At 44.8% G+C, this 144,179-nt stretch overlaps 1 long non-coding RNA gene across 1 annotated transcript; it reads right to left on the bottom strand.

Moving 5' to 3' along the window:
• Positions 1 to 28,773: 28,773 nt before the first annotated feature.
• Positions 28,774 to 129,817, bottom strand: LOC142747954 (uncharacterized). Its single transcript, XR_012882106.1, has 4 exons — positions 129,673 to 129,817; positions 115,925 to 116,061; positions 33,535 to 33,751; positions 28,774 to 29,363 (listed from the first exon to the last, which is right to left on the bottom strand). It is a non-coding gene; the product is annotated as an uncharacterized LOC142747954 (long non-coding RNA).
• Between the last annotated feature and the right edge of the window lie 14,362 nt (positions 129,818 to 144,179).

Raw genomic sequence — 144,179 nt, 5'->3', positions numbered from 1 at the left:
TATCATTGCAAAAAAAGACACTGACTATAATGCTGTGTATAATATTGTGGCGCAGGGAAACCCTGGAAGATATGAGTGTGCAGTGGCTGGAGGATCACATCTCTCATCATGTGTGGGGTCTGTGCGATCAGTCAACAAAAATGCTGCTAAAGCTGCAGAGAAATGTGTGCCAGCTGACGAGGGGTTAACTGCAGTAGACTCTATGTGCAGTACTGATAAAGTGAATGCGACTGGCACTCCTGTGAGTGAGCAAGAAAGTGCCATAAATACTGACATTGTAAGTGAGACCTCGCTCAGCGCGGTGATTGACAGTCTGATATCTGATGAACCAGCGGCACAGGTTGAGGCGGACATTGCAGACCCTGTTCTGGAGGTTCAGACGTCCGCAGTGTCAGTGAATGAAGTGCAGGTTACACAGCGATCAGGAGCAGACACAGGAGGATCTGCAGTACAATCAGCTGAGGAGAGGTCCAGTCCTGACCCACCTGCTGACAGACCTCAGTACAGGAGACTGTTCTCCAGCGTCACAAGACCGCCCAACCCCACACCTCAGAGGAGGAACGCGGTCAGAATCAGGTACTCAGGACCAGAGGAAAACCTCCCCTCCAGACTCCACATTGGGAAAGTTTTGTTGAAGGAGTTTATGAAGTTTAAAGCTTCTGAGGTGTTCGCTCTGATCCACGTTCCCTCCAGCAGGAATTATGACATCAGTTTCAAGCTGCAATATAGTCTAGACTTATTCTGGAGTATTTATAACGATACAAAGGAGCACGCGATGTGGGAGCATCTACATGTCATCCAGCTGACTAAACCCCAGGTAGTCACCGCCACCGTCCTGTTCCAGTCTGAGGTGGTGGCTCTGGCAGATTTGCAGCACTGGTTGAGCAGATATTGTGAGGTGAAGAGACTGCCAACAAAGATCTATGATGAGGAGGAGATCTGGAATGGAGGATATTATGTCAAGATCCAGCTGGTTCAGGAGAATGGAGTGACCAGACATCTGCCGCACTCCTTCTACCTGGGCTCGGAGAGAGGCATATGTTACTACCCTGGTCAACCGCGACGGTGCCATAGATGTGGGGGCAGACACCTGGCGTTAAACTGTTCCCGTATTAAGTGCTCACTATGTGGTCAGTTTGGGCATGTGAAGGACGAGTGTACAGGACCTGTAATCTGTAACCTGTGCTTAGGACCTGGACATACATTCCGGGAGTGTCCACATGCAGAACATAATAAAGAGGAGACCTTTAAAGAAGCCATGGAGGAAGAGCAGGAGGATGGCTCCATATGTGTAGATACAACCCCAGAACCTGGAAGCCCCAGCGACGATGTGAGCCGAAGTACCAGAGACCCTGCTCCAGAGACAAATGTCCCATCTGTGGATGCTGCACAAGTGTCACCAGCCACTGAAAATAGAGGTCATGCTAAAAGTAAAATATCCAGTCACTCTGTCTCCAAAACATCTAAAAATCTGCCCAACACCAGTAAGGAACCAGCTGATCCAGCCGCAGCGACCAGTAAGGAACCAGCTGATCCAGCCGCAGCGACCAGTAAAAAACCAGCTGATCTAGCCGCAGCGACCAGTAAAGAACCAGCTGATCCAGCCGCAGCGACCAGTATGGATGAGGAGGGATTTCAGACGGTTAAAAGGAGAAGTAAAACAGATGATTCTTCTAGGAAAAAAATCACTGCTGCGAAGAAATCACCGGAGTCTCCAGTGCTGGCGATAACGGGGGGACGTTACTGTGCGCTGGGAGAAGATGACCAGGAAGAAGAAGCAGAGATGGAGCAAGTCTCCTCACGCAACCCAGACGACGAACCTCAGGATGAAGACTCTGACCCCCCAATGTCCACCAAAAGATGGGGTGTAACGGGACATAGCAGTGGAAGAAGGAAAAAAAGTAGGAAAGACATGTAACCAGGATGATGCTGAAAATCACCTCCATCAATGTGAACAGTGTGAAGAATAGGAGCAGGCGGCAGGCGATATTCCAGCGTCTGTCTGACGACAAATCTGACATCATCTTTATACAAGAGACTTATCTGAAGAGCAATGCTCAGGTGTACGCAGCCAAGAGAGACTGGAGGCACGGACCATCATTCTGGTCCTTTGGACTGGAACGAAATGATGGCGTAGGAATTCTATTTAATAATATGGACGTACAAGTGGAGAAAGTCGTGGAGATCTGCTCCGGCCGCTGCCTGATGCTGGACTTTACCCTGGACACTGTACATTATAGAGTCATTAATATCTATGCCCAGCAAACCAGAAAAGAGAGGAGGGAATTATTCCAAAATATTAAGCCCTATTGTTTTACTTCTAAGGTCTTTATTTTGAGTGGTGACTTCAATAGTGTCTCCAGTAATGTGGATCGTTCCAGTAGTCACAAAAGATTGAGATATGATGAAAATTTTCTCAATAGTCTAGTCCAGCAGGCTCATTTAGTGGACCCCTATGGTCTACATTGTAGTCGTAAAGCTTACACTTATCATAAGGGAGGTCATGCAAGCAGAATAGACCGTGTGTACATTAAGAAAGAATTGAAGTGTTCTCAGTATAGGATAAGTCCTGACCATTGTATGGTGAGTGTAACGCTGGATCTGGATGATGCTGTGGTCTATGGTAAGGGCTACTGGAAGGTAAATAGCTCTGCGCTCCAGGATCCAGAGTTTAAAGAGTCCTTTATCGCATTTTATAATGACCGGAGAACTACCCAGTGTATGTGCGATGATACAGCGGAGTGGTGGGAGGACATGAAAAGAGACATCAAGCAGTTTATTATAAGAGCTGCAAAGAGACGGAGTAATATGGAGTATATGAGGTATTCTGCCCTGAGACTGCTACTGAGCCGTCTATATAGTAAGATGAATAGTGGAGAACAGGTAGAGACGGTGACAGCGTCCGCCAGATAAAGCAGAAGATGAGACAGCTGCAGTATGATCGCCTCAAGTCCCTGAAGGCAGAAGGCCAGTTTGATAGTTGGGGGGTTCATACCCCAGATCCCTTTATTGCCTGTAAGAACCGGGTTAGTAAGAAACTTCTGGTGAGTCTATTAGATGAGAACGGGATGGAGCAATCAGAACAGAAAAAACTTCATAAAATCATTGGAAATTATGATGGAAAACTGTTTGAAGGGAGTCAGATTAGAGATGACGACATAAAAGCCTATCTGAGGAGTGTGACCCTGCCAAAATTAGATCCAGGGCAGGCAGATAGTATGGCTGACCCTATATCTGAGGAGGAGGTAAAGAGGAGCATTGACTCCTTAAAAACCAAGAAGAGTCCTGGTCTGGACGGCCTGACCAGCGAGTTTTATAAGGAGTTCAGGGATTTATTGGCCCCTGACCTGGTGCAGGTATATAATGATTGTCTCTCTGCTGGGAAACTTTTACAATCACAGTATAAATCTGTTCTAGTTCTCCTAGCAAAGAAGGGAAATCTGAAAGATTTAAAAAATTGGCGTCCATTGTCCCTGCTGAACACGGATTATAAAATCCTGGCCAAGATCTTGTATTACAGGCTGAGTGAGGATGCGGATGATCTCATCATCCCTAATCAGACGTGTGGTGTGAAAGGCCGGACTATAGAGGACTCCTTGCTGCTGATGAGAGAATCCATGACTTATATTAAGCAGCATGAGGTGGGGACATATATAGTAGGCTTAGACCAGAGTAAGGCCTTTGATAGAGTCCATCATGACTACCTGTATCAGGTGTTGTTGGAGTACGGCCTTCCTGCGCAGTTTGTACAATGGCTGCAGGTTCTGTATAAGGAGGCAGTTAGCCGGCCTCTGATTAATGGTCACTTGGCAGACGCCTTCAGTATAAAGTCGGGTGTGCGGCAAGGCTGCCCTCTCAGCCCGTTATTATATGTGTTTAGTCTGGATCCATTTTTAAGGAAATTGCAGGACAATAAAAAGTTTATGGGGTTGAAATGTCATTTGCAGAATAAAGTAGAGGAGATAAAGTTCTGCGCCTATGCGGATGATGTGACGGTCATGTTGTCTTCTGCTGGTGACTGTGCAGCTCTACAGCAAGAGATAGCCAGGTTTTCCCAGGTGTCTAATTCTGCTGTGAATATGGAGAAGAGCGAGGCCTTGTGGTTGGGAAGTGACAGCGATGTCTTCTCGGTGCCCTTCAGAACAGTTCAGGAGAAGATAAAGATTTTGGGGGTTGTGTTTGGAGCTGTGGATGAAGGGAAGGTGAACTGGGAGGAGAAGTTAGCGCTGTGTGAGCAGAAGGTGCTGAGCTGGAAGCACTGGCGGCTGACGTATCAGGAGACGGTCCGCCTGTTGAAGAGCTTCCTCCTCCCGCTCTTTCTATATATCAGTGTGGTGTTTCCAGTACCGGATACTTTACTTCCCAGACTGACAAACGTTTTCTTCTGCTTCTTGTGGGGTAACAGGGTAAATGTAGTCAGGAGGAACATTGTCTATCTCCCTCATAAGGAAGGTGGTCTCTCCATGCCCTGCCCGGAGCTCTTCTTTAGTCTGATGTTTCTGATGAAGAATTTTTTATTTTGTAAGAATGCTGAGGTGAAGCCATGGGGCAGTTTGTTTAAATGTCAGATCCAGCAGTTTGTGTCTGTGTGGTCAATAGGTGACCCCATAAAGAGGATCTCAGGGCGCATTAAGAATAACGTGTCTTGGTATGGAGTCAATATAATCAGGAAGATCATTAAATGGAAGATCTTATATTATGATGTGTAGTTACTCCATAGGAAGGAGTTGTACAAGAAGCTCCTTAGATGTCAGTTCACTGTCCATATACAATTGAGGGAAGCCCCGAGCCTTGATATAAGACAGGCTGCAAAAATCCTGGATGACTCTAGAGTTCCTCCGCACATGAGGGACGTGGCATGGTTAGGATTCCATGGCAAAATGTATGTTAGAGCCAACCTTAAGTGTAGATTCGTGTTGGACAGATTCTGTCCTAGAGAAGAGTGTCCCCAGATACTAGAGACCATGGAACATCTACTGCTAGAGTGTCCTTTCAGTATACAATTATGGGAAGCTGTGTCCCTGTCCCTGCAGTTACCACATCTAGTGGGACAGCCATACTCTCAGCTGCTGTATGGAGACTTCCAGCCTGAACTTAGTGTATATGATAGAAGTTCATTATATGTCATAAATGTGGTGACCCTGTATCATCTGTGGTGTGCGCGATGCAGCCTGGTCATCAATAAAGAAGAACTCTCCTGTAATACTGTCAGGCATAATATCTTGGAAAGTCTTAAGACTGTGTATAGGAAAGATATGAAAAATAATTTGAATTTATACTGGAGGAATATTAATATATCATGCTTTGTTTAATATTTGTGATGTTATTAAGAGACAAGTTTTGTTCTATATTTGTCATGACTGTCTTGTAAATACATTGTAATATTTTGTTGCAAGTTTTCAAATAAAAAAGATCATTATAGTAGTTATATTCTTATACATAGGGGGCAGTATTACAGTAGTTATATTCTTGTACATAGGGAGCAGTATTATAGTGGTTATATTCTTGTATATAGGGGCAGTATTATAGTAGTTATATTCTTGTACATAGGAGGCAGTATTATAGTAGTTATATTCTTGTATATAGGGAGCAGTATTATAGTAGTTATATTCTTGTACATAGGAGTAGTATTATAGTAGTAATATTCTTGTACATAGGAGCAGTATTATAGTAGTAATATTCTTGTATATAGGAGCAGTATTATAGTAGTTATATTCTTGTATATTCTTGTACAATGGATGGTTGCGGACTCATTGCGGAAGTTCTCCATTGACTTCAATGGAGATTCTAAATTCCGCAATGAAGTCCGCAGATGTCATGTACATGTTATGTGAGCTGCGGATGCGTATTGGTTTTTTAACATGACATTTCTTCATTCTGGCTGGACCTATGTATTTCTAGGTCTACAGCCAGACTGAGGAAGTCAATGGGGCTCCCGTAATTACGGGTGACTATGTGTGTGCACCCATAATTACGGGTGACTATGTGTGTGCACCCGTAATTACGGGAGCGTTGCTAGGCGACGTCAGTAAATAGTCACTGTCCAGGGTGCTGAAAGAGTGACTACCGATCACAATATACAGCAACCTGTAAAAAAAATAGAAGTTCATACTTACCGAGAACTCCCTGCTTCTTTCTCCAGTCCGGCTTCCCAGGATGACGTTTCAGTCTAAGTGACGGCTGCAGCCAATCACAGGCTGCAGCGGTCACATGGACTGCCGCGTCATCCAGGGAGGTCGGGCTGGATGCCGAAAGAAGGACGCGTCACCAAGACAACGGCCGGTAAGTATGAAATTCTTTTACTTTTACTAGGGAAAGTGCTGTCCCTTCTCTATCTCCTGCACTGATAGAGAGAAGGGAAGTACTTTCACCTCAATACGCAACGGCCAGTCCGCATCAATTTACTGCACATTTTGGGCAGATCCGCCACAGAATCTGCAACTCAGATTCTGTGCGGCATTGATGCGGACAGTTGCGGAAGAAAACCGCCACGTGGGGCCATGCCCTTATAGTAGTTATGTTCTTGTACATAGGAGCAGTATTATAGTAGTTATATTCTTGTATATAGGAGCAGTATTATAGTAGTTATATTCTTGTATATAGGAGCAGTATTATAGTAGTTATATTCTTGTATATAGGAGGTAGTATTATAGTAGTTATATTCTTGTATATAGGAGGCAGTATTATAGTAGTTATATTCTTGTATATAGGAGGTAGTATTATAGTAGTTATATTCTTGTACATAGGGGGCAGTATTATAGTAGTTATATTCTTGTATATAGGGGCAGTATTATAGTAGTTATAATCTTGTACATAGGGGACAGTATTATAGTAGTTATATTCTTGTACATAGGGGACAGTATAATAGTAGTTATATTCTTGTAAATAGCAGTATTATAGTAGTTATATTCTTTTATATAGGAGCAGTATTATAGTAGTTCTATTCTTCTACATAGGAGCAGTATTATAGTAGTTATATTCTTGTATATAGGGAGCAGTATTATAGTAGTTATATTCTTGTATATAGGGGCAGTATTATAGTAGTTATATTCTTGTATATAGGGGCAATATTATAGTAGTCATATTCTTGTATATAGGAGCAGTATTATAGTAGTTATATTCTTGTACATAGGGGCAGTATAATAGTAGTTATATTCTTGTATATAGGGGCAGTATTATAGTAGTTATGTTCTTGTACATAGGGGGCAGTATTATAGTAGTTATATTCTTGTATATAGGAGCAGTATTATAGTAGATATATTCTTGTATATAGGAGCAGTATTATAGTAGTTATATTCTTGTGTATAGGGGGCAGTATTATAGTAGTTATATTCTTGTATATAGCGGGCAGTATTATAGTAGTTATATTCTTGTATATAGGGAGCAGTATTATAGTAGTTATATTCTTGTATATAGAAGCATTATTATAGTAGTTATATTCTTGTATATAGGGGCAGTATTATAGTAGTTATATTCTTGTACATAGGGGCAGTATTATAGTAGTTATAGCCTTGTATATAGGAGCAGTATTATAGTAGTTATATTCTTGTACATAGGGAGCAGTATTATAGTAGTTATATTCTTGTATATAGGGGGCAGTATTATAGTAGTTATATTCTTGTATATAGGAGCAGTATTATAGTAGTTATATTCCTGTATATAGGAGCAGTATTACAGTAGTTATAGTCTTGTATATTGGAGGTAGTATTATAGTAATTATATTCTTGTATATAGGGGGCAGTATTATAGTAGATATATTCTTGTATATAGGAGCAGTATTATAGTAGTTATATTCCTGTATATAGGAGCAGTATTACAGTAGTTATAGTCTTGTATATTGGAGGTAGTATTATAGTAATTATATTCTTGTATATAGGGGGCAGTATTATAGTAGATATATTCTTGTATATAGGGGGCAGTATTATAGTAGTTATATTCTTGTACATAGGGGGCAGTATTATAGTAATTATATTCTTGTACATAGGGGCAGTATTATAGTAGTTATAGTCTTGTATATTGGAGGTAGTATTATAGTAGTTATATTCTTGTACATAGGAGGCGATTTTTATTAGTAAAAAACAAACAAATATAATATTCCATCAAAATTCCAAAGCAAATGATCATTTAACAGAACTCATACATGACGATGAAAAATAAACCAGAAAATAACTTTAACTTAACAAGAGTCCATTGCTGTTAAAAAGGAAGGAGGGAGAAAAACCAACAACAAGTTTGCATTATACAGAGAACTAGCATTATTCCATATATACATTCCTCCATAATGCTGTGTTTTTCTCATTTTTCCTAATTTCTAGGGATTTGATCCACCTTAGTTCTGAAATGATCAGGTCCACGGCTGACATATGGTGAAATGGCTCGTTATAAATGGACATTCTGGTTCTTGTATGCCACTGGTAATATTTGACTACATTAATTATCAGATACAAGGTCCCCCGGTCAATGTTATTTACATTAGCTGGTACTCCATAAATAATTTCTGGGTATTTTAGAGACTGCAATCTTGGGATTTTTAACTTGCAGGATATTTCTTGCCATATATTTTGTCCTCCCCAGCACTCGGTTATAAAATGCTCCATTGTCTCCTCCTGTTGACAACCCAAGGGACACTTCCGATCTGACACACTCAAATATTTTAGATTCCCTTTAACATAAAGTTTCCTATGCAGTGACAGCCATGCAATGTCAAAAAATTTACCCGGGAGTCTTGCTCCATTGAGAAACCTCAGACTCTCCTGTAAGGTTGCTGTTGTGCAATCTTTAAGTGCCGGCTGTAAACAAAAGAAAGTCCTACATACGGTGAAATATAGATCTCTCCTGGTCTTACTCTCAATATAGGACTTGTCTATTCCCCAACTCCTCAGACATCTAAGACCATAATCCAGATACTGGGGAAGGAAGCCTTGTGTCAATCGCCCCCTTTTGAGACTGCCGCCCCGTATCCAAGACTCTGCAAAAGGCAATATCCAATCCCTGATACTGTTTACCCACAGGGCACTGTTATTTACGTTTAGGTTGCCAAAATTTGTTTTAAGAAAGGAGTCAAAGAAAACCCTTGGATTCAACATACCCAACCCACCCTCTCCTCTGTAGGTAAGTAATCCCTCTTTTTACTGGGTTCAACCTGTTCCCACAAAAAGTTGGAAGAACAGGCTAAAGAGCCTAGCGGAGAAAGATTCTGGCAAAGGAAAAATGACAGAAACATACAAGAAGACGGGGACCAGGTAAGTCTTCAACATTTTAACCCTCTCACTATAGGCCAGCCTCCAGTTTCTCCATCGCTGAACCTTTGCATTTCCGGCTTCCAATTTCTGCTCCCAATTTAGTTTGGCATTATCATCCCTCCCAAATGTAATTCTGGATCACTGTGCAATACCCAGAAAGCTTCACTCTTCTCAAGGTTGACCAGAGACCCAGAGGCCTCAGAGTACCTTCTGATGGAAACAGGGAGAAACCTCCAGCTCACCGGTCTGCGTCTTCAAGCAGCGTCAAACGGATCCCCGCGACGGCCCACGGCATGTAATTGCAGAGAGAAAGAGAAAATGATCCAGCGCTGATGTAGGTTTAAAAGGGAAAATCGAGTCCCATGTTTATTTCTGGAAAATCTTAAAATCGAAAGGGAGACGCAGTCCCAAGGCAAAAAGGTAGGAGTAGTTGGGGTAGATGCCCAAGACAAGGGCATCTACACCAACTACTCCTACCTTTTTGCCTTGGGACTGCGTCTCCCTTTCGATTTTAAGATTTTCCAGAAATAAACATGGGACTCGATTTTCCCTTTTAAACCTACATCAGCGCTGGATCATTTTCTCTTTCTCTCTGTAGCTTCTGATGGCTGCAGACAACATCTGCACCTCACTAGGCTCAGATATCACTACCATCATATCATCCGCATAGGCGACAACAAAGCGGGATCGGTACGCCTCGAAAATCACACTGCTGCAGTAACCGCAGAAATGGTCTATGGCAAAAACATACAGAAGTGGACTCAACGGGCAACCCTGTCTCACCCCCGCCTCAACCCCGAAAGTGTCGCCCTGCCAGCCATTGATCAAAGGAAAGCTCTCTGCCTCACAATACATAGTTTTCAGCCAATCAATAAATTGTCCGGGAACACCGTACTTTAACAAAGTGGCCCATAGATAATCATGATCTACTCTGTCGAAGGCTTTAGCCTGGTCTAGAGCAACAACATATCTCCCACACCCAAGAGCTCTACATCTCTCAAACATTTCCCTGATGGAGATAACGGCCCCAGAGATGTTCCGCCCTTTTACTGTGCCGAATTGGGAGCCTGCCAACAGTGCTGGGGACAAACAGACCAATCTAGAAAACAGAATTTTTGCCAAAATCTTTCTGTCAACATTCAAGAGGGCAATTGGCCTCCAGTTCTTGATGTCACCAGGGTCTTTACCCTTAGACAGCAAAATCAACGAAGACACTCTCATGGAGGAAGGCATCAGGTGGTTTTCTAGGCAGCTTTTGTACACATTCACCAGAATTGGTGCTAAAAGGTTTTTAAATTTCTTATAAAATTTGGCTGTTATACCGTCCGGACCTGGTGCCTTCTTTTGATGCAAGTTGTTGATGGCCTCAACAACTTCCTCCACTGTCAATTCTGCTGTCAAGGGTGAAAAATCCACATTCGCAGTATCAGGGCTTGGAGTTGCCCTCAAAATTTTTGTCATTTTCTCTTTATCCAATATCTTTTTCTGAAACAAGACAGAATAGTAGGATTTCACCACACCCAGAATGCCCTCCTGAGATTCCTGAAGAACACCCTGGGAATCCACCAAACCTGTGACCACTCTGTTTTTTACTTGGTCTTGGCACCTTTCAAATGGATCAGGCTTCCCTAAACGCCCATAATCCCTCTCCAGAAGCAGGGACGTGTATCTACTGTACTGATACTGCTTGATCTCAGATTTCAGCCGATCAATCTTTGCTCTGTCATCCTTATCCTCTGAACAAAGAGACTCTAGTTCCCTACGCAGCTTCAGATACTGGCTGTACTTACTCCTGCCTCTATTAATGGACAGTCCCTTTTAGAGCGATGCAATGTCCTTCTTGACATCCTCCCACCAGTCAGCAGCACCATCATAAAAATCTACTCTCTCCAATTGACTTTGCAAAAGGGAGACAACACAACTCTGCACATGACTATCGTCCAAGAGACTAGAGTTAAGTTTCCATAGCCCCCTACCAATATCTGGCCGTTTAGTGGCTCCTAAGCAGAAACACAGCACCATATGGTCTGAATAAGGGACCACTTTTTCACTTATCCCAGTAACCATCTCTGTAGTGTTGACAAAAGCCAAATCGATCCTACTGTTCCTGTCAGCACAACAATATGTGAATTTTGGCTTCCTACCACCCTGTGTGAAGACATCACTCAAGCCTGCCTGTAAGATCATTTTATTTAGGACATTCGAGTCCCTGGTCACTGCTCTGGCAGAGGATCTGTCACCTGATGTCCTCGTGACATTGAAATCCCCAGCCATCACCACAGGAACAGAGGTAAAGACATATGGTTTCACATCATTAAAAAGCTGGACCCTGTCGGTCACTGTCTGTGGGCCATAGATATTAATGAGTCGGAGCCTTCTACCATGGATTGTAACTTCTAGGACCAGACACCGTCCCATACACACCTCCGTTAACCTATGTACAGTCACATCATTGGTGTTAAACAGTATAGCGACCCCGGCATAAGGCTCCACAGCCAGTGACCAGAAAGAAGGACCGGACCTCCACTCTCTCTCCGCCTCACGTATAAGATCTATTGTGGTTAAACGAGTGTCTTGCAAGAAGATGACATCTGCATCCAGATATCGGAGATGATCATAGACTGTAAACCTCGTCTTCCTCACTTTAATACTGTTTACATTGCTGGAAGCAACTTTTAAGGAAAACCCGGCCATCAGAGCACAACACAAAAAGAAAAGCAAATAAATGACCCCCATCATAATAACTAAGAATTGGGGTCACTCTGCCGACCACCTGTTTCCATATCTAACGGTCCTGGGGTTTCTACAGTGCAAGGTTTCTTTTTTATTGGGGGATGGTCCCCTGCGTCTTCTTTGTATTCACCATCTATTTTTAATAACTCTCGTTCAAAATCCCCATCTGACTCTGACAGGACACTGAATCTATTAGATACGACCATTACTTCTGCTCTTTTCCCTTTCTTCCTGCCTCTTTCCTCCTCTCCCTCAGGCTTACGAGAGGACGGGTCTTTTTTCCTCCTTTTATTCTGCATACCCCTCCTTTCCTCAGATGGTAATGCAGAAGAAGAGGCTCCCGGTGGCTGGTCCCCAGGGACAACTTCCATGGTCTCCTGTGTACTGTCCGACTGCTGGTGTTCTGGACCTGGATGACCTGACTCCTGCTGGACCTCCTGTCTGGTCATTATTGACCCTGACATTAGAGCCTCCTCCTCTACAGCGTCCGTCTCAGTCATAAACTCCTCAACAGGAATCTGTTTACAGATATTGTGCCAGGCGTCAGGACAGTCCCTGTGTGGGTGACCTACCCTCCCACACAGATTACATCGGACATTCTGACAGTTGGCACTTAGATGGCCAACTTCACCGCACAGGTTACACTTTACCACGGTGCAGATGTTTGCCAGGTGACCGTCTTTCCACACTTGAAGCACTTTCTGGGTTGACCAGGATAAAAGCAAACACCCTTTTCTCTCCCAATGAAGAAGGAATTACCAGAACCCTCCACCCTCCAGTCCAGATACCATCAGCGTCTCTGTTCTTGGTCAGGTCAGACACCAGGTCACAGTGCCGCCTGAGCCAGACCACAATATCCTGGGGAGGAACAGCTTCATTCCAAAAAATGATTTTGACACCAACGGTATCTGGCTTGGACACTGGAATAAAACGAAATTTGTCCCAACCGGTTTTGTCCCTCAACTTGGAAAAATGTGCCCAGAATCTATCCAAGTCAGGCATTAGCTTAAAGCTGACATCGTAGCCCTGTCTGTCTGGTAGATTTATTACTGCCAAGATATTTGCTGGCACAAAACCCATCTGGTGACATAGAAGTTCTCGGACCACAAACCTCCTATCTGGAAGGTCCTCCTTGGCGCCCTTGTGCTTGAACCTCACCACATTCCTCCTTTTAAAGGCCTGGCCTGTATAGCTAGCGCCAGAGGTAAAAGATGGAGCACCGCGGCTCCAGGCATTTCTGGGAGGAGGCTGGCGGGTCTCACTGTCCTGACTTATAGGGCGAGTGTCTGCTCTAGAGGGGTCTGTCACACCTTATGTACTTACAATTAGAGGGGGGAAATCAAGCACATTATTCTGAACATCTTCTGACCCATCAACCTCTATGTCATCATCAGATAAACCTACATCATACACAAGCCGTGCGTTCCCTCCAACCACCAACCCTTCAGGTACATTCCCACTCTCCCAGTCTGTGCCCCAGCAGTACAGCTCTGCTGTGTCAGCGCATCACCCTGACACATGGATGAACGTCCACTGTCCTGCTGTTGTGCTGAGCATCCTGGGACCTGTGGTGCCTGTGCTGGTATCCGACTTCCATGCCCCTGTTCAGACACAGCTGCAGATTTTTGCTGTTTTTCTTTCTCCTCTTTCTGTGCGTCCGCTTCTAGAAATGAGAACCTTGCAGGTTGCAGCACTAGTCTTGTCTCTGGCCGGGGATCGTCTGGGAAAATATCTGACCCCGAGTCCGCGTCAGAGAATCTGAACTCTGCATCAAAGTTCTGTCTGTCGGTCATAGTAGAAAACCGTTCCTTGTTTTTATAGGACTCTGCGAGTGGCCCCATCCTCTCCAGGACACCGTCCATCTCCCCCACCACTTGTGCGAGTTGCATCCCGAGTGAGTAAAGCTGAGCAGCATATACGGCTTCATTCTTAGGATTGGCGTTCTTCAGTTTATATACACAGTCAATTTGTATTTGCAGCATTTGTTTTTGGCTCTGTAACTCTCCCATCCTCCTCACCAGAGCAGGGATTTCCTCCGCCAGCTGCAGCTCAGGCGCACGCTCTGTCTCTTTAGACTGAGGGCATTGCTTGTGCAGGGTCTCAGGCTGTCTGAATGCCGCTGACCCCTCCAGATTAACCGTCCCAGCTCCTCTGGTCTCACCCCCTGCTGGATCACAATCTCCAAGGCTTGTAACAGTTGTAGAAACACCTAGAGTATTCCTTGCAGGTTTTGCTTCCACAGACTTTTCAATGTTTTTACTGCTGCTAGACCTTGTGCGGCCTGAGCACGCCACGCTGGTCACCCATTCACTCTGCTGCAATGTCAGTCTCTACAGGGATGTTCTCCACTGTCTGGATGCTGGAGGGGTGAGCTACACCCCAGGTGCCTGCAATGTGCTCTGCCCCCCCAGTGCTTCACTCTCACAAGTACTTTTTACTGCTGCAACATTTGCTTTTCTCACTTTACATTCTTCATCTTCCTTCCTTGTGCTGCTGGAGCTTCCATTCTGAGTGTTACACTGCTCAACATTCACTTTGGGACTTGTATCCACATTAGAAAGAGCCTGGGAGTTTTCTCCCAGTAGAGGCCTGGAAGCCTGGGCCTTGCGTGGGGAGAGTCCCCGCCCGGGGTGGCCCCGCCCTGGGCTATCTCCAGACATGAGGAGAGCTACAGACACACAACCTCACAGCAAGGAGGCACTATTATAGTAGTTATAGTCTTATATATTGGAGGTAGTATTATAGTAGTTATATTCTTGTATATAGGAGCAGTATTATAGTAGTTATATTCTTGTATATAGGAGCAGTATTATAGTAGTTATATTCTTCTACATAGGGGGCAATATTATAGTCGTTATATTCTTGTACATAGGGGGCAGTATTATAGTAGTTATATTCTTGTATATAAGGGCAGTATTATAGTAGTTATATTCTTCTACATAGGGGGCAATATTATAGTCGTTATATTGTACATATGGGGCAGTATTATAGTAGTTATATTCTTGTATATAGGGGGCAGTATTATAGTAGTTATATTCTTGTATATAGGGGCAGTATTATAGTAGTTATATTCTTATATATAGAAGCAGTATTATAGTAGTTATATTCTTGTCTATAGGAGCAGTATTATAGTAGTTATATTCTTGTATATAGAAAGCAGTATTATAGTAGTTATATTCTTGTATATAGTAGCAGTTTTATAGTAGTTATATTCTTGTATATAGGAGCAGTATTATAGTAGTTATATTCTTGTGCATAGGGGGCAGTATTATAGTAGTTATATTCTTGTACATAGGGGGCAGTATTATAGTAGTTATATTCTTGTACATAGGGGCAGTATTATAGTAGTTATATTCTTGTATATAGGGGACAGTATTATAGTAGTTATATTCTTGTACATAAGGGGCAGTATTATAGTAGTTATATTCTTGTACAGGAGGGCAGTATTATAGTAGTTATATTCTTGTACATAGCCCCCCTATTATAGTACAAAACAGGTAGGAGACTTTAGCACTGATATCCACACGATAGATATGAAACAAATCTTGAGCAAATATTAAAACACATCAGTTTCTCATCACAGATCGACATTAGCTTATTCGTTTTAGGCCTCATTTACACGAGCGTGTGCGTTTTGCGCGCGCAAAAAACGCTGCGTTTTGCGCGCGCAAAAGGCACTTGGCAGCTCCGTGTGTCATCCGTGTATGATGCGCGGCTGCGTGATTTTCGCGCAGCCGCCATCATAGAGATGAGGTAGTCGACGCCCGTCACTGTCCAAGGTGCTGAAAGAGCTAACTGATCGGCAGTAACTCTTTCAGCACCCTCGACAGTGAATGCCGAACACAATATACACCAACCTGTGAATAAAAAAAGACTTTCATACTTACCAAGAACTTCCTGCTTCCCCCAGTCCGGGCTCCCGGCCGTTGCCTTGGTGACGCGTCCCACTCTTGTCATCCGGCCCCACCTCCCAGGATGACGCCGCAGTCCATGAGACCGCTGCAGCCTGTGATTGGCTGCAGCCTGTGCTTGGCCTGTGATTGGCTGCAGCTGTCACTTGGACTTAACTGTCATCCCGGGAGGTCGGACCGGAGTTATCGGTAAGTCAGAACTTTTTTTTTTTTTTACAGGTTCATGGATTTTCGGAGCGGAAGTCACTGTCCATGGTGCTGAACCAGTTTAACGCTTTCAGCACCGTGGACAGTGACTGTCTCCTGACGTCGCGTACCCGAACATTTTTTACCGGTTTCGGTCAAAACGAGTTTGGCCGAACCCGGTGAAGTTCGGTGCGCTCATCTTGAATTTGACACTCCGTTTGGATGTTTGTAACCAGAAAAGCACGTGGTGCTTTTCTGTTTACATTCAGGAGTTTGACAGCTCTTGCGTGATTTTCGTGCATGCAACGCAGGACCGTCAGTGTGGCATGCGTTGTTTTCACGCACCCATTGAAGTCAATGGGTGCGTGTTGCGTGAAAAACGCAAGAATATAGAACATGTCGTGAGTTTTACGCAACGCACTCACGCAGCGCAAAATTCACGCATCGTCTAAACAGCCCCATAGACTATTATAGGTGCGTACGACACGCGTGAAAAGCACGCGCGTCGCACGCGCGTATAATACGCTCGTGTAAATGAGGCCTTATACTTGTATCTTTATTTACAGCTTGCTCCTGTATTAAACCAGTTCCTTAAAATCCTTTTCTATAGTGTCATGTGATAAAACCAGCTGATCATCTGTCACCGGAAGGCTCATGTATATTCTATGTTGTATATTATAAAAAGTATATTTACTTACAAAGCAATATATATGGGAATAGGGGATTGCTTCTTCTTAATAATATATTAGATGCTGTCTGATGTTTAGACCTCTGGGATTCCTACTTTCCAGTATAAACATCCAGCACATCTCCCGACTCATTATTTTTTTCTTATAGTCCGCACCTCTGATTGGTCTCTATAGGTTTTCTATTCCTCAAAAGCTGAATGTTGTTAGATTCCCTTTGTGTACTCGAGCAAAGTGTCCGGAGGCCATAGATATAGTCGTGGCTTGTTTGTTGGTTGCATCTCACATATGTCGTCTTACTATTTATTTTTAACGGGCCGGATGTACAGCCGACACACTGTAGTTTACATTCATTACATGTTATGATGTACATATATATATATATATATATATATATATATATACACACACAGTATTAGTTGTATTTCTGTTGTATTTTACTCATTTTGTATTGTTCTTTTTTAGTGGACATTGACATAAATGTATTAGAATTTCTGTAAATATTAATCTTGGTTTAAGATACTTGTATATTTTTTTTGTAATATTTGCAATCCCATTAAACTACGGGCTATACGCTCTTCCAAACATTATGTTGTTGGTTTCTTCCATAATGACGTCTTCAAGTTAAGAGACGTTTTTTACGTAGCTTGGTCCAATGTGTGATCCTATTGCATGCAGAGGAGCCAGTAAATATACAAAACATCAAGGATCGAGGTACAATAAAAAATTTCCCAACCCAGGACCATCAAGAAACGGAGAAGGAGGGCGAAGCAAAAACCCTGCAGGAGGCAGACGAGGAAAGAACGATATAAATAAAGGCTAAAGCAATAATACATTTGTAAAGCTACAACAAACTGTCTTATGAGAAGGACCTGGTTTTGAACCATCCCATAAATACAATCTATTTAATACCTTGGTGGATGTGAACAGTCACAACTGATGACCGCCGGTCACATTCAGTAGAAACGTCAAATATCATGTGTGTTTTATTCTAGGAGGACAGGAGGTAACGGTTGAGACTGGGTTCTGATAGTAGAGGTAGAATCTATGTGAACGTCATGAACTGTATTAAAGTCGCCACAGATGACAAGTTGACCTCGTTTAACTTTGTTAATTTTGCAAAATAACCTATGAAAGAAGCAAATCTGGTGGGTGTTTAGGGCATATACAATAACACTCGTATACAAAACATTGTTAACCCCTTAATACCGAAAGTATTTTAAACCTTAATGACCGAGCAATTTTTGTACGTTTTTCCATCGTCGCATTCAAAGATCTATAACTTTTTTATTTATGCGTCGACGTGGCTGTATAAGGACTTTTTTTTTGTGGGAGAAGTTGTATTTTATAATAGCACCATTTTGGGGTACATATAATTTATTGATTAACTTTTGAATAACTTTTTTAGTGGGGTGCTGTAAAATAAACAGAAATTTCGTCGTCTTTTTTGCGTCTTAATTTTACGCCGTTTACCGTGTGGTATAAATAACATAAAAACTTTATTCAGCGGGTCGTTACGATTGTGGCGATACCAAATTTATATGGATTTGTTTATGTTTTCCTACTTTTACACATTTTTTTGCAAAATTATTTGCTTTTGTGTCGCCATATTTTAAGAGCCATAACTTTTTTTTTTTTTGACCGATGCAGTTGTACAAGGGCTTTTTTTTTGCGGGACGACTTGTAGTTTTTATTGGTGTAGTTTTGGAGTACATGCGATGATTTGATCACTTTTTATCAAATACTTTTGAAGGCAGGATGAACAGAAAACAGCAATTTTGGTGTTGTTTTTGTATTATATTTTGTTATGGCATTCGCCGTGCGGGTTAAATAATGTCATTGTTTTATAGTTGGGTTCGTTACGGACGATACCAAATATGAGTAACTTTTTACTTTTATTCATAATAAAGTATTTTGTAAGGGGAAAAATTGGGGGGTTTTATTTTTTTTTTACTTGGGACATTTATTTATTTATTTCAAACTTTATTTAACTTTTTTCTTTTTTTTTAGTCCCACTTGGAGACTTTACTGTGCAGACTTCTGATCGCTATTATAATATACTGCAATACTTGGTATTGCAGTGTATTTTTGCCGGTCAGTGTAAAACTGACAGGCACCTCTTAGGTCATACCTCTGGCATGGCCTAACAGGCAATTACTAAAGACAGACCTGGGGGCCTGTGTTAGGCCCCCAGGCTGCCATAGAACCCATCCGCACCACGCGTTGAACGCGGGGATGCCAGTGGTATGAATGAGGGAGCCCCCTCCTCTAAAATCACTCAGATGCGGCGCTCGCTATTGAACGCTGCATCGGAGGAGTTAAACATGATCGGAGACCACTGTTTCTGATCGGCGTTTTTCGGAAAGCCGAGTAGTTGGTGTATACGCTCATAGACTTTCTATTGGGTTTGTACACCGTTACCTCAGCTTTCCGAGAAAAGCTGAACTGAAACCAAACGGCTCGGCTCTTACCCGAGCTCTTCTGCAGCTTTGTTTTAGCGATCGGTGGGGATCCCAGTGCTCGAACCCCCACCTATCAAAACTTCTGATGTCACTATGACATGTCAGAAGTTTTCTGAAAGTTTAGCTACATTTTAACTTTTCCCACTTGTACTATGTACCTTCCGTTGGGATCAACAAATGGCGAAACAGAAGTAAATGTCACAGTGTTTCTAATAGGTAGTAGCACTCTCTGCTGTTTCTTCTCAGAGTGGGAAAAGATAATATTCGGGAACTGTGGGTGCTTGACTCTATGGACATCTGGTTTAATAATGTGAGTTTCTTGGGCGCAAAATATGTCTCTCAACATTCGGAGAGGTAAATGTAACTACCAACTGTAATGGGGAGGGATGCTCTAGTATTTGGAAATAATCCTGAATGACAGGAGGACGAGAAATCTTGCCCCAAATGTTTCAACAGTGGTGATACTATATCTAAGCCACCACAATATGATCATTTTTTTGAAATACCAAATATAGACTGTATATATATATATATATATATATATATATATATATATATATATATACATACTCTGAGTACCGTAGTTTAGCAACGATATAGCTGAGATAAGTACTAATTTAACAAGAACAAAAGAGGTAATAGAAGATAATAAAACCCATAAATAAGGGTCACACAGAATAGGTAAAAGTAAAAGCTGTATAAGCTTTATTAGTGAAGTGGGACAGTCACTCAGGGTTTGTTACCGAGAGATATGACCAAGCTCCCCATGGCACCTTCTAGACGGAATAGCAGCGCTTCAACGGTTGCTCCTTCGCGGCGGAGGTACCACCTGCCAGTCTTGTTCATATGATGAGGAGGGTTTTTCTAGTCATCTGTAAAATCTGGAAGTGAAAGATTCCACAGTTGGAGGAGTTTTTTTCCCTCGGCAAGGGACGAGATGGCATGAAAAGTTCCATTACAGTGTACCAAAATTTTCACAGGGAATCCCCATCTATAGGCAATTTTCTGGTCTCATATTACAGACATAATAGGGGCAGTGGAGGATTAAATGTACCATGGGCCCTGGGCTGTTGACACAACTTGGGCCCCCTCCTTCCCCCTCATCGCAATTCAACCCTCCCAACCCGCTGACACTGTACCCGTCAGTGCCACTGACCTGACGGATACAGGTTTTAGCATTAGATACAGCTGCTCTGTATTCAGTATATAAATCAGCTGTATCTCAAAAAGTAAAAATAAATTTTAATAAAAAGTATTTAGAAAGTTGCACCAAACACACTGATACACTGTTTTATTAAAGAAAAAAAATAAAAATAATAAAAAAATAAAATAAAAATAATAATAATAATAAAAAAAAATTATAACACCTCTCTTTAAAGTGTAACGAAACTATTAACATGTCATAGTGATATGTCAGAACTTTTAATCGGTGGGGATTTCGAGCATTGAGACCCCCACCGATCGCTAATTGATTGAATTCTGTGCAGCTTCACTTCTGATCAGCATTCCTCGGAGTGGTGTACGTCCGTACACCGCTTGCTCGGCTTTCCGAGAAAAGCAGATCAGAAACGAAATGGCACAGCGGTCACCTGAGTGCTTCTGCCACATTGTTTTAGCAAACCATGGGGTCTCAGTACTCGGACCCCCACCGATCAAAACTTCTGACATTTCACTATGATATGTCAGAAGTTTTTTAGAAGTTTAGTTACACTTTAAAGGGGTTTTCACGTGAGGGAAATTTATGACATGTCCTGTGGATCCTGTCACATAGGTGCAGTTCCCAGAGGTGGGCATCTATCTCTAAAACCGGGCCCCCTAAACCCTGTTCTACCTCTTTCTGCTATCGCTGCCTCTCGGCCACTTCCTGACCATGGACTTTCCGTAACTCATAGTAGTGAATGGCAGTTACGGAAGCAGCGTAGCATGCAAGCTACGCTGTTTCCGTAACTACCATACAGTTCTATGGGACTTACGGAAACAGTGTACCAGAACCAAGCTCAGCACATAAATACAACACCAGAACCAATCTCAGTACATAAATACAGCACTAGAACAAAGCTCACTACATATATGCAGTAGCAGAACAAAGCGCAGTACATAAATACAGCCCCAGAACCAAGCTCAGTACATAAATACAGCACCAGAACAAAGCTCAGTACATATATACAGCACCAGCACAAATACAGCTCAATTTAGTGCAACCCCTGATGTATAGGTTTGTACGGATAAAACTACAGCTCCCAGCATGGCTGGGAGTTGCTGTTTCCCCCAAAAAAATATCATACCACCCAACATCTTGCTGCAGATCATACACTGACTACAGTACTGATTAGAGGCAGAATAAACATTTACATTAAGTGACTCACCGGTGATGTCTCAGATTCTAGTTCTTCTTTTTCTCTTTTCTTCTTCATCCGGTCCAGACCTCTATGACTTCTCCCGGCCATGACCCATTTCTGTAGTTTTTCACTCAGATTTCTTGGGCTTCTCACTTTTCAAACATTTCTACATCTATAAACAAGGATAAAGTTAACATGGTGCCCCACAATACGTCCCTATATATAATAGTACCATACACTGCACCTCTAATTATAATAACGCCATACACTGTGTCCCTGATTATAATAGCACCATACACTGTGTCCCACACAAACACATAGTGCCCCCTGTAGATAGTGCCCCATAGAGCCCCCAGTAGATAGTGCCCCCGTAGAGCCCCCTGTAGATAGTGCCCCACATATTGCCCCCCTGTTGATAGCGCTCTACATATAGATCCCTGAAGATAGCGGTCTACATATAGCTCCCCTACATATAGTCCCCCTGTAGATTGTGTCCCACATAAAGCCTCCCCTGTAGATTGTGCCCCACATATAGCCCCCTGTAGATTGCGCTCTACGTATAGCGCACCCTGTATATAGTGCCCTACATATAGTCCCCCTGTATATTGTGCCCCACATATAGCCCCCTGTAGATGGCGCTCTACATATAGCGCCCTACATATAGTCCTACTGTAGATTGTGTCCCACATAAAGCCTCCCCTGTAGATAATGCCACCCACACTTTTTACTAGAAAACAACAAAATGTATATACACACCGTGATCCCGTTCCCACGCTGTCCTGTGTCAATGCAGGCCTGCTCTCTCTCTCCAGGTCTGCTGGGCCTGAGTGACGCCATCGCGCCGTTGAAAGGTGCTGACTGGCAGGGCAGAAGGACATGTCCCGTCAATCAGCGCCCTTCAACAATGGAAGCTGTGCGATAATCTCATCGCGCCGCTACCATCGTTGATTAGCAGGGCAGAATGACTTCCCCTGCCAATCAGCGCCTTTCAACAAGTTGAAAGGCGCTGATTGGCGGGACAACTCATTCTGCCCTGCCAACCAGCATCATTGTAAGGCGCTGAATGGTCGGGCATGGAACGTTCCCGGCCAGTCAGTGCTTATGCATGTAATTGTACCTACGTTCTAAAGACGCAGGTACAATTAGTGCAGGAGGGGGTGGCGGCGGCTGGACCTATTCCCTGTCAGCCTGCCCCTCCTCCCCTTTAGCGGCGCTAGCACGCTGCAATGTGTTTTTTTTTTAAAATGATGTGCGGTTCGGGCGGTCATGGGCCCCCTGGGAGCCATGGGCCCCGGACGGCTGCCCAAACCGCCCAAATGATAATACGCCACTGAATAGGGGCCAATTTTTTGCAGAGACGATGAGTCACCAGTGATAAATCCGCAAATAGCTTGACATGTTGCTACGGTGAAGGCATTTCCCCTTGTTTCCGAGCAATGGCCATCAGGGACTCTATAATATGGTAGAAGTGGATGCGGGCTAATACGTCCCTCGGCAGTGTATCCGGAAGATGGCTAGGGCTGGGTATCTGTGTGCCCTGCCTATTACTATGTCATGAGTAGAACTTGTTGGCATTAAACGTCCTCTGATATGCCACGAAATTTCACATTGTTCCGGCGGGAACAATCTTCAAGATCAATAACTTTAGCTTTCAGGAGATGTATCTTCTCTTTTAAAGAGGCTCTGTCACCAGATTTTGCAGCCCCTATCTGCTATTGCAGCAGATAGGCGCTGCAATGTAGATTACAGTAACGTTTTTATTTTTAAAAAACGAGCATTTTTGGCCAAGTTATGACCATTTTCGTATTTATGCAAATGAGGCTTGCAAAAGTACAACTGGGCGTGTTGAAAAGTAAAAGTACAACTGGGCGTGTATTATGTGCGTACATCGGGGCGTGTTTACTACTTTTACTAGCTGGGCGTTCTGACGAGAAGTATCATCCACTTCTCTTCAGAACGCCCAGCTTCTGGCAGTGCAGCACTGTGACGTCACTCACAGGTCCTGCATCGTGTCGGCACCAGAGGATACAGTTGATTCTGCAGCAGCATCAGCATTTGCAGGTAAGTAGCTACATCGACTTACCTGCAAACGCCGATGCTGCTGCAGAATCATCTGTAGCCTCTGGTGCCGACACGATGCAGGACCTGTGAGTGACGTCACAGCGTGATCTCTGGAGAACACGGCTGTGTCTGCACTGCCAGAAGCTGGGCGTTGTGAAGAGAAGTGGATGATACTTCTCGTCAGAACGCCCAGCTAGTAAAAGTAGTAAAAACGCCCCGATGTACGCACATAATACACGCCCACTTGGACTTTTACTTTTAAACACACCCACTTGGACTTTTGCAAGCCTCATTTGCATAAATACGAAAATGGTCATAACTTCGCCAAAAATGCTTGTTTTTTAAAAATAAAAACGTTACTGTAATCTACATTGCAGCGCCTATCTGCTGCAATAGCAGATAGGGGTTGCAAAATCTGGTGACAGAGCCTCTTTAAGTCATTATGGGCATCCACAATGTGATTATGTGAGTTAGTAAAATCTTAAATTTTTTTCCCAGGTCGTGCATTGCAGATTGTAAAGGGATCAATAAAGTGGTGTTTTCTTTATGCATAGAGAAGCTGAAAACATCTAGCATTTCTTTTAATAATGTCCCAGATGCTAGCTAGTCAGTGGTAGGTATATTAATAAATGAATCCGTGACTGATGCTGACACAGTTGTGTGGGTGGGAGTATTGCTGTATCTTACCGCCAACACTGGAGGAGAAGGGTTCTGGAGCTTGAGCCTTTGCTTTGCAGGACTTACAAATGAAGAATATGGCGTCAGCGACACGCAACACTTGGTACCCGAAGGAGCCGTTGCCTCACTGGCGAGGAGGCTGTATCTGAAGCCTGGTATATGTGCAGAGCGGAGACCCTGTGACTCCCCGCCATCTGGCGGTCAGCATCTCTGGTTAGGTGAGGAATAGGAGGAGTGGGGAGATGGCGGGTTTCCCAGGCTAAATGTGTGGGAGCAGGAGGTTATACTGGACTCTGTGCCATCTTTGTCCCATCTTTTTCAAAGTGAAAATAGAGTTTGCCTTGTTGTTTAAAGCTTCTTTTTCTTCAAGTCATCATATGCAGTTGTAGAGGTGTGTTTGAGAGTCTAAACCGCGTGGTAAGAAGGGCTGTGCTGGATTAAAAGCTGTTGTGGTGCCGAAGTTCAAGGATCAAGCGGCCATGTCCCTCGACTGCCAAGCTACGCCCCCAGTAGTTATATTCTTGTACATAGGAGGTAGTATTATAGTAGTTATATTATATTCTTATGTATAGGGGACAGTATTATAGTAGTTATATTCTTGCACATAGGAGCAGTATTATAGTAGTTATATTATATTCTTGTATATAGGGTACAGTATTATAGCACTTACATTTTTGTATATAGTGGTCTGTATCATAGTAGATATAGTTTTGTACATAGGAGGCAGTATTATAGTAGTTATATTCGTGTACATAGGTGACAGTATTATAGTAGTTATATTATATTCTTGTATACAGGGGGCAGCATTATAGTAGTTATATTCTTGTATACAGGAGCAGCATTATAGTAGCTATATTCTTGTACATGGGGGACAGTATTATAGTAGTTATATTCTTGTATATAGGGGGCAGTATTATAGTAGTTATATTCTTGTATATAGGGGGCAGCATTATAGCAGTTATATTCTTGTATATAGGGGCAGTATTATAGTAGTTATATTCTTGTATATAGGAGCAGTGTTATAGTAGTTATAATCTTGTATAAAGGGGGCAGTATTATAGTAGTTATATTCTTGTATATAGGAGCAGTATTATAGTAGTTATATTCTTGTATATAGGAGCAGTATTATAGTAGTTATATTCTTGTATATAGAGGCAGTATTATAGTAGTTATATTCTTGTATATAGGAGCAGTATTATAGTAGTTATATTCTTGTACATAGGAGCAGTATTATAGTAGTTATATTCTTGTATATAGGAGCAGTATTATAGTAGTTATATTCTTGTATATAGGAGCAGTATTATAGTAGTTATATTCTTGTATATAGGGGCAGTATTATAGTAGTTATATTCTTGTACATAGGGGTAGTATTATAGTAGTTATATTCTTGTATATAGGGGGCAGTATTATAGTAGTTATATTCTCGTATATAGAAGCAGTATTATAGTAGTTATATTCTTGTATATAGGGGGCAGTATTATAGTAGTTATATTCTTGTATATAGGGGGCAGTATTATAGTATTTATATTCTTGTATATAGGGGGCAGTATTATAGTAGTTATATTCTTGTATATAGGAGCAGTATTATAGTAGTTATATTCTTGTATATAGGGGGCAGTATTATAGTAGTTATATTCTTGTATATAGGGGCAGTATTATAGTAGTTATATTCTTGTACATAGGAGCAGTATTATAGTAGTTATATTCTTGTATATAGGGGGCAGTATTATAGTAGTTATATTCTTGTATATAGGAGCAGTATTATAGTAGTTATATTCTTGTATATAGGGGCAGTATTATAGTAGTTATATTCTTGTATATAGGAGCAGTATTATAGTAGTTATATTCTTGTATATAGAAGGTAGTATTATAGTAGTTATATTCTTGTATATAGGAGGCAGTATTATAGTAGTTATATTCTTGTATATAGGGGGCAGTATTATAGTAGTTATATTCTTGTATATAGGAGCAGTATTATAGTAGTTATATTCTTGTATATAGGGGGCAGGATTATAGAAGTTATATTCTTGTATATAGGGGGCAGTATTATAGTAGTTATATTCTTGTATATAGGGGGCAGTATTATAGTAGTTATATTCTTGTATATAGGGGGCAGTATTATAGTAGTTATATTCTTGTATATAGGAGCAGTATTATAGTAGTTATATTCTTGTATATAGGGACAGTATTATAGTAGTTATATTCTTGTATATAGGAGCAGTATTATATTAGTTATATTCTTGTATATAGGGGCAGTATTATAGTAGTTATATTCTTGTATATAGGAGGTAGTATTATAGTAGTTATATTCTTGTATATAGGGGGCAGTATTATAGTAGTTATATTCTTGTATATAGGGGGCAGTATTATAGTAGTTATATTCTTGTACATAGGAGCAGTATTATAGTAGATATATTCTTATTGCCAACTTTTAGTAATGCTATGACATCCTTGGTGCCACTAGTGTACAATGGGATTTGCAGCTTATTTCAGCTATGGAGCCCCATTCAAAAAGCCTTAGGGCCACAGATTGGGGAACAGTGGCATAGAGCATTATCTTATAATATGTTTTACATGAATACATAAATAGCTACACTGTTGCTGAGGATTTCTTTGAATTGATTGAACTAAACTAAAATTGCACTCTTTCCTGATTCTCATACATCTTTGTGCCATTTTTTAATATACTACATGTTCGCAAAAAAATGGTATAGTTAAAGAGGTTATCCGGGACTTTTCAAAACCTACAGTAGGACATGGGATATTGTAAAATAATAAACTTGCAGATACTTACTCTGTGAAGTGCACCCCACACCTGCACTGAGACCCTGTTCCCAAGGCTCTGGTCCCAGAAATTCCTGCAGCAGCAGTCACATGCTGTGCATTGATCATGCGCCGCTCCAGCGAATTGCTGGCCTAAGGCCTCCTGCACACAGCCGTAGCTGTGTGTACAAGCCGTGATTACGGCACAGGCGGGCCTCAGAGTTGTCATCCGTAGGCCGTTCGCAATCACAGACCGTGCACACACACAATTATTTCAATGAGCCCTGACCGCAATTGCGGACCATATAATGACATGTCCTGGTCTTCTTGCGGTCCGGGCTCCGGACAATGCACGGACCGTGGAAACCATGGTCATGTGCATTGGCCCATAGGATAGCATTTGTTCTATTCTATCCGCAATTGCGTCCTTTCCTTGACCTCAAACGGATAAAAGAACATAGAAGGCAGAAGTCAGGAGTTTGTTCACAAACGTTTACAAAACCAGCACGAAAATAGTAACTCGTCCACACATTTCAGGCCGTATGCGCATCTGGTTTCACGTGATTATGACATGTGACCACATATTTGTTATATTATAAGGTTAAACTCCACGACGTCCATTCCTGTAGCCTATAGTGGCCAGACAATAAGATTTTCTATCGTTTAATTATTTAATTATTATTGTACATCTTTTCTGCGAGGACCCGCACTGATCATTGAATCATTTTTTACTGAAGAATTTTTCCTTTTTTCTGCAAACACTATGGCATAAATTGGGGTTCTTTGCTTTGAACAATCTCTACTTTTTAGAAGAGTGTCTTGGCAATCAGTAGATCACAAAATGTTCCCCTGATGGAACCCCAAGTGATCATCTATAATCTGCGGAGAAACCTGGCAGTAAGTGTTACACTTCCCTGCAGCACTACCATAGGAGAAATAAAGCATTACACAGTGCCCATTCATATCAATGTGTTGTCTCGGTAATACAGGACAGGACAGGTCCTCCAGAGCGAGAGACACTCTTTATAACTGCTCTCCACTTTGGCCAAGAGATGAGGCTCCTGAACAGAGGGCCCCCTTCTATAACTCAGAATTCCCCAGTATGGTGTTTTATTTCAATGGTATCATTCCATTATATTTTTTTATTTTTATCTTACATACATTATTTTATATTTCAATGTAACTATCAAGGGGTTATGAGTTTAGAAAACAACGCGTTTTCTAAACTCATAACCCCTTGATAGTTACATTGAAATATAAAGTAATGTATGTAAGATAACAATAAAAAAAAATATAATGGAATGATACCATTGAAATAAAGCAGCAAACATTATTATGATGCAAAGAAGAAAAAATATCTCACAAAGTGACACATAGTCCATGACTTATTGTCTATCATAAAGTTTCCTGCAGCTTTATAATAGAGGGGTTACTTTTATAGTAGCCCTGTCCTCTGATTATAATGAGATACCTGCTAACCCTGCCCCCAGTGTACACAGCTCAAGCTGAAAATGGACTGGAAATGTCAGGCTATTGTGAGGGCTCAGTGATCCGTTTCATATATATCTAGTGACATGAAAAGTGAAAGTGAAAAAAAAATAAACCAGCAAAAATATATTTTGATAAAATATGACATAGATCATTTTTTGGAATGGATTTTTTTTTAATTTTATGTTTTTATTGTTTTGTCAATAGCTTTAAAACCCAAGAAGATTAAAATACCAGATAGAAAAAGTCAAGAAGTGAAGACGTCAATGAGAAGTCAGGGCTCCTGCGGTGAGCAGCACGCTCAGTAACTGTGTTATGTAACTCTCTCTGCCTGGGAACAATCACGGAACGAGTAGCATCCAGCTAATCTAAAACTAGAGCAAAGAGATTATCATGCGCCAATTTCACGAGAGTCGTAGATTCCTGAAGAAAAAAAACACATGGGTCGCATGACAAAGTTCAGTACGTTGCTGCTACTGGAATTTCACAAGATGTTACTCTCAATGTGTTCTGCCGAAATCTCAGGATACGAGCCAAGACCAAACAAATTAGGAAACCTTCGACAACATTGACTACAACTTTAGTAAATCTGACAAGGTCTTATAAAGCAATGATAATAGCCAGCATCACGGTCATGTAGCAGGTAACATGAAGAGTAGGCCGGGGGTCGGTGATCGGCAGGCGGTGGGCGGGCGTGGTGTCATGTCTCATCCATGTGTAGACAGAAGCCATGATGTGTCCACTGGAAATGAGTCCTGATAGTACACTGTGTCTCCTGATCAATGGCCAAGTCCTACTAAGTTCATTTGGAAACCTTTAGGAAGACAAAGATTCGGCAAATGAAAATAATACCGTAAATCAAAAGAAGGAGGAAAATGTCATCTCGGACAGACTGTTATATAGAGTTATACAAGTAATCCGCAGCACACTGTACGTAGTGATGCAATTCATTTTATTTTACATAGCACATGAAAAACAGTGGCATGTACAGTGAAGGAAATAAGTATTTGATCCCTTGCTGACTTTGTAAGTTTGCCCACTAGAATTTTTAGGCTAGGTTAATTTTACCAGTGAGGGATAGATTATATAAAAAAAACAACAGAAAATCACATAGTCAAAATGATATATATTTATTTGCATTGTGCACAGAAAAATAAGTATTTGATCCCCTACCAACCATTAAGAGTTCAGCCTCCTCCAGACCAGTTACACGCTCCAAATCAACTTGGTGCCTGCATTAAAGACAGCTGTCTTACATGGTCACCTGTATAAAAGACTCCTGTCCACAGACTCAATGAATCAGTCTGACTCTAACCTCTACAACATGGGCAAGACCAAAGAGCTTTCTAAGGATGTCAGGGACAAGATCATAGACCTGCACAAGGCTGGAATGGGCTACAAAACCATAAGTAAGACGCTGGGTGAGAAGGAGACAACTGTTGGTGCAATAGTAAGAAAATAGAAGACATACAAAATGACTGTCAATCGACATCGATCTGGGGCTCCATGCAAAATCTCACCTCGTAGGGTATCCTTGATCCTGAGGAAGGTGAGAGCTCAGCCGAAAACTACACGGGGGGAACTTGTTAATGATCTCAAGGCAGCTGGGACCACAGTCACCAAGAAAACCATTGGTAACACATTACGCCGTAATGGATTAAAATCCTGCAGTGCCCGCAAGGTCCCCCTGCTCAAGAAGGCACATGTACAGGCCCGTCTGAAGTTTGAAAATGAACATCTGGATGATTCTGAGAGTGATTGGGAGAAGGTGCTGTGGTCAGATGAGACTAAAATGTATCTCTTTGGCATTAACTCAACTCGCCGTGTTTGGAGGAAGAGAAATGCTGCCTATGACCCAAAGAACACTGTCCCCACTGTCAAGCATGGAGGTGGAAACATTATGTTTTGGGGGTGTTTCTCTGCTAAGGGCACAGGACTACTTCACCGCCTCAATGGGAGAATGGATGGAGCCATGTACCGTCAAATCCTGAGTGACAACCTCCTTCCCTCCACCAGGACATTAAAAATGGCTCGTGGCTGGGTCTTCCAGCACGACAATGACCCAAAACATACAGCCAAGGCAACAAAGGAGTGGCTCAAAAAGAAGCACATTAAGGTCATGGAGTGGCCTATCCAGTCTCCAGACCTTAATCCCATCGAAAACTTATGGAGGGAGCTGAAGATCCGAGTTGCCAAGCGACAGCCTCGAAATCTTAATGATTTACAGATGATCTGCAAAGAGGAGTGGGCCAAAATTCCATCTAACATGTATGCAAACCTCATCATCAACTACAAAAAAACGTCTGACTGCTGTGCTTGCCAACAAGGGTTTTGCCACCAAGTATTAAGTCTTGTTTGCCAAAGGGATCAAATACTTATTTCTCTGTGCACAATGCAAATAAATATATATAATTTTGACAATGTGATTTTCTTTTTTATATAATCTATCCCTCACTGGTAAAATTAACCTAGCCTAAAAATTCTAGACTGTTCATGTCTTTGACAGTGGGCAAACTTACAAAATCAGCAAGGGATCAAATACTTATTTCCTTCACTGTATATGTATTTCATCCCAATGGTTGATCAGTCCCTTCGGACCTTGGTCAAGTCAGATCTGTATACAAGGCAATGATATGTACTAAGAAAATTGTGAAAATAATGTGGAAGAAACCATGAAATGCAATGATTCTTTCAACATTCCTAAAAAGGACCGGTCACTTGTCTTGACATGTCCATTTTAGTAAGAACTTGTATTCCCCGTGAAATAACAATTCTGGTACATATTTTCTTAGAACTCTGCGTTGTGCCGTTCCTCTGTTATTCCCCTAGAAATATATGAATAAATAGACAACTGGGTGTTACTATTCCCCTTTTCAGAGGGGTGTGTCCAAACACAGTCTCACTCCGTCAGCACTGATTGGACATTGTCCGTCTGTGTAGTGACATGCCCCCAACTTGTTACACCCAGTCGTCAATTTATTCATAATTTTCTTGGAGGAATAACAGAGGAATGACACAACTTGGAGTTCTAAGAAAAGATGTTCCAGAATCGTTATTTCATGGGGAATACAAATATTTACTAAAACAGACATGGCAGGAGAGGTGACCGGTCCACTTTAAGGCTGGGTTCACACGGAGTTCTTTGCAGGAGGAAAATCTGCCTAAAAATTTCGTTTGGAATTTTGAGGCAGATTTTCCTCTGCCTGCACGCCGATTTTTGCGCCTTTTTTACAGCGTTTTTCGCCCGCGGCCATTGAGCGCCGTGGGCAAAAAACGCAGCGAAATACGCTTTCACTGCCTCCCATTGATGTCAATGGAAGGTCAGAGGCATAAACGCCCGAAGATACGGCCTTTTTGGACATTTTTGGTGCGTTTTTTGGCGCGGTTTCCGACGCGGTATCCGCGTCAAAAAAACGTGTAAAAAAACAGTCTGAACTGGCCCTAAAGCTACTTTTCCATCCTCTTTGATGTTAAACCCATATGTAAGTTTGCCTTTCTCCATTTCTGAGAGTAATCCTAAAATGTCTGCGTGATAAGCCTTTATTAGGTTTAGGGGCCTTTAAGCCATAAGTTGAAGTTTGAAATGAAGAAAATAAGAACCAACAGTGGCGTAGCTATAGGGATTGCAGCGGGCCCCGAAGCAAGGTGAGCCCACGTACGCACCATGCAGTAGGTTTAGATACAGGGCCCAGCAGATAGGATCACACATGGGCCATGTATCTAGGCCTACCATGCCTCCTCTGGAGTAAAGGAGTCGAAATGTGGGGTTCGGCAAAATGCTAGGCCTTTTTCTATTAATTCCATTTGTGATGGGGATAAATTCAGGGGCTATATGTTGACTACTAGATCAGACCTACCTGGGATCGTGTTTGCACTTGCCGCAGTGGTGGTTGGCGGAATCTTCTAGTTACATAAATTTTAGATAAATTGACTAAATTGCTTTTTTTTTTACTATGTATTGTAAACTGGTCTGATTTATATAATTTTTAAGGGGTGTCATCTGTTAGTAATACAGTGTGCACCCTAAAATGCATCCTTCAAAAGTCTAAATAAAGTTAAGTCAACAAAAATTTTCACATAATTCAATTTTCAGCCACAAACGCATTTTGTGAGACTTTTTTTTACCATTAAGCATAACAAAATTGGACTTAAATCTTCTGTAGAAAAAGCAGGCAATATATACATTGTATTTATAATCTTTTTTTTGTCATCATACCGTTCAGGTATAACTGAGATTTGCAGATTTATATTATGCACCGTTGACCTCATAGGATGGAGAAGAGAGAAGTCTGAAGATGTTTTCACACAAACAGAAGCAGCTGACAGGAATTCTTCTTCTATCTCAGTCTCATTACAGCATTATAAATATATCAATCTCCAGGAACATTTAAGGAGAACAGTGACCTTTTCTCTGAGAACGTCTGACTTTTCGTGGCGCCCTTCTCTTCATTCCATGTCAGCCGGCGTGTAACGCGCTCTCACTGATACTTTCGATTTACGTGTCAACTCTGATTTGTTTCAGGCCATTTGAATGTAAATTACCATTTCAGATTTTCCTAAGGTGCGAGTATGGCCCGTTGAAAGTCACTTTGATACGAGCATCTCCTGGGGCTGCATTTCTCACCGTCTACCAACCCGTGTGAAAATACTGCGCTCATCCTCAGCTTCCGCTTCATCGGATCCTTGCTGAACATTTCGCAAACTCTTAATGCCACATGGAACGGAAAAGATTTGCGACTGCCAGTTAATAATTCATGTGAGTAGAGGGGACCAAGACGTCCGAGTAGTCTATAGATCTCAGGGTGGCAAACTGCAACAAACCGGGACAACTTGAGCGGGAAGATGGGAGAAGCAGGTCAGAACTGTAATGGTAGGCATTACTCCACCCGCTGCGCATATAATTTCCCCTCGATTTCCCTTAAAAAGGTTATCTTGGACTTTTCGAAATCGGGATGGTGTAAAATAATAAACTAGCAGATACTCACCCCCTAAAGTTTTTCCGGCTCCCTCACGGAGACCCAGTTCTTCGCGGCTCTGTTTCCGGAAGCTCCTGAAGCATTCACGTGTCGTTCATTGGTCGAGTGTCACTGCAGCCAGTCGCTGGCCTCGGTGGTCACGTGCCATTTCCGGAAGCATCACCGCTTAGGCGTCATGACTACAACCGTAATTTTGTGCCCGTATACTATCCGCAATTGACCCCTCCTGCAATGACATCATACTTTTAGTTATTGTCAAGGTTTCACAACTCACAACGCTGAAAGACCAAGAAGTGGGAGAAAATAACATATTAGAGAGTACAAAAAATAAATAATAGATGTTGACACAATGTTTACTGATTCACCTGTGATGTAAGGAGTAAATGTAACTCTCCATGTAACTACATTACAAGTAAATCAATTAAATCAGTGGCTAAGAGAGATTGTAGCATCTAAAATATATGTATGTAAGGTGATGACATAAAAGAGTGAACAATAGTCACATGATGTTCGCAGCAGGAAACGGGCTGACAAGTCTTGGCTCCTCTGGGCTCGGACTAGTGACATCACTGCACCTGTGATGTCATCTAATATGAGACATGACAATAGACTGGCTTAGTGTAGAGGGGAAAGTCATTTGCCCCATTGTTTCAATTTGAGGTGAATGATGTTCTTGCTGGAGCCCCCTTGTCTATATTTTGGGGTTTAACAGCTTTTTGGGCAGTGCCTCCTTTCTCACTTTGAGCACTGGATTCAGATATATTTTCATAGTTTATGGAAAATTTAGTGGACCCTCAATGCGTAATTTGACTTTAGTATTTTTACATAAATTTGCCCCACTCTCCACTGTCCCTACAGAGAAGACTCTACCAATTGACCCCACAGCAGAGAGATTACTTGGAATGAACCTTGGTCCTGTGATCTGTGTTTGGGGCAATTTTCTCCCTGTTGATATAGCTCCGGGGACCCCATTAAATGTTCTAGTCACCATTATTTGCTGGTGTTATGGATTTTATCCACAAAAGTTTATGTGGCCGTGCCAATATCACATCCTTGTTCTGTTATGTCCTGAAGGCACTTCATAAAACTTTGTCCAATGATTCTTTGTGTCTTTGAGTCTTTTGGCGTTTTCCTCTAGACTGACACTCAGAACAAGGACGGCTGAGCGCTGCCTTTTAGAGAAGGATCTTAATGGACACTCTGCCGCTGACACCTTTAGTTTATGTACGTAAAAAAGTCTGGCTCGGAAGCGCTTGTCGAAAAGTAATGTACTGATTATTTACACTTGTAACAATAGCAGGAGAAATAAACAACACATCTATCATGGGGAAGGGGACGTGTGCTGAGCGAGGGATTATTCTGTATTATTCTTAACCATTTACTTGAAGACCATTGCAGTATATAGTTATCTGGTCCGCGGAGTTAAAGTTCACTGATTAGTGTACTGGCCCTCGTTGACCATCAATGATCAAACCTCTTGGAAGGACCTCTGGAAGGCCACTGACCATGGAAGGATGAATGCTAAAAATGCACTGACCATCAAAAGAAAATGTAAAATATACCACTGACCACCAGCAATAACCACTGAAAATGTCACTGCCCAACAATATCAACACTAATGATACCCCAGACCACCAGGGATAAACCTATAAATACCACTAACCTCCAGGAATAAACACTGACAATTTTTCAACCAGTTATAGACTATTGATAACACCACAGACCACCAGGGATAAACACTAGAAATACCACTGACCTCCGGGAAAAAACACTGAAAACTGATCATTAGTTATAGAGACAGTTATAACTACACCACTGACTTCCAGCATTAACCACTGAAAATGTCACTGCCCACCAATTATAGACAATAAGCATACCCCAGACCACCAGGGATAAACCTATAAATACCACTTACCTCCAGGAATAAATATTGAAAACTGATCAACATGTTATGGAGAGACTAATAACTACACCACTGACTACCAGCAATGACCACTAAAAATGTCACTGCCCACCAATTATAGACAGTAAGAATACCCCCGACCACCAGGGTTAAACACTAGAAATACCACTGATCCCCGGGAATAAACACTGAAAACTGATCACTAGTTATGGAGACACTAATAACTACACCACTGACTTCCAGCATTAACCACTGAAAATGTCACTGCCCACCAATTATAGACAATAAGCATACCCCAGAACACCAGGGATAAATACTATAAATACCACTAACCGACCTGAAATAAATACTGAAAACTGATCACCAGATATGGAGACACTAATAACTACGCCACTGACCACCAGCAATAACCACTGAAAATGTCACTGCCCACCAATTATAGACAATAAGAATACCCGAGACCACCAGGGACAAAAACTAGAAATACCACTGACCTCCAGGATTAACCACTGAAAACTGATCACTAGTTATGGAGACACTTATAACTACCCCACTGACTTCCAGCAATAACCACTAAAAATGTCACTGCCCATCAATTATAGACAATAAGGCTATGTTCACACGGAGTATTTTGCCGAGTTTTTTGACGCGGAAACCGCATCGCAAAACTCTGCAAAAATGGCCCGAAAATGCCTCCCATTGATTTCAATGGAAGGCGTCGGCGTCTTTTTCCCGCGAGCAGTAAAACTTCCTCCTGCAAATTCCTCCTGCAAAAACTGCTCCAGACGGTTTTTGCACAGAGTTTTGACAAAAACTCGTCAAAACACTCGTCAAGGTTTTTTTTTCCTCTTTCTGACTGATTGAAATGGGGTTTTGGAGGCGGAAACCGCCTCAAGATGGGTCATGACGCTTCTTTTTACCGCGACGCGGTTTTTTTTTCTCGCGGTAAAAAAACTCATCCAGCTCCCATTGAAATCAATGGGAGGCATTTTCGGGCGGTTTTTGAGGAGTTTTTTGGCGCGGTTTCCGCGTAAAAAACTCGTCAAAAAACTCTGTGTGAACAGGGCCTAAGCATACCCCAGACCACCAGGTATAAACACTATAAATATCACCTACACTCCAGGAGTAAACACTGAAAAGTAATCACCAGTTATGGACTATTGATAACACCACTGACCACCAGGGACAGACACTGAAAATATCACTGATCACCAGTTCTGGACAATAACTACTACACCACTGACCACCGGCGCAGGCCCCTAGACAATAGAGGTCCCTGAGCATTTTCCCCTTTTGCCCTTTTATGACATAGTCTATGCTGTTCACGTTTAAGTTTTTGCTGCATCATAAATGTTGTATTTTCAGCTGCTGATAAATGTTGCTGTAACCCAAGAGACACCATAAATTCCGGTCACATATTCGGCAATTTTACTGATGATCATCACTGGGTTTATTTTATATCATGGTTTCACTTTATCATTTATAGTCCTCCTGCAATTACATGCTTTGCTGCACTCGACAATGTACTCCACAATGGGACCTATAGATCTGTTCATCCTGAGCTTCCTGAACAGGGGTCTCTGCCTGCCCCCTGCGTGCCCTCTGAACATAATACTGGTAGTACTAAGAACCGTCTGCCCCCATTCATCTGCTTCCTCCTGCAAAACGTGTCAGGATTTTTTAGAAGAAAAGCTGAGAGCACTCAGTAATAACAGTATTATGTGATGAGTTCATGGAGGGGGCGGGCAGAACAGGAAGCTGTGAAGTGCAGTTTCAGCCAATAGCGGTTAAGCAGAAAGTGATGTCAGAGAAGGGGTGTCGCTTTAGTAACTTCTGCTGTAGAGCCCAGTAACATGCAGCAGTTGTTAATACCTTGTGGTATTAAGGACATTTAGGATACAGAGCACCCTGGAAACTTGTATTTGGACCAGAGTGAAAGAATTAAAAGGCCTGGTATGTTACATGACCCTAGTAGCTCCATTCTACCAATTCTAAAAATGGACTTATTTCACTTTAAGGTAACAGAGAGGACTCTCGTAATCCATTCCAGAGGCAAAGAATATCTCTTCTTCTCTGGAAGACTCAATGCATCCATTGATATTAAAGGGTATACTTGTTTCTATGTTGCTTCTCCCCTGCAGCTCCAATGGGCCATACAGTCAGCTTAGGGGTCCCTCATCAATAAGCTGATCTTGGGGGTCCCAGCACAACAAAAACTAGACCACCCCTTTAAAAGACAGCAACTCAAGGGCTGATAGTTCCAGGGAGACTTCTGATGCTCTTAAATGTTTCTGTATAATGTCCGACTCCTTCTGAGGTCCATCCAGGTGTTAAGAACTTCTCATTTGTGAAAACTGAATGCACCTGCACAGCACAGTTACTCCCTCCATTGTAGGTACCCCTATAAAATATCACATTTATTATGGAGTAGCGGGGCACATAGATAATATACATACATACAGTGTGAACATACAGAAGAGGAGTCACTATGACCTTCCCCCCACCTCGTTGCGCTCTCCACACCATTCATATCTGTAATACGTTCATATCGCAGTGGCTGGGAACACAATTAGACTGTGAGATAAAGTATAACGGGCAGCAATACGTCTCTGTATGAAATATTAATGACTCTGATTTTTATTTCTGTCATGAATTTATTAGAGGACCAGAAAAATATTTCATGAAATGCAAAAAGCTCAGGATTAGAGCTCACTTTACCTGGTGCAGAGTATAACCGCCCCTCCACCCCTTACAGAGGAATAAATCATCACCGGTCCAGAGGCCTAAAATTTCCGTTTATGTCCTACCATAACACGAGGAACGTGGTCATCACCAGGTCGTCATCCGTGACCGCCACTGCTCTATGAGGTTGTGTTCACTGTTTGTTAGATGAAGAACGAGGACAAGCGATCAATCCTCCTCCAATGATTGATTGTATGGAAAGTGTAGAATTTATAATAAAGTATTGATCCTGTTACTATAACCAGGTACAGATGGATATATCATGTGTAGTCACCGATATTTCAGCAGGGTCTGACTCTATTACTCAATTCCTCTGAGGCCCAGGGTGTCGGGCATCCAACGGCCCTTCCTTCTGCTTTTTTCAGACCGGTGGTGACCATCGGGTTGTAGGGGCTGTTGTATACAACCCTTTATATAGTAGCTGCCAGTTAACAGTTTATATGAGGATATAGATGCCAGGGGTTGGCCCAGCCAATTGGGGGACAAAACCAGCGAGGGGGGGGGGGGCAGAGAGGCCCATTTTTGTGTTTATTTCAAGATTGGTCATCCTGGTTCATACTAAGGTTTGATCTGGTCCTTATGAACAGATGGGGAGCATAGAGTGGAGGGGGCTGCTCACGGGGCCATCTTCATATCATCGCAGCTCCTATCCAAAGACTTGTAGCATTCCCGTATGTCCTACCAGCAGCGCAATGATGGGGTAATTCTGCCCCTGTTAATTGGTAGGACAGATGGGATTTTTAATAAATAAATTAATGTAATAAATAAAGATTCTCCCCATATACCTTCCCACTTTTTTTTGTCCTCTGGACGGAGAAGGTGTAATGGCCCCTGTTCCCCACATTTTACTTACCTGTTCCCAGCATCCTGCTCCATGCCGCTCCTCTCCTACCTGCTTGCCGTATGGCTGCCGCTCTCGCCTGTGACACTCTGCTCTAGGCCCTAGTGCGTGCGTTGCTTAACCGTGCTTTCTTAAAGGGCCAGCACACCAACATTACTTTTCACCCATATTACTAATATGCAAACTCCTGAAGCATATCTACTCAGGGTTAGGTAATGTTCAAAAAAACAACCTCCCATCCATCATTAACAGACAACTCCATATATAGCTATAACATACAAAGAAAAATGAGTATATAGCAGTCTACTTATAAAAATAGAAAATATTTTATTAATGATACATATACAACAAATAGTATTAAAATTTATGAACACGGCAAAGACTCTAGTACTTATACATGGTATGGCAGATAGAGACCAATGAGCATAATCCAAAATATCTTATATTACAATAGTAGAAATATCTACATTAGCATACTATATGAACGGCTGTATTTATATATAAATCATTTTCTATATCACCCCAAAAAATCCTATAAATGATATTCCTATTCAGCGGTTTCCATCATTGGGATGAGAAAAAGTGCCAGTGCATTATTTATAATTCGCTAACCAAAGTCAGCCTTACCCATCTCAGCGGTCAAATTGTCCTGCACAACCTATATATGGATGGATTCCCGTGTATTGTCCTCAGCTTGTACCTTTGACGATCCGTACCTGCTGCCTGCCCTGTTTATTTGCTACGAAGCCTTGACGAACCTCAGCCGCCAGCTCTGACCATTTGCTATGAAATCTGTAATGAACCTCTACAGCCTGCCCTGACCTTTTGCCATACCTGACCACACTACACCCGTTACGTTTGCTGCCACCAAGGGAGACTACTCTGGTGGTAGAGACCTGGGGTTCCCTTAGACTCCGCTACACAGTTTAGCCCTAAGTCAAATGTCTTGGTAACAAGGTGGGTTCACACACACCATCCTCTGCTGGTCCCATGACATAAAATCCCACAGGCCCCACGAAGGTAGGCCGGCTGAGGGATCTCCTGCAGGTTTTATTCCTCTTATCTTTTTAGGTTCCAGATAAAAGTTCTTATCCTTTTGAACACATTTTTCGAGCTTGGTGTAATACTAAAGAAAAGGATGGATCAAATCCTGGTTATCCTGAGTTTCTTTTAAGAAGGTTTGGAGAAAGGTCTAAATCCTTCTACATTAAAAGTGCAGTTGGCCGCCATCTCGGCTTTTCTAGACAAGCCAATTTCTCAAGATTCTTTCGTAAAGAGACTTTTGAAAGAATCAAACAGACTGAGAACTTCTACACTAAGACCAGTGGCCTCATGAGATCTGCCTGTAGATTTAAGGGAGTTATGCCTTCCCAGTTTGATCCCCTACTGGAACCCGACTTTAAATTCTTATGTATCAAAGTCACTTTTTTATTGCCCATTACTTCTGCCCAGAGGATCAGTGATCTTCAGGCCCTCTTCTGCAAATTTAGTTCTTCCAGACAGGGTGCTCCACAGATGTTTGCCTTCTTTTTTTGCCCAAGTTGCTACTCGGGTCATGTCTCTTTCTTTATGTTACATTAACCTTTCTTCTGAGGAGCAATCTAAGTTACACTACCTGGACATTTCCCGTTGTTTAAAAATTGACTTGTCAAGAACAAAATCTACAAAGAAGGTGGAAAATCTCCTTATCCTCTTTACCAGGAAGAATAAGGACTCTAAGGTTTCCAAGATCACCATGGGCAGATTAATTGGGAAGGTCATAAATATCTCTTATAATTCTTAGGGTTCTGTACCCCCTGACTTTGTTAAGGTTCCTTCTAAGGGTAGTTTCAACTTTCTGGGTCGAAAGGAGTTTGATTCCCTTAGATCAAAATTGCAATGCAGCCACTTGGAGCTCACATCATACCTTAGTCTATGATTACAAGTTAGATACTCGAATTTTGGAAGGGACTACCTTTGGAAGTTTGTTCTGAATTTTGCCTACTAGAGGGCCCTCCTGATGGGGTTATCATTGATAAATCCCGACTATTGGTAGGACTAGGAGAAAACGTTACAAGTCTAAGCTTATAGGAACGTAGAATGACGCATGGGCTGGTTATGGAGAGGAGAAGTCTAGTGCAGATTGAAACAAACCATTGGAAAGTGTAAAAGCATCAGCCTGAACATAGGGGTCTTCTATGCATAGATCCCATATAAGCTGTAGGGTTGTCCTCTATAGTTCTTACAACCTTAGTATAACACTGCATACTGTCACGAAGCGGGTTAGTGGACCCACTAGGCCGTACCGCCGTAGTGAGGAGGCAGCTGGCCAAACAACAGGAAACCCCAGAAATACAATGTCCCGCACAAGGGTACCTGGATAGTCCAGACGGTGGCCGCAGCTCTGGCACTGATGGAGATGGTTTCAGCAGATAACGCCAAACGTGGCGGATGACACAGGTGCCGCAGGTTGCGCCAGACGTGGCGGATTCCTCTGGACGTGGCAGATGACACAGGACATGGCGGATTCCTCCGGACGGGGCAGATGACACAGGACGTGACGGATTCCTCCGGACGTGGCAGATGACACAGGACGTGGCGGATTCCTCTGGACGTGGCAGATGACACAGGACGTGGCGGATTTCTCCGGACATGGCAGATGACACAGGACGTGGCACGACTAGAAACTAAAGGCACAGCACTGGAAACAGGAACAGGGAACAATTCACGGGTAACAACTGGAATGGGAAACACTAAGGGACCATTTGCAAGACAGACTGGGAAAACTAACAACACTCAGGCAAGATCAGAAGGCCTGGGGCCTTCTTATAGACCAGGAAATTGTGGCAGTTGATGATCATGACGATTTCCTACGGGACACAGCAGAACGGAGCGGAAGTGAGCGCTGGCGTCTCCTAGGAAGGAGATGGGGACCAGGCCAGCGCTCACGGATCCATGGCTGCGGGCGTTGGGAGGTGAGTAAACCCGACGGCCCGCGGCCATGGATGCTACACATCCCTAGTGCACTTATGCACTCAGTGACCTACAGATATAACAGAGTTGAGTTTGTCCTGTTGCTCAAGTAGGCCATTAATAATTGTAAAAATAACAACACAAAAGAAGAGAATTAAAGAGGACGCAGGACACAGGACGTGGGGCCTTCAGGTTGTGGCTCTCCTATTGTAGGTCAAGGTGCAGGGTTTATGTTTTTCAAGGTGGAACTGTTATTCATTGGGGTAATAAACCTCATCAGTGAGCCGACTTGTTCTGCGTCGCTGGTCTATGAAGCTATATCACCTGTGAAATGTTCCCCTCCACATGATTTACGCAGAGCTCCCGGAGATTTATGGGGCCTTCACAGGTTCATCGCATGACACTCAACATAAATTAAAGCAAAGTACTATCACATTAAAACAAGTTTATAGCGTTAAACTCCTCCATTAGCTGAAATCCCTCCCGGCATCTACCAGGTGCAGCTGGCACATCACCGCCTTTATCTGATGGAGGAGCTTAACTATAGGGGTGCAAAGATTCCAGGGGTCGAGCCCTGGACATTGAGGGGGCCGAAAGTTTCTCTACCCCATATAAGAAGACCAGTACTATGCATTACATGTGACATTTGGGGGCCTTGTTAAAGATTTTTCACTGGTGCTTTAGGCTACACCTCTGACCTTATTTGATCGACCTGACATTTGGCCTGTGACACGGTATCCACGACACACAGAGATCATGGAGCACGGGAGGAAGGTTTGTTTCATGGCAGGTGAATCTCCAGCTTAGAGATATTTTTAAAAATATATTAAGGAATTACATAACTAGTAATTACCTAATACAATGTTATTATCCAAATTGCAAGATAATTCTAGTTCCCTGAGGTTATCCCACTCTGTTTTATGACATCTGTAAGTCTGGAGTCAATAGACACACTACAGGCTTCCATAAACAGCAGCAAGCGCCGGTTTAAGAGAGGGAAGCAAACTGGGCGATTGACCAAGGTCCCAGGGCTCCTACTTTAATGGCTGGTATCGAAGTTACCTCCAATTCTAGCAGTTTAACCCCCTAGATGCTGTGGCATTTAGGTGTATTCAGAAGTAAGAGCCTCTCTATGTCACCCCATCGACACTCCCGTGATGTAATCATGGGGGGCTTCTGAAGACAGGTATAAAACTAAAAATACTCACATTAAAACTGGAATAAAACTAAAATCACACTGCATCTTTTAGCAGTGTATGGTGGTATTAATTGGGAATTTAAGCGAATTCAAGCAATCGCAAAGTAAAGTTCCATAGTGGGCTAAAAGAAAAGTGAAAAATAGTTTAATAAAGCATAAAATAACAAAATGAAAAATCCCAAGTAAAAAAAATGAAAATTCTTTATAAAAAAAGTGAAAAAACATAGAAGATCTACACATAATTGGTATTGCCGTGTCCGTGACGACATTAATTATATAACTATTATGATATTTAACCTGCACGGTGAACATTGGAAAAAATCGAATGAAAAAAATGCCAAAATTGCCATTTTCTGTTCACCCCGCCATCCAAAAATCGCAGTAAAAAGCGATAAAAAGGCACATGTAGCCCAGAATGGTACCTATAAAAATGACAAGTCGTTTTTCAAAATATAAGTTCTCATACAGCTACACTGGCGGAAAAATAAAAATATTATGGCTCTTACAATATGGTGACCGAAGAACAAATACTTTTTAAACAAAAAAAGTTTTTATAGTGCAAAAGTAGTAAAAAAAAATAATTTGGTATTGCCGTAATTGTGACAACCCACAGAATAAAGTTATTATGTTATTTAGACCATACGGTAAAGGATAAAGGTTAAAGGGTGTAAATTTAAGGCGCAAAGTGCGACAATGCGAAAATCGCTCCGTCATTAAGGCCAAAAAAAGATGGTGGAGTGCTGCAAAATGGTATCAGTACAGGCAGGGTGGGATTCAAATTTTTAACAACAGGTTCCCTGTTTTTCGGATGAAGACATGCAGGGTGGGGGGTTGACGGTGTTTTGCGGTGTATCGCTCCATTGAAAATGATTCTAATAATAAAATAAAACAATTATGATATTCCAAATACCCCCTACATTAAAGTGGACTCTAAATAAAGAAATTCCCTGTCCAGAATGTTTTAGTGTGTATTGCCACACTATTTATATAATTACATAAGCGCACAGACCTACCCACACATTATATTAAACTCATCCATTACGTATAGGCCTATATGCGCACATTCAATATCCTAAGCGTGCTCAGCCCATTTAGTTAGGCTATATAGTACCCCCTGTTGCGTTCCCTGTATAGTGCCGCATGTAAATAGGCCCCCCTGTGGCATTCCCTGTAGATAGAGCCCCCTGTGGCGTTCCCTGTAGATAGAGCCCCCTGTGGCGTTCCCTGTAGATAGAGCCCCCTGTGGCTTTCCCTGTAGATAGAGCCCCCTGTGCCCCTGTGGCGGTCCCTGGAGATAGGGCACCATGTGGCGATCCCTGTAGATAGAGCCCCCTGTGGCGGTCCCTGTAGATAGAGTTTCCTTTTTAAATACTATACCTGTCTTGGCGCTGGACCCACTTCTTGCATTCCTCTCTGTTTTCATGCCGTGTGCCGACACGGGGATCCGGGCGCAGTCAGCGGTGTGAATCTGCTTCAAGGTGAGCTGGAGTATTTCTCCTATAAAAATTTTTCCACCCTGGACTATAAGAAGGGCCCTGCCCCTTCCTGCATTACTTGAGCGTTGTTGTAGTTTACCTATGTTCGTCTCTGCAAATGGTCCCTTAAGTGTCTCCCAGTTCACAGTATTCCCGTTCCTGCTACCTGTATCCTGTGTCCCATGCTATCCTGGATCTAGTGTAGTTTAGAGTTGGAGTCGTGTCGTGCTGTGTGCTACGCCTTCCTGGTTACACCATCCCTGGTGTCTTCCTGCTGCCAAGGTCCCATCCGAGCCTGTCTTCGCTACAATCAGAAGTTACCACAGGCCATGGAATCCCGCTGGTCAATCCAAGACCATGATGACATCACAAGTGATGCGGGCAGATATGCTAGACCTCCGGGGCCGACAGGACCAACTCCTCAAGGCATTGAACATTATTGCACATTGGCTGGATGTGCGAGCTGCTGTTCCTCCTACTACAGCTCCTGGCAGTACAGAACCTCTGACTACACCTCCTGGGAGTGCTGATCCCCAATTTTCTCTGCCGCTACCACATCACTATGATGGAGACGCAAAGACCTGCAGGGGATTTTTGAACCAGTACCAGATCCACTTCAGTCTGTATGCAAGAGCATTTTCTACTGATGGCGCAAGGGTCGCTTTCATCGTCTTCCTCCTCACTGGCAGGGCCCTAGCATGGGCAAACCCTATCTGGGAGAGAAAAGGACCAGAGACCCGTGACTTCCAGGGGTTCCTACGGACATTTTGCACGGTGTTTGAAGAGCCTGGACGAGTCTCGTCGGCAGCTGCCTCCTTGCTGAACCTTCGCCAGTGAGACACTTCCGTGTGCGAGTACGCCATCCACTTTCGCACCCTTGCCGGAGAATTGTTGTGCAACAATGAGGCCTTGGTGGCTACATTCTGGCAGGGACTGCCATCTACCCTGGATGACCTCATCCTTCTGGCCGCCCGGATTGACAAAAGGATCTGAGAACGGTTCCAAGAGACCTGTCGGGAGGTAGGACTCCCTAGCCCGGCTCCTACTTTGCAGCAACCCCTGCTGTCCTCATCAGCTGTTCCTCCAAAGGAGTCTTTGAGGATCGACCATTTCAAGCTGTCTACCCAGGAGAGACAATGCAGACGCACTTCGGGACTCTGTCTGTATTGCGGCCTCGGAGGCCATCTTGTGGGTCTGTGCCCCCAAAAGCCCCAGAGCCTAGGGTTGGTTGGACAGACAACCCTGGGTGAAGAAGGACTTTCTTCTAAATTTTTCATTCCTGTGACCATAGTGTCCGGCGAAAAGATGCATCGGGTCTCTGCCTATCTGGACTCTGGATCCGCAGCTAACTTCATTCGGAGAGACCTAGTGGATCTTCTCCAGTTGCCCACAACCCCTCTGGAGATGCCATTGATTGTTGCCTCGGTGAATAGACTACCTCTGCCAGACCCGGTTGTAGCTGTGACTAAGCCACTGAAGCTCCAAGTGGGAGCCCTTCATTCCGAGCTCATCTAATTTTTTGTCCTGTCTAAGGCCGTCAACCCTGTGCTGCTGGGCCTGCCCTGGCTCCGACTACATGCCCCAGTCCTGCACTGGAATTCTGGAGAGGTCCTCCAGTGGGGTTCCGAGTGTCTCAACCGCTGCCTGGTACAGATTCATCCGGCTCAGCCTCCTCTGCCTCAGTCCTTGGCAGGATTGCCTTGTCATTATTCTACATTCTCAGATGTTTTCAGCAAGAAAGAGGCGGAGACGCTGCCCCCACACTGGGTGTATGACTGTGCTATCGAGCTGATTCCTGGTGCATCCCTTCCCCGTGGTAGGGTATATCCTCTTTCCTTGCCAGAGACTCAGTCCATGTCCGCCTATATTAAGGAGAATCTGGAGAGGGGCTTCATACGGAAGTCCTCCTCTCCGTCAGGAGCCGGGTTCTTCTTCGTCGAGAAAAAGTATAGTTCTCTACGACCCTGCATCGACTACCTGGGTCTCAACCAGATCACGGTAAAAAATAGATACCCGTTGCCATTGATTTCAGAACTGTTTGATCGCACACGAGGAGCCAACATTTTTTCTAAGCTATATCTGCGGGGGGCTTGTAGCCTAATCCGGATTCGCCGGAATGACAAATGAAAGACGGCATTTAACACCCGAGACGGATACTGTGAATACCTAGTAATGCCCTTTGGCCTGTGTAACGCTCCCGCGGTCTAACAAGAGTTTGTTAATGACATCTTCCGTGACCTCCTCTATGTATGTGTTGTGGTCTATCTTGATGACATCTTGATTCTTTTCTCCAGATCCGATGACTCATCAGAGACATCTCCGTCAAGTTTTGCTGCGATTAAGGGAGAATCACCTGTACGCCAAGTTGGAGAAGTGCGCGTTTGAGAGAAAGGCTCTACCCTTCATGGGCTACATCATCTCGGATCAAGGCCTCAAGAAGGTAAATACCGTTCATTCCAAACTTCTCCTCACTGACATCTCCTATCTCTACCCTCACCAAAAAAGGCATGAACGCCAAGGTGTGGACTCCAGAAGCGGAATCTGCATTTAACAGCCTGAAGAGAGCCTTCACATCAGCCTCTATGTTCCATCATCCAGATGTATCTCGACAGTTTTCGTTGGTGGTGGACACCTCCTCTGTTGGTGCCGGTGCACTCCTGTTCCAGAGAGGCTCCAAGGGCAAGGCAGTGGTATGCGGCTATTACTCTAGTCTCTTCTCTTCGACAGCACGCAACTACTCGATTGGGGATCGAGAGTTACTGGCCATCAAATTGGCCCTGGAGGAGTGGAGACATCTACTAGAGGGCGCAGTTAATCCCATCCTAATATTCACTGACCACAAGAATCTCACCTATCTCCAGACGGCCCAAGGCTGAACCCTCGTCAGGCCAGGTGGTCGCTATTCTTTGCTTGGTTCCAGTTTGAGCTCCACTATCGTCCGGCCGACAAGAATGTGAGGGCTGATGCCTTATCCAGGTCGTTCGAAACACCATGGAGTCTCCACAAAATATTACTGATCCGTCCTGCATTGTCTCTGTCAATCCCCTGCAAGTTAGAGACATCCCTCCGGGGAGGACTTTTGTGTGCCTGGCAGACAGAGGGAGAATCCTCCACTGGGGACACAGCTCCAGGCTGACAGGTCACGCGGGTACCCGTAAGACCCGAGACCTTATTGCCTGTTATTTCTGGTGGCCGACACTGCCCAAGCACATCATAGACTTTGTTTCGTCCTGCTTAGTGTGCGCAGCTAACAAGGTTGCTCACTCCAAACCTGCTGGCTTGCTTTAGCCGCTGCCTTTGCCCAATGCTCCCTGGCAGCATATAGCAATGGACTTTGTTACGGATCTGCCTCCCTCTGCGGGATGCAGTACTGTCTGGGTGGTGGTGGATCGATTTTCGAAGATGGCTCACTTCGTTCCGCTGACCGGCCAACCTCTTCATCCAACACATCTTGCGCCTGCACGGCTTACCTTGGCATATCGTGTCTGATCAGGGGGTTCAGTTAACCTCAAGGTTCTGGAGAGACCTCTGTAAACTTCTCAATGTTAAGTTGGACTTTTCCTCAGCCTACCATCCTCAGTCCAATGGTCAAGTCGAGAGGATCAATCAGATCATGGAGAACTACCTACGACACTTCATCTCCAAGCAGCATGATGACTGGGTGCAGCTTCCTCCTTAGGCCGAGTTTTCATACAATAACCATACTGTAATGATGGAGTAAGGAGACAGACAGGTGAGCTCTAATCTAACCGCCACTCACTCCCTGCCTACTTGCACGACCCGTCCTAGGCGACGGCGTACAACTGGGCGACGGTCCCTACGCTCAATACGTACACGAGAGACAAACAGACAAGGGTACACAGAAGCTAAGGGAAATGGGGCAGTTGCCCACGGCAACACCGTGAACAACAAGAGTAGTGAACGAGCCGAGTCAAACCAGGAGTGTACGAAGTACCAAACGCAGAGCAGGAGCGTAGTCAGTTAAACTAGGGTCAAAATGAAGCTGAGGTCAATAGTAATAGCTGGAACAGCAGAGCCAGGAAACAGGAGAGAGTCACAGGTAAAGACAAGAAGCAAAATGAAGGTATACATAGACCGAGAATGGGAGCTAGAACCGTCTGGCCAGGCTGTGATAGGTTCTCCCACTCCTCAGCCTACTAGCCTGAGTGGTAGCAGATTGAGTCACTCTATCAGACCTAGGAGTATATGCAGACTGATTAACCACGGGCGTCGACACAGAAGCTGTTTCTGGCAGATCCTTTACACATACCAGCGAGTCCACAAGAAATGCAACGTTCTTCATTGTCTACGGCCAACACCCATGAATTCCTCTCCCGGTATGCATTATGTCCGAAGTGCCTGCAGCTGATTCTGCTTTTAAGGACTTCCTGCAGATCTGGCAGCAGACCCGATCCTTCATTCTGCTGGCGGTGGACAGCATGAAACATAAGGCAGAAACAAGGAGAAGAGAACCTCCACAGTTTCTTCCAGGTACCAAGGTCTGACCGTCCTTCAGAAATATCCGGCTGAGGGTGCCATCATACAAGTTTGCTCCCAGGTTCCACGGACACTTTGAGATCTAGCAACAGATCAACCCTGTCTCCTACAAGCTTCGGCTGCTTCCTACCCTCAAGATCGCCAACTCCTTCCATGTCTCCCTTCTGAAGCCTGTGGTCCTGAACCGCTACTTCAAGATTCCTAGTCCTGCAGTTGCTCCCAGCGGTTCGTCAGATACATTTGACGTTAAGGAGATCCTGGACACCAAGAGAGTGGGAGGAAGAACTTTTTATTTGGTGGATTGGAGGGGGTTTGGTCCTAAATAGAGAGGTCCTGGGAGCCAGAGGAGAACCTCAATGCCCCTACCCTCCTGAAGAAGTTTATCTCTCGCTCTGGTCCCAAGAGGAGGGGGCATAAGAGGGGGGTTACTGTAACACCCATGGCCACAGGCCGTCAGGTTTACTCACCTCCTGACGACCGCAGCCATGGATAAGTGAGCGCTGGCCCGCATCTCCTCCTCAGGAGACGCCAGCGCTCACTTCCGCTTCACTCTGCTGTGTCCCGTAGGGTGTGCGCACACGCTCGTGCCTGCTACCCAAATTAGCCCATGAGCATGCTGGACTATAAGAAGGGCCCTGCCCTTTCCTGCATTGCCTGAACATTGTTGTCATTTACCTATGTTCGTTTCTGCAAATGGTCCCTTAAGTATCTTCCAGTTCCCAGTGTTCCCATTCCTGCTACCTGTATCCTGTCTCCCTTGCAATCCTGGATCTAGTGTCATTTAGAGTTGGAGTCGTGTCGTGCTGTGTGCTACGCCTTCCTGGTTATACCACGCCTGGTGTCCGCCTGCTGCCAAGGTCCCATCCAAGCGTGTTTTCACTACTGTCATAGGTTACCACAGGTACACCTACCCGAACTATTAACTTTGTCTTGTACCCTGTTGGCCAGCTGCTATTCCGTCAAGGCGGTATGGCCTAGTGGGTCCACGCACCCAACGTGACAAAAGGTAAGAGCGGTCAGCCTAGAGGTCAGGACAGGAGGGAGACTTGTGCTGCTGCTGTGTTCAGCTCACAGGGCATTGTCCACACTGATAATTTGAGAACGGAACAATTCTCATGCTAATTACAATTCTTTCCCAAATTTCAGACTAAATTATTTAGTATTGGTTCCTTTTTAAAATATTTAGTTTTCTGTAATATCTGCATTACTCAGTGACCGTGCTGCAATGTGAGCTCCAAAACATTCACATTTCGCCAATAAATGTCAAAATTAATGTTGTCCCACGATTTCTATGGTCTTCTAGGAGTTCATCTGGGAAAGTCAAGAGCAACCTTCTACAGCCATCACTTTGTGGCCACATAGACTGTTGTGCTACAGTGGCATGAACAGAGGCAGAAAGCTCCACAGAAGAACTAATATTCTGACGTATTGTAGGACCACCTAAAATGTGCTTAGCGTTCACTAAGGTGTTTGTTCATGGTCATCCTCTAGTCTATAAGACCAGTTCTAATGGTGGAAAGTCAAAGCCAACGGGACTTGTTTAGCCATCTTCAAGACATTTCACCTTTAACCGGTTAAGGACTAGGCTGTTTTACAGCTAAATGACCAGAGCAAATTTCACAATTTTGCTATGCGCTTCTTTAGATGATTATAACTCTGCAGGTGAATAAAGTTCATCTTTGAATTTTACACTCTTTTTAAAGGACAGGTAGGGCTTTCTTTTAGTGTCATTTGTCAGTATATATCATTTTATTTTTTTCTCTAGAGTGGGCAAAATTGGAAAAAAATGCAAGAATTTAGCAATTGCGTCAGTTTATGCTAGCATTTTTCACACACAGTATGGACCACGGACAAAATTCATCTCCTTTCACATTCTTCCACTTCTCCCGTGCATGGGGATACCAAATATGTGTGCCTTATTCACTGTGCGGGCATGTGCCAGGGCTTGGCATAAAAGGAGGCTTTTTGGCCTTTTCGGTCCAGGAATTTAGCATTTGATTTTATAGCCGCATACTGTTTTTTGGGGGTGTAATGCTGCTGAAACATTAGAAACACCCCACAAATGACTTCATTCACACAAGTAGACCCCACAAGGTTTCCTTCAAGGGGTTTATCATATTTTTAGACAGTCCAGTTTTCTTCTGAAAGTTTCTTGAATAAGATGGAACAAAATAAAATCAGCTTTTTTTTTAGCAAATGTGTCGGTTTATGCCAGCATTTTTCACACACCGTATAGACCACGGCCAAAATTCATCTCCTTTCACATTCTGCCACTTCTCCCGTGCATGGGGATACCAAATATGTGTGCCTTATTCAGAGGTGTAGCTAGGTTCTCCAGCACCCGGGGCAAAGATTCAGTTTGGCCCCCCCCCAACCTCTTTCCCGACATCTTCTTCCCCCTCGCCGTGTTTGTTTTCTCTACCAATCGACACAACACCAGAACCAAGCTCGGTACATATATACAGCCCCAGAACAAATACAGCTCAATTTAGTGCAACCCCTGCTGTACAGGTGTGTACAGCGTAAAACTACAGCTCCCAGCATAGCCCGAACAATGGTAAGTATATGCTGGGAGATGCCGTTTCACAAAAATAAATCCTATCATAATCACACCATCCATCATCTTGCTGCAGATCATACAGTGACTACATTACTGATTAGAGGCAGAATAAACATTTACATTAAGTGACTCACCGGTGACATCTCAGATTCTAGTTCTTTTTCTCCATCCGGTCCAGACCTCTATGATGACTTCTCCCGGTCACAGACCATTTCTGCAGTTTGCCGCTCAGATGTCTTCAGCTTCTCACTTTACCAACATTTCTACACCTATAAACAAAGATAAAGTTATCATTATACCACACACTACGCCCCTAAATATAATAGCGCCAAACACTGCACCTCTAAATATAATAGCACCATACACCGTGTCCCACACACACACACTGTGCCCCCTGTAGATTGTGCCTGCCATAGAGCCCCCTGTAGATAGTGCCTGCCATAGAGCCCCTGTAGATAGTGCCCCATATAGACCACCCCTGTATATAGTGTCCCACAAATAACTCCCCCTATAGTGCTCTACAGATAGCCCACCCCTGTATATAGCCCCCTGTAGATATAGCCCACCCCTGTATATAGAGCTCTACAGATAGCCCAACCATGTATGTAGCCCCCCTGTAGATATAGCCCACCCCTGTATATAGTGCTCCACATATAGTCCACCCCTGTATATAGTGTTTCACAGATAGCCCACCCCTGTATATAGCCCCCCCCGTGTACATATAGTCCACCCCTGTATATAGTGCTCCACTAGATAGTCCACCCCTGTATATAGTGCTCCACAGATAGCCCACCCCTGTATATAGTGTTTCACAGATAGCCCACCCCTGTATATAGCCCCCCTTGTACATATAGCCCACCCCTGTATATAGTGCTCCACTAGAAAGTCCACCCCTGTATATAGTGCTCCACAGATAGTCCACCCCTGTATATACTATATACAAGGGTGGGCTATCTGTGGAGCACTATATACAGGGGTGGACTATATGTACAAGGGGGCTATATACAGGGGTGGGCTTTCTGTGGAGCACTATATACAGGGGTGGACTATATGTACAAGGGGGCTATATACAGGGGTGGGTTTTCTGTGGAGCACTATAGGGGGAGCTATTTGTGGGATACTATATACAGGGGTGGGCTATATCTACAGGGGGACTATGTCTACAGGGGGACTATATACATGGGTGGGCTATCTACAGGGGGACCATATCTACAGGGGGACCATATCTACAGGGGGACCATATCTACAGGGCTGGGCTATATCTACAGGGCTGGGCTATATCTACAGGGGTGGGCTATATCTACAGGGCTGGGATATACACAGGGGGGCTATATATACAGGGGTGGGCTATACACAGGGGGGCTATATATACAGAGGGGGGCTATACACAGGGGGCTATATCTACAGGGGTGGGCTATATACAGGGGTGGGCTATATACAGGGGGATTATATCTACAGGGGGCTATATCTACAGGGCTGGGCTATATACAGGGCGACTATATCTACAGGGGGGGGCTATATGCTGGGGTGGGCTATCTATGGAGCACCATATACAGGGGTGGGCTATATCTACAGGGGGCTGTATACTATATAGCCCACCCCTGTATATGGTGCTCTATAGACAGCCCACTGCAGTATATAGCCCCCCCTGTAGATATAGTCGCCCTGTATATAGCCCAGCCCTGTAGATATAGTCCCCTTGTATATAGCCCAGCCCTGTAGATATAGTCCCCCTGTAGATATAGTCCCCCTGTAGATATAGTCCCCCTGTATATAGCCCAGCCCTGTAGATATAGTCCCCCTGTATATAGCCCAGCAGATATAGTCCCCCTGTATATAGCCCAGCCCTGTAGATATAGTCCCCCTGTATATAGCCCAGCCCTGTAGATATAGTCCCCTTGTAGATAGACACCCCCCGTAGATAAAGTCCCCCGTGTAGACAAAGTCCCCCCCGCAGATACAGCCAGACTTCTATTACAATTTAGAAAAATAAAAATAAAAAATAAATAAATTTCAAACTCACCTTATTCCCGCTCCCACGCCGTCCGGCAGCCATGGAGACCTGCGCTCTTCTGCGCAGGTCCCCTGGGGGTTGAACACAGCGTCTATGAAAGGCGCTGATTGGCTGGGCAGGATGACTTTCCCTGCCAGTCAGTCAGCGCCTTTCATCGACGGAAGCGTCACTGGTACAAAAGGTACCAGTCGCTTCATTCGTGGAAAGGCGCTGAATGGCCGGGCACGGAACGTGCCCGGTCATTCATTGCTTCTAATGGTACCTGTGTCCTTGCGACACAGGTACAATTATAGTGCAGGAGGAGGGGGCGCTGGCGCCCCCCTCTGAACTGTGCTCGGGGCACATGCCCCGCTTCCCCCCCCCTAGCTACGCCCCTGCCTTATTCACTGTGCGGGCATGTGCCAGGGCTTGGCATAAACGGAGGCTTTTTGGTCCAGGAATTTTGCATTTGATTTTAGAGCCGCATACTGTTTTCTGGGGGGCCTAATGCTGCTGAAACATTAGAAACACCCCATAAATGACTTCATTCACACAAGTAGACCCCACAAGGTTTCCTTCAAGGGGCTTATCATATTTTTAGACAGTCCAGTTTTCTTCTGAAAGTTTCTTGAATAAGATGGAACAAAATAAAATTAGAAATTTTTTAGCAAATGCGTCAGTTTATACCAGCATTTTTCACACACAGAATGGACCACGGACACAATTCATCTCCTTTCACATTCTGCCACTTCTCCTGAGCATGGGGATACCAAATATGTGGCCTTATTTATCACATAGAGATGTAGGAGGGCGGACGATAGAAGAAGCTTATTTCACAAATCGCTTTTTTTCAAAGCTGGTTTTACAAAACTCAACAGAGTTTCTATAACACTTCCAAAATATCTGCTCTTGAAGCAGAAATCCCAAAATATTCATCTAGGGGTATAATGGGAATTTATTTTTTGGGGTTTTCTAAAATAAGAAATTGCAGGTTTAAGCAAACATGACATCCACCCCCACCCATTCCCTCCCTCACCCTTGGAGTAAAATCAGGGGAAAAATAAAAAATTAATGTAGGGCAAATATATTTTCAACAAATTAACTAAAATCTAATAATTCAGAACAGTGTGGTATTTTTTAAAACATGGCTCAATGCACAGGCCTGGTTGCGAGGGACATGAGGGACAGAAATATCGGGAATCTTTGCGGTGCCCGTCTTTTCTGCAGACGCGGCACTTTTTCTGGGGGTTGCTTCTGGTTGGTGTTGGGGGAATCCGACTGATGAAGTGTCTTTCAGTCAGTCGCGTGACATCCTCAGACTGGGGGCATTCTCGGGTGTCCTGAACGTCAAATATGAGGCCTTCATCAATTTTCTCCTGGAAATCCAGGTATGTGTCTCTGCCTCTGTTTTTTTTGTAGAGCACAAATGAGTTGTGGATGGCCCGGCCACCTGTAACAAATAAATGGCCACCTTTTTGTACCAGGTTTTAGTTTTGCGTTTTACTAAATAGGGCTGTAAAACCTGGTCGCTTAAATCCACCCCCCCCATGTACTTGTTATATTCGGACACGCTCACTGGTTTGTGCTTGTCCGATGTTGCCCCTCTTTCCCTCACTGCCACTGTTCCTGCGGTATGAATCGTGCTTAGCACATACACATCTTTGCGATCCCTGAACTTGACCGCCAGCAATTCCTCAGATGCATAAGCACAGGAGTCCCCCTTTACCATGCGCTTCCCCACTAATTGCTGTGGAAAACCAATCCGGTTTTTGCGCATGGTACCACATGCCCCAGTCCTTGCAGCATGCAAATGCCTAAACAGGGGCACACTGGAATAAAAATTATCACAGTACAGGTGGTACCCTTTGTGAAGCAGAGGCTACATTATCTCCCACACGATCTTACTGCTGGTGGAAAGATCAGGGGGGCATCCAGGAACATTTATTGTGCGGTCCCGCCCTTCATAAATCCTGAAGGCGGTGGTATATCCTGACCCGCTTTCACACAATTTGTAGAGCTTAACGCCATATCTTGCCCTTTTGGAAGGTAGATATTGGCGAAAGCTAAGTCTGCCATGAAAGTTGAGGAGGGATTCGTCCACGCTTACATTCTGCTCAGGGGTGTAGAGTTGCAGAAATAAATTATTCAGGGAATTTATTAGCGGTCTAATTTTGAAAAACCGATCCCGGTTTGCATCGGTACTTGGGGGGGCCTGTACATTGTCATTGAAGTGGAGGAACCTCATTATTGTCTCATAACGAGACCTGGGCATTACTGCAGAATTCACTGGGGTGGCTTGGGCGGGTCTTGTTGACCAGTAAGACCTAATGGAGGGCTTTTTGACAATACCCATATTTAGGGTGAGCCCCAAATTTTTTTTTAATTCCTGCAAATTGGTGGGCGTCCAATCTCTGGCATGGGTGGATGAAGGTTTCTGCCTTATATATTGCGTGGCATATAAATTTGTTTCGTGGACAATCTGATTTAGGATGTCGTCCGTTATAAATAAATGGAAAAAATCAATTTGGACAAAATTTGTATTGTCCACGGTTATGCCAGGAGTGGCCGTAAATCCGTGGATTCTAGGCCCAAAAGATGGGGCAGGTGCCCATACAAGAGCCTGGACTGGAGGGACCAGTCTGTCCCGTGCTACAGCGCTACTTGGCCCTGCGCTTTCATGTTCTGCACTTTCAACTGCATCAGGGACAACATCCCCTGAAGATGAACCTGAAGTGACGCTGTCATCGTCACTACCCAAAACAGGTTCCATCTCTGATGCCATCTCTGATGCGGTCTCCGACTCAGACCACAGCATGGCGTATGCCTCCTCGGCGCTAAACAACTTCCTCACCATAACGTCACTAACACTAACACTAACTAAACCAATTATTATTTTTTATTTTTTTTTTATAAAACACACAAACTAACTGCTATATATATCTACACTACCGCTAACAAAAAAATAAACCGCTATTGCTATATATATTATATATATGTGGATATATATCTAATTATATACTCCCTACCTGCCTATTCTAATAGAATAAAAGAAAGAAAGGTAGATAGATAGAAAAAAAGATAGATGGATAGATAGATAGATAGATAGATAGATAGATAGATAGATAGATAGATAGATAGATAGATAGATAGATAGATAGATAGATATGAGATAGATAGATAGATAGATAGATAGATAGATAGATAGATAGATAGATAGATAGATAGATAGATAGATAGATAGATAGATACATAGATACATAGATACATAGATACATAGATACATAGATTGTATAGATAGATAGATAGATAGATAGATAGATAGATAGATAGATAGATAGATAGATAGATAGATAGATAGATAGATAGATAGATAGATAGATAGATAGATTGTATAGATAGATAGATAGATAGATAGATAGATAGATAGATAGATAGATAGATAGATAGATAGATAGATAGATAGATAGATAGATAGATAGATAGATTGTATAGATAGATAGAAATCTATCTATACAGGGAATGTTTTAGAGTGTAACAGTAAGCCCAGCGTAATGTAGGCGCAGCCGTAATGAAGGAAGCGCATGACTAGGTGTTTGGGAGTTCTAGGCTATTATGTTCTAGGTATTATGTTTTAGGCTATATTTATAGGGATTGGAGGGTTATGTGAAAGGGGCATGGGGCAAAATATATCTATATGTGGTGGGTGGAGAATAAAGTATATAAGTCCATGCGGGGAAGAGGCAGCCCTCTTTCCCGCTGGACAACAGGAGAAAGTTTTGTCCTGTTATTATAGTGAAAAGAAAAATATACAGATAAATAATTTTACTTACCTGATGGAAGCAGCGATGGAGTCAACGATGGCCAGGATCCGGGATGCAGCGATGCAGCACGGCGTGGGATGGCTGGATGCGCTGATTGCCGGGGCTCTTCCTCCGGTTCCAGCGGCTGGAGAGGAGAGTGAGGGACGCAGCAGCAGGCGTTCCAGGCCTCAGGAGAGGCCTTCATCTGCAGAGACGCCTCGGTCTGGTCGGCGCCGAGGGAGCCCCTCCAGGGACCCTCCTCCTCCTGCTGGTCCGGAGCTGCACCCTGGCGACGGTCCACGGAGGTCAGGGAGGAATCCCATCAGGCGGGCGAGACCGGAGGTGACAGGAGGGGGGGGGCCGCGGCGGCCATCTTCCTCCCTCCTGTCTTCAACAACAACGCCGGAAGTGGAGGCGGGACCGGATGCGCGCGCAAGACCGGATGCGCGCACAGGACCGGATGTGCGCGCTGGGCCGGATGCGCGCGCAGGTCCGGAAGTGACGGCTTTCTCCGGCGCCGATGCTCCAGGTGCCGGAGGAGCTCAGCGTACAGACATCAGGACACCAGCACCGACCCGTAGGAAGAGGCGGGCGGCATCTAGATGGGGAGCGAGATCGCCTCCTGCAGGAGCAGGGAGGCGTGCGGCGGCGACAGCGACCGGAGGTACCCGGGCAACTTCTTGGAGTGACGCCGGGCCCCATCCGGACGAGGGGGGGCAGCGGTCTGCTATACAGGCAGCGACAACGACAAGAAGATTTTATTTTGACAGCCCTGCAGAAGGACTGGATCGGCAGGGCTGTCGTTCTGAATATGCCACGCCACCAGGGGGTGGCAGGATCGTGGACGGGCCGCATTCCGCGGAGCCTAGAGCAGCAGCGACTGGAAGTGCGGGGAGCTACGGGGAGCGTGGGGTGCAGGAGCACCACTCCCCAGGATCGTCACGACCGACGCCTGGATTATCGGGAGTGATGGACGCGTCCGCTGGGAGGTCACCTCAGGGACGGCCGGGTGAGTCTACCACGGATGTGGTGACGGGGATGTGTGGGGGGGATGTGGGGGGGATGTTGTCAATGTCACAGATGCAATTGTTGTTTAGAGGGATGCAGGAGTATTTTAGGAGAATTGTGCCAGGCGTAGAGCAGTCGCCAGCGAGGGTATGGGGCGCTGCTAGTGAGGCGTTTGCTAGTGCGGCAGGGAGTGCGGTTGCTAATGAGGCGATTTCTGGTGCAACTGCGGCAGTGATTGCGGGTGTTAGTGAAGTGGCGCCGGTTGTGGGTGCCGTAGTGGCTGTGGGAAAAGCGGTTGACGAGGCGGCTAGTACAGCTAAGAAGGTGGTGGAGGATGTGCGTTTGGCTGACGCCGCTAAAGGTGAGGTTTATGTGTGTTTTGAGGGCCCGCTGGGGGCACATTTGAAGGTGGAAATTAGGGAAAAGATATGGAAAGATGAATATGTTGAGATTTTTTCTTTGCTGCCGTTAGAGAAGTTTAATTTGGACCGGTGGAAACCGGATGAAAGTAAGAAGGAGGAGGAGGAGCGGCGGCGGTATCGTTTGATTCCACGGACTTTTGCGAATTGGCTGCAGGCCTTCGCTATCTTGGCTAGTGTGGTGGGTGAGAAGGCGCCGGAGAACTGTTCGGCGCTATTCTGTTATATGGATTCGGTAGGGGAGGCGTATCGTGTATACGGTGGTAATGCGTGGTTGCGGTATGACGAACAGTTTCGTCAGCGGAAGTCGGTGCGCCCGTCGTTGCGATGGGATCACAAGGATATCAGTTTATGGATGCGTCTGATGTCTGCGCCAAAACAGGGGCAGCAGCCCTTTCGGGATGCGGCCGGCGGTCAGGGGTCAGCAGCGGGTCGGTCAGGATCCTCAGGAAAGGGGTGTTGCTGGCAGTATAATGAGGGGCATTGCAAGTTCGGCCCAGATTGTAGGTACAAGCACGAGTGCTCCGGTTGCGGAGGCGCCCATGGTTTGTCCAGATGCTTCAAGAAGCATAAGGGCAGGCAGGGAGATGCTGAGCAGAAGAGGGGCGACGCCGGTGAGGGTGGAAAGGATGCTCCCGTTTTTAAGGGGCTATCCAAATAGGAAAGTGGCGGATTTGTTGTGGTTAGGATTTTCAGAAGGTTTTCGGATTCCTTGTACGTCGGTTGGACGTGATGGGGTAGTCCGTAATTTGTCGTCTGCTTTGGCGCGGCCTGATCTGGTTACGGATAAGCTGCTGAAGGAGGTGGCTTTGGGCCGCATGGCGGGGCCGTTTTCCTCCCCGCCTGTTCAGAATTTGCGTGTTTCCCCGTTAGGTTTGGTTCCAAAAAAGGAGGTGAATAAATTCCGCCTTATTCATCACTTGTCTTATCCGGAAGGCGAGTCGGTGAATGACGGCATTGATCCGGCCCTGTGCGCGGTTAGTTACACTAACTTTGATGCGGCGGTTGTTTGGGTTCGGAAATACGGGAAGGGCTCTCTGTTAGCGAAAACTGACATTGAGGCCGCTTTTCGTTTATTGCCGGTGCATCCGGATAGTTTTTGTTTGCTGGGATGTTATTGGCAGGAGGAATATTTTGTGGATTGTTGCCTCCCGATGGGCTGCTCCATTTCATGCGCTTATTTTGAGATGTTTAGCACGTTTTTGGAGTGGGTGGTCCGTCGGGAGGCGCAGGTGCAATCTGCGCTGCATTATCTGGATGATTTCCTGTTTATCGGGCCGCCGGGTACCTATGTGTGTGCAGGATTGCTACACACTATGGAGAGAGTGGCAAGGGATTTTGGGGTACCTCTGGCGCCTGAAAAAACTGAGGGACCCACGACGGTCATTAAGTTTTTGGGAATCATGATTGATTCAGATAACATGGAGTGTCGCTTGCCTGATCATAAGTTGCTGGAGATGAGAGAGTTGGTGGCGAGTGCGCTGCGCAGGAAGAAGATCCAGTTGCGGGATTTGCAATCCTTGTTGGGGCATTTGAATTTTGCTTGTAGGATTATGCCCATGGGGCGGGTGTTTTGCAGGCGATTGGCGAGTGCTACCGCAGGGGTGCATTCCCCTCATCATTTCATTAGGTTGTCGGCGGAGTTGAAAGCTGATTTGTTGGTGTGGGGGGAGTTTTTGCAGTGCTATAATGGGCGGTCGGTGCTCATGTATCAGCCGGTGTCTAGTGTGGACTTGGAGCTGTATACTGATGCATCAGGTGCTTGTGGATTTGGGGCTTATTTCCAGGGGCAGTGGTGTGCAGGAGTTTAGCCAGATGCTTGGCATGAATGTGGTTTTGTCCGTAACTTGGCTCTGCTGGAATTGTTCCCGATTGTGGTGGCGGCGGAGTTGTGGGGGGATTGTCTGCGGGACCGGAGAGTGCGTTTCGTATGTGACAATCTGGGTGTCGTTCAGGCTGTTAATGCGCAGACAGCTAATTCTCCGCCAGTCGTGCGGCTATTGCGACATTTAGTTTTGAGAGGTCTGATGTTGAATGCGCATTTTGTGGCAGTGCATATTCCTGGGGTGCTGAATTCTGTGGCTGATTCCCTTTCTCGTCAACAGTGGGACAGGTTTCGTCTGCTGGCGCCGGGGGCGGAGTCTCATGGCCTGCCTTGTCCAGAGCATCTGTGGAAGGTGGTGTGACAATGGCGATGTCGCTCGTGGAAAGGTCGGTTAGTGCGGTTACGTGGCAGAGGTACAGTGCGGTATGGCAGGTATGGGAGGCGTTGTTGGAAAATGCGCAGGCAGGTATTGCAGATCGGCAGGCGTGTTTGCTGTATTTTATAGGAAAGGCGTACAGTGAGGGGTCGTCTGCAGCAACGGTCGCTCGGAGTTTGTCGGCCTTGGCTTTTTGGTTTAAGAAGAAAGGTGAGGAGGATGTGACTAAGTCCTTTCTGGTGCGGCAGGCAATGAAGGGTTTCAGGAGGGGTTCCGCAGTTAGGGATCTCAGGAAGCCGGTGTCATTTGAGCTGTTGGTAGCGATTTGTGATTTGTTGAGGGAGGTTTGTGTTTCAGCATTTGAAGTGCGGCTATTTACACTGGCCTTTTCTTTGGCTTTCTTTGGGGCGTTCCGGATATCGGAGTTGGTGTCGGCCAGTAAGAGTGTGGCAGGGGGTTTATTGTACGCGGATGTGGATTTGGATGGCTCCTGCCTTTCTTGTTTGCTTCGTAGATCTAAGACAGATCAGGAAGGGAGAGGTTTTGTGGTGCGCTTGTATGAGTTACCGGGGTCGCGGGTGTGCCCGGTACGCGGTTTTCGGGAGTTTGTTGCGGTGAGGCCTGAGGGCCCGGCATCCTTGTTGGTTCATGCAGACGGGCTGTCTCTGTCAAAATTCCAGTTTTCACAGGTGTTCAAAAAATGTATCCTGTTGTCTGGCAGAGGTGGAGCAGGTTTTAGCTCTCATTCTTTTAGAATTGGCGCAGCTACGGAAGCAGCTCGGTGGGGTTTATCCCCGGCGATGGTTAAGAAGATCGGTAGGTGGGAGTCAGACCGATATAGGTTGTATGTGCGGCCTCATTTGCTGTGAGGCGGTGGAGATAAGATGTGCTGGAGGTGGATATGGAGTAGTTACGTTGTTGTTTTGTGTTGTTTTAGGTGCAGGTCCCTGCTTGATTTGGATCATGGGGCACTCCTACGTGCACTGGGGAGGTGTGCGTGCTGATGTTCGTCCGGCCGGACGGCAGTTGGGCATGGATCACGCAGAAGTGCAGGTCAGATGGTTGGGCCTGCGGGGCATGCTGTGGTGTAGGCTGTTACCAGAGGTACAATTTTATGCGGGTTTGGACAGGGCGCCGGATATCTTAGTGGTGCACCTTGGCGGCAATGATTTGGGCATTCGGTCGTCCAGGGATTTAGTGAGGGATGTGAAGATTGACCTTTTGCGGTTGTGGTCGGCGTTCCCAGGAGTGGTTATTGTATGGTCTGATATTGTGGCTCGCAAGGTGTGGCGGCAGGCACGTTCCGTACATAGCTTAAATAAAGCGCGAGCAAAGGTCAACAAGGTAGTTGGCAGATTTGTGGCACGCAATGGCGGTGTTGTGGTGCGGCATAAGGAGTTGGAGGGTAGAGAGGTAGGTTTCCTCAGGGCGGATGGTGTTCATCTAAACGAGGTGGGTCTGGATATGTGGACCCTGGACATTAAGGAGGGCATGGAGAAAGCCCTGCAGTTGTGGAGGGACAATCATGTGTAAGGGGTCACACATGATTGTCGTGGCGGTAGGAGGAGGGGTCTTTGGAGGCACGGAATGGTAAGAAGGAGAAGCAACAATGGAGATTGTTGCAAGAGAACTCGGGGCGTTTAACCCGGGATAGTATTGGAGGGGCTGGGGAGTGGTTACCCAGCTCATATATATTCCTGATGGGCAGGGTCCCCAGGAAGGGAGAGAGAGGTCTTGGACATGGTTGGTGCCCTCGGGTCAGGTGAAGAACGGCTGTAGGGTAAGGGGTCCAGACCTAATAAGGAAACGATGGAGTTTAATGATTGAAGTGCCTTCAAGGATCCTTTATCTGGAGTTGGGAAATAGAGCAGGATGTTATCATGGAGTTATGATGTGTTTATGGTTATGCTCTTTTTCAGAAAAAAGGTGTGTTTAATAAATGGCTGCTGTGGCCTTTACACCAAAATTCATGTGTGGTCTCTTATTGGGGTTTGGGGTGTAAGGTCGTAGATAGCGGAAGCATCAAACATACCTTAAGTCAAGTAAGCCCAGCGTAATGTAGGCGCAGCCGTAATGAAGGAAGCGCATGACTAGGTGTTTGGGAGTTCTAGGCTATTATGTTCTAGGTATTATGTTTTAGGCTATATTTATAGGGATTGGAGGGTTATGTGAAAGGGGCATGGGGCAAAATGTATCTATATGTGGTGGGTGGAGAATAAAGTATATAAGTCCATGCGGGGAAGAGGCAGCCCTCTTTCCCGCTGGACAACAGGAGAAAGTTTGTCCCGCCCGCCCTCCCAGTATTTTCTCCTGTTTATGGGAATTTGTCGGTTGGGGTTTTGTTTTGTCACAGTAGCGATGGCGGTAGGAGGAGGGGTCTTTGGAGGCACGGAATGGTAAGAAGGAGAAGCAACAATGGAGATTGTTGCAAGAGAACTCGGGGCGTTTAACCCGGGATAGTATTGGAGGGGCTGGGGAGTGGTTACCCAGCTCATATATATTCCTGATGGGCAGGGTCCCCAGGAAGGGAGAGAGAGGTCTTGGACATGGTTGGTGCCCTCGGGTCAGGTGCAGAACGGCTGTAGGGTAAGGGGTCCAGACCTAATAAGGAAACGATGGAGTTTAATGATTGAAGTGCCTTCAAGGATCCTTTATCTGGAGTTGGGAAATAGAGCAGGATGTTATCATGGAGTTATGATGTGTTTATGGTTATGCTCTTTTTCAGAAAAAAGGTGTGTTTAATAAATGGCTGCTGTGGCCTTTACACCAAAATTCATGTGTGGTCTCTTATTGGGGTTTGGGGTGTAAGGTCGTAGATAGCGGAAGCATCAAACATACCTTAAGTCATGTATTTTTTTTCACAGTATTCTTCTGGCAGCAATTATCTCGAGTCTCTTCTTCTCCTCAAACTGAAACAATGTTTGAGGAGAAGAAAAGAGGCAGGAGATTTGCTGCCAGAAAAGTCAAAATAAAACAAATGTGGTCGCTGTGATAGGTTTTCACAGTGACCACATGTTCAGGGACCATCAGATTGGTCCCTGATACTCTGCCCAGTGCCCAGAGCTGTTGGTAACAGCGTGGGCACAGGGCTGTGTGCACGCGATCGCGTGCACACTGTTTTATACGTAGAAATGCATGTGATCGCTGTGATTGGTTGTCACAGCGATCACATGTTCAGGGGCCAAAAGATTGGCCCCTGACATTCTGCCCAGTGCCCATGGCTGTTAGCAACAGCCAGGGCATAGAGCTGTGTGCACGCGATCGCGCGTGCACAGTCTCTGAAGTGCCGCCGTAATTAGTCTATACGGCGGACTTCAGAGACCCTGACCGCTGGCCGTATAAATACAGCCAGCGGTCGGGAACCTGTTAAGTGACTTCCTCAAATACTACATGCATGGTGCAGTTAGGTCCAGAATTATTCGGGCAGTGGCACAATCTTCATGATTTGGGCTCTGCTGCCACCACATTGGATTTGAAATGAAACAACTGAGATGCAATTGAAGTGGAGACTTTCAGGCTTAATTCAAGGGGTTGAACAAAAATATCCTGTGAAACGTTTAGGAATTGCAATAATTTTTCTACACAGCCTCCTCATTTCAGGGGCTCAAAAGTAATTGGGCAAATTAACATTACCATAAATAAAAAATGTTTTTTTAGTACTTTGTAGAGAATCCTTTGCAGGCAATGACTGCCTGAAGTCTGGACCCCATGGACATCACCACACGCCGGGTTTCCCCCTTTGTGATGCTTTGCCAGGCCTTTACTGCAGCTGTCTTCAGTTGTTGCTTGTTTGTAGGTCTTTCTGCCTTAAAGAGGCTCTGTCACCACATTATAAGTGCCCTATCTCCTATATAATCTGATCGGCACTGTAATGTAGATAACACCAGTGTTTTTTATTTTGAAAAACGATAATTTTTAATTAAGTTATAAACAATGTTAGATTTATTCTAATTAGTTTCTTAATAGACAACTGTGCGTGTTTTTACTTTTTACTAACTGGGTGTTGTACAGAGGAGTGTATGACGCTGACCAATCAGTGACCAATCAGTGACCAGTCAGCATCATACACTCCTCATTGTTCCAGCCCAACTTCTTCCACTGCACAATCTCACTGTAACAATGGGCTGGAACAATGAGAAGTGTATGACGCTGATTGGTCACTGATTGGTCAGCGTCATACACTCCTCTGTTCAACGCCCAGTTGGTAAAAAGTAAAAACACGCCCAGTTGTCTATTAAGAAACTAATTAGAATAAATCTAAAATTGTTTATAACTTCATCAAAAATTATAGTTTTTCAAAATAAAAACCACTGCTGTTATCTACATTACAGCGCCGATCACATTATGTAGGAGATAGAGCACTTATAATCTGGTGACAGAGTCTCTTTAAGTTTTGTCTTAAGCAAGTGAAATGTAGCTCGATCAGGTTGAGATCTGGTGATTGACTTGGCCATTGCAGAATATTCCATTTCTTTGCCTTAAACTCCTGAGTTGCTTTTGCAGTATGTTTTGGGTCATTGTCCATCTGTACTGTGAAGCGTCCAATGAACCTTGCTGCATTTGGTTGAATCTGAGCAGAAAGTACATCCCTGAACACTTCAGAATTCAACCGGCTGCTTCTGTCTTCAGTCACATCATCAATAAACAGTAGTGACCCAGTGCCATTAAACCAGCCACCTGTCAGTGTAGCCAAAGTAAGGGTGTATGTACCATAAGGGTAGACCATGAGGCTGCTGTGGAGCCCTTGGAGAGAGGGGACCAAGCCCGAACTGATCACATACGTTTTGCTACTGTGTGTCTATAACCTGTTTAGGAGTCCCCTCTACAGAAAAACGACAGTGTTTGAGGCAAGAGGGTGGGAAATTGGCCCAAGGGTCATGGAAAAGTCATGGAAAGGTAAACACACACAAGGCACTGCTCATGGGTGGCAAAATCTGCTACCATAATGGAGGGTCAAATTTGATGAGGTCCCCTATTTTTGATGTATGCCACTGAGCCGTAGTGAATAGCAGCTTAAACTTGTTCCTAAATTATGGTGTATGCCATTTTGCATATTCTTGGTGCAACTGTGTGCACAATCAATGATGATATTCACCTGCGAAGGTGCTCAAGATCTCCTTTACTACAAGTGCCCCAGATAAATGAATCAAAACTAAGACAACCCCTTGTATTATTACAGGCCATTATATGAAGAGTGTGTAGACCTTGACTCGCCTGCATTTTAATTCAGTGCTGGAGCTGTGAACAACTCTGAGACTTCAGGAAAATACCCCAGTAGTTGAAAACTCCACATTATTTGTCTCGCACGGCTTGTAAACATAGCACCTAGTGTTATTTCTGCAGAACAAATCAGTAACACTCGGCACAGTGCAGAACGTGTTATTATATATAGAACTGCGAGTCGGAGCAAGTAAAACTAACACAAAGCCACAACTATGTATTAATAAGTACAATGTATACAATGGGTTTTCATTCGTCTCCCCAACAAGCTATAAAACAAAACCCTATAACCCCAGTCTGTTTACACTTAGAATCAACGGGATGCCGAACAATAACTCACACTGCAATAATAGAGTAAATCACGAGTATATAACGCGACCTATGAGACATCCCAAAATCGAAGCATTGTATAAGTTGATATTTCTGTCTTGGGGCTTTGGTTTGGTCTTGGATGTATCTCATGTGGGCACTGTGATGAGCATATAATCTTTGAAAGGATTTTGCACACTAAAGTAAGTGATGACCTATCGCTAGAATAAGCCATTAATTACCCCATTTCTGGGCCCCTACGCCATCCTTAGAAAGAAGGAGACACAATACTAGTTAAAGGAGTTGTCCACTTTGAATAATCCCTACAATTTAGAAGGGCCCCTTGACAATTAGAAGATCACAAATTTCCCCCGTGCTATGATTCCCAAACAATCAGCTGTAATGTAAGAGTTTTCCTGCAGCACCACCACAGGGGAAAAAAAAGTATTACACAGTGCTTAGTCTTATCAATGGGTTGTCTGAGTATTGCAGGACAGGACAGGTCCTCCAGAGAGAGAGAGACGCTCTTTGTAATGGCTCTCCACTCTGGCCAATAGAGAAGGATCCTGAACAGAGGACCTCCCTCTAAAAAACTCAGAATTCACTAAGAGGGTATATGATTTTTTAATTTTTTTAACTGTACAACTCCTTTAAGCACAGTGGCGCCATGACTAATTTCTACTGCTTGGCATCACTCTGGGTCACCCCCTGTACAGGGAGCTACAGCACAGTCCCATTCACTTAAATTGGGCTGTGTTGCAGTTGTCTGCACAGTTGGTGGCCGGAAGCACCGCCATGCAGGAGAAATGCTGAAGGCACAGAGGTCCCTTCATTCTCCGTATTGGTGGGGGTCCCAGAGGTTGGACCCCAACAGTCAGAATGTTATGGCATATCCTAGTGATACTACTGAATCTTTTTTGTTGCTACCTGTAGAACAATAAAGATTGGAGAAGTTACAATTGCAGCCGGGCCCCTGGTCCACAGAGCCCAATGTAGCAGAAGCGATCAGCACCACTATAGGTTAAAGGTGGTTTTATACAGGCAGATATTGGTCTTGTTACCACCTTTAAATCGAGCACCGATCGACAATACATCTTGCCGATTGATGCTCGTATGTTCCCATCAAATGTATTGTTTAGTATGGGGACGAATGATTTGCATCATGTCGGCAGTACTTCTCTCTGCTTAAGGTGAAGGGTTAATGTTACAGCAAACAAAGACACTTTACACAATTTCAGCTTCGAGCTTTGTGGTAACAGTTTGGGATTTGGCCCATTCTTGTTCCAACATGACTGTGCCCCTGTATACACAGCGAGCTCCATAAAGACATGGGGTGAGGAGATTGGTATGGAGGAACTCGAGTGGCCGCACAGAGCCCTGACCTCAACCTCATCCAACACCTTTGGGATGAATTATAATGGCCAGACCGTCTCCCCCAACATCAGTGTCTGGCCTCACAAATGGGCACGAATTCCCACAGACACCCGAAAATCTTGTGGAATGCCCCAAGAAAAGTGGAGAATGTTATAACTGCAAATGTGGCCAACTCCATATTAACGCCCACGGTTCTGCAACGGGATGTCCAACAAGCTCATATAGATGTGATGGTTAAGGGTTCACATACTTTTGGCCAGACAGTGTAAATGTTATCTGTCGGCATGGCCTTCACTTCTCTCCACCAAGTTGATTTCCAGTGTTCCCGGTAGCTACAACCTACATTGAATCCCCGAAGCCTTCACGACACGACTTCTCAGTAGCAATTTTCCCCTTAAAATATTGAAAAAACCTCAGTTGATTTCTAGTCTGTTCAGGAACATTTCCCTCCGGCTGTTACAATGTTTTGTTTTTTTTGTATGTCTTTCCGTTAAGAGCTAATAAATTTAGACGGCTATAATTATTAGTAATTTATTGCACTAACATTTTCACATGTTCTTCCCACCATAAATTACACACAAAAAAAAAAAGGAGCCGTTGAAATATGTCAAATCAAGGGCTCAAAACGCAGCCCCGGGGGAGAGAAGTAACCTTTCTTCTTTTATTAAAACAATCATAAAATATTTGGCGCACAGGAGTTGACGATAGGTCAGCCGCTACATTACCCCATAGGCTGCCAAAAAGTAGGGACTTTTTTTAAAACTATTGTTAAAGTTCATATTTGCTGGATATAATTTACCAGGAAAAGGAGCAGTGATTGGTAAATTGCGGGATTTGTTTTACTAATAGCTGTAATTACGCTTTGGTCTTAACGTTCATTTATTTTTCAATGACTTTCCTATGACAAGACGAGATTCTGTAGCCGCGAGGGATAGAGAACGAGGCATACACAGAGTCTAGAGCAAGTCTAGTAGTCAGCGTCTGTATTATGGGGCGCCACACACAAGATAAACAGCATCACAAAATCATTTTTGTGCATTTTGTGTTTGAAAACAAAAGATTTTGTGTGCACAAAAATGATTTCCGTGGTCACAAAATGAATTCTGTGCACACAAAACATATTTTTGTGACCGAAAAATCGGATACTGGGATCACAAACGTAAATTCTGTGCCCACAAGATTAATTCTGTGACCACAAAAATAAATTCTGTGATCACTAAATTCATTTTGTGACACAAAAGTCATTGTAAAGAAACGGCGCCCCATACTGTATATAAATAAGCTAAATGGCTGTGGACTATGAAGTCCATGGAGGATGAAGGTCCAGCACCAGCGTAAATTCTGTTTTTAAGATTTTTTTAATGCCGGGCCCCCCCTCCTATCCTTTTTACAGGACTACTAAGGTCGACACAATAGGGCTGAACTAAAGGTATGGATTTAGTGGGTAGTGGTTACATGAGTACATACCAGAAGACGGCCTGAGCCTATGCATAGAAATGAGGGGCCCAGCTCAATTTTTCTCCAACTTCCTGTCAAAGCCAAAGTTTTTTCATTTTTGTGTTTTCGTTCCCACATGCCAAAAGACATATTTTTTCGTCGCTATAGCCATGTGAGGGCTTGATTTTTGCGGAACGAGTCGTAGTTTTTCACGGCACCATTTACTGTACCATATAATATACTTGGAAACTGAGAAAAAATTATTTGTAAAGGTGAAATAGTAAAAAATCAGCAATTCTTCAATTTTTTTTTGAAATTTTATGGTGTTTACCGTGCGGTACAAACTACATTTTAACTTTATTTTTCGGGTTAATACAATTACGACGATACCAAATTTCTATAGTTTATTTGATGTTTTACTACTTTTACAAGGAAAGAAAATGTGTTTTGTGTCGCCATAACTTTTTATTTTTCTGTAGATTGAGCGGTGTGAGGGCTTATTTTTTTTGTGGGATGTGAGTTGTAGTTTTTATTGTAGTTTTGGGGTACATAAGACTTTTTGTTCACTTTTTATTAATTTTTTTTGTGAGAGGCGAGGTACAATTCTGACGTTTTTTCTTAAAAAAAAAATTACGGCTTTTATCCGGCGGGTTAAACAATGTTGTATTGTAATAGTTTGGACTTTTATAAACACGGCGATACCAATTATGATTTTTTTTTTTCTTTCATTACTTTAGGGTAATATGGGAAAAAGGGGGATTTTTTTAACTTCTAATTTTTTTATTTTCCATATAAGAAAAACTGCATTTAACAGCGTTTTACTCATCCCCTAGGGGACTTCAACCAGCGATCGCTGGGGATCCTAGGGATCGCTTGCACAATATACTGCAATATATATGTATTGCATTATATTGTGATTTTTACCGATTTACCTATTAAGCCCTTCCTCTGGCTTATTAGGAGCTCAAAGATGGCGACCTGCCTACCATGATATCCATCAGCATCCCGTGATTATGTCGCAGGGGGCCGATGGACTGATGAAAGGGGCTGCCCCTCTTTATAATGGCATGAATACTTGGGTCAATATTGACTGCAGCATCTAAGGGGTTAAACGGCTGGGATGGGAGTTATCGCCGATCACGGCTATTGTAGTGGGGTGTCGGCTGGAACATATAGCCGACAGCCACTGAGTAGAAATAGGTGAATTTGTGGCAAATTTATTCTGAATAATTCGAATTTTGGGTCCAATTCAATAAAATCAACACCGAAACTAATTGAAATGTGCTCATCTTTACCGCTGAGTATGGAGCGGACTCATCCCGAGAGCCTGCTATGGAAGGAGAACCCAGCTATGATGTAGCTGTGCATCAAATGTTGGGAAGGGGTTAATCATCGCCGGTGTGACCCACGGGACTTCCTTTTGCTGACGTTCGGCTTCTCACCTCATCTTGCTCCCCTGCATCAATGACATGAGTTTTTTTGTAATTAAAGCTCAATCATTGTATGCAACTTTCTAATATACATTGTTTTTTTTAATTTCGAGTCATTTCCAAGAACTCTGCTTGCTGTTAGTGAATGAGAACCTCCCTGTTACCTCCAGAGACTGAAACCCTGTATAGACCTAATAATTCTCACAGTTTAGTGTTTGTTACAATTGTATCCAGTCTAGACAATCCTCTGTGAGCTAAACACATCAGCAGCAAAAAGCTCTCTAATATCCTGATAGTTTGTTACAATGTATCAGTGCAGGTATAATGTATCCGCCTGGAGTCCAAGCTGTTTAGCTCACAGAGAATTGTATAGATTGGATACAATTGTAACAAAACACTTAGCTGTGAGAGCAGGACTAGGTCAGGTCGGATTATCCACCTCTAGATGTAAGCAATAAAGTCCCCATTTACTGACAGTAAGCAGAGATCTTTAAAATGGTGAAGAATTACAACAAAAGTCTAAGAGAAAGTTGCAGAATTTCTTTTTATATAATGGTTACGTTTTATTTAGAAACAAATGCCTTTAATAATGAGCACAAATCCCCCAGAGGGGTTCAGTACAGGTGGACCCCAAAACTCGGGCTTAAGGGAAGAGTAAGGTCCTGTTCACACAGAGTTTTTTGCAGGCAGAAAAATTCTGCCTCAGAATTCCTTCAGGAATTTTGAGGCAGATTTTGAACTGGCTTCTCCTTTTTTAGTGGTTTCCGCAGCGTTTTTCGCCCGCGACAATTGAAGCTAATCCAAGGACCGTTTCTGCCTTTCATTGATTCAATGTGAGGTAAGATCCGAAAACCGCGGCAAGAGAAGGCATGCCGCTTTTTTTCCCCCGCGGGCGGCAAAAAGTCTCCAGAGGAATAAAACGCCTCTGCCTTCCATTGAATTCCGACACCGTTTCCACCAAAAAACTCCATGTGAACTGACCCTTATAATGCAGAATTTACAGATGAAACACTCAGTGCTGGAAAGATTTCGAGGTTTGCAATGTTAATGTATCCATGGGAAACCCCAATATTATTTCTGGATTGCCCCGATGTGACTATTGGAGGGGGATGGTCCAATGCTAATTGTAAATCAATGTTGATTATTTCTCTCTAAATGTAAATCTATAACAGAACGCGGGTTTTGCACATTATATGTCCATATTATTGCTGCCATATGTCATCACATGACCTCATCACATATTGGGTCAACAGACCCTGCAATATTCGTAAAGGGGGCAATGCATGAGAAACGACAATGCTTGAGTCTTGTCATTCACCGGAAATCTCACCGGTCATTCATTGAGTCGTCCCAGAAGAAAACAGTCTAGGAGTAGGAAGGGGAAGAGAAGTTATGGTCCTCTGTACGGTCCTCAGTCCTCATTAGACCATCACTTGGTATCTATGACACAGCGTCCTATATTTCCTCCGTTATAGGGAGGGGATTCTATGGAAGGGCAGTCGTACCATTGAGGCAGCCCACACAACTGTTATGGGGCCCCTCGTGAAAGGAACCCATTCTTGATTGCTCTCTGTAATAATAGGGGGGGGGGGTGAAGCTTTCATCATAGGAATCTATTATCTCTAGGGATCATATTGCATGGACGACCTTGTGTCTTCTGCCTTATTGATTGATGCTGCCAATCTCCCAATGTCCCAAAGCAGTGCCCTGGCTATGTCGGGTGAAGACATTCTTGACTCCTATTACTATGAATCTATAAACTTCAAGCCATGCCAACCACTATGTATATAACAGAGTGCTGTGACCAAGACGTGTGCCCTACGTCCTTTATCACTAAGTATTATAATACTTTCTATAGGTGGGGAGCAGCGGGTGAGGTTCTCTACATTAATGATGATCAGTTTTCCCTGCCTTGGTGCTTTGAATGAATCTCATCATCCTCCATCATCCCCATTCATGAGCACTTGACTGACCCTGCTGTCATCTCTTTGTATAAGGCATGGGTGGCATGTAGGACTGCTCTCTATATGAAGATACGGCTGCTGTCCCCGTTATTTGCTGAAACTGTGTGTATATCGATTGCTGCATTAGAAGATATAGATACAGAATATTGATCTATAATGAGTGCTATTAATATTGTGCCTGCTATCTATGGCTCTTCATTTCACTGTAATTCTACCTAGCGGGAGCGTTTATTACACAAGATTACTCCATCCTCTTATTGTCAATGTTGAAGCAAGGCTAAAAAGAGCAATAAAAGTAAAGAATTCAGAAATAAAACAGCAGGGACTATGTCTGTACCACTGCAGATGAGAGAGGGGAAGAGGAGAGAGGGGCCCCAAATCAGGTTGGCACTATCCCCCTCCCTATGGTTGGAGTAAAATAGCGAGTGCAGCTCTGGAGTATAATACAAGATGTAACTCAGGATCAATACATGATAAGTAATGTAATGTATGTGAATGGTGACTCTGCCAGCAGAATAGTGAGTGCAGCTCTGGAGTATAATACGGGATGTAACTCAGGATCAGTACAGGATACCTATTATAATGTATGTACACAGTGACTCCACTAGCAGAATAGTGAGTGCAGCTCTGGAGTATAATACAGGATATAACTCAGGATCAGTACAGGATAAGTAATGTAATGTATGTACACAGTGACTCCACCAGCAGAATAGTGAGTGCAGCTCTGGAGTACAATACAGAATGTAACTCAGAATCAATACAGGATAAGTAATGTCATGTATGTACACAGTGACTCCACCAGCAGAATAGTGAGTGCAGCTCAGGTGTATAATACAGGATATAACTCCGGATCAGTACAGGATAAGTAATGTAATGTATGTACTCAGTGACTCCACCAGCAGAATAGTGAGTGCAGCTCTGGAGTACAATACATGATGTAACTCAGAATCAATACAGGATAAGTAATGTCATGTATGTACACAGTGACTTCACCAGCAGAATAGTGAGTGCAGCTGTGGAGTATAATACAGGATGTCACTCAGGATCAGTACAGGATAAGTAATGTATTGTATGTACACAGTGATTCCACCAGTAGAATAGAGTGCAGCTCTGGAGTATAATAGAGGATGTTACTCAGGATCAGTACAGGATAAGTAATGTATGTACACAGTGACTCCACCAGCAGAATAGTAAGTACAGCTCTGGAGTACCGCGACCAGGTAGTAAAATCTCTTGCACCAACTAACAAGCCTTTATTAATCTGCTGGGACACAATGCTGCGGGCATCAGCAGTAATGGGCACACAAGAATAATGATGGTATAATTAATATATGCCCTTCACAGCTAACCATCTTATTAGTGACTAAGCTTATTCCAGGTCAGGAGACATCTAACAGTGTTATGCCCCTTAAGCTTCAGGAGGGTGGAACCAGGTCAGATCATATCATGGGCAAATCCAGTTTTTAGACGCCAGTCGTGGGCGACAGGGTGTATGAGTGAGGAGAATAAAAGGGCTGAGCCTAATATCTGAGCTCAGAACATAAAACATAATGTAATAATACCATAGTGCTTTCTGGTAGATGCAGCTCTTTTTGTATGGGGCCATTGATATGTAGTTGATACGCTGTAAACAAGGTTATTTAGACTAGTTTCGGCTTATTTGCTACCTGTAGGTGACCCAGGGCCATATGATTAATGCCATTAGATTGGTTAGTTTGAAATCTTGAGGTGCAAAGTGCCCGTGCAGAGGTGACCCAGTGGGCACCCGAAAATCACTTAGGCATGGTAAATGTCACGGCGTGGGGAGTGGACCCACTGGGCTGTACCGCGTAGCGGGGTAGCTGCTGGCGAACAAGGTACAAAACAATGTCTATAGTTCAGAACGGGTACCTGAGGCAATGTAAATGAACAACCTAAACAAACCTCACACCAAACAAATGGCGTATATTGGGGTCCCTTATTGCAAGTAGACAACCTAAAAGCGAACCAAAAAGGGACATAACCCTTAAAGAAACAGTATACTAAATAATATACAAGAGTAAAAAATCTTTATTAAATATAATCAACAGTAACATAATGTGGAATAAAAAGGATACACCATACACAGAGATATATACAACAAGGTCAGATGGAGCAGACCATAGACAAACAGAGTCAACCATCCAAGGATAACCAAACCACGCTCAAGTAGCCCACAGGAAAAAGAGTAAACCGTGGGCATAAAGTAATCAGACCCGCATACAATGCAGTGCTGCCTACCTAGTATACCAATATACCAAAATAGACTACGAAAGTCCTAAAGAGACATAAAGGCTCAAGTGGGCAAAAGGATAAGGCTGAAAATAGCTAGACACAATAGGAAGATCATACCAGGAATAGAGGCCAGCACATACCCTGGGACATGGTGAGGAGCGATATTGGAGATCAACAACGGATGGATGGGTGAACGATCAAGTGTGCAGAGCCCTTTTTATAGTCCATCAGCATTCTGGGCTAGTTATTGACTAATGACAGCTGGACGCGTACTGGCCCTTTAAGGCAGTGCACGCGCGCGCCTTGCGGGAAACAGTCCTAGAACTCGGAAGTGAGTGCCGGCGTCTGCCTGGAGGGAGATGTCGCCGAGAACACAGATGTCCATGGCCGGGGCCGTCAGATGGTAAGTCTGAACGACGGCCCTCGGCCATAGACGTTACACAGATAAATAGTGCACACAGTGACCAGATAAATAGTGCCCACAACAACCAGATAAATATTGCACACAGTGACCAGATAAATAGTGCACACAGTGACCAGATAAATAGTGCATACAACAATCAGATAAATAGTCCATACAACAATCAGATAAATAGTGCACACAGGAACCAGATAAATAGTGCACACAGTGACCAGATAAATAGTCATACAGAAACGGAGTCATACAGAGCCCCTTTTTGTAGTCCAGCAACCATTTGGGCTAATTATTGGTTGGTGACGCTGGATGCGTACTGGCCCTTTAAGGCTGTGCAGGCGCGGGCGCGCGTGCCCTGTGGGAAATCAGTCCGAGGACCCGGAAGTGAGTGCCGGCGTCTCCCTGGAGGGAGCTGGCGCCGATAAGACAGATGTCCATGGCCGGGGCCGTCAGAGGGTAAGTCTGAACGACCGGCCATAGACGTTACAGTATCACCCCTCTTACGCCCCCTTCTCTTGGGACCAGAGCGGGAGAGAAATTTCTTCACGAGGACAGGAGCATCGATGTTCTCGTCTGGCTCCCAAGGCCTCTCCTCTGGACCGAATCCCCACCAAATCCACCAAATAAAACGTCCTTCCTCCCACTTTCTTAGTGGCCAGGATCTCCGTCACTTCGAAAGTTCCAGATGAACAACCAGGAGCCACTGCGGAACTAGGAGTCCTGGAGTAGTGGTTCAGGACCACGGGATTCAGCAGTGAGACATGGAAGGAGTTAGGGATCTTGAGGGTAGGAGGCAGTTGAAGTTTGTATGACACAGGATTGATCTGTAGCAGAATCTCGAAGGGTCCGAGGAACCTGGGAGCAAACTTGCAGGATGGCACCCTCAGCCGGATATTCCTGGCAGACAGCCAGACCTTTATACCTGGAAGAAACTGAGGAGGCTCTCGTCTTCTAGTGTCTGCCTTTCTCTTCATGCGGTCCACCGCCAGCAGAATAGAAGATCGTGTCTGCTGCCATATCTGCAGAAAGTCCCTGAAGGTAGAGTCGTCTGCAGGCACCTGGGACATAGTAGAGCCAGGCAGGGGTATTCGAGGATGTTGGCCGTAGACTATGAAGAACGGACTGGAGGTTGTGGACTCACTGGTATGGTTATTATAGGAGAACTCTGCCCACGGGAGAAGCTGCACCCAGTCATCATGTCGTCTGGAGACAAAGTGCCACAGATAGTTCTCAATAATTTGGTTAACCCTTTCGACTTGTCCATTGGACTCAGGATAATAAGCTGAGGAGAAATCCAACTTTACACCAAGTAAGGCCCTTTAAGGCCGTACACGCGCGGGCACGCGCGCCCTGCAAGAAACAGTCAGAGGACCGGGAAGTGAGTGAGTGCCAGCATCTCCCTGGAGGGCGCTGACGCCGATAAGACAGATGTCCATGGCCGGGGCCGTCAGAGGGTAAATCGGAACGACAGCCCCCGGCCATAGACTTTACAGTAAATCTACTTGATGAGTTTGGAGCACATGCATATGTGCTTCTTATTTCTCACTATTTGAGCACCGACCGTCTAGCTAAGCCTCAATGTGAGGATTTTTTTTGCTGCCAGTCATTAGACTTTGGTCGGCTGAGCACGACATATTAATCATGTATTTCTTGTTCACTGTGGGTCTTATTTTACCAATGTGCTTGTGATTAGGATTATTTAGGATATGCTCTCATTATAGGATTACCCTCCTGAGGGTCTAGGAATGGTGTTTGTTGCCATCAGGTTCCACACTCCCTTACAACCACTCTTTGGACCACTCTTTGGGTCTGAGCCAAGCCTAGAGTTTAATTTCTAGGAGATGTTTGACTGGCGGCCTAGGCAGACAGCTGAGGGCACATGGGTCTCCCTAAGTTTATGCAAGGGGTTTTGGTTTGAAGTATTGGAAAATAGATAAAGAACCATTCTTTTTTTGGAAAGGGTTTTGGATAGACTGCATCACGGTGCAATTTTTTTGTGTGGCATATGCACTTTTTTTGTGACAATTGGGTGAAGGAAAGCAAGATCTCTGCAGACTGAAGTTACACTAAGGTCATCTGATCATCACTTAAGAGTTATAATGATTGAATGAAAATCTGTTGTATTGTTGGTTATTGAATAGATAGAAATTATCACCTGGTAATAGCAGATGTACACATTGTCATTAGCTGGCTCATCTCATTTCCACTGAAAGGCGGGGTTATAAGGACTGAATGACAGGTGTCTTGTATTGCTGAAGACTAAATAGGCAGGATTGACCCATTAACAACAGCAGAGGGTACATTATACACACATTGATAACATAAGGGTTCTCCCACTAACACTAGAGGGTGCCATTATAATGATTGAATGAGTGGTGCCTTGTCCTGCTGGAAACTAGATAGGCACGATTACCCCCCATTATCAATATGGGATAATTTTACATCAAAGTCCGGTGCACGCGCTGCCCCTTTAAGAGCGGGCACGAGCGTGCACGCGCACCCTACGGGACCCGGCCGAGGTGAGAGGAAGTGAGCGCTGGCGTCTCCTGAGGAGACTGGGGCCAGTGCTCGCAGACCCATGGCTGCGGCCGTCAGGAGGTGAGTGAGCCTGACGGCCCGTGGCCATGGACATGACAGTATCCCCCCTCTTACGCCCCCTCCTCTTGAGGCCAGAGCGAGAGAGAAACTTCTTCAGAAGGGTAGGAGCATTGAGGTTCTCCTCTGGCTCCCAGGACCTCTCTTCAGGACCAAACCCCCTCCAATCCACCAAATAAAAAGTCTTTCCTCTTACTCTCTTGGTGTCCAAGATCTCCTTAACATCAAAGGCATCTGAAGGGCCGCTGGAGGCAACCGCAGGGCTAGGAGTCTTGGTAAGGTGGTTCAGAACCACCGGTTTCAGGAGAGAGACATGGAAGGAGTTGGGGATCTTGAGGGTAGGAGGCAGCTGAAGCTTGTAGGGTTTATCTACTGTAGGATCTCAAAGGTTCCGAGGAACCTGGGAGCAAATTTGTATGATGGCACCCTCAGTCGAATAATCCTAGAGGACAGCCAGACCTTCGTGCCAGGAAGAAACTGAGAAGGTTCTCTTCTCCTTGTGTCCGCCTTCCATTTCATGTGGTTGACCGCCAGCAGGATGAAGGATCGAGTCTGTTGCCAGATCTGCAGAAAGTCCCTAAAAGCAGTGTCAGCTGCTGGTATCTCGGACGTATCAGGTAGCGGGAGCGGAATTCGTGGGTGTTGGCCATAGACAATAAAGAACGGTGTATTCCTTGTGGACTTGCTGGTGTGATTATTGTATGAGAATTCAGCTCACGGGAGCAACTGCACCCAGTCATCATGCTGCTTGGAGTTGAAGTGGCGTAGGTAGTTCTCCAAGATCTGATTGATCCTCTCGACCTGGCCATTGGATTGAGGATGGTAGGCAGAGGAAAAGTACAACTTTACACCTAGGAGTCCGCAGAGGACTCTCCAGAACTTCGAGGTGAACTGAACCACCCGATCAGACACAATATGCTGCGGCAAGCCATGCAGGCGGAAGATGTGTTGGATGAAAAGCTTGGCCAGTTGAGGAGCAGAAGGAAGACCGGTCAGAGGAACGAAGTGGGCCATCTTCGAAAATCGATCCACCACCACCCAGACAGTACTGCATCCAGCAGAGAGAGGCAGGTCAGTGATGAAGTCCATAGCGATATGTAGCCAGGGAGCATCGGGCACAGGCAATGGCTGTAGAAGGCCAGCAGGTCTGGAGTGAGCGACCTTGTTAGCTGCACACACTGAGCAGGAAGAAACAAAGTCCATAATGTCCTTGGGCAGCGTGGGCCACTAAAAATTACAAGCAATCAGATCAGGGTTCTTACGGGTCCCCGCGTGACCTGCCAGTCTAGAGAAGTGTGCTAGCTGAGGATTCTCCCTCTGTCAGCCAGGCGCACAAAATCCTCCCTGGAGGAATGTCCCCAACTTACAGGGGATTGACAGAGACAATGCAAGACGGATCAATAATGTTCTGTGGAATTTCCATGGTGTCTTCTGTCTCGAAAGATCTGGACAAGGGATTGGCCCTCACATTTTTGTCAGCCGGGTGATAATGGAACTCAAACTGGAACCTGTTAAAGAAAAGCGACCACCTGGCCTGACGAGGATTCAGCCATTGGGCCGTCTGGAGATAGGTGAGATTCTTGTGGTACGTAAAAATTAGGATGGGATGAGCTGCGCCCTCTAGTAGATGTCTCTACTCCTCCAGAGCCAATTTGATGGCCAGTAACTCCCGATCGCCAATCGAGTAGTTGTGCTCTGCGGAAGAAAAGAGCTTAGAGAAATATCCACATACCATTGACTTGCCCTTGGAACTTCTCTGGAACAGGAGTGCACCAGCACCGACAGAGGAGGCATCCACCTCCAACGAGAACTGTAGAGAAACATCTGGATGATGGAGGATAGAGGCTGACGTGAAGGCACTCTTCAGGCTATTGAATTCGGACTCTGCCTCAGGAGTCCACACCTTGGCGTTCATGCCTTTCTTGGTGAGGTTCGATATAGGAGATGTCAGTGAGGAGAAGTTTGGGATGAACTGTCTGTAAAAATTGGCGAATCCAAGAAAGCGCTGTATGGCCCTCAAGCCTTGAGGGCGTGGCCATTCCAGGACGGACTTTACCTTTTCAGGATCCATCTTGGGACCTCGATTCGAGACGATGTAGCCCAGGAAGGGTAGAGCAGCTCTCTCAAACACTCACTTCTCAAACTTAACGTACAGGCGATTCTCCCTTAACTGCAGAAAAACCTGACGGACATGTCTCTGATGAGTCATAGGCTCTGGAGAAAAAAATCAAGAAGTCATCAAGATAGACTACTACACAAACATAGAGGAGGTCACGGAAAATGTCATTAACGAACTCCTGGAAAACCACGGGAGCATTACACAGGCCGAAGGGCATTACTAGATATTCATAGTGTCCATCACGGGTGTTAAATGCAGTCATCCATTAATCACCCCATGCAGGTCTAGTTTTGAAAAAATCTTGGCACCACGTATACGATCAAATATAGTTTTGAGATCAATGGCAACAGATACTTATTTTTCACCATGATCTGGTTGAGACTCCGGTAGTCGATACAGGGACGCAGAGAACCATCCTTTTTCTTGATGAAGAAGAACCCGGCTCCTGCCAGGGAAGAAGACTTCTGTATGAAGCCCCGCTCCAAGTTCTTTTTAACATAGGCAGACATGGACAGAGTCTCTGGTAAGGAGAGAGGATATACCCTACCACGGGGAAGGGATGCAACAGGAATCAGCTCGATAGGAAAGTCATACGCCCGGTGTGAGGGCAGCGTCTCCTCCTCCTTCTTGCTGAAGGCGTCCGAAAATTCAGCATAATGACCAGGCAATCCTGCCCATGACTGAGGCAGAGGAGGCTGAGCCGAACTAATCTGTCCCAGGCAACGGTTGTGACACTCAGGGCCACACTGGAGAACCTCTCCAGAGTTCCAGTCCAGGACTGGCGCATGTAGTCGGAGCCAAGGCAGACCCAGCAGCATGGGGTTAACGGCCTTGGACAAGACAAAGAACGATAGCAGCTTGGAGTGGAGAGCTCCCACTTGGAGCCTCGGTGGCTCGATCACAGCTATAACTGGGTCTGGCAGAGGTAGTCCATTTACCATTGCAACCATCAATGGCCTTTCCGGAGGGGTAGTGGGTAATTGACAAAGCTCCACCAGGTCTCTACAAATGAAATTAGCAGCAGATCCAGAGTCCAAATACGCAGAGACCTGATGCGTTTTCTCGCCAGACACTATGGTCACGGGTATGGATAATTTAGACGGAAGTCCTTTTTTACCCAAGGTTGTCTCTCCTACCAACCCTAGGCTTTGGGGACACAGACGCACAAGATGGCCTCCGATGCCACAATATAGACAGAGTCCCGAAGTGCGTCTGCGTTGTTTCTCCTGGGTAGATAGCTTACACTGGTCCATCCTCACAGACTCCTTATGAGGATCGGCATTAGAGGACAGCAGAGGTTGCTGCAAGGGTGGGACTCGACTAGGAAGGCCTTCTTCCCGACGAGCTTTTCGGAGCCATTCTCAGATCCTCATAAATCCGGGCGGACAGAAGGATGAGGTCATCCAGGGTAGATGGTAGATCTCGAGAGGCAAGTTAGTCCTTAATCTTAGGAGATAGTCCCTGCCAGAATGTAGTCACCAGGGCCTCATTGTTCCACAACAGTTCTCCCGCCAGGGTGCGGAAGTGGATGGCGTACTCGCCCACGGAGGTGTCTCATTGGCGTAGGTTTAGAAAGGAAGCCGCTGCAGATCTGACCCGTCCAGTTTCCTCAAATACCATGCGAAAAGTCTGGAGGAAGCCCTGGAATTCATGGGTCTCTGGTCTTTGTCTCTCCCAGATAGGATTCGCCCATGCAAGGGCCTTGCCAGTGAGGAGAGAGATGATGAAAGCGACCCTTGCGTCATCAGACGAAAATGCACTTGCATACAGACTGAATTAGAATTATAACTGGTTCAAAAATCCACAACAGGTACCTGCGTCTCCATCATAGCGGTCAGGAAGTGGCAAAGAAAAACGGGGATCAACACTGCCAGGAGGTTTAGTCTGAGGATCAACACTGCCAGGATGTGTAGTAGGAGGAACTACAGCTTGTGCCTCCTGCCGACGTGCGAGAATGTTCATGGCCTGGAGGAGCTGGTCCTGTCGAGACCGGAGGTCCAGCATATCCGTCTGCATCTGTTGCGACGTCATCTTGGTCTTGGATCGACCAGCGGGGTCCATGGCCTGAGCGTACTGTCACGTTGGGTTCGTGGATCTACTGGGCCGTACCACCTTGACGGTATGGCAGCTGGCCAACAGGGCGCAGGTCACAGTCTATAGTTCATATAGTATACCGGTGGCAGCTCGGACAGTAGCAAGGCAGGCTCGGCTGGGACTAGGCAGCAGGTAGACGTCAGGCGTGGAGTAGCAGGACAGGCGTGGAATACAGCACAGCACGACTACAGCTCAGCACGGCACTTGACCAGGATAGCACGGGATACAGAATACAGGATACAGGTACGGGAACCACTGGGAACTGGAAAACACTAGAAGGCCATTTGCATAGACAAACTTTGGGTATGAAAACAACGCTCAGGCATGGGAGGAAGGGGCTGGGCCCTTCTTATAGACCAGGGTACTAATGGGCTAATTTGACATTAAAGTCCAGTGCAGTGTCCTAAAATGGCAAGTAATAACTTAAATTGCTTTCCGCTCAGGAAATAAAACCTCGCTCTTCTGTTTAATATTTGTAGAGACCTTCTCCAGGCCGAACATTTTAGATAACCATATCAGATCAATTGGCCACCTCCTCATTACAGCAAAGTAACAATGGAAGTACGGTGACCTCTTCCGATTACTCTGATGACATCTCACGGCTTTCTTCAGTGTCACTCATTAAATTACAGAATTTTCTCAAACAATGTTCGGCCTTTGTCGTCTTCGCTGCTCCTTGTGGCGCTGCGAATTTCAATTTTCTAGATGCTAATGAAATCATAAAGTAATCAGTTTGTGACAGATTCAGATATCAAAATTGCAAATAGAAGCAATCTCCGCAGCTCCCGGCAGCCTATGTGGCCCGGCGGTGGACGGACGAGGCATTTGTTTGTTCCCTAGCAGGTAGCAAATTACAATCGATGACACAAAAATCTACACAGGGAGATCTGAGGGGAAGATTGGAAAATTTAACAGCAGAACGGCTGATAATGAACTTGTCCTAGCAATGAGATATTATGTATGAATGATCCAAGCCTGCAGACGCTGCTGCATCTAAGGCTGTGAAGGACTTCATGTACAGGAATCACTTTCCAAGTTTATATCAGGAGTACAAATGTGAACCAAAGGAAAAGAACACAAGGCTTATAAAATTCTGTGGATGCTGAACACCTGCTCGACACAATGAAGATTTTTTTTATTTCCTGCAATAAAGATTACCCTAGAGTCTCAAAAGATCATAAATGTAGCATTGTTACTAATCACTGGTTAATTATATAGCATAAATTCGTCTAATGTACCCCTATATACAAGAGTATCACTACTATAATACTGCCCCCTATGTACAAGAATATAACTACTGTAATACTGTTCCTATGTACAAGAATATAACTACTATAATACTGCCCCTATATACAAGAATATAACTGCTATAATAATGCTCCCTATATACAAGAGTATAACTACTATAATACTGCCCCCTATATACAAGAATATCACTACTATAATACTGCCCCCTATATACAAGAATATAACTACTATAATACTGCCCCTACATACAAGAATATAACTACTATAATACTGCCCCTATATACAAGAATATAACTACTATAATACTGCTCCTATATACAAGAATATAACTACTATAATACTGCCCCTATATACAAGAATATAACTACTATAATACTGCCCCTATATACAAGAATATAACTACTATAATAATGCTCCCTATATACAAGAATATATCTACTATAATACTGCCCTATATACAATAAAATATCTACTATAATACTGCTCCTATATACACGAATATATCTACTATAATACTGCCCTATATACAAGAATATAGCTACTATAATACTGCCCCTATATACAAGAATATAACTACTATAATACTGCCCCTATATACAAGAATATAACTACTATAATAATGCTCCCTATATACAAGAATATAGCTACTATAATACTGCCTCCTATATACAAGAATATAACTACTATACTACTGCTCCTATATACAAGAATATAGCTACTATAATACTGCCCCTATATACAAGAATATGACTACTATAATACTGCTCCCTATATACAAGTATATAACTACTATAATACTGCCCCCTATGTACAAGAATATAACTACTATAATACTGCCCCCTATATACAAGAATATAACTACTATAATACTGCTCCTACATACAAGAATATAACTACTATAATACTGCCCCTATATACAAGAATATAACTACTATAATACTGCCTCCTATATACAAGAATATATCTACTATAATACTGCCCCTATATACAAGAATATAACTACTATAATACTGCCCCTATATACAAGAATATAACTACTATAATACTGCCCCTATATACAAGAATATACCTACTATAATAATGCTCCCTATATACAAGAGTATAACTACTATAATACTGCCCCCTATATACAAGAATATCACTACTATAATACTGCTCCTTATATACAAGAATATAACTACTATAATACTGCCCCTATATACAAGAATATAGCTACTATAAAACTGTCCCTATATACAAGAATATAACTACTATAATACTGCTTCTATATACAAGAATATAATTACTATACTACTGCCCCTATATACAAGAATATAACTACTAGAATACTGCCCCCTATATACAAAAATATAACTACTATAATACTGCCCCCTATATACAAGAATATAACTACAATAATACTGCCCCTATGTCCAAGAATATAAATACCATAATACTGCTCCTATATACAAGAATATAACTACTATAATACTGCTCCTACATACAAGAATATAACTACTATAATATTGCCCTACAGCCAGAATACAGGCAAATGGAGGATTGTCTCCCCGGTTTGCTCTTGAAAGAGGGACTAGACAGGGATGCCCATTATCGCCCCTCCTGTTTGCCGTGGCAGTAGAGCCCTTGGCAGCGCGCATACGTCTGTCTGATGATATTAAGGGCTTCTTGTATGGCTCGGTGCAAGAAAAGGTAGCGCTTTATGCAGATGATATGCTTCTATACTTGGGGGATATGGGTAGCTCTCTGGCAGAAACAATATCCCTAATTGAGACATTTGGGGCATTGTCTGGGTTTAAAATAAATTGGGATAAATCCCATCTGCTCCCTGTGGATTCAATGTGCTCTATATCAGGGGTGCATGGGGTACCTGTAGGATGCGTTAAACATCTCAAATATTTAGGGATCAAGATCTCGACCTCCCCTTCTGAATATGTTGCTCTCAATTTGCAACCCCTTCTGGTAAAATTTAAAATGAAAATAATGGCCTGGTGTAAATTACATCTGACAGTTGTGGGTAGGGTCAATCTTATTAAGATGATCCAAATGCCACAATTATTGTATATTTTACATAACTCCCCTGTATGGATCTCATTACGCAATTTTTATTATATTAATGCACTTTTTAGGGACCTAATATGGCGGAAGGGTCGCTCAAGAATTAGATTAGAAATTCTACAGCGCGCAAAGCATGATGGTGGTTTGGCCCTACCCAACCCATGGATATATTTTCTTGCCTCCCAATGTCAGCACTTTAAGGGGTGGGGGAAATTATATCAAAGGGATCCAATGGATCGATTCTACAGGCACAGTTTGGACCATCTATTTTATTCTCAGTTTTGGAGGAAGGTCACTCTATGTTGGCGGGCAGGAATACGCCCACATATACACTAATGCGTAAAGTATGGGATAAGGTCCGAGCTATTCGAGATATGGGGGTTTGCACAATTTTTACACCTTTATGGGGGAATAAGGCACTTCCGGAATTCTTCTCTCTTGAAGGATTTGAGGGTTGGAAAGCAAGAGGCATCCTTTATGTCTCCCAGTTGCTCCAGGAGGATGTATTTAAAACTTATCAACAGATCCAAGAGGAGTTTGAATTACCTCAAAATTCCCTCTATCAATACTTACAGATAAGACATGCTTTTGATGCCCAGAAGAAGGCGGTGGATTTGGCAATACACGCAGATGGGGTGTTGTCTGTTTTACATACCGGGAGTGTTACATCGGGGGTTATTTCACATATTTATCAGTTGTTGATCAGTAAATTTTTTGATAAATACCCTCTGATGGCTTCTAAAAAATGGGAAAGAGATATGGGTCCCATCTCTGAAGAACAATGGATAGATAATATGAAAGCAGTTCCGAATATTTCTCTTAGTGAGGCTGGGCGCCTTTCTCAATTATATATTATCCATAGAGTATACAGGACTCCTACATTTCTTTTTCATATTGGGGTAAGGAGTGATTCGAAATGCCCCAGATGCGCGGAAGAGGGAGCTGATCATATGCATATGTTGTGGTCCTGCCCACAGTTAACCACGTACTGGATGGATGTACTGAAGGTGATTCAGGAGGCCTATGGACCTGTGTTGCAAGGGACTCCTATGGAGTGCGTTTTGGGATGTATTATGGACACCCCACCCTCTACTTTGGAGCGGTTGGCTATTGTAAGGTTGCTATATATAGCTAGAAAACTAATTGCACTACATTGGATACAAGGCGCCCCGCCGACTAGGAGCGAATTCATTGCAAAAGTGAATAAAATGATTGTATTGGAAAAGGTTGTCTATGTAAACTGCAAAACGCTTAAAAAATTTGAATCCATAGTGAGACCATCGGTAGGGGTAATGGAATCTGTATTATAAAATTTATTCAGGGACTCTTTATGACCGCCAGCCTTTACACGATATTGGGGTTATGTATATAGATGTGGGATAAGGAGAAGGGGGGAAATAGAGAGGATTAAATATCTGCCATATATTATATCTGTTTTGTATTATACATGCTTGTAGATGATTAAGCTACTTGACATTTGGAAAATGATCTGTCCCATGTACCTTGTATTTTGTGAATAATGTATTCGATATTTGGTACAATTTCTATTTCATATACTATCTAAATTTGGAATTTACAAGGATATAACTACTATAATACTGCTCCCTATATACAAGAATATAACTACTATAATACTGCACCTACATACAAGAATATAACTACTATAATACTGCTCCTATATACAAGAATATAACTACTATAACACTGCTCCCTATATACAAGAATATAACTACTATAATACTGCTCCCTATATACAAGAATATAACTACTATAATACTGCTTCTATATACAAGAATATAACAACTAAAATACTACTCCTATATACAAGAATATAGCTACTATAATACTGCCTCCTATATACAAGAATATAACTACTATAACACTGCTCCTATATACAAGAATATAACTACTATAATACTGCCCCTATATACAAGAATATAACTACTATAACACTGCTCCTATATACAAGAATATAACTACTATAACACTGCTCCTATATACAAGAATATAACTACTATAATACTGCCCCCTATATACAAGAATATAACTACTATAATACTGCCTCCCTGTAAAGGATCTGCCAGGCACAGCTTCAGGGTTAACTTCCTTAGGTAATCAGTCTTCACCTGAGTCTTTCTCTCTGAGACTGACTCCTGCTTCCACCACTCAGGCTGGCAGGCTTAGGAGTGGGAGAGTCTATCGCAGCCTGGCCAGACGGAGCTAGCTCCCGCCCTCTGTCTATTTATACCTGCCTTTCCTTTTCCTCCTTGCTTGTGATTCTTCTCGTGTGGTTTCCTGGCCCAGCTACAGCTTCTGACTATTTGATCCTGCTCCATTCTGACCCTGGCTTTCTGACTACTCTCCTGCTCTGCGTTTGGTACCTCGTGCTCTCCTGGTTTGACTTGGCTCGTTCACCACTCTGTTGCTCACGGTGTTGCCGTGGGCAACTTCCCCTTTCCCTTTGCTTTATATTCCCTTGTATGTTTTGTCTCGTGCACTTACTGAGCGTAGGGACCGCCGCCCAGTTGTACCCCGTCGCATAGGGCGGGTCGTTGCAAGTAGGCAGGGACAGAGTGGCGGGTAGATTAGGGCTCACTTGTCCGTTTCCCTACCCCTATCATTACACTCCCTATATACAAAAATATAACTACTATAATACTGCTCCCTATATACAAAAATATAACTACTATAATACTGCTCCTATATACAGGAATATAACTACTATAATACTGCCTCCTATATACAAGAATATAACTACTATACTACTGCTCCTATATACAAGAATATAACTACTATAATACTGCCCCTATATACAAGAATGTAACTACTATAATACTGCTCCTATATACAAGAATATAACTACTATAATACTGCCCCCTATGTACAAGAATATAACGACTATAATACTGCTCCTATATACAAGAATATAACTACTATAATACTGCCTCCTATGTACAAGAATATAACTTCTATTATACTGCTCCTATGTACAAGAATATATCTCTACTGCCCCCTATTGTAGTAAAGAACATGAGATATATGAGCAGGAATAGCCATCACACTGATTTTCGGTTTGTGATGTCAGGTATAGGAGTACTTCTCTTATAATATGATATGATGTATAATCGTCCAGAATTAGATTATTAATATTCTTGCTGTCAGGTTTGTGTTCCTCTGGTGACTTCTCCGCTGTGATGGGTTCTGTACAGTTTGCAGCTGTCACATCACTTGGAGCAGGATAGTATAATACAGACTGAAAGATTTGGGAATATTTTTAATATTCAGAATAGCATTTTCAGTAATATGGGGGAAAGCGTTTTATAGGAGGAGCGCTCTATATGTTTCCGAAAAGTCTTTGCTTCTTCCTTATATCCATCATTATAATGTTCTGTGTCACTGAATGGGTTCTAATTTATTAATAAACTGTAATGTGAGACACATGGAACCTGCGGACTCACATAACTCAGATTTTGTAATATTTTTGCTTTATTTAAAGAGACAGTGTCCTCTAGACCTTTTATCACCCATGTTTAAAAGCAGGGGTGTAACTACCTTCATAGCAGCCGTAGCAGCTAATGTTAAGCCTGTGGACTCAAGTGAGCCCGGTACTGGCTGTTATTTATTGGATTTGATCAAATTCAATAGATAACATCCGGCATCACCTACCGCTCCTCACTCCCCGGTCTGGTTCATCAGGACCTTCTCTGTAGCGGCGCCCAAAAATAAACAGAGGGGTCTGAATCAACTTTGGGATCGAATCTAGGGTTTGAATTAAGTCAGGTCTGGTGTTCGGATTAATTTTGGGTTCTAAATTAGATTTTCGGGTTTGGCTGCTTGTTTGAATACATTTTACAGTCTGGTCTGAGGTCTGGAGTGATCTAGGGGTCTGGTCTGGTTTCTGAATTTATTTTGGGATCTGGTCTGTGGCCTGACTTGATTTTTGGCTGTGTTCAAAGATCTGGATTCATTTCCGGGTATTTTCTTTTTATGTGGCTGATAATACGTCTGGTACCATTGTTGTAGAACTACAACTCCCAGCATGCTCTGACTCGGCAATTGTATGCTAATTTTTACAAGGAGCTGGTAAATCCCCCTAAAAAGAAGTATTAATACATATTGCTTTCATGGCTTTACTTCTTTTTTTTTTTTTGACTATTCAACTGATTTTTTAGCACATTTTTGGTCAAATTAAATTTTTTTTTTTGCACCATTTTTTCTAGAAATAGTTGTTACTTTTAAAATGTTAGGGTCGAAATTTCAAAAAGACAAAAAATTCAAAAAGTTTTTTACTTTAAAACGAACACCGGAAAAATCGCCCATAATTGCGGACCGCAATTACGGTGCGCAATTACGGACCCATTCACTTCTGTTGTCCATGGACACCTTCCCTTTTATTTACGGGAAGGTGTCCGGGCCATAGAAGTGTACCGCAAAAGATAGGACATGTCCTATCTTTTGCTTTTTACGGGTCGAAAATGCGGACGGCTGTCCGTGGACGTTGGCGGCCGGCCGTACCTGCAATCGCGGCCCGTGATTACGGGCGCGGCCATGTGCATGGGGCCTTAATGTTTTTTTTGTTTCAATCTTATTAATAATTTAGATGAGTAGTTTTAAGTGATTGGGGGCAGCGATAGAGTCAAATAAACTTCATTTGCCCCGGAAGAAGCCAGAAGGGAAAAACCCAAGGTCGGGCTATTAGGCCCCATGCCTGTAATATCGGGTCGCGATTGCGGGCACGGCCGGCAAAATGCATGGGACACGGCCCGTAAAAAGTAAAAGATAGCACGTCTTATCTTTTGCGATACACTTCTACGGCCCGGACACCTTCCCATAAATAAACAGGAAGGTTTCCACGGACAATAGAAGTAAATGGGTCTGTACGATTTTTACGGTTGTCTGCATGGGGCCTTACTGTTTAGTGTGCCGCGTTTTTAAACCTTATGATATGTCTGAAACTTTTATCCCTTCTGTGAGTATGGAAATAAACTGCGTGGAGTGATAAAACATCCCAAACTTTGTTTTTACATCCTTTTTGCACCTTGCAAACTACTTTTGGTCGTGTAGGGTGTTTCTTGCTTTGTTTGCCTCTATAAAAGCGAAATTATGCCGATGACTCCGCTGGGCCGTGTGCTGATATCCTGGAAGGTTTCTCTGAGATTTGGCGAGCGCCGACCCATGCTTCAGGAGGGAACCCGGAGAAGAGGGAGGATTTGGGTTCATCATCTTGTGGCCCAGCGCACCTCCAAAGGGCATTTTCATACTCTGTATGATGACCTTCGGAACCACCCCGAGAAATGTAGGTCGTTTTGCCGCATGTCTGTGTCGACATTTGATATTCTGCTGGACCAGATTCGACCAGGAATCACCTACCAGGACACAAACATGCGGCGCTGCATTTCCCCCGAGGAGCGACTCCTTGTGACGTTGAGGTATGTGTGTTTTATACAATTCCAGCTTACAGGATGGTGTGTGGGTGTCATGTCCTACATAAAGTTTCTTTGTGTTTTGTGGTTTTTTTTCTCGCCCATGTAGATTTCTTGCTACAGGAAACAGCTATCATTCGTTACATTTCGAATTCCTTCTGGGAGTGAGCACAATTTCTGGCATTGTGACAGGCACCTGTTTTGTGTTGTGGCAGCGATTAAAGCCCACAGTGATGCCTTAGCCCACGACAGAGCACTGGCTTACTATTCGGATGATTTTCTTGCCACCACCCAATTTCCTAATTGTATTGGTGCCCTAGACGGGAAGCACATTCGTGTCAAGAAGCCCCCCCCCCCCCCACTCTGGATCCAGATACTATAATTACAAACAGTTTTTTTCCATAGTCTTGTTGGCATTGGCCGACAGTAATTATTGTTTTACCATTTCACACATTGGGTCCTATGGAAGCTCTGCTGATGCCCGCATATTTTGCACATCCAGAATGGGCCATCATCTTATGGGCAATCAACTTTCTGTGCCGGAACCGAGCCTTCTGCCTGGCTCGTGAGGACCACCAGTCCCTTATGTAATCGTGGCAGATGAGGGTTTTGGCCTCACAAGCCAAGTAATGCATCCATTTGCAAGAAGGGGCTTGGATGACCGTCGGCGCATCTTCAATTACCGGCTAAACCGAGCTCGAAGATGTGTGGAATGTGCATTTGGCATTATGTCTACCAAATGGCGTGTTTTTCTCACCACAATGCAACTGACGCCGCAAAATGTGACCCGTGTCATACAAGCGTGTGTCGTTCTTCATAATTTTTGCCGCATACATGACGCAGGTTTTGATGCTGAATATATTCGAAGAAATGCAACAACATCAACCATTCCGCCACAAATTCCACTCGGATCCGAGTACGCGACATATTTGCGCAATATTTTGACAGCCCCGATGGAGCACTGCCATGGCAGGACGATTCTCTGTGAAGGGTGGCCTTGTGGAGATTAGTGGCCCAATGTTTCATTTGTTCAGTGAAAATTTAGTAATTGAGGGTGGGGATTTTAGTATTAGGGACTCGCAAGACATGAGGACCCTTGACGTGGGTTGCGAGCTTATATCTTTGGTGGTTTTGCTGTTTTGTTTTCATGGCCCAAAAGAAATTGCATGTGAGGCACATTGGCTTATCCAATGTTCACAAATACAAAGCAAAAACTAATTCGCCCGGACTTTATCACAGCACTACAAGGCGGCAGAGAAGACTTTTAGGAATTGAGCAAAACCGCTAAAGATACACTAATACCTCAATTATGGCATGCAACTATCTAGGGCCCTGGCCAGAATGTTCCAACGTTACCTAAAAGGACCTGTTCGGTAACCTTTGTTACAGCACATAGATGTAGGCAAAGACAACCAATTTTCCTGCTAAACCAAAAGACAATTTATTGTGTAATGTGCTAAATGCACATCCGAAATAACCGAGCATCAAAAATGAACACATAAACGCACCAACATGATGCACAATAAACATACAATTTAGATGTTTAGCTCACAACAACAAGCACACCCTAATCTGCCGACACAGCGCTACAACTCCTGATATCGGTGTGATGGGGAGTGATAGCTGGGCATTTCAGCACCACTATGCTGTCCCTGGGCCTGCTGAGGATGTTCCTTAACAGCATAGTGGTGCTGATGCAGAGTGTTGTACCCTGCAGGTGGGCCCTGGGCAAAGGGTTCCAGGGGTCTGCCGTAGGGTGGGAAAGGCCGTTCCCGCACCACCACATGACCAGGTGACATTCGGCTCACCATTGGCCACTGGTACTGTTGCCGGGGCAAGGGGGTGGCAGGCTGGGAAGGGAGAGGGGCAGAATTCAAGTTCCTATGGCCTGGCGTGGCAGAATTAAAGTTCCTATGGCCTGGCGTACAGTACAACTTATATCTGGGTTTACCTCCTCCACACCACTTGTCCACGCTATAAGAGGGGCCAGCTGTCGTTCTGGAGCCTCAATCATGGACACATAAGGGCACATGTTTCTTATGTAAATCCCACCCTACTCCCACCTCTCCAAAACTCATCCTAATCTCAATATGTTGTTTTCTAAGTGCCTCCAGACCTAGTGATGCCGTTGATGACTGAATTATCCAAAATGGTAGTGTTTACTGTAGTGTTTACATCCGCAGGGCCCGGACGAGGGGACGGCTGAGTATCAATTTCTCCGAACAACCATTTGCACACTGTGTCCAATCCTCTTCTAATGCTGTAGGATTTGAGATGCGCTGAACGCTTCCCTGTAGTTCAATTAAATACTCGCTTGTCCATCCGACATCAATCATGCCCAACTTCAGGGACCGAGGCTACGAGGGTGAAGTTTTGAAACCCCTACCTTGGGCACCACCAACAGAGCTTTTCCCACCTTGGCACATGTGCCCACACTAGGACACATGCCGCCTTACATGTCCAAGTGTAGGTCATAATAGTAGCGGCAGCACAATAATAAGATCGATATAGCAGAGCTTAGACAATTGTGCTCACAACACAGAATTATCCATACATTTTCTCTCTGCATAACAGTGAGTATAAAATAATCAAGTTATATTGTATAGTTACTCCTACAGCAGCGCCCATACAAGTGTGCCAGGCACAGTGCCCCCATAATACAACCAATGTATCGCCTCCCTGGTCCTGCACTGCTCTCTACTCCCCTAACAGGAAGTTACATGTGAGCAGCCAATCAGCAGCCCCTTGAATGTAAATGTCACTTCCTGTGTCAGTCTCCACTGTCAGAGACTTTTTTCAGGGCATAGGTACGGTGTTTCGGCACAGCAACCGGGATCCTTCGTCGTCTCACTGAACTTTGGACACCTGTTTGTCGCGGGGTTAGAAAGTCTCCTGTCGAATGTTACCATCCCTGCCCTATAATACGGATTTGTATAGTGAGCTGATTATAGCACCGGACAATTATCAATCTTCTACATAACAGATGGGCTTCCAGACATCCGCTATACTTATATTTAAGCTTCTACACTATTGCCGCAAGCGATATGATGTCTTCTGCAGCGCCACGTGACTCCAGCGGCGTATTGCTAGACACTTTAGTAATGTGCTGTCCAAGCAGCGCGTAGTGCGTGTAAGGCCTCCGCCCAACCACAGTTTAAAGGGGTTGTCCTGGATTAGAAAAACATGACCCAGATTTTCCCACGCCACCACTTTGTTTATTTATTAAGCTCCGCTCCGCCCAAGGTGGAAAATATTCAAAAATGACAGATGGAAATGATAGTCATCAGGTTAATAAAATGCAAAAGGTGGAGGGTTCCTTTAAGACCGATGCACTTACTGTTTAGCACAGCAGAGTTTAGTGTTTTCTGCACAGTCCATGATAAAATGTTAGGACCTCTTACATAGTGAACCATGAAAAGCTCAATAAATGATTTCCGGCTCCAGTGAGTAAAGTCGCCAGCGCTGTTTAGTTCTTGATTGAGCAAAGCCGCGACACGTTCAGCTTCTTCATCCTCATAAACCTCGGCCACTTATCTTGTATTGAGCTCTTCCTGCCTACAGGGGGCACTGTCATTTATGGTAAATGTCTGCAGCATGATGGCCACCATAAAGTTGTAGTTTGCTATTTTCTTTTCCTATCAGACAACATCAGTCACACTTATAGAAGTCAATGTGAATCCAACATGATCATATGCCTCCATGGGCAGAAAAACAAAAATGGTCAAATGTAAGTGATTGACACATTAGCTGACGGAGACCCACAGCATTAGAAGAAGTAGTAGTGCAATTGTTGTAAATGACTTTGGATATAGGGACCAAACTATATGGAGGGCAGAAGTCATAGACTTGGAGCCTGAAGAGGCCAAAAAGTTTCTCACCCCCATATGAGGCGACCAGTACCATTAGAGATATTTGTGAGGACCTTGTAACAGATAAGGGCTCAAGAGCTTCAAGTTACAACAGTGGCGTAACTATAGGAGTCGAATCGATCACAGTTGCGACCGGGAACCCGTTCATTTCTATGGCCGACGGACATCTTCCTGTACATTTACGGGAAAGTATCCGTGCTGTAGAAACCTTCCTTAAAAAATAGGACATGTTTTAATTCTATGTCACGGACCATGCTCCCATACTTTATAATGGGAGCACGGTCCGCAAATGCAGACGACTATCCACAGCCGGCCATGCTCGTAATCACAGAACGTGGGTACGGGCACGGCCGTGTGCATGGGGCCTTAATTTTACAGTTTTATATGTAAATACATTTTTGGATCCGATCTGGGGACTGAATTAATTTTGTGGTCCAATCTGGGGTCTAAAATAATTTTGAGGTCTGGTCAGATATAACCCCTTAACGCTCCATGACGAAATTATACGTCATTGTGCGGGGGGTGACGTAGGAAGTGGGGTGTATATTACAGCTGACACCTCGCACTAACGGCAAGGAACAGAGAGCGCTCTGATCCTGGTTGTTTAGCAACTTAGATGCCGCGGTCAATAGGGACCGTGGCATCTAAGCCGTTAGAAAGAGTGGAGTGGCCCCCTCCAACAGCCCTGCGGCCACCCCACAACGCGATCGCAGGGTGCCAATGGTTGTTATGCCAGCCTAATGAAGGCTCTCAGGTCTTCCTTCCTTCTTTCTGATCATCGCTGTTTCAAATCCCCTAGAGGGACTAATGTAAAATGCAAATAATAGTTAAAGTTTTTAGTAATGTACAAAATAAAACCTGATCCCATTTTTTCTCTAAAGTAATGTAAAAAATAAAAAAATATAAACAAAATTGGTATCGCCGAATCCGAACTATTACAAATTAACCGTATTTAACTCACATGGTAAACGCAGTAGGAAAAAAAAATAATAATTAAAATGCCACAATCGCTGTTTTTTGGTCACCTTTGCTCTAAAATAAATTAATAAAATGTGATCAAAAACTTGTATGTACCAAAAAATGCTACCAATAAAAATTACAGCTCAACCCTGCAAAAAAAGCACTCACACCGCTCAATAGATGAAAGACTAAAAAAGTTATAGATCTCCGAATTTGGCGACACAAAACCAATTTTTTTGAACATATTTTTTTTTTTCTTTGTAAAAGCAGTAAAACATGAAAAAAAAACGATATAAAGTTGGTATCACCGTAATCGTATTGAGCCGCAGAATGAAGTTCAGCTGTTGTTTGGAGAAATATATATATTTTTTCCGTTTCCCAGTACATTATATGGTACTTTAAATAGTGCCAATAGCTGTGGTGTCCGGTCACAGCGATCACATAAAGTTTGCTACAAAATAACAAATTTTGGCTTTTATTTTTGAATCCCAACATGCTCTGAGAGAAACAAGATGAAACAAATATAGGTTGGCAGAGGAATTGAACAACAATTTGATATTAAATTGTCACATGGCTGAAACGTAAAAATATACATGGCCAGGAAGGTAAATCTTCTGGTCGGGAAGTGGTTAATCTCCAGCTCATTGGGTAAGGAGCTTCCATTAGAGACCTGTCCTATACCAGTACCTGCAATCTCATTCACCTCCAGCTATTATGTCACTGCCGCTGACCCATTAACGGTGAACGTGTCCGGGGCTGATAAATCCCTGTAAAGCTTAGAATGAGATTTCCATGGTCATAGCAGAAGAATAGAACAAAAATGAGCAGATAATTCCCTGCACTTCTCTCCGGAGATTGCCTGCCCTACCTCTATTTACAGCATAATTACTGTAATGGTAAATTACCAGCGACTTCCACAGATTTAGAAGTAAGAAAAAGAAGAAAAATTATATTTTGTTGACACAAAAGGAGAATTTTGTCAGTGAATTATTATTACTTTTTAATCTCTTATAAAAATAATGGGGGAAAATTTTAAGTATTAGCTGAAAAACCTTCCTCTGCAGTCCAGTCCTGTTACATTTTGAGCATTTTTTATTTTATTTTTTGGAAATCTCTATTTATGCACAAAAGTAAACATCAAACATGTGAACAACATATCCAGGAAAATAATACAAAGCAGCTAATAAGATAGGATAGAATAGTAGTAATAAACACAGGAGGAATAGTGTGGTAAAGGGGGGGGGGGGGTTATCCCATCCCTAGGGATGCACTAATTATTTAAGAAGAGGTTATAAAGGTCAAAGTTCTAATTGGAAACACTAGCAACGAGGGGGGGGGGGGCTGATGAGTGGCACTGTCCAATCTACAGAAAGCTAACCAGGGTGACCTTAGCTCCAAGCTCAACAATTCCTCCATCCTGCAAATGGAGTCTAATCTTGAGAACCATTCCCTGATGGTGGGTGGATCCCTGGATCGCCAATGTAAAGGGATGAGCATTTTTGCCGCCGTAAGGAGGTGAGCGGTGAGATTATGTCTTTTGGGGCAAAAGTTACTTGAGGGCACCCTCAGTAGAATTAAGGGAGCAGTCAGCGAAATAGTGGACTTGGTAATTGTCTCTATAGTATTGGAGACCTCTTGCCAGAAGGCTTGGATGTGTGCACAATCCTACCAAATGTGAGTCATGGTCCCCCTTAGGAAATTATATCGACAACAGATGTCTGAGTGGGTGAGACCCACTCTGTGTCTAAAATCTGGAGTCCTGTACCATCTGGTGAAAGTTTTAAAAGAATTCTCCTGAATTCTAACGCACCGGGAGAACCCATGAGAGTGCTTCAGAATCCGAGAGACCTCCTCTCTGGAAAAGGTAATTCCCAGCTCCTGTTCCCATGCTAACAAATAACTTGGTTTATCAGGAGCTTCCTCAAGGAGAAGGCCCGCGTAAACCCTAGAAAGAAGACCCCTGGGAAGGGAGGGGATGAGTAAGAGAATTTAAACCAAGATAATTCAGAAATCTGGGGGAATTTGATTGAAAACTGTTTGACTGTGTCGGTAAAGTGTAAAGTCTGTAGGAAATCCAAGGATTTGGGATCAAAGAGTGTAAAGCAGAAAGCCCCCCTGCCTTAAAAACTTCGCAATTGTAGCTTTTCCTAATTGTTTCCATAGACTAGATGGTGCTAGGACAGCCCCACCTATCGCTAAAATGAAGCGGCAGAAGTGCTCGTGTGAGCGCTCAGCCGCTTTGTGTCTGTTCAGCTTTTTCCTGGAAAGCCGATGTAGCAAAGTACGGGCCCATAGACATTCTATTGAGTCCGTACTCCGTTACATTGATTTACGGAAAAAGCCAAACAGACAGGAAGTGGCTGGGAGCTGACACGAGTGCATCAGCTGCTTCATTTTAGCGATTGGTGGGGGTCTCAGTGCTCGGACCCCGACCAATCGAAACTTCTGACATGTCACTATGACATGTCAGAAGATTGTCAAACGTTTAGTTCCCCTTTAAAGTTTTTAGTAATGTACAAAAAAAAAAAATTTGGGTCATGGTCTCCCTCAGGGCATTACATCGCATAAACCCCACATAAACCCTAGAAAGAAGATCCCTGGGAAGGGAGGGGAGGAGTAAGAGAGTTTTCAACCGAGATGGTTCAGAAATCGAGGGGAATTTGTTTGAAAAATGTTTGACTGTGTCGGTAAAGTGTAAAGCCTATAGGAAATCCAAGGTGTCACCCAACTGATTCTAGATCGTAGAGTGTAAAGCAGGAGGTCCCCTCCCTTAAAAGCTTCAGCAATTGTAGTTTTTCGTAATTGTTCCCATCTCCTTCAGATGGGGCTAGGACAGCCTAAAACATTTGTTACTGGTCCCAAGGGCATAAGAGGGAAAATAGTTTTGGAAGGATCTGTGGATGGTATGAACCTATGGAAAACCTCAATAGTGCCCCTAGTGGTAGGGCTACACGTGTTTTATGGGTGGTAGTGCTGCACCAGAGAGTGGACATCATATCAGGGTTCAACAGTGCCCTTTCCGCAATGAAATTGGGGGTGGAATCGCATGGTCTAATCAAAGAGATCCATCTGCAGAGATGGATGGCCTGGTAATATAACTGAGGATCCAGGAGACCCATGCCTCCCGCAGCAGGTTTCAGTATTAGGAGTCGATTTGGTAATCTCGTTTTTTTTTGTTAACCCATAAATATTTAGTGAAGATTTGCCAAATAGTATTGAAAAATAGGTTAAGGAGGCAGGTGGGTACAGTTTGCAGGACATATAACAATTGGGGGAGAATGTATGATTTTATGTAGTTTTTTCTACCCGACCCTGAGATGAAGGGAATATTGGGGGAGCCCAGGTGTGAGCGGAATTTGTGTGAAAGCGTTACGTAGTTTAATGTATATCACAAGGAAGTATTTTTAGGTAAATGTATCCCCAAATATTTAATGTGGGAATCAGGCCAGCTCGGAGCTGAGGTTTTAATATCTCTCATATCCCATTCACTGATAGCGACATTTCTTACTGCAGATTTAGAGCAATTAATTTTAAAATTGGACACCCATCCAAAGAGTTCAAATATGGGTAGGCTGTGAGGGAAGGCTTGCCGAGGGTTAGTGACTACCACCAAGAGATCATCAGCAAACGCTGCTGTAGAGTGTACTATCCCCCCAAGCATTAAGCCCTGGATAGAGTCAGTCTGGACTATATTTTGCATTAGAGTTTCCATAATCATTATGAATAAGGTTGGGGAAAGAGGACACCCCTGTCTTATTCCATTGGTGATGTCAAAAAGGGTGGAAAGTGAATAGTTTAGGCAGATTCTTGCCATAAGGGTCGTGTAGGGGGAAAAAAATAGCTAAAATGAAAGGAGCTTGCCAAATTTTGGAAGAGTTGCATGAATATAAGACCACCAAACCCGATCAAACGCTTTTTCAGCATGTGTGCTCAGAAAGGCTGAAGGAATCTTTTTTGAAGAGGCATAGTGGATAATGTTGATGAGTCTGGTGGTATTATGATTTCCTTCTCTAGAGGAACAAACCCAACTTTTTCTGGGTAAATAAGTTTAGACAGCAGGGGTTTAAGTCTATTGGCTAGGAGTTTGGCCCACCATTTGAGGACCGAGTTGAGAAGGGATATGGGGTGATAACTACCACATTGTGACCTATCCTTACCCTCCTTATGAATAAGAGAGATATGCGCCTCTAAGGCCTGAGGAGGTAACAGGGTGCCCTTGAGGAGGTCATTGCATACATGAAAAAATGTTGGTACAAGAAGTTGGTGACATTTCTTTTAGTATACAATGGGAAAGACGTCTGGCCCTGGGCTCTTACCGTTAGGGATAGAGTGAAGAACTTTTGATAGTTCTGGCAAGTTGTACAGAGAAGAGTAGAAGGCGAGAAACTCTTCGGTTATGCTGTTTATATACTTCACACTGGTTCCAGAAGCCGTTTAAGAAGAGCAGTCATAACCTTTAAGCCCCTGTCTCCATGTGCATAGAATTTAAGGATGCTTCGCTGGTATAACTTGGTAGATCAGATATTTAATAAAGACTTCAGCTTATTTCTAAGTACCGTGAGGTTGTGTTTATATGAGGGCTGCTCTAGAGCGTTTACTGATAAGTTTCAACGCCGATATTTGGGCAAGAAGTGAATTAAGTTCCGCAGAGCATTGCCTTTTGCATCTGGTGCCTAAAGCAATTCGTTTTCCTCGGATGTAAGCCTTGTGCTTTTCCTCAAACTATTGGGAAAAATATGCCCGGCATCTCATTCCGAACAAAGAAATCGGAGAGGGAACCTTTATGTTTCAGGTTATCTAGGAGGGTTTTATTCAGGGATCATGACCAAGATCTCGGAGGGAGATTGGTAACAGATGTGCAGTGATATCGGGGCATGATCAGATAAATACTAAGAATATCCAAATAGGAATCTCTGATTAATGTAACGAAAAAATAGTACACGGTGCCGTCCCAGAAGAATACAACTATAGAAAAACATAAAAGAAAAAATGTATCTAGGACATGATCAGATAAATTGATAGGACTGATGTGTGAAAAAATGGCTGCGGGTAAGGTTCTGCCGGAAAGGAGTTAATAGTCCAGCCTGTGATAAGAATCGTTCATAAGAGAAGAAGGTAAAATCTTTCTCCACAGGGTGATGTAGTCTCCAAACATCATCTAAATCAAGCTGTCTAAGACATGTTTTAAGTTTCTTTAACCTGCCAAAGGAAACAAAAGATGTACCACTGGAGGTGTCCACTAGCGGGTCAAAAGCCTGGTTGAAGTCTCCTCCCAATACCACCATTCCCTCTGCAAATTCTCTCAGTTTTTCTAGAGTGCCAATCAGCCATCGAACTTGATTTTGGTTAGAGGTATAAAAGTTAGCAATGGTTACCGGGCTGCCTGCTAACGTAGCTTTGATAGAAAACAACACTCAGGGTCAGGATAGGTTAGGGCATGTGTGTAGGGAAAATTTTTGTTTAATGCAATATTAACACCCTTTGAAGAAGAAGAGGGATGTGCATTATGGTACCAATTAGAGTAATACTGGTGAGAAAGCGAGGGAATACGATGAGCCTTGAAGTGTGTTTCTTGAAGCAAGAGAATTTTGGTGTTGTCTCTTTTTAGCAAAGCCAAGATCTGGCTTCTTTTTCTCGGGTTGTTAAGACCCTTCACATTATAAGAGGATATATGAATATCACCACACTTCAACGCCATGGCATATGACAGGTAAGATTATCAATTATACCGTGTTCCAAATTATTATGCACATTGGATTTAAGTGTCATAAACATTTAATTATTAGTTTTTCAATTAAACTCATGGATGGTATTGTGTCTTAGGGCTCTTTGGATCAATGTAATCAATCTCAGACACCTATGATAATTAGTTTGCCAGGTTTGCCCAATCAAAGGAAAACTACTTAAGAAGGACGTTCCACATTATTAAGCAGGCCACAGGTTTCAAGCAATATGGGAAAGAAAAAGGATCTCTCTGCTGCCGAAAAGCGTGAAATAGTGCAATACCTTGGACAAGGTATGAAAACATTGGATATTTCAAGAAAACTTAAGCGTGATCATCGTACTGTGAAAAGATTTGTGGCTGATTCAGAGCACAGACGGGTTCGTTCAGATAAAGGCATAATGAGGAAGGTTTCTGCCAGACAAATTAATAGGATTAGGAGAGCAGCTGCTAAAATGCCATTGCAAAGCAGCAAACAGGTATTTGAAGCCGTTGGTGCCTCTGGAGTCCCGCGAACCTGAAGGTGTAGGATTCTCCAGAGGTTTGCAAGTGTGCATAAAGATATTATTCGGCCACCCCTAAACAATGCTGACAAGCAGAAACGGTTGCAGTGGGCTCAGAAATACATGAAGACTAATTTTCAAACCGTGTTGTTTACTGATGAGTGCCGTGCAACCCTGGATGGTCCAGATGGATGGAGTAGTGGATGGTTGGTGAATGGCCACCATGTCCCAACAAGGTTGCGACGTCAGCAAGGAGGTGGCAGAGTCATGTTTTGGGCTGGAATCATGGGGAGAGAGTTGGTAGGCCCCTTTAGGGTCCCTGACTGTGTGAAAATGACCTCTGCAAAGTATGTAGAGTTTATGACTGACCACTTTCTTCCGTGTTACAAAAAGAAGAACCATGCCTTCCGTAGCAAAATTATCTTCATGCATGACAATGCACCATCTCATGCTGCAAAGAATACCTCTGTGTCATTGGCTGCTATGGGCATAAAAGGAGAGAAACTCATGGTGTGGCCCCCATGTTCCCCTGACCTCAACCCTATTGAGAACCTTTGGAGCATCCTCAAGCAAAATATCTATGAGGGTGGGAGGCAGTTCACATCAAAACAGAAGCTCTGGGAGGCTATTCTGACATCCTGCAAAGATATTCAAGCAGAAACTGTCCAAATACTCACAAATTCAATGGATGCAAGAATTGTGAAGGTGATATCAAAGAAGGGGTCCTATGTTAACATGTAACTTGGCCTGCTAAGTTTTTTTTTGATTGAAAGAGCTTTTGATTTCTGTAAATATGACCTCCTGATGCTGCAAATTCAACAAATGACCATTTTAGTTCTCTTTACAACCTTTAAAATGTTTTGATCTCTGTTGTGCATAATAATTTGAAACAGTGCATTTTGAGTTTTTTACTTCTAAAAAAAAATCTTTTATCAGTAGGAGATTTGTGCAATAAAATTTTCATTATACTCCAACTGTTGATGTCTTGAAGATTATACTGACTGTCATTTGCATCGACTATTTAGGAAAATCAGCTAAAAATAACATTTGCATAATAATTTGGAAAGCGGTAGAGAAAAAAAAGGTGTGACCCGTGGGAATTGCGACTGGACAGGTTAGGAGGCCATCTCAGGAGGGTATGACACTTGTAACATTGTGGGATGGATAACGGAGTGATCGTAGGACGTGTGGGAAAAACTTCATTCTCCTGGGAATGAAGAGGGTAATGTAAAACTATGTAACTAAACAAATGAAATGAAAACAATGGTTTCATTTATACCCAGAAAAATAGTTGCAATAGATTTAATCTGGGACATCAAATGAACAGGTATTACATTATTGTATCTTATCAATACTAAATGACAGAAACCACTCCTATCTAGTCAGGATTAGGGAAAGAACAATAACCACACACACACACACACACACACACACACACACACACACACACACACGTTTATACACAGTTAAAGAGTAGTGTATAAACATGTCCTCCCTATTCAAACAATACTTGTATGGGAGAAGGATATCACAGCTGATGTCGCCGGTATGAAGTGATCTGGCTCATTGATCAGAAGAGCTGTCTTCAAAGGGAACGGCATTATTAAATCCAACGGGGGATTCAAGTGGAGTCCATAAGAATTATCTTAAGCGCAAGCTTTCCCGCTCGTTTTTGGGATTTGGAGACTATGCCAGAATTAAATGTTTCCCGCGGAGTGGGAGGAGCAATGGATGGCAGGGAAGCGACATCATGAACAGCTGACCAATCAGAAATCTGGAGATCAGGTGTCCCAACAGCTTATAGAGCTTCAGGTACGTCCCCATAAGAATGTATAGTCAGACGCTTTCCCTCCACCACAAAGGAAATTCCAAAGGGAAATAGCTACCTATAGATAATGTTCTTGTTTCTGAGCAGATCAGTGAGGGGTTTGAGCAAACATCTCTTGGAGAGAGTGATGTTAGCAAGGTCTGGAAGAGAGAAATCCTAGAGCCTTCTCAAATGAGTTTCAGAGTCGCACGCCTTCCTCAGGATGCCGTCCCTGGTTTAGGAGCTGAAAAAACGGCATATAAAATCTCTGGGTGGATCCGTTGGTTTGGGCTTGGCCTTCAAAGCTCTATGAATTTGTTCAAGGGAGATCTCATGAGCGTAGGAGTCACCCAGAATTGTGATGAACAATTGTTTGATGGAAGTGGGGATGGCTTCCGAGGGAATCGACTCAGGGACCCCTTTCAGTCAGGGGTTGTTGCGTCTCCCCCGGTTGTCCTGATCCTCTAACTAGTTGATCATCTTGTTGAAATGGTTTTGGCAGGAGAGGAAAGAGGAGGAAGAAGCTTCAGTATATGCGACCAGCTGAGCTTGGATGGACTCTAGTTGTTCAACGCTTTGTCCAATCTGGCGGACATCTTGTTTGATGTCATGTAGTTCTTTTACTACTGGTTCCAGGGCCTTAGCCAGATTCTACTTAAGAAGGAACGAGAAATAGGCAAGTCCTTATTAAGCTGAGAGTCTTCCATATCACTATCGTCGTATGCTGTGGTGGGCTGCAAGAATTTTGGTTGGGACATTTTGTTGCCCGCTAGCAATTTAAGAGATCTTTGGAAGAGTCCAATGCTGGTTTTTTGATAAAGTTATCAAGGCTGTTAGCTCTCGAAGTACCTGAGGATTCTCTGGACTTGTGCGGGCCTATTTTTACCATTTGTACCGCAGTCTCCAACAAGAAGATGTTTTGATCAAAGGTGAAGAACCCTTAGGGTGATATCTCAGAAATGACTTTGGAGGTTCTGTCAGAGGTTAGATGCCCCAGTACGTTCAGAGAAGTTAAAGAGCAGCCATGTTAAGATAAAAACATGGTACAGCTTTCCCATTTTAGGCAAGCTGTAGTCCTCGATAAAATTAGAGCCAAGCCCTGTAGCATGTAGATAATGGAAGAGAGCGGACTGTGCGGCAGCACAGTCTAGAAAAATGTAAGGTAATGCCTTTTATTTGTTGTGATCCAAGATGGTGGGCAAGGGCTTGCGTCAGGAGGTTATGGCCTCTGTAGTCATGGAGTGGGGGGTAGATAGGAGCAGGTTATCCATCCAAGCCTTTCACCATATGTTAATTTCCACAGAAATGTAATGGAGACAGGATGATGTCCATCTGCTATAATGTACTCCGTCTGTCAGGGTGAGATGTAGTCTCCACCTTGGACTTGTGGAGTCTGCCGCTCAATAATAATGTAAAGGAGCTGCCAGAGTGCAGATATAGCAGTTTATGGGGCACATCCGCAGGCCCCTCCAGATGGCTCAAGAGAGATCAGCCCGCCGTCAGAAGATTTAGGTCCCGGCCCCTGGTGCCGGAGTAGGCCGCAACTTACGGCGTTATGCCAGGTCGGATGAGGAGCTCGGGGGGGGGGGGGGTCTTGTGACTTACTGATCTGGTGGTTGGAAGCTCACAGCACCCCTCCAGGTGTCCACACCAGTCTCGGAAGGTCCGTACAGCGGCAGGGCTTGCCAACCCCAACACGAGGTCCGGTCGCGGCCTAGGCCGCTAAGGCGTCGCTACTCCTAGAAGTCCCAAAAAGGGCTCTAACTGTCGGTCGTGGCTTCCCTGCGTAGTATTCCGCACTGTGATGCCGGAAAGATCCTCCCAAGAGTCCTGATGGTAGTGGGATTCTACTGATGCTGGGGAACTCAAGCAGTGAATGTCGTAGCCACGGCCCTCCATTTAGAGCATTTTTGAACAGGGTTGCCATGGGGAGATCTCTAGGGTCTTCTTTTCCAGTGGTCCCATAAGGACGGAACCATCAAGAGGACTGTGAAGAGAAAACCACTGGACGCCAGGTATATAGCGCCTTCACCACACTAGACCTCCAAGTATATTACCATTACACCTTCATTGCACTAGGGATATTTTACCATTAATCCTTTACCATTCTAGACCACTAGGGAAGTTAAAATACCCTTCAATACACTAGACCCAGTGGCGTAACTACCGCTGTAGAAGCCATAGCGGCTGCTACTGGGCCCGGTGGAGCCGCTAGCAGCCACTATGGCTTCTACAGCAGTAGCGACACCACATTTAATAGTATCTGCGTCCTTAGTACGCAGATACTATTGAACACTATGGCAGAGCAGGGAGATATCACGGATACTGGCTGGTGACCGGCTCATGCAGCTTTATGTGTACCACCCCATGTATATAAAAGATGGCCGGACAATTGTACTGAATAAACACTTTTAGACTTTGTGTCGCCCTTATTTCCTCATAGATTGTAAGCCTTTACAAGCAGGGTCCTCAATACTTCTGTCTGAATTGTAAATTAGCTTTGTCACTATGTAATGTCTGATATTGTCTGTTTATGTTCCCTCTAAATTGTAAAGTGCTGCGTAATATGTTGGCGCTATATAAATAAAGATTATTATTATTATTATTATAGCTCCCTGCTCTGCCATTGAGTAGGCTACAGTCCACAGGGCCGCCATCAGAAATTTCAGGGCCCCATACAGCTAAATTTTCTGTGCCCCCCTACCGTGGCACCACCTGTTAACGGTACTCCGTCCAGCACTATATCATGGTACCCAGGGCCGCCATCAGGGGGGGTATTAGGGGTACTGATGTGAGAGGCCCGGCCAAACCTAATTGAAAGGGGGGCCCGGCAACTGCCGCGACTTGCCTTTGGTAGAAAAAAAACAGGCCCCTGCAATGAGGCCCGTTTTTTTCACCAAAAGAATGTCGTGAGCTGCGGGCCCCCCTTTCAATTAGGTTTGGCCGGGCCTCTCACATCAGTACCCCTAATACCCCCCCTGATGGCGGCCCTGAGTAGCATGGGGGTCGTCATGGGGGCCGTCAAACACCGCCGCCCGTGCGACCGATCGCGCGCACCCGCAAACTCCCCCGCGTGCGCACTCGCGAGGGCGCACCCGTGACCGCACGCACCTGCGACCGCCCGCGCACCCACGACCGCCTGGAACCGCGCACCAAATTTTGAGGCAGATTTTGACCTGCCCACACTATCTTGCCGCGTTTTTTGCCCGCGGCGATTGAGGACAGCAGACAAAAAACGCAGCGAAAAATGCATTTTCTGCCTCTCATTGATTTCGAAGGGAGGTCAGAGGCGGAACCGCGGCAAGAAAGGACGTGCTGCTTTTTCTTTTTTCCGCGACTGGCTCCCATTGATTTCAGATTAAATCAATGGGAGGCGGTTTTGGAAGTTGTTTGGTGCTGATTCTGACGCAGTGTCCGAGTCAATATCAAGGCCCAAAAACTTTGTGAACTGGGCCTTATTGTTAGGGCTTATTCAGACGAACGTGTAATACATCCGTGCAACGTGCGTGATTTTCACGCGCCTCGCACGGACCTATGTTACTCTATGGGGCCGTGCAGACTGTCCGTGATTTTCACGCAGCGTGTGTCCGTGTGTCCGCTGCGTAAAACTCACGACATGTCCTATATTTGTGCATTGTTCGCGCATCACGCACCCATTGAAGTCAATGGGTGGGTGAAAATCACGGCCAGCACTTCCGCAGCCGTATAAACTATGAATGAAAACAGAAAAGCACCACGTGCTACAAACATACAAACAGAGTGTCATAATGATGGCGGCTGCGTGAAAATCACGCAGCCGCGCATCATACCCTGCTGACACACGGAGCTGTTATGGACCTTTTGCATGAGCAAAACACCACGTTTTTTGCGTGCGCAAAAAGCACACGCTCGTGTAAATCCGGCCTTAGGGTAGGAACACACTAGGCATGAACACTGAGGATTTTATGCAGCACATTTTATTGTGGATAATCCGCAGCGTATAACAGTCGCAGCCGAGTGGATGAGATATGAACAAATCTCATCCACACGCTGCAAAAAAATGGACCTGCAGTGTGGCTTTTGGCTTTTTAAGCCGCAGCATGTCAATGTATTCTGTGGAATCGCGGCTCCTCTGTTGCGGAAATGCTGCGGTTCTGCCGCAAAAATCACAAATGAGAAAAAAAAAAAAAAGTCACTTTTTTAAATTTATAAAAAAGTTTAGACTTGCCCCGGCCGTAGTCCTGGTGACGCGATCCTCTATTCTTAGCGCAGCCCCGCCTCCTGTCATGACGTTTCATCCCATGTGACTGCTGCAGTGGTCACATGGTCTACAGCGTCATCCCAGGAGGCGGGGCTACGTTCAGAAGAGAGAGATGCGTCACCAGGACTACGGCCCTGGCAAGTCTAAACTTTTTTATAAATTTAAAAAAGTGCCTTTTTTTTTCTCATTTGTGATTTTTGCGGCAGAACCGCAGCATTTCCTCAACAGAGGAGCAGCGATTCCACAGAATACATTGACATGCTGCGGCTTAAAAAGCCAGTCAAAAGTTTGCTATGCTGCCCAGTCTTTCCTAGTTACGCCCCTGACTAGACCATGTTATCATTACCCTGTACTAACCTAGACCAACAGGAATGCTGGCATTAACCCCCTCACCACCCTAGATCTGTAAGGGAGCGTCCCTGCTTACCTCTCTCCGGAGGACAGTGCAGGGACACGGGCTGTCGGGCGAGTGAAGTGGCTGCAGCTCCGGACGAAGGAGCGTCTTGGGCGTCATGGCAACGGCCGCACTGCCGACAGCCATGACGCCTGCGCCGAACGAAGAGCAGGGCGAGCTCTCGCGCGGCGAGACTGGAAAGAGGAGGGGAAGCGCGGCAAGCAAGAGGGGCGGAGCAGTGAGTGGCGCGAAAAAGGGAGAGGAGGAGAGCGGAAGTCAGGGGGAGAAGCAGGAGCAGAACTGAAGGGAACCGGAGTCAGAAGGAGAGAAAGAGCAGGGAAAGTGAGAGCAGAAAGAAAGGCCGCCGGGAGAGAGAAGAAGCAGGAGCCTGACAGCACGTGGCTCCCCTCTGCAGCCTCGGAATAGGAGGGCAAAGGACAGCACGGGTGTCCTGTGCAAATCCCTTAGACGGACAGAGGATCGGCCGGAGCACAAGGAGTGTGTCAACAGCCACAGGTACCGTGCTCAGACTTTAAGACCCCTGACCCCGAGCTAGAGTCCCGCCATAAAGAACGGGCCCTTGTCCTAGTCTGTGACGCCCCTCTCTAACTACCGCCACCGTACGCACAAAAGACTAGTCCCAAAAGGGACGAACAACTCATCCTGAGCTAGGCCCAAAGGCAGGGCGGACTTGCTAGCTTATTTACCGCACCAGTGCCTCTGTGCGTCCTTCAGAGTAAAGCACCGCATGTAACCCTTGCATGGAACTGTTATGAGTAAAGCACCGCATGTAATACTTGCATGGAACTGTTATGAGTAAAGCACCGCATGTAATACTTGCATGGAACTGTTGTTTATGAATCTTGTTGGGACAGGAGCAGACAGAAGGAACGGTCGCGTTGACGGGACCTTGTTGGACTATTAGCTGGATTTCGTGTAAACCGTAGCGTCAGCCCGCCAGTTCAGTTGCGTCCTAGGGGTTCCACCGTGCGGACTACCGACTGAGGAGAGAGAGGGTTGTCATGAAAGGTAGCGGATAGCTCCGCAAGGACCCATGACGGTGCTAGTAGGTACGTTAGTCGCTGATTCCCACGACGCGATCCGTGGGCCGAGAGTGTGACTCACCCTAGGATAGGCTGTCAGTAGCGGGTAGCTCCCGCCGTGATTGACAGCGGCGTGTCCTTAGCCAAGCCGGCAACGTGGGGTCAGGCACAACCTCTCTCCGGAGGACTTCAAGCGGGATCGAAGTCCTCAACCTCAGGATTCCTGTCTGCTCCATACAGAAGAATTTATTGTTATTTGCTCGCTGCAGTAAAGAAGTTGCCCAAAAGAAGGTGTGTCCTGTTCATTGTGTTCCAACCGCGGTTGTCCCTCCTACAGATCCCCAGGGATATTACCATTAATTAACAGTTTTATTTACCTAGGACACCAGAATACCAAAGATCTCCATGGTTTACCCCTTTACAACCCTACTTAAAAATTAAGGGTGCTTGTAAAGTGGTGTTCTCTCGAGTGCTTCCCCTTTAATAAAACACAATCACAGACCTCAGGGGCGTAACTAGGACAGACTGGTTCCCACAGCAAACTTTTGACTGCCCCCCCAGGTGCCACACACAGCCCCACTTATAGATAGTGCTACCTGTAGATTGTGCAATACAGCCCCCCTGTAGAAAGTGCTATACAGCCCCCCTGTAGAGAGTGTCACAACCCACTTGTAGATAGTACCCCCACCTCACCCTTGTTGATAGTGCCATAAAACCCAGCCCTGTAGATTGCTCCACACACAGCCCCCTATAGATAGCGCCACAGCCCTCCCCTTGTAAATAGTGCCATACAGCCCCCCCTAGTAGCTAGTGCCACACATCCCCCCTTAGTAGTGCCCCACAGCCCCCCTTAGTAGTGCCACAGAGCCCCTTGTATATAGTGCCACACAGCTACCCCTTGTGTTTAGTGCCACACAGCCCCCCCTGTATAATGCCACACAGCCCCCCTTGTATATAGCGCCACACAACCCCCTAGTATATAGTGCCACACAGCCTTCCCCTTGTATATAGTGTCAAACTTCCCCCCTCCCTTGTAGATAGTGCCACACAGCCCCCTGTAGATAGTGCCACACACAGACCCCTGTAGATAGTGACAAACACAGACCCCTGTAGATAGTGCCTGACACAGACCCCTGTAGATTGCGCCACACAGCCCTTCCCCTTGTAAATAGTGCCATACAGCCCCCCAGTAGATAGTGCCACACAGTGTGTCCCTGATTATAATAGTACCATACATTGTGTTCCACACACACTGTGCCCCCTGTAGATAGTGCCCCCATAGCCCCCTGTAGATAGTAACCCCCATAGTGCCTCTGTAGATAGTGCCCTACATACACCCCTCTGTAGATAGTGCCCCACAGGTAACCCACCCCTGTATATAGTGTCCCCACATATAGCCCACCGCTATAGATAGATAGTGCCCTACAAATAGTTCCCCTATAGATAGTACTCTACATATAGCCCACACATGTATATAGGGTCCCTTATATAGCTCCCCCTATATATAGTGCCCCACATACCCACATATATACCCCCTGTATATAGTGCCCCACATCCCCACATATAGACCCCCCTGTATATAGTGGCCCACATCCCCACATATAGACCCCCCTGTATATAGTGGCTCACATCCCCACATATAGATCCCCTGTAGATAGTGCCCCAAATCTCTACATATCTCCCCCCCTTGTAGATAATGCCACTCTTTACATACTCACATGATCCCGATCCCACGCCGTCCGGTGGCAAAGCAGACCTGCTCTTTTCTGAGCAGGTCTGCTGGAGCTGAACGACGCATCGTTCAAAGGTGCTGATTGGCAGGGCGGAATGACTTGCCCCGTCAATCAGCGCCTTTCAAGCACGGAAGCGGCGTCATTGAAAGGCGCTGATTGGAGGTGCAAGTCATTTTGCCCCGCCAATCAGCGTCATTGTAAGGAACATGCCTGGCCATTCAGCGCTAATGCATGTATTTGTACCTGCGTGCTATAGAAGCAGGTACAATTACTGCAAGAGGGGGTGGCTGTTGCTAGCCCCGGGGCCCCCTCTGGAGCAAGCGACGCATCTTAGAGGCTCGGCGGCGCTAGCCCCGTAGTATCGTCACTACAGCTGTAGCAGCTGTAACAGCTGCTAGCGGTGCCACCGGACATATGGGGGGGCGTGTCGGCTAGCTGCACGGGCCCCCTCAAGCCGAGAGGCCCTGTAGCAGCCGCTTCGGCTTCTACCGCAGTAGTTACGCCACTGGTGCCACCCTGCTCCCCCCTTGTATATAGCTCCATACAGCCCCCCCAAAAAATATTGTACTTACCTTGCCGCGTTCCCGCTATGGAGTGCTGCACAGGCTCCGGTCAGGGCACATGCGCAATCCAGCGTGATGCAGTGACGTCATCACAGCGGCCTGCGCAGGGAGTCTTCCCAGTGCCTTATAGGCTGCAGGCCTAACGTGGCCTGCAGCCTATAATATTCATTTCTATCTACATCCAGAGGATGCAGATACAAGTGAATGTGGCTGTCGCTAGCACCAGGGCCCACACCGGTGCTAGCGACGCCACCGGGCATGAGGGGTCCGATGCTGCCTGGCGCATAAATATTAGTGGCCGGGTGGTGCGGGCCCCAAGGCGGTGCCACCGGGCATGGGGGGGGGGCCACGTCAGCAGCCACTACATTACAATGGCACACAAGCATCTGGTTATTTACTTTTTATGGGCCACAGTAAGCTTAGCGGTTACAAACAGGGATACCCCACACTGTGGTGCTTCACACAGCCTCCAACCTCTTCACAGGGTTCTTGACTTTCCATAAGACATCTATTTCCCTCCCACCTTCTGTCTCTAAAGGGCACTTTCTCTCTTTTGCAACCCTCCCACTTTTTGGCACTATCCCAGCATCCACAAGGCATAATCTTCTAGCCACAGTTACATGACTCTCAAGGGTTTATTTATTATTTATTTCAGTTACTTATATAGCGCCAACATATTACGCAGCGCTGTGCAGAGGTCCTCTTTTTTACTGTCCCCATTGGTGTTCACAATCTAAATTCCCTATTGGTATGTTTTTGGGGTGTGGGAGGAAATCGGAGTACCCGGAGGAAACCCACGCAAGCACTCCATGCAGATGTTGTCCTTGGTGAGATTTGAACCCCGGACCCCAGAGTTGCACTGAGCCAACGAGCTGCCCTAAAGGGTTGTGTAATTAAGAAATGTTCTACCACCAATCATGCCCGACAGGCACTTCTACAGGGTGGTCTTCATACCCCATCTCCCCCTATACTCCTAGTCAACACAGGATCTCCCCCTATACTCCTAGTAAACACAGGATCAAGGTAGTCTTCTCTCCATGGCCCAGACTCTCAAAGTTACCCACTGCTACCTTTCCCAATGACTACTCCAGCAGTCCAGCCTTTCCCAGGACTACAATCACTAGGTACCATCTCAGGCATACAGCGCAACCAGTCCCCTCTGTAGTTTCCTCACAAGTCTACCAATCCAGGGTTCCCCCTAGTCACCTTACTAGGCCGCACTACAGGTTTGAGCACAGTACCACTCGCCCGCCCTTGGGTACCTACTTCTGGGCTGACTATCTCTACAGCCCCACTAGACTCCCGAGAGCTAACCACTCAGGTCAACTATACTCTTCAGCCATGTCTGCTTCTGTGATCACCTGCACATCACTCTCACTCGGCAAAGTCCCTTCACTGCTTTACTCTGAGGATCTGTCTCCAGGCTTCCCCTGTCTTCACCGCTTTTGTCACAAGGTTCCTCCCAGGGGCGTAACTAGGAAAGACTGGGCCCCATAGCAAACTTTTGACTGGGGCCCCCCCCTCTGCTGGGTATCACACAACCCCCCCCCCCTTGTAGATAGTGCCTCCCTATAGATTCCACCACACAGCGCCCCCCTATAGATAGCACCATACACAGCCCCCTGTAGATAACGCCATACAGCCCCCCTGTAGATAACGCCATACAGCCCCCCCTTTAGATAATGCCATACAGCCCCCTCTGTAGATAACGCCATACAGACCCCCTCTGTAGATAACGCCATACAGCCCCCTCTGTAGATTACGCCATACAGACCCCCCCCCAAAAAAAAACGGCCTATAGTTTGTCCTACAAAAGACATGCATCCCCTATCCACAGGATAGGGGATACATGTGTGATCGCTGGCAGCGATAAGGAGAACGGGGGACCGAAAGTCCCCCCAAGTTCTCCATGACTAACCTCGGACTTCCGGCGTCTGCGCAGCTCAATAAAAATGAAAGGAGCGCTGGTCACGCATGCGCACAAGCACGACCGGTGCGCAAGTCATTTCCATGGAGCTGCAGACAGACTACGGAAGTCCGAGGTTTGTCATGGAGAACTTAGGGGGGACTTTCGGTCCCCGTTCTCCTCATCGCTGGGCGTCCCAGCGATCCCACATGTATCCCCTATCCTGTGGTTAGGGGATGCATGTCTTTTGTAGGAACAACCCCTTCAGTGGCGTCGCGCTGTAGCAGCCATAGCGGCTGCTAGCGGAGCCTGCGGCCATGGGAGGGGCCGTGCCGGCGGGTGGCACGGGCCCCCTCATGCTGCAGGCCCCGTAGAAGTCGCTACGGCTGCTATAGCGGTAGTTACGCCACTGCGCATAGGTTTGTACGGCGTAAAACTACAGCTCCCAGCATGGCCGAAACAATGATAAGGATATGCTGGGAGATGCGGTTTCACAAAAATAAATCATACCACCATCATCTCGCTGCAGATCATACAGTGACTACAATACTGATTAGAGGCAGAATAAACATTTACATTAAGTGACTCATCGGTGACGTCTCAGATTCTAGTTCTTTTCTTCTCCCTCCGGTTCAGACATCTATGATGGATTTCTCCCGGCCATGACCCATTTCTGCAGTTTTCCGTTTAGATGTCTTCAGCTTCTCACTTTTAAAACATTTCTGCACCTGTAAACAAAGTTAAAATTCTCAACACCTCTAAATATAATAAAGCACCATACACCGTGCCCCCTGTAGATAGTGACCTACATAGAAGCCCCTGTAGATAGTGCCCACATATGGACTCCAGAGCTGCAAGGCAATAGTGCTAACCACTGAGCCACCGTGCTGCCCTACATATAGCTTCCCCTACAGTTAGTGCTCCACGTATAGCCCACCTCTGTAGATATTGTCCCACATATAGCCCACCCCTGTAGACTGTGCACTACATATAGCCACCCTGTTGCTAGTGCCCCACAGGTAACCCACCCCTGTATATAGTGTCCCACACATAGCCCACCCCTATAGAAAGTACCCTAAAAAATAGCTCCCCTATAGATAGTGCTCTACATATAGCCCACCCCTGTATAGTGTCTCACATATACTGCCCCACATATAGACCCCCCTGTAGATAGTGGCCCACATCCCCACATACAGACCTCCCCTGTAGCTAGTGCCCCACATATAGACCCCCCCTGTATATAGTGGCCCACATATAGACCCCCCTGTATATAGTGGCCCACACCCCCACATATAGACCCCCCTGTAGCTACTGCCCCACATATAGACCCCCCTGTAGCTACTGCCCCACATATAGACCCCCTATATATAATAGCCCACATAAAGACGACCCCCCCTGTAGATAGACCCCCCCCCACTATAGATAATGCCATTCACATTTTTATGAGGAAAAAAATATATGAAGTTGACATGCTCACATTCTCCGGTTCCCACGCTGTTCACTGGCGATGCAGACATGCTTTCTTCTGAGCATGTCTGCAGGAGCTGAATGAGCGTCCTTCAATGACGCTGATTGGCGGGGCAGAATGACTTGCCCCGCCAATCAGCACCTTCCAAGCATGGAAGCGGCGCGATGATGTCATCGCGCCGCTAGCCAATCAGTGTCATTGTAAGGCACTGGATGGTCAGGCACGGAACATGTCTGGCCATTCAGTGCTAATACATGTATTTGGCTGCCGCTAGCACCGGGGCCCCCTCCGGTGCTAGCGACACCTACAGGCATGAGAGTGCCTGTGTAAGGCTCGGTGGCGCAGGCCCCACAGTAGCGGTGCTACCCCTGTAGCAGCCATAACGGCTGCTAGCGGCGCCACCGGGCATTTGGGATGGCGTGTCGGCTGGCGGCACGGGCCCCCTCAAGCCCCGGGCCCCGTAGCAGCTGCTACTGCTGCTACCGCGGTAGTTACGCCACTGGTTCCTCCACTGCTACACAAAACCACAGCAGCTTGTCCAGCACCACACACGGTCTACCCGCTCTCTACTCTAGAGGCGTCAAACCACTTCCATTCAAGGGCTCCTCTTTGCCCACTCTTCCTATTAGCATGATGGGGCAGCGCATGAGCATCACTACGCTCTACCTGCTGTAAGCGCCGTCTCTTCCTGGGCCGTCCAGTTCACAACACCTCTCCCTGTCACCGTCCCACAGGAGCCTCTCATTACTTACTGACAGTACCGTCCAAACAGTGCCGCAGGGCATATCGGCTTGCTCCTACACCTGCAAGACAAAAGCAACATAAACACAGTGCAACACATCATCCCATAACATCAAGTGTCTGAACAGTCTTTCAGCAGCTTTGCAGTCCTTCTTATAGTGACAGGTAAATATATAGAAAAAAGTTAAATTGAAAGGTTATAGGCTGTAATTGGGGGTACATGCAGGGTCCAGCTGTTAACGAACACATCTAAGTTATAAAAGATTCAAAGGTGTACGGAGCCTTTCACGTCTACCCAGTATTATGTTGCATTTTATAGCGGAAAAAAAACTACATCCCATGCCCATTGGATGAGAAGCTTCTGTAAAAATAGCAATCATGATGACAGCAAATCCAGTTGTCACTTTTGTAAAAACGTCCACCGCAACAGATTTGCAAAATGGCAAAAACAAATATTAAACCATTGCTCCTTAATTTACAGATGTGTCCTTTTTTTTACCTTGCCTCATAAATCAACATATCCTGACATGTGGGGCACCAGATGATTTTCGTGATAATCTGTCACGAGATATCCATGCTATATGTGTCTATGTGTGGCCACCCAGTGGTTGTGAAGTCCATTAGAGCCAGTGAAGGGTTTTGTTAGCAATTTGCTATATTTTATTGAATTGGTTTAAAGGGGTTGTCCACGATCAGACAACTGATGACCTATCCACCATATAGGTCATCAGTATATGATCGGTGGGGGTCCGACACCCAGACCTCGCACCAATCAGCTGCTTTGGCTGCTCCGGTCACAGAATAGCGGCCAAACTGCAGTATTGCAGCTCTGCTCCTATTCAAGTGAATGGGAGCAGAGCTGCTCTGCAGAACGGCCGCTATGCAGTGGTTAGACCCATCTGCTAAAGGCCCCAACTACTCCAACTACAGCATACCGTTCAAGACTCCAGGTGCCCGGAGGTAGCCGAAGCAGCTAATCAGTGCGGGGTCTGGGTGTCGGACCAACACCGATCATATACTGACGACCTATCCTGTGGATAGGTCATCAGTTGTCCGATCGTGAGAAATTGGAGTTCAAGTTCAGGGAAAGGTAAGGGTGGACACATCTGCATGCCCATTTTTTTTAGTTTTGGTAGGAAGCCTTTTTTATCACTTTCTCATAATCAAAGAGTTTTAGTTTTAGCTAAGATTTGTGCCGCTGTTTAGAGGGTTATTGCATTGAAAGGCTGATATATATGTCCATGTGTCTGTGGATAAGCCAGTGACTACCCATGACTATTAAAGTGCTGATTTCTTAATCCTGTTGAGCTATTTTTTTTTTTTTCAAACCAGGCAAAGAAATAAATTTATGACCACATTGATCCCTCCATAAAGTCTAGTACAGAGGACCTTTCAAACAGCAGCACATATCTCAATTGTGAGGATAACCTAGGTAAGGGTTTCAGGTTTTGAGTAGTGATAGGCTCTATGTGCAATGTTTTACTTCAGGAAGCCAATTAAAAAAAATAGACAAGCGTTTCGCACCTCCAGATACTGTAGGAGCAGAGAGAGGCCACTGTGTTGTCGTTTTTTAAAGGGTTAAACATGTGGTTCCCACCCCAGCTGTGTGGGCTGCTATTCTGGTCTCCACCTTGTATACATCCTAAACCATCTCAGCTGGAAGACAGTACGTACACCGCAGCCTCCCAGCCCTGAGCAAAATCCATCTCAAAAGATTCAGTTATTCAATTTTTGTCAACAGACCAGAAAAAACAGCCAAAAATATTGCTGACGAGCTGAAATCAGAACATCCTGAGAATCTGCCTTTCATGATTGTTTAGCTTATGTAACACCACAAGCTTCTATGTAATCCTCCTACTGGGAGACAAAACCCCCTATATATTAAAAACTGAAATACCCCCCTGGTAAACATGGAGCCACAAAACCGAAGGGATCGAGAAACCGGCTGTCTCAACACGATGCTTATCACAGAAACCTCCCGATGGAAAGAGAGTGGGACGAGGACGCTAAGGAATCGAGAATATTACAACATTACAGAATATTTTTAGAATAAAGTTTACAAAAGCAGCAGAAAATTAAGGAACATGGAAAATGTAATTTTTTGTGCCTTTAAACCGGATTACAGTTCACAATCCAGAATTAATCAAATTCATAAAATACCCCAAAAAAATTCCCATAAAGTGACAACCAAATTTATAACAACTTCCTCACCTTCCAAACAACATCAACCTCTTTCTTCTCTACAAATAATGCTTTAATAAGACCATCTTGACACAGTTATCCCACCCTACTTCTTGTTGACATTTTCCGGAGCTTTGTAGAGGACTGCGTGGTCTGAACAGATCAGTGTGATTTACTAAATTTTCTTCCAGAAGTCACAGCTTGTACAGCCATCACAGTATGAAAGTGAGTAGGGGGCACAGGCAGGCTAAAGGGCTGGGAGAAGGGATAGGGAACACCCACTGAGCTCTGGACCTGCAGCTCCACAAGCAGCATGTCAGAAAAAAACATAAAATAAATTAAACAGAAATGAGCAAGATTAGTAGTACAGAAGAGTAGTGACAGTCCCTGCAGTTGCTATGGAGCCTATAAAAAAAATGAATCCACCCTGAAAAGAGCTTTGAGGACCTAAGTACAACTTTTCCGCTGTAGGGACATTGCAGAATTAGGAAATAGAAAGGAGAACTGACAAGGAAGTAATTATTCACATATCTTTCTGAAAGGGGTAAAAATGAGGAGGAGACCTGTATGTCATAGACCAGGGGGAGTGTGGTGTCAACCATCCACGAAGAGGGATGCAATTTCCTCTGTCCTCTGTCTTCTTCTAGCAACCACACCATGCCCCTTGTACCTCTCTAGGTAGATAGATACCTATCAAAAATTTATATCTAGATTTTTTTACTTCAAAGGGTAACTAAATTCAAAAAAACTTCTGACATGTCATAGTGACATGTCAGAAGTTTTGATCAGTGGGATCTGAGCACTGAGACCCCCACCGTTCATTAAAACAAAGCGGCAGAAGCGCTATAGAAAGTCTATGAGCCCGTACACCAATTGCTCTGCTTTGCGAGAAAAGCAGATCAGAAATAAAGCGGCCCAGCGCTCACCGAGCACTTCTGCTGCTTCGTTTTAGTGATAGGTGGTGGTCTCAGTGCTCGGACCCCCACCGATCAAAACTTCTGAAATGTCACTATGACATTTCAGATGTTTTTTCAAAGTTTAGTTACGCTTTAAACCTTGGTGACATGTCACTCGAATTGTTGAGTTATGCTTTGGAGGCCCTTGGAAGAAATTTAATACCAAGGTCTAATAGTATTCTTTATTCCTTATTGACCAATCCTCATCAGTATTTTTGTAGCTCCATACTTTGGACAACCCTTCTAAACTTCTTGACCAGTGGCATAACTACCGCTATAGCAGCCGTAGCGGCTGCTACGGGGCCCGCGGCATGAGGGGGCCCGTGTCGCCCGCCGGAACGGGCCCCCACCATGGCCGGAGGCTCCGCTAGCAGCCGCTATGGCTGCTACAGCGAGACGCCACTGAACACTATGGCAGAGCAGGGAGTTCTCTCCCCGCTCTGCCATTAAACAAAATACATGTATCCCCTATCCACAGGATATCCACAGGACAGGGGATACATGTGTGATCGCTGGCAGCGATAGGGAGAACGGGGGACTGAAAGTCCCCTGAAGTTCTCCATCACAAACCTCGGACTTCCGGGGTCTGTGTCGGCAGCTCCGTAGAAATGAATGGAGCGCCGGTCGTGCCTGTGCGCATGCGTGACCAGCGTTCCTTTCATTTTTATTGAGCTGCGCAGACTCCGGAAGTCAGAGGTTAGTCATGGAGAACTTCGGGGAACTTCCGTTCCCCCGTTCTCCCTATCGTTGCCAGCGATCACACATGTATCCCCTATCCTGTGGATAGGGGATTCTTGTCTTTTGTCTTGTCTTTTCACACTGTAGGTCGCATTTTTTTGGGAGGGGGGACGCTGTATGGCGTTCCCTACAGGGGGGGGCTGTATGGCGTTCTCTACAGGGGGGGGCTGTATGGCGTTCCCGCCAGCGGGGGCTGTATGGTGCTCCCTACAGGGGGGCTGTATGGCGTTCCCTACAGGGGGGGCTGTATGGCGTTCCCTACAGGGGGGCTGTATGGCCTTCCCTACAGGGTGGGCTGTATGGTGTTCCCTACAGGGGGGCTGTATGGCATTCCCTACAGGGGGGGCTGTATGGCGTTCCCTACAGGGGGGGCTGTATGGCCTTCCCTACAGGGGGGGCTGTATGGCGTTCCCTACAGGGGGGCTGTATGGCGTTCCCTACAGGGGGGGCTGTATGGCGTTCCCTACAGGGGGGCTGTATGGCGTTCCCTACAGGGGGGGCTGTATGGCATTCCCTACAGGGGGGCTGTATGGCGTTCCCTACAGCGGGGGCTGTATGGCGTTCCCTACAGGGGGGGGGGCTGTATGGTGTTCCCTACAGGGGGGGCTGTATGGCCTTCCCTACAGGGGGGGGGGGCTGTATGGCGTTCCCTACAGGGGGGCTGTATGGCGTTCCCTACAGGGGGGGCTGTATGGCATTCCCTACAGGGGGGGTGGTTGGCGTTCCCTACAGGGGGGCTGTATGGTGTTCCCTACAGGGGGGGCTGTATGGCGTTCCCTACAGGGGGTCTGTATGGCATTCCCTACAGGGGGGGCTGTATGGCGTTCCCTACAGGGGGGGCTGTATGGCTTTCCCTACAGACCCCCCCTGTACGGAACGCCATACAGCCCCCTCTGTAGATAGCGCCATACAGTCCCCCTGTGGATAGCGCCATACAGCCCCCCTGTGGATAACGCCATACAGCCCCCTGTAGATAACGCCATACAGCCCCCCCTGTAGATAACGGCATACAGTCCCCCTGTGGATAGCGCCATACAGCTCCCCCTGTGGATAACGCCATACAGCCCCCCTGTAGATAACGCCATACAGTCCCCCTGTGGATAGCGCCATACAGCCCCCTCTGTAGATAACGCCATACAGTCCCCCTGTGGATAGCGCCATACAGCCCCCCCTGTAGATAACGCATACAGTCCCCCCAGGGGCGTAGCTAAAGGCTCATGGGCCCCGATGCAAAAATTCTTACTGGGCCCCCCCCCCCCGCAAACTCCTCATGGCTGACGGTCCGCAGCTTTCAGCTGCATCGCTGGGTCTCCTAAGTGACCCAACAATGCAGCACTAGTAGCCGCGGCGTCACTAAGGCTGGGTTCACACACCCTATTTACAGACGTAATTCGGGCGTTTTAGCATTGAATTACGTCCGAAAATGCGGCTCAAAAGCGTTGGCAAACATCTGCCTATTCACTTGAATGGGTCTTACGATGTTCTGTGCCGACGGTCATTTTTTTTTACGCGCCGCTGTCAAAAGGCGGCGCGTAAAAAAGACGCCCGCGTCAAAGAAGTGCCTGTCACTTCTTCATATGTAAATGGAGCCGTTTTCCAGGAACTCCATAGAAAAACAGCTCCAATTACGTCCGTAATGGACGCAGCGAAAGACGCCTGCACATGCCATTACGGCTGAAATTACGGTGCTGTTTTCTCCTGAAAACAGCTCCGTAATCTCAGCCGTAACGGACGCTGCCGTGTGAACATACCCTCAGGGCTTAAAATGTCAGGGAAATAGCCCCAATACATGTGTCCGCCCAAAAAAAAGTGTGTATATGAGACAGCATATCTATAGCACTACGACCCTATAAACTATGGATAGGATTAGATACAGTGGCTCAGCAGACAGTATCACACATGATAGGATTAGATACAGTGGCTCAGAAGCCAGTATCACACATGATAGGATTAGATGCTGGGACCCCTACTATTCAACTTATTTATTAATGATATAGAGGATGGGATTAATAGCACTATTTCTATTTTTGCAGATGACACCAAGCTATGTAATATAGTTCAGTCTATGGAAGATGTTCATGAATTGCAGGCAGATTTAAACAAACTAAGTGTTTGGGCGTCCACTTGGCAGATGAAGTTTAATGTAGATAAATGTAAAGTTATGCATCTGGGTACCAACAACCTGCATGCATCATATGTCCTAGGGGGCGCTACACTGGCGGATTCACTTGTTGAGAAGGATCTGGGTGTACTTGTAAATCATAAACTCAATAACAGCATGCAATGTCAATCAGCTGCTTTAAAGGCCAGCAGGATATTGTCGTGTATTAAAAGAGGCATGGACTCACGGGACAGGGATGTAATATTGCCACTTTACAAAGCATTAGTGAGGCCTCATCTAGAATATGCAGTTCAGTTCTGGGCTCCAGTTCATAGAAAGGATGCCCTGGAGTTGGAAAAAATACAAAGAAGAGCAACGAAGCTAATTAGGGGCATGGAGAATCTAAGTTATGAGGAAAGATTGAAAGAATTAAACCTATTTAGCCTTGAAAAAAGACGACTAAGGGGGGACATGATTAACTTATATAAATATATTAATGACACATACAAAAAATATGGTGAAATCCTGTTCCTTGTAAAACCCCCTCAAAAAACAAGGGGGCACTCCCTCCGTCTGGAGAAAAAAAGGTTCAACCTGCAGAGGCGACAAGGCTTCTTTACAGCGAGAACTGTGAATCTATGGAATAGCCTACCGCAGGAGCCGTTACAGCAGGGACAGTAGATGGCTTTAAAACAGGCTTAGATAATTTCCTAGAACAAAAAAATATTAGCTCCTATGTGTAGAAATTTTTCCTTCCCTTTTCCCTTCCCTTGGTTGAACTTGATGGACATGTGTCTTTTTTCAGCCGTACTAACTATGTAACTATGTAAGATACAGTTGCTCAGCAGACAGTATCACACATGATAGGATTAGATACAGTGGCCCAGCAGACAGTATCACACATGATAGGATTAGATATAGTGGCCCAGCAGACAGTATCACACATGATAGGATTAGATACAGTGGCTCAGCAGACAGTATCACACATGATAGGATTAGATACAGTGGCTCAGCAGACAGTATCACACATGATAGGATTAGATACAGTGGCTCAGAAGGCAGTATCACACATGATAGGATTAGATACAGTGGCCCAGCAGACAGTACCACACATGATAGGATTAGATAGAGTGGCTCAGCAGACAGTATCACACATGATAGGATTAGATACAGTGGCTCAGAAGGCAGTATCACACATGATAGGATTAGATACAGTGGCTCAGCAGACAGTATCACACATGATCGGATTAGATATAGGGCCCAGCAGACAGTATCACACATGATAGGATTAGATACAGGGCCCAGCAGACAGTATCACACAAGATACGATTAGATACAGGGCCCAGCAGACAGTATCACACATGATTGGATTAGATACAGGGCCCAGCAGACAGTATCACACATGATTGGATTAGATACAGGGCCCAGCAGACAGTATCACACATGATAGGATTAGATACAGGGCCCAGCTCGCTGACATTGCGTCTCCAGCGCTGGACCCAGGAAAGGTAAGAATAATAATTTTGCTTCTTTATGTGTTACTGATTATTTTTGTGTGTTTGTGTTTTTTTACAGGTTCGGTTGTTGGACTTCGGATTCGAGGACTTCAATGACGGCGTTTTTTTAATTCTCAATAAAATGGTTAATGAGGGTTGTGTTTTTTTATTTCAATAAAATATTTTTTCTATGTGCTTGTATCTTTTTAAACTTTATTATCACCGCCTTAGTAATGGCCGCCGGCTGATTGACATCCTCCATTACTAAGGCGGGGCTTAATGTTAGCCGGTGCAGAGGCTACACTAACCCCCATTATTACCCCGGTAGCCACCGCCACCAGGAGTACTGGGAAGAGCCGGGTACGAACCAGTACCCGTCCATCTGTAGTGACTGGCAGGCACCGGGGTGGCCGCAGGCTGGTAGTAAACAGTGGCCCTTCCCACCCTGGTAATGCTGCCTGCTGTGTTGTATCTGGCTGGTTATGAAAATTGGGGGGGACCCCACATCGTTCTTTCCAATTATTTTTTAATTTTTTTTAAATGACGTGGGGTCCCCCCCATTTTTCATAACCAGCCAGATACAATAAAGCAGCAGCAGCCTAGCAATACCAGGGTAGGAAGGGCCACTGTTTTTGGCCTTTCCCCTCCTGATAATACCAGCCTGCGGCCACCCCAGTGGCCGACCATCACTACAGATGGTCAGGTACTGGATCGTACCCGGCTCTTCCCAGCACCCCTGGTGGCGGTGGGTACCGGGGTAATAAGGGGGGTTAGTGTTAGCCTCTGCACCGGCTAACACTAAGCCCCGCCTTAGCAATGGATGCTGTCAATCAGCCGGCGGCCATTACTAAGGCGGTAATAATATAGTTTAAAAAAAACACAAAGACATAGAAAAAATATTTTATTAAAATAAAAAAAAAACACACAACCCTCATTTATCCATTTTATTGATAATAAAAAAAAAAGCCGTCATCGAAGTAGTCCTGGAATCCGCCGTAGTCCAACGACCGAACCTGTAAGAAAACACACCAAAAAAACGATTAGTAACACGTGTTAGGCTTAGATACAGGGCCCATGTGTGATACTGTCTGTGGGACCCTGTATCTGAGCCTACCACAAGGTAGGCTTAGATACAGGGTCCAGCAGACAGTAATCTTATACAGTATAAGATTACTGTGTGCTGGGGCCCTGTATCTAAACCTACAGTGTGGTAGGCTTAGATACAGGGCCCAGCAGACAGGATCACACATGGGCCATGTATCTAAGCCTACCATGTGATTGGCTTAGATACAGGGCCCAGCAGACAGGATCACACAATCTGTGATCCTGTCTCATGGGCCCCCTAAGCCTGCTACATCGTAGGCTTAAAGGGGTTGTGCAGTCCCTAAACATTGATCGCCTGTCCTCAGGATAGGCCATCAATAGATGATGTGTCCGGCATCCGTCTCCCGGGACCCGCCAATCAGCTGTTGTGAAGGGGCCGCAGCACTCGTACGAGAGCTGCTTCCCCTTCTTTTCACTACTCCCTCACACTGTGAATCGCCGACACGGATTCACAGTGTGACCGGAATGAAGTGACAGGAATGAAGGGGAGCAGCTCTCGTACGAGTGCTGCGGCCCCTTCAAAACAGCTGATTGGCGAGTCCCAGGAGTCGGACCCCGCCAGTCAGGGCAACTAATCTTACCTTCCTCTTCAGCCGCGGCGGAAGTTCTGTCCTCTCGATGCTGTGCGCGGCGCATAGCGCTGTGACGTCAGGACCTCCGCTATGATCCGGAACCAGGAAGGTAAGTACAGTCTGTTACTATAGTAACAGGGGCCCGCGGTCCGAGTTACTATAGTAACTTTTTATTGCTGTGGTGCGGGGGGCTGTGGGCCCCTCTGGCTTCGGGGCCCGACCGCAATTGCGACCGCTGCGACCCCTACAGCTACGCCAGTGTATGTATGTGTGTGTTTATTTTTATATATATATTTATTTCTAGATAGATAGAAAATAGATATGATATAGATAGATATTGATAAATGGAGATAAGTAGATAAAGATGGATGGATATGAGAGATAGATAGATAGATGGTCAGCCCTGAGGTGTGACAGCTCAGCATGACACACAGTGAAGGGGTTAATAGTTGCTACTTACATCTGGTGTAGGGGTCAGAGAGCAGCAGTAGTCAGGATTCCTGAGCTCTGTAACAGTGGACACTGCGGCTCGTACTGCCGGGGAGGAGCAGACACGCACACCATCTTCTTACTGTAGCCATTCCTTTCCCTTGCACAGGTCACAAGGAAGAGGCAAACAGCAAGAAGTGAGCTGATTGGGTGGACAACACAGTGGGCGGAGCTGGCTCTCGGAAAATTATTGATAGATGAATCCACCCATCTTACAACACCCTCTTGTTCCCCCTCCACGCTATGACTCTGACAGTCGAGCTGCCACCGGGTCTCTTTTGTACCCCAGCAGGGACCAGCAATGCAGAGAAATCATTGCAGCGCTAGTGTGGTGAGGGGGGCCTGCGGGCCCCCCTAGCTTCGGGGCCCGGTCGCAGTTGCGACCCCTATAGTTACGCCACTGAGTCCCCCTGTGGATAGCGCTATACAGTCCCCCTGTGGATAGCGCCATACAGCCCCCTCTGTAGATAGCGCCATACAGCCCCCCTGTAGATAGCCCCATACAGCCCCCTCTGTAGATGGCGCCATACAGCCCCCCCTGTAGATAACGCCGTACAGCCCCCTTTGTAGATATCTACAGAGGGGGCTGTATGGCGTTATCTACATGGGGGACTGTATGGCGTTATCTACAGGGGGGGGGGTGTATGGCGTTATCTACAGGGGGGACTGTATGGCGCTATCTACAGAGGGGGCTGCATGGCGCTATCTACAGAGGGGGCTGTATGGCGCTATCTACAGAGGGGGCTGTATGGCGTTATCTACAGGGGGGCTGTAAAAAAGGCACTATCTACAAGGGGGGGGGGGGTTGTGTGACTCCCAGGGGAGGGGGGGCCCCAGTCAAAAGTTTGCTATGGGGCTTAGTCTTTCCTAGTTACGCCCCTGTTCTTGACAACTTAGGACAAGTATTCTCATCTAGAGGAGCCGGCAGTAATCACAGCACAACGAGCATACTCATCAGGCTGAACACTCGGACACTGCTTCAGTGGATTCTCTGATCTTGGCCGTTTAACCCTTTGTTAATGTGCTGGAAATGTATAGAATGTTATGCCATAGGGTGTACTTAAGTGTTCACTTACAGCTTCCTGTGTACTATTAGTACGCAGCATAATGTACATATGTTATAGATATATAGTGAGTGCATTGTAGTAAAAGAATAAAAAAAGATCCAAATATTTTTTTTTTATGAAAGCCGGAATGCAAAGAGGAAAAAAAAAAAACTTCTTATCCTCATTGGCCTGGTCCAAGTGGTTAATACATGCTAATATAAAAACATGATACTCACTTTTCCTCCTGCACTTACATCCCAACCAAATACCAATTGATAAAATTAAACTGGTCAACAGTTCCAAAAAAGAAGGACAATTTTCTCCTTTCCATTACTCCCCCCCTCCCTCAGACAATCTTAATATTACATATAATTCAAACTCAGAAACTTCAACACTCATACCACTTGGTGCTTAAAAAACGAAAAGTTTGCTCAACTTTCACTTCTAATCTTCTCCCCACTGATCAGTCACAGAATTAACCTCCAAGATAAACCTTTGTGGGATATCCAATTTAGGGTCAAATCTTCTCCATAGTAGATAAAACAAATGTATGGAGATACAAAGTAATGATAATTTTATCACACCAATGATAAATTTTATGTGTAATACCAGACCTTACCACATGGAGTGCTGTTTTGGGGAAACAAGCCTATGAGCAACTTAGAGCACAATGCATCTTCAATCAGACATATGCAGTGTAATATTCCACAGCTCCAACAATTGGTAGAGAAATGTACTGCACAACTGAAAAAGGCATCTCTCTCTCAGGAGGACCTAACATTACAAGGACATTCCATTGATTTCAATGGATGTTGTGGATTTTGTGTAATACTTTATTTTGCTTGTGGTGGCAGTGCAGGGAAACTAAACATTTGCTGCCAGGTTGTTGTCCCCCCCCCCCCCCACATATTACAGCTCATTACTTGGGGTTCCAACAGTTTCGGGGCTGAATAATAGGGAGGCCACAAGGTGCACACATCCTGGTCCTCCACAACCTAGGGGACCTCCACCAACCACGAAGCCGGTCTACAGGGCGAAACGCGCGTCGAGGCGTTCACTCATCCGTTCACTTTGGTACTTCTGCACCGCTTTCCATCATGTCCCAGGGTATGTGCTGGCCTCTTTTTCTTATATTTGTATATTAGCTAGAGTTAGGTTTAGTCCCTTGGCTATTTTTGCCTTTATCCATTACTAGGGCTTTTCTAGTCTAGCTATTTCATCATCGTTTACCAGTTAGGCAGCAATTTTATTATATGTGGGGCCTTGGTTATCCTGTGCCCATGTTTATCTTCTCCCCTGTGGGTTTATTTTAGCGTGTGCTTTAGCCATTTTTTGATGGTTGACTCTGTGTGCTCATGGTCTGTTCCATCTGACCGTGCTGTTCAAACTCTTCCGTGTATGGTTCCTTTTTTATCCTGTATTTTGTGATTATGTACTATATTCAATAAAGATTTTTGTACTCTTGTATATTATTGGTATACTATTTTTTGAGGGTCATGTCCCTTTTGGTTCGCTTTTAGGTTGTTTGCTATATTGAGGGACCCCTGTATACGCCATTGGTTTGGTGTGAGGTTTGTTTAGGTTGTTCATATGCAGTGTAATATTCCACAGCTCCAACAATTGGTAGAGAAATGTACTGCACAACTGAAAAAGGCATCTCTCTCTCAGGAGGACCCAACATTACAAGGACATTCCATTGATTTCAATGGATGTTGTGGATTTTGTGTAATACTTTATTTTGCTTGTGGTGGCAGTGCAGGGAAACTAAACATTTGCTGCCAGGTTGTTGCCCCCCCCCCCCACATATTACAGCACATTACTTGGGGTTCCAACAGTTTCAGGGCTGAATAATAGGGAGGCCACAAGGTGCACACATCCTGGTCCTCCACAACCTAGGGGACCTCCACCAACCACAAAGTTTGCCACTATTAGTGAGCCGAGGAGTCTCCACCAATCTTAATCCAGCCCTGCATCTGCTTATTATGGAGGATCCTTCTAACAAAAAGGAGCTGTCCGAGGTGGAAAAACTCCTTTAATGAGTAGATAAAGCAAGGAACTGGTGCTGAAGGAACATTAGGGCTAGCAAATCAAGTACAGGACCTGGCCAACAAACAGAGAGGACATCAGAATCAGAAATTAGAGTGCAGGAGAAAAGCTAGAGATCAGTCGGGACCCAGCGCGTATTCAATGTTTAAATAACCTACAAAAGATAAGGCCTTCAAGAGATGGAAGGAGAGTAGACAGGGAGGGATCATGTCATCGAGCCGAGCTGTCACTATGGACAGACCTACCGCTGCTGCTCATTGTGAGCGGTTATAAATGGAACTGGGCAAAGAAAGTAACACATAAGTTGTAGGAACTAATTCCGAGACTCGTATTTATATGCATTTTTTTTTTATTTCAGGGCTGCAAGAAAATCAATACAGAATCTGTGTATGGTTAATAGGAAGTCTGATCGCCGGGAGCAGAAAGGTCAATAGATATTATCTTAATGTGATTTTTTTTTTCTGAGTATTGGGAAAGGAATTATTTTATGATTAACTATTAGTGGTGGTAAACCCGTAAGAAAAAGAGTACTACAAGAAAATCCTAAACATTATTCCTATAGGGTTTTATGTTTGATAAGTTTTGTGTCTAAAAGGAGACAGATAAAAGATATACACATGAATATTAGTATAGAATACCTACCCCCATTACAAATATACCCTCCTCATAAAATGTTACTGCAGCATGATTTCCCTCTCTCAGCAGGAAGTCCCAGCAAACTCTTAAGTATCAATCAGCAGCTGAAACAATGTCCATCCAACCATGAATCCTTGTTTCTCTATGTGTCTGAGGCTGAATGCAGTCATCAATTTCCACATTACATGCATTTTGGCAATAATGAGCAATTACTGAGTTTCTGCTTTGACAGGTGGTAGGGCTTTTTTTTATTTATATATAACTAAAAAGTATTTCTAGCGCATATTCTGTTTCTGCAGAACTTTCACCTGTTCCACTGTCTGTTCCTGCTAGATCCTGATCCCTGTCCATTGCAACATGCGCCAGTCAATGATGTCATCACTTTCATCTCCAGATTCAAGTGCTGGTCATTCCTGCAAGAGAATAAATGAAATTACATAATAAAAAAACTCAAAAATAAAATATGAAGTGAATTCATGAAAAAGGAGGTCGAGTATGGAACTCAAAACTTAAGAATCGTCCCCGGACCTTGTTGAGAGTAGACTGAATCATAGAAATGCAAACAGCAGCAGAACTACTTTTAGGCTTTATTCACATCTGCGTCAGGGCTTCGTTCTGGCGTTCCAGAACGGAAACCTGACTGAAACAAACCAGTAGTCGACTATGTTATTGATTCCGTCAAAACGATGGAACCCTTGCACAACTGAGACAAACGGAAACCATTTCCACCGGATCCGTCACTATTAAAATCAATGGTGATGAAACGGAAGCCTGTGGTTTCCGTTTGTTTCAGTCAGGGTTCCGTTCTGACTGAAAGCTCTGAGGGAACGGAGCCCTGACGCAGATGTGAATGAAGCCTTACAAGTGCAGCAATAATTTCATCTATCAGATCTTTTGTACAAGGAATAAGCCACATAATAGACACAAATAATGGGTGCATTTCCAATCTCATTGGTTCCCACAGGGGTTACTGTAGATGCCCCACCCCAGATTATTCTCAATTTACCACTATTCTTCATAGACTACATCAGACGTTTTTACATAGGGAGCTGTGGGTGTTATCGATAGTATTACTGGTAATATATCTAGAGAATCTAGAGAGGTTTAGGGGTTAAGAACGAATATTCCTGGTGACAGGATGGTGAAGGGGTTAATGGTATCATCTCCAGTGGTCTGGAGCAGGAAAAGTTTATATAATTTTTGATATAGAGCTGCAAATCCCCTGCTTGCCTTCCCATAGCCAGAGAGTCCCATGATAAAATTCTGGTAGCCTGCACTGGCACTGGGGGCATTATACTGTGTGGGGAGGCACTATGGGGGCATTATACTGTGGAGAGCCGCTGTTAGGGCTTTATACTGTGTGGGAGCACTTTGGCGGCATTATGCTGTGGATAGGCACTATAAGGGCACTATACTGTGTGGGGGCACAATGGGGGCATTATACTGTGGAGAGGCACTATAAGGGCATTATACTATGGGGAGGCCCTATTAGGGCATTGTACTGTCTGGGGAGGCACTATGTGTAACATTATACTGTCGGCGGGCACTAAGGGGACATCATACTGTGTGGGGAGACACTGTGGGTATTATACTGTGTGGAAGCTATTGGGACATTATACTGTGTGTGGGGGCACTATGGAGGCATTATACTGTGGGCAGGCTATGGGGACATTATACTGTGTGTGGGCACTATGGGGGCATTATACTGTGGGGGGCACTATGGGGCATTATACTGTAAGGGGGTACTATGGAAGCATTATACTGTTGCGAGGCACTATAAGGGCATTATACTGTGTGGGGCCCTTATGAAAGCATTATACTGTGAAGAGGCACTACAAGGGCATTATACTGTGTCGGGGCACTATGGGGGCATTATACCATGGGGAGGCACTATAAAGGCATTATACTGCATGGTGGGCACTATAGGGACATTACACTGTGGGGGGCACTATGGGGACATCATACTGTGTGGGGAGACACTGGGGGTATTATACTGTGTGGAAGCTATTGGGACATTATACTGTGTGTGGGGGCACTATGGAGGCATTATACTGTGGGCAGGCTATGGGGACATTATACTGTGTGTGGGCACTATGGGGGCATTATACTGTGGGGGGCACTATGGGGCATTATACTGTAAGGGGGTACTATGGAAGCATTATACTGTTGCGAGGCACTATAAGGGCATTATACTGTGTGGGGCCCTTATGAAAGCATTATACTGTGAAGAGGCACTACAAGGGCATTATACTGTGTCGGGGCACTATGGGGGCATTATACCATGGGGAGGCACTATAAAGGCATTATACTGCATGGTGGGCACTATAGGGACATTACACTGTGGGGGGCACTATGGGGACATCATACTGTGTGGGGAGACACTGGGGGTATTATACTGTGTGGAAGCTATTGGGACATTATACTGTGTGTGGGGGCACTATGGAGGCATTATACTGTGGGCAGGCTATGGGGACATTATACTGTGTGTGGGCACTATGGGGGCATTATACTGTGGGGGGCACTATGGGGCATTATACTGTAAGGGGGTACTATGGAAGCATTATACTGTTGCGAGGCACTATAAGGGCATTATGCTGTGTGGGGCCCTTATGAAAGCATTATACTGTGAAGAGGCACTACAAGGGCATTATACTGTGTCGGGGCACTATACCATGGGGAGGCACTATAAAGGCATTATACTGCATGGTGGGCACTATAGGGACATTACACTGTGGGGGGCACTATGGGGACATTATACTGTGTGGGGAGACACTGGGGGCATTATACTGTGTGGAAGCTATGGGGACATTATACTGTGTGGGGTCACTACGGAGGCATTATACTGTGGGGAGGCTATGGGGACATTATACTGTGTGGGGGGCTCTATGGGGGCATTATACTGTGTGGGGGGCACTATGGGGGCATTATATTGTAAGGGGGTACTATTAAAGCATTATAATGTGGAGAGGCACTATAAGGGCATTATACTGTGTGGGGGCACTATGGGAGCATTATACTGTGGAGAGCCACTACAAGTACATTATACTGTGTCGGGGCACTATGGGGGCATTATACTGTGGAGAGGCACTATAAGGGTATTATACTTAGTGGGGAAGCACTATGTGGGACATTATACTGTGTGGGGGGCACTATGGGGACATTATACTGTGTGGGGAGAAGCTGGGGGCAATATACTGTGTGGGGGTACTATGGCGGCATTATAATGTGCTGAGGCACTATAGGGTCATTATACTGTGTAGGGGACACAATGGGGATATTATACTGTGTGTGGGTACTATGGTGGCATTATACAGTGTTGGGGCCACTATGGGGGCATTGTAATGTGTAAGAGGCAACTATGGGGCATAATGCTGTGTGTGGGGGCACTATGGGGGCATTATACTGTGTGAGGAGGCACTGGGGGAATTATATTGTGTTGGGGCACTATGGGGGCATGGGGGCATTATAAAGGCATTATACTGTGGGAAGGCACTATGGGGCTATTTTACTGTGTAGACTGAACTGGGTGTGTATTGGCAGGAATTAGGCAGGATTAGAGGTGACAGCATTCAAAAAAATTGCCGCTGTGCACTCGGCGCAATGCACAGTTTGTCCCTATTTGTAATCTTGGAAAGTTGGGTGGTTTGTGAGTGGGCCCCCTGAGCCTATGGGCCCCATGGCAGGTGCAATGACTGTAGTCATGATTTTATCCTTTCGTGCTCTACCGTCAAGAGCTGCGCTGAATGTGGCTCTCGTCTTATGTTCAGTAGTCCTAAACTGGGGACCCCATGACCTAAAGACATCCCAAAGGGGAAATGCTAAACATTTGTAAAGATTCTATAACCCATAAACCAAGCCTCCCAGTCACTCCATGTTACCGGTCTCCAGAGGAAGATGGCGGCGCTCCTACTATACTACTTCTTAGATTGTCCTCTTACCTATGTTGGATTTCATGTTGTGTTTTGGGACATCCATACATTGTGATTATATTCTGGATGTAGATGTGAGGTCCGTAAACTTTCCTGAAATTTGCTGATGATAGCCCCAGACTCTGATCTCTGAGAGTCTCCATATAGAGATTCCTGGTTGGTTTTTACGGCTTTTTATTTGATTTGCTGGTAAATTCCGGTTTAGACTTGGACACATTACTAACGTTTCCGATGGGCTCGATTCTTTAAAAGTACGGTACAAATGAGAGGAAATGGAGTGTGATGTGAAATGGGGCATTTTAAGGGAACATCAGACAGATAGATGGATTAAGGTCAGAGCAGAAAGACAAGCCGGGTCTGCAGGAGACATTAGCACAGTTCTTCTGCCTCATTTAAGATGTTTCTGCTTCCTTTACGTCTGATACTCGGCCTTCAAAAGCACAAGAATAAAATGACTAAAAAGCAGGACGGCCTCATAGTGTGAGAGACGTGCATTGTACTGCAGCATTGGAGGAGTCTGTCAGGGCATTCTAACATTCATATATATGGCATATCTACCATACGGGCGGGCCATGTGATGCTATGAGGCCCATGAGCCCATTTCCCTTTGCTACGGGCCTTGTGACCCCGCTCAGGGCATCTACTCTTCAGAATCTCAGCAATGTTAGTATGCAGAAAACGGTCAAAGCGTCATATCCCAAAGGGGTGTGCATGATGGGGCGTAAAAACCTTTGGGCCCTCTAGTCCAGGGATCCAGGGATGGAGAGATGTTATGGCATGAACTAGCAGCAGCAGAGGGCTCCATTTTTTTTCCCGGGCCCCATTTCTGGGCCCCTGCTGAGGACACAGAGTATTTTTTTTGCAGAATATACAGCAATGTATAATAATGCAGATTTATATGTCTTCCCGGGGATGAGAGAAGGCTGTGAGCATTTGCCACTCAATACATGTTGGGACCTAATATCTGCTACCTGTGTTGTACCCAAAAAATTGAAAAAGCTTAATAGAATATTAAAAGACCGGATACAAGAGGAAAACCCAAGATTTCAAGGAAATATTGGGGTTTTAGGTGAAAGTTCTCTTTAATCAAAAATATGAATTGGCTCTACACAATTATTGAGGCTCATTCCCCTCATTCACTTTCCTGCAGGGCTTGTGCTTATACACAGCAGCCAATCTGAACAAGCCGAGCTGCAGGGAAAAGCATGGGAGAGGGTTAGAGCATCAGCAGCCTGAGCCTCTAATAAGAAAGGAGGTGGGGTTTTATGCTACCTCAGACTCCAATAGACAATGCAGCTAGGCTGGAGTCAATGATCATAGCATTGTCATAATTAATCAGAGTTGCAGTGTAAAGCAGGGCAGAGTTATGGAGCAAAAGCCTGAGTCTTTGACGAGACAGGAAATGGATTTCAGACTACCTCAGACTTCAATAGGCAAGGCAGAAAAGGTGGAGTCTGATCACAGCTGGGCACATCAGGGGTGTAGCTATATGGGGTGCAGAGGTAGAGTTGAACAGCCTCATATGACGACACCAGTACTATAAATTACCATGGTGCTTGGGGTCCTGGTACAAATGTTGCATTGAGGCCCAAAATCTTCAAGTTACGCCCCTGGGTGACATTGAAGACAATATAAGATATCACAGAGGTAATGCGTACTTGCCAACTGTCCCGAAACGTCCGTCAGACTCATAGAGGAAGGAAAATAGATCTCACGGACTCCCGGAAAAGAAGGCAAATCTCCACCACTAACACTCACCTCTCCTCGTTCCTGCACTCCTCTGCACTCCTGGACGTCGCCACAAACAACAACCTGACGCCGACCCTAAAGGGTCTGTACCTCTCATAAATGACTATTAATATTATTCATAGGCTCCGGTAACACTCATACTCTGTAATTACCATGGAGCGGCCCTAGATTATCCCAGGTGATCTGCCACAGGGGCCACTAGTCCAGAGGAGAAGCTCTGCCGGACACAAGGAGGGGGTGTCAAATAATGTTGGAAGTTTATACTCGACACACATCATTAATACCTATATATGAGCGTCTACCTTGGATGTGTGAACGACTATCAGCAAGTCCTAGCCTCATACCAGGCAGAACCACCACAATAAGGTGCTATCTCCTAAGATCCTCCCCTGAGCATTGTTACATTGTATCATGGCTAGTGAGGGGCATGAATGCCAAGGGCTGTTCCATCATACCGTACATGTACATTATAATAATATGACACTTTATATACCATTATACTGTATATGCATAAAATGCTATAGAAAAAAACGAATAAAACATCAATCGATAAAAATGGAAGTGAGCGTCCCATGTACTAGCAGGAGCCGGTTCTCTTCAGGCGATTGCCATGCAGATGATCCTAAATGTATCTTTTCAGTAATAGCCCCGTTTTTGTCTCCTCCCACAATTCTGGAAATTGAGCCGCCCTCTATCTGGTGTATGAGTAGAATACTTCTCTCTTCTTCTTTATCCTCTTCTTCTTCTTTCTCTTTTCTTCATTATCTTCTTCTTCTTTATCTTCTTCATTCGCTTCTTCTTCTACTTTTTCCTCTCTCTTCTTCTTCATCCTCTACCTTTTCTTCTTTTTCTTCCTCCTTTTCTTCTTACTCTTCCTTCCCTTCTACTTCTTCTTCTTTTGCTTCCTCTTCTTCATCCCCTCCTCTTTTTCTTCCTCTACTTCTTCTTTCTCCTCTTCATCTCCTTCCTCATATACTTTTCCTCTTCATCCTCATCTTCTTCTTCTTCTTCTCTCTCTCTTCTTCTAAATCTTCTTTATCCTCTTCTTCTTCTTTATCTTCTTCATCCGCTTCTTCTTTTTCCTCTTCTTCTTCATCATCCTCTTCTTCTTTCTCTTCTTCTTCATCCTCTTCCTCTTCTTTCTCTCTCTTCTTCCTTATCTTCTTCTTTCTCTTCTTCTTTCTCTCTCTTTTTCATTCTCTTCTTCTTCTTTGTCTTCTACATTCACTTCTTCTTCTACTTATTTTTCTTCCTCGTCTTCTTCTTTCTCTCTCTTCTTCTTCATCCTCTTTTTCTTCTTCATCTTTTTTTTCTTCCTCCTCTTCTTCTTCATCTTCTATTTCCTTCTCTTCTACTTCTTCTTTTGCTTCCTCTTCTTCATCCCCCTCCTCTTCTTCATCCCCCTCCTCTTCTTCATCCCCTCCTCTTTTTTCTCTTCTTCTTTCTCCCGTTCATCTTCTTCCTCATATTCTTTTCCACTTCATCCTCATTTTCTTCTTTCTCTCTCTTCTTCTACCTCTGCTTCATCCTCTTCTTCTTTATCTTCTTTATCTTCTTCATCCTCTTCTTCTTCTTCTACTACCTCTTCTTCTTTTTCTTCCTCCTCCTCTTCTCCTTTTTTTCCCTTCTTTTCTACTTCTCTTTCTTTTGCGTCCTCTTCTTTTTTCTTTTTCTACTTCTTCCTCCTCCTCTTCATCTTCTTCCTAATATTCTATTGCTCGTCTTCTTATTATTTTTCTTCCTGTCCTTATATCAGTTATTACCCGCAGGTAGGGTGGACTGTAGTGTACGCCGCACTGCTGCTCTCGGATGCATATCTGCTGATTCCTACATTACGTGTTTGACTCCTCAATTAACTTTTACATAAAGGTGCATGTGAAATAGACTCTGTAATTAAAACTGAATATTAAATCTCCGCCGCAGTTAATGCCATCAGTCTAATGGATTTTTATTGCCCCGAAGTTGGCATTTACAGGAGAAACAAAGACCCAGTAAAGAGTTGACTCTGACTCCTATGTGCTATTTCTGTAAGGCGGAATATTATACCTTGACTTGAAGGAGAGCAAGAGACGTTCCCCCAACCCCCCCCCCCCCCTAAACCTGGTGCTTCTCAGACAAGTTACCTGGTTGTCTGGTCAGAAGGGACCTTCATCTTAATGCAGAGCAAGTGTGACCAAGTCAGGTTCTTGAGCTGTGCATGGTACCCAGCAGAGCTCTGTTTATGAGCAAGAATTGATGCAAGAAAATGCCTGGGGAATTATCAACTATAACCCTCGCTGACTGCCGGCTGTAACCCTTACAGTGCCAGAGAGGCAGCAGCCTTATGTAATAACACAAGAGACTGAAGGTCACATCTATAGGCCCCCAAAATACACATCCCCTGCAACTTATATACTACATGAAGTCTACCTGCCATCCTTGTCATCCATTCTGTAAGTGTAAATAAAGCTGATAGCACACCAATCATTATCATACAGCAGTACATGTGTATAGATGACATTTAGTGATATATGCTATAAGACGAAAAAGCCATCTTCCTCCCCTCTCATAACCCTCTAGTTCCCCTTTACCTATCTCCAGCCTCTTTATAAAGGTTCATCATCCTCCCCAGTCACTAAAAAGTAACTAATGTAAAATACTAAATAGCAAACAGAAAGGAGGGGAGTGGAGGGAGATGCAGCTGCAGCAGTATCTCTCTCTCTCTCTCTCTCTCTCTCTCTCTCTCCCTCTCTCTCTGTAAGACTCTGTGTGATGCTGCGAGAGGGGAATAGGGGGGAACATGTAACTCTCTGCCTCAGCCCTTAAGAGATGCTGCATAGGGGGAGTGGTGCATCTTATTGTCTAAGAGACAGCTCTGATGTCACACCAGGAAGAGCCCGCCCACTTAGCACAGTTGTAGAGAAAAAAATTAATATTTACAATAACCAGAGGGATAGAGGAAAGGAAAATACACAAAATCTGCAGGGGGCACAGTACATTTTTGGTTGCAGTTTGTGTAATCTACACCTACATTGGCCCTTTAACGGCAATTTTTTTTATACAGATGGGGTTTTCCGGCATTGCCAGTGTCCTGTGTCCTCCCCCGCCCCTTGTGCTTCTCCGTGCATTACTATGTGCTGTCCATAGTGATGACCCCAACACTGGTATACTCTGGCTTGTCCGTATTACAGGACACATTTAAGTGAATTTCTCCAAAAAATAGTTGTCAAAAAATAGAATTAAAGGGGTAGTCCATTTAAAAAAAATAATAATAATTATGTTGATCTTTGCATAATGAAAAGATCTACCATTTTCCAATATACTTTCTAGATCAATTTTTCACAGTTTTCTAGATTCTTGCTGTCATTCAATAGGAAGCTTAGGCGTAACTATAGAAGCTGCATGGGGCCCAGAGGATGAGAGGGCCCTCTCAGCTGCAAAAACGTTGTTCCTTTTTGTGGGGAACAACAAGTTGGCACACTTCTAATATTTAGTACTATTACTGTATGTGTATTATCTGATATGTGGCGCCATTATTCATGCCTAGAATTATTGCTTCTTATGCTGCTGTTTCAGTTTCATGTCACTAGGTGGTGGAGGCCTATTTCATTTTGCTATGAGAACCTATGAATTCTAGTTTCGCCCTGATAGGAAATGTCAAAATGTTTTCCTGGTCAACCAGTGACATGAAACTAGCCACTAGGCATAACGTTAAGTTTCTGGGCACCAACAAGTTATGTTCAGTTTATTATATTGGAGTTCTATGTGGCAGAGGGGTCTTATGTAAGGTGTCCTATATGGCAAAGGGGCATTTGGGGTAAGGTGTCCTATGTGGCGGAGGGGTCTTTTGGGTAAGAAGTCCTTTATGACAGAGAGGCCTTTGGGATTAGGGGTCCTATGTGGCGGAGGGGTCTTTGGGGTTAAGTTGAATTTTATAAACACAAACAGAAAAAATGGGACATAAATATCAAAACCACAAAAAAGGCCATACTCACTAGGTAGGTGGGTGGGTGAAAACCCGTTCCCATCAGGACGCAGACGGGTCAAAGAATGCTGCAGAAGGAGTGTGCATTAAATAGTGATAGCCCCTCCCACTAGTCTTGAGGGGAGTGGCGGACTAAGTGCTCAAAGGTGTGCGATAATTGTGTGTCAGTGTAGTGCTAGGGTGTGAATGGATGGTAAAAAATAAATATGTATGTATGAAAGTGTCAGAACTGTGTAATAATGTAATAAAAATAAATAAATAAATAAATGTGCCGGCTGTTATTCGGCAAGAGACGCCATGCCTGACGACCAGCACATTATCCCTCCACGTATTACACATAGTACTGACACCCCATGTACTATTCACAGCACTACCCCTATTCATCACATTTATTTTATTTATTTATTTTTATTACATTATTACACAGTTCTGACACTTTCATACATACATATTTATTTTTTACCATCCATTCACACCCTAGCACTACACTGACACACATTTATCGCACACCTTTGAGCACTTAGTCCGCCACTCCCCTCAAGACTAGTGGGAGGGGCTATCACTATTTAATGCACACTCCTTCTGCAGCATTCTTTGACCCGTCTGCATCCTGATGGGAACGGGTTTTCACCCACCCACCTACCTAGTGAGTATGGCCTTTTTTGTGGTTTTAAGTTGAATTTTATGGCTGAGGGGCCAGTGGGGTAATGTGTCCTATATGGCAGAGGGGCCTTAGGGGTGAAATGTCCTATGCAGCAGAGGGGCCTTTGGGGTAAGGTGTCCTACGTGGCAGAAAGTCCTATGGGGTTAGATGTCCTATGGGGCAGATTTGGGCCTTTGGCCTCAAATGCGACTGCTAACTCTGTGCCGCCTATACATACACCACTGACTAGACCTCCAGTCACACTTATCAGCTGGACCCCACATATCACTAAGCCACTAAGATGGTGAACAGCTCTCTCTCCATCAATATCCTGGACCACATGGAACCCACCACAGAGTACCTCACTGTCGACTTCAAACCTTCCGGAATCACCAAATAATGTAGGCAAGATCCACGAGGTGAACTCCATCCGGACAGTAAAGCTCCACACTTTATATTTGCTGAGGAAACCATCCCACCGTTTCCGAGCTACAAACATCCCCGACTTATCTAAGCGATAATGGAACGTGACCTTCCTCCTGAACATTCTGTGACCCTCCATACAATGCCAAGAAACGGGAACCACAGCCCTGACAAATACAGCATGACTGCTCTAATAAACTCCCTGCCTGGCCGCAGGTTACTAATCGCTCCAGCCCCAAGTTCGAGGCCCCGGTTCCCCAATATCATGTATATAACGTATATCCAAACAAGAGGAACCTTCACGGGTAATATATGCATCAGTGCAGAACAGATTGTGTCATTTAAATAATTCACAGAGGGTCATTTTTCTATTTCTGAGCTCAGTGTCTCTCATCTCAGGGGATCGGAGGGAAGACGCAGACAATGGGCTCACTTTAATGTATTCCTATGCCAGGCTCCCCCTGGGCCAGCACTTTGGAGCTTGAACTTTTAAGAGAGGAGATTGTGTCAGTTCCCTTTGCTCTCAGAAATAATGACACCTTCCCGGAGTGTTGAAATGTATTTTAAACCGCCCCTTCCCCCATACGGCAGCGATCCTGCTCTCTCCCCCGAGGACAGTGGAAAAGTCACAGGCAGGAAGCAGATCAAGGCTCCATCACTGACTCCCAGTGGGGGGTCAAACACTTTCATCTACTTTTGGCTTCACTTTTATTTTGGGTGATGGCTAACCTCATTTAGAAGTGACATAAAAAATCTTGTTCTTTGCCGCTCCTTTTTTTTTTTTTTATATATATATTATTTTAATTATTGATGTATTTTATTGGCTGAATGTAAAGTAACTTATATAATGTATTCTGTGCTGAAATATACAAAAGATATTGTCATATATTTCAGACACTAGATCACAGTGTTTTCATTTTTTTTGTTTCTATTTTTTGCATTTTGACACAGTAAGGACATAAGAAAAAATAAGATTTTTTCAGAACAGAAGATGTAAATGGTTGCAGTAAATATTTATACCACTAGATGGAGCTGGAGAATATTGTGCTTTATACAGTGTTTTGTAGTCTGTGTTGTTAATGGGCAGGTTTCCACTACAGAGCACACCATGTGGTCAGGTGTGGTATTGCAAGTTAAATTTATCAATGGTTTCATCCACATAACAGCACACCATGTGGTCAAGAGTGTTATAACATGTAGAACTTATTAATGGTTTTATGTTCAAAACAGCACATCATGTGGTCAGGTATGGCATTACTTGTAAAACTTATCAATGGTTTTATTCACATATCAGTACACCACGTGGTCAGGAGTGGTATTACAAGTTAAACACTAATGGTTTTATCACACAACAGCACACCATGTGGTCAGGAGTGGTGTTACACGTAAACTTATTTATGGTTTTACCACATAACAGCACACCCTGTGGTCAGGCATAGTAGTCAGTGGCGGATTATCATATGGGCGGTTCGGGTGGCCGCACGGGGCCCAGGTCTCCCAGGGGGCCCATGGCCGCCCGAACCGCACATAATTTTAAAAATCACTTAAGAGACTTTAGGATCTCTCGGCGTGCTGGGAGAGGAGGGGCGGACTGGAACGGAATAGAGCCGCCAGTGCAGTGCTGATGGGGAGGAGGGGGAGGGATAGTAATAGCAGGGGCTGGATAGGACTAGCAGACGTGCGTCTGCTAGGTGGTAGAACACGCCCCTCTTTGACGCTGCACATACCGCCAGTGAGGAACAAAAGAGAAGGGCTGTGGTCGAGCGGTGAGGAAGAAGTTTAGTCTGCTGTTTGCCTCCTGCCCCAAGCAACAATCGGCAGACGCTAAGTGGGGCTTAATTATACAGCAAGGGGGGGGGGGATTTCCATCTAACTCACTGCAGAGGACTCTATAAAGGGGGGAATAATCCCCCCATCCCACATAGAGCCCTCAGTATTTCAGTATTTGTTGTACAGCAGGGAGGGGGAGATTTCCATCTAACTCACTGCAGAGGACTCTATGGGGGGATAATAATTTCCCCCCGTAGACACTCAGCAGTCAGTTACACGCTCAACCCCCCCCCCCCCTTGCTGTATAATAAATATTAAAATACTGAGGGCTCTATGGGGGATGCGGGATTTATTCCCCCTTTCATAGAGTCCTCTGGAGTCACTTAGATGGTTAGAACCCCGCATTCAGTATAATCCCCCCTTCCCATAGAGCCCTCACTAGTTACTAATATATTGCAAGGGGAAGTCAAATTGTCTGACTGTTGGGGGCTCTATAAGGGGGTCTGAGCGACTAACTGCTGGGGGCTCTATAGGGGGGTTTGAGTGACTAACTTCTGGGGGCTCTATAGGGGGGTCTGAGCAGCGGGCTCTATGGGGGGGGGGCTATCCCCCCCCACAGAGATGTCAGAATCAGACACTCAGACCTCCCTATAGAGCCCCCAGCAGTCAGTGAGACAACCTCACCTCCCCTTGCAATATAATCCCCCCATACAGCCCTCAGTTTTCTCACTAGGGAAATGTATGACATATCCACCTGTTTTTGCTCTTGCTGCCTCCTGGCCACATCCTGATTACATGGTCGGGAGTTACGAAAACAGCGTTGCTTGCTGAGCTATGCTGTGTCCGTAAGTCCCATAAAACTGAATGAAAGTTACGGAAGCAGCATCGCTCGCAGACTCCCACTGATCACTAAAACTAAGTGGCAGGAGCACTCGTGTGAGCGCCGAGCCGCTTGGTTTCTGTTTCCGGAAATTCGAGCAGTTTGTGTACAGGCTCAATAGAAAGTCAATGAGCCCGTACACCGCTACTTTGGCTTTCCGGAAATAGCAGAACAGAAACAAAGTGGCTCAGCGCTCACATGAGCGCTTCTGCTGCTTAGTTTTAGCGATCGGTGGGGGTCTTAGCACACGGAACCCCATACATCAAAAGTTCTGACATGTCACATGTTTGTTGAACATTTACTTACCCTTTAAAAAGAGGTGTTACAATTTGTTTTTATTTGATGTGTTAAAGGCTATGTAAACCTTTCAAAAAGTTTTTTTTAATAAAATAGTGTATGGTGTTTGGTGCAACCTTTCTAAATACTTATTAAAAATTATTTTTACTTTTTGAGATACAGCTGCTTTATATCCTGAATACAGAGCAGCTGTATCTAGTGCTAAAACCTGTATCCGTCAGGTCAGTGACACTGGCGGGTACAGTGTCAGCGGGTTGGGGGGGGTTGAATTGTGTGTGATGGGGAAGGAGAGGGCCCAAGTTGTGTCAACAGCCCAGGGCCCATGGTAAACTTAAATCGCTACTGGTAGTAGTAAATGGAAAACTGATCAATGGTTTTATTCACATAACAGCACACCATGTGGTCAGGCATGACATTACAGGTAAAACTTATCAATGATTTTATCCAAAAAATAAAACACCATGTGGTCAGGAGTGGCATTACAAGTTAAACACTAAAGCACATAAACAGCACACCACGGGGACAGGGGTGGTATTAAAAGTAAAACAAAGCAATGGTTTTACCACATAACAGCACACCATGTGGTCAGGCATGATATTACAGGTAAAACTTATCAATGATTTTATTCACAAAACAGCACACCAAGTGGTCAGGCATGTTATTACATTTAAAACTTATCAATAGGTGAATCCATCTTCACTGCGACTCTTCTTTCATAACAGAGAGGAAGATGAAAATACCTGGGATATACATGGTTAATAGTAATGACCAGAAGGAGTGCGGTACAATTGCTTATCTTCGTCTGTAATGTGCTGCATGTGTCGTTATGTTGAGTACACTTAGATTGTCTTTTCTGACTAATCACCTCCCAGTTTGTGCCGAGCTCGATATTCGAGAGATAAAACGGGGTAATTGTCTCAGTAGAAAGCCCATATTACAGATGTAAGACACCGTCCTCCCATCGCACGGCTGCAGCCAGATGGATGAGTATCAATTTAGAAGCCTTTCTCTCTTCCCCCGTTCACTTTTTATGGATACCCTCTGAACTGATAGATAGAACGCGATCTGCGAGTCTTATATATTGCGCAAGTCGTTACAAAACTCACGTCCGGAGACATAATGCCGCGGCGATTCTGCTGCTTGGTGAACTGCGTGTGGCA

Source organism: Rhinoderma darwinii, chromosome 1 (genome assembly GCF_050947455.1).
Source record: "Rhinoderma darwinii isolate aRhiDar2 chromosome 1, aRhiDar2.hap1, whole genome shotgun sequence".
Lineage (NCBI taxonomy): Eukaryota > Metazoa > Chordata > Amphibia > Anura > Rhinodermatidae > Rhinoderma > Rhinoderma darwinii.
Note: the sequence above shows the minus strand (reverse complement) of the source record. Positions and strands in the feature narration are given on the sequence as shown.